We start from the raw sequence: 121896 nt of genomic DNA, 5'->3' as shown, positions 1-121896 counted from the left end.
GTAATTTGCTACAGAGCAGACTCGAACCCGGGACTACCGTGTCAAAATCGGTCGATGACATTTAATGCGCCAAAACCTTATCTTTATTTAACAATTATTTTTAACAATATTCAAACAATTTTATCTTGTATATTCTCTATAACAATGTCATAATAAAACCAGGTTAAAATCCACTTAAAAAGCTAACAAAATTCATAATTACGAGTTTGAAAGTAAAAAGATAGAAGGTACACTGCTGTCGATAAAATCTTTGCTTGGGATGTTTCCTTCACATCGGTCAAACTCATTATTTAAACTTAAAAGGACACATAAAAAATATCCGTCAATGACGAGAGAGATTGCATTTCCTTTTAACATTTCCGTATTGTCTACCAGGATATTTCAATCATACTAACTGTCCACTACCTTGCCTTTCCCTTACTCTACTGCACGCTTTAATGCCCTCTCTCATTCTGTATAATTGACTAGTCAAGCATTTAATTTTGCCAAGCACAAAATCCTGGTTATTTTTTTTTTTATATTTTCATATCATAATGATGCATTTAATGATTATTTACTATCAGTATAGATCAAGATAGAGCTTTATTTCCAGAATCGTTACGCATGGGTTACATAAAGACTTTAAACCTTACAAAATAATTGAAACATAATACTTCAAATAGGAAATAAATTTATTTTAAAAAATAGAAATATCATTTATGTTTTGCAAATAAATGTATAAACTCATTTTTTCTCTTAAGATCTAAAACCCCAAACCCAAACCCCCCATCTCACGAAAGGGCTGATCGCTCTACGTTTCTTTGCTTTCAAAAAGTTACGTACGTACATACAACTTGAATATCAACGTAACGTTTGCTGATAGTCGTATACGTGAGCCTCACACGCGTAAATATCTGTATATGTTCTTTTCGAAACCTTTTCATCGATTGCAAAATGGTTTTGCAATGCAGTTTAGAGTTGAATTAGAGCTTATTTATCATCTGTATCACGAACGATGCATAAAATGGTTGTATGTTGAACTGTGTAACCGATATATGTTACTTAATACATACTATGACATGTTTTGATATGATACTTATGTTTGATGGTACTTTGAAATACATACTTTGATAACGGGTTGTGATATCATACTTCAAATTTGATCTTCGTTGTTATATTGTACACTTATGAGGAATCAATTTTCAGTCCAAACATAAGTATTCAATTACTTTTCATTTTACCATATTGATAACAGGGAAATATCTGCCCGATTCTGACCCCCTTCCCCTTTCGCCCTCGTTGTCATAGGGGGGAATAACAATATCTCAGATTGTTTCTCTTTAAACAGAACTTTGTCTGGGAGAATTTAAGACGGGGCGAAAGCATTTGCAAGTAAACAAGGGTAAAAAAGATAACCCTGTGCATACAGTATTTAGTAGTCAATCTGATTGCAGATGTCCACTTTGATATTCATATTTTTTTCAATACTTACTAAAACTACTGAGGAAAACCACAAAAAGAAAACAACAACAGATATGTTCGTTACCCCTGTATGAACTTGCAGCTTTGTTTGTTTTTCTGTAAGAATATTTGTGGCATATATAGGTTATTTAGAAAGCTGACAAATAGAAAATTTCTTAGAAAATTATTTCTATGAAAAGGCAGCGGTGGTTCATGAGAGTATAATGAAGGTTGAATGTCAAAAATACTCATTAAGATTCTGTTCAACTGGAAAACGACATGAGGCTGAAACCAGTAAAACTTTTAATTTGTGGTTAAATATATATCAATTATTAAACTGTAATGAAGACATGTGAACAGTTATACAATGTAGGTCTTTTAATCGTAAATTAACAAAAAACTAAAGAACAGACGCATTTGCAATGGAAATTTCTTTAGGAGCATATTGAAGTTATTTATAGATTTTTTAGAGAAAAATTCCAAGATTAATAGTTTGGTTGCTTCATTGCTTGACCTATTCATGAAATAAGTACTGCATACAGGGTTATTTTCGCCCCTGTAAGTTTCGCCCTTCTACACTTTCAAAAAGTTTCGCCCCGTCTTGAATTCGCCCACTTTTGTGTTTAATATGACGGTGATCTCTCTTCGTTTTTAATAATTAAATAATTTAGCCTCTATTATTTAATAATGAACATTTTCAGATCATTTCTTTTTTCAATTCTGTTACACTTATACACTTGCGACTTTAGAGAGAGAGAGAGAGAGAGAGAGAGAGAGAGAGAGAGAGAGAGAGAGAGAGAGAGAGAGAGAGAGAGAGAGAGAGAGAGAGAGAGAGATGTTTAAATATATTGTATAAGTTTGAAAGAAAACCTTAGATAAAGATAAGTAACCGCATATTATTATGCTTTTCTATGTACATATATATTTATACCATGTTTATTACAGCAAACAAAATAAATGAAACTTAATCCAGACTACCCGACAGACGTAACGGTATATTTCAAACACATGTATATATCACATCAGATATAGACCCTTAATGAACATCAGCACTTCTGGCGTTGGTCTACTCTACTAGCTAACAAAACATCGAGTTGATGCCGTGTTTATATTGTTGTGCGTTTAATTCGTTTACTTTGTAATTATGGGTAGATTATTCTGTAAATGGCGGTTTATTTGAGAATAAAGGCAGATAATGTTTCATAGTCTGTTATAATCATTATACAAGATATTACATTAGAAAAGGACGACTGTTTATGACCTAAGTACATTCATCGAGTCAGTTTGATAATCCTTGGGAATAAAGACTATACTCATACTAATACAGTGTATTTGCTTAATGGACTATAAGTAAATAAAGTAATAAGTACATAATGGAGTGTTTATTTTCCAATTGCAGACGTGAAAAAGAGAGAACGTATCAATAAACATCTGTTTACATGGCGTTTGATTAATCTCTCTCCAGTCAAACAATTGTTCGTTCTATAGGGCTGTATCGCTCTCAAAATGGATCATTTGTCCTCAAGATACATGTTATTAATTATGATGTGTGAATTTTCAGGGCTATCCGTAACACACTACAAGTCGGTGTTCTACAAATACGTGACAGATAACATTATTCCAAACCGCCCTTACCGTGCCCCGCGGACAAACATGAATATTCATGAGCACTAATTTCCTGGGCTGGCGCGGTTTATGTAAATGATTTGTTGGGCGGGGCCTCCAAAACCACGAAAAGGGGCGTGTTTAGGAGGGAAAGTTGTATTGAATTCGGGTCTGCGGATAGGTCGATCGCTACATTTAATAACTTGGTATATATAGCATTTATTGCGAGTTGGCACTGTACGGCTTGAATAGGAAGCAGCCTTACCGCGTGTGTTAATCATGATAGCGGCCATTCTGTTAACGGTCATTGGTAAGTTTTCAAAATATATATTAATTACGTAATGAATTTTTTCAAATTAAAAATTTGATATTGTTGTTTAAAAAATCATATTTTTTCGATTTCTCTGAGCCACGTGTCAAACCACGCATGTTCTCTAATAAAAAATTTTAAAAATCAATTCATTTTGAAAATAGAAGTTTTACTTCAGGTTTTTTTCTTTGTATTCAAATTTTCATAATTTAAGCAATAAGATTATTACACTTCTAAAGAATAATGATACAAACATTGATATTCAGTCCGTATGAACTGATCAGAGGGGTTGTAATATTCATACAGATATTCATTTTTCATCTGCAATGACATCTAGACATGTAAGGGTTTGACACTGTTGAGAATGCCTGCCATACTAATGAATGCCTGGCATTGCAATATAAATCAAAAATAAACAACAAAAACGGAGTCACTCTCTTTTACGTTTGTCCTAATTGTATTGAGACAATACACATTATATGATTTATAATCATATTTCAATAAATGTAAATTTAAAAGATTTTTTTTTTTTTTTGGTAATTAGTTTAATAATTCAATTTTTTGTTTCGATTTTTTTGTAGTCGGGGCTTTTGCTGGTAAGTATTCAACATAGCTTACGCACTTATTTTCATTATACATTTTTATGTTGACAGATATTAATTATCCCTTTTATTGCATTAATAGACTGACAATATTTTTAATTCTGTATTCTTATAACTTCATCATCTTCTTATAAGAATAAATTAAACGAGATCTGTTTTTCAATGCAAATGTTAATTTCCGGTGTAATTTGTCATCTTAAGGATTAATTTATCGCAAAGACAATTAGCTTAAACAATGATTAATCAGAATTCAGTTCTTACTTTTTTAACACACAGTGAAAAATTCATCCCTGCACAATGAACTTGTTAAGAGCGTCGATATAAATGAATTATGCTAATGTATTTAAGTAAAAGCAGTCGACCGTGAAATGATCAATTGATATCGCACTGGGTTTTTTTTATTACGCTGCAGTGTTTAATGATGTATGGGGCCCGGGGCATTGAAGCGCAACTGATGCATTGTAGTATGTCATGTCTCGGCGCACGTGATCATTTGTCCTCATGTCTGCAGCGATGTAAGCGGCCCAGAAATAAAAATAAAACTGTCATGTAAACTTTTTACTGAGTAGAAAATTATTATGTAATTGGCATCGGATTCTCATTAAAAAGAGAGCTTTAAAAATATTAACAACAGAATAATGATGCATTGTTATTAAGTCCTATTTATATCTAGTATGGACTGTAAGAACAATTTATTCCTGAATGTTCTGCGCACTTCATTTATTTTTATGAAAATGATTTTTTTTTTGGGGGGGGGGGTATTATCATCCAATGGGTATAATCTAAAATATATATTTAAACACATATTGAATTTCAGTAAAATATATTAAAGAACAATTAAAAAGAAAAATGCATTGAACTTTTTTAAAACTTATTTACTGACATTATCACACCGCCATCCCAAAAAAGTAAAAAAAAAATACATCAAATTGGCACGATTGGCAATTTGGTGTATTTACAGTTGTTCCATTTTTCTCCCCAAAAATCGATTACCACTCAAGTACGTTTGATCTTAAACACATATCAAAATATAAAACATGGGCAGTTTGTAAGTCTGCCGTACGCCAGGAAAGAATTCATTCCGTGAATACCAGACCGTTCTCTGTTCGTGATCATTCGCCGGATATAAACGAACCAGCACCGGCAATAATTGTGCCACTTGTCGTATTTTATTCACTGTGCTAGGGCAATGATTTTTTTGCCAACACTGACCCAATTTTGACCTATTATTTTATGAACGGCAAGGTGAAAATAGCGTTGGGGTCAAAATTGCTATTATGTGAAGGACGCGCTTATTACATCTCCTTTTATGTTCCAACATATAACATCTAACAGACTATCGTAAATCAGGCATATTACCTTGACCTATTTTTCTAGAGTAACGAATGTTATATCTGAGTTATAAATGTTACACAATATTGATACACTACAATTATTTGGGGTTTCTTTTCTTACATCATATTTATAAAGCATATTAAATCCATGATCTTTTTTTTATTAAACTTGTGTAATTCAATATATGATTTCCATTACTTTTTCAGAGCCATCCGTACATGTGGTCCGTAAGTATCTAAAATATAAACGAATTTTTAAAATTTCCTTTTCATTCAAATATCCCGCCGTTTGATCAACCAATGAAACATAATCTTTTTTTCATTTTTTAGCGCATGCCAAACAGGCTGTACATGAAGTAGCACATGACGTACACAGGGAAGGTAAGAGGCGGATCCAATATTTTAGCGTTATTTAACCCAACCAATTCACCAACACAGAGGCGGATCCAATATTTTAACGTCATTTAACCCAACCAATTCACCAATACAAACTTTTTATTTTATATAAAATAATAATTTTGCTTCGAATTTAAAAATACACACAGCCTAATTTAATATTTTGGTGGTCTTTTTCTGGGGGGGGGGGGGATATTGTAAGGTGACAAAAATATAATGTAATTGTTTGTTTTGTTGTAAAAATAACAAATGGAGGTTTTACAAGATATACTCGTTTTTTAACGAACCTTTTTTGGAAAATATAATATCTCAATTCTACGTGTGTTCATACATGCCTCTTATTTGTCAGATTATTCTATTTCATAGTCGGGCTTATTCATCAGGTCCCTGTCATTCAGAAAGAGGTCAAAATTATTAGACAAGAAGTTCCCAGACTTGTGCATAGTAAGTCTCTCTCTCTCTCTCTCTCTCTCTCTCTCTCTCTCTCTCTCTCTCTCTCTCTCTCTCTCTCTCTCTCTCTCATTGTAATTTTTATATAGCTCTTTTATAATGCAGATGAATTCTCAAACTGCTTTTACAATCTCTCTCTCTTTCTCTGTAAAACAATATTATACCTTTTTGAAAACTTGATAGAAATTAGTTTTTAACGGTTAAATCTTAATTTTCCATTTACCTAGGACCCAAAATTATCCGAAAAACAAGAGTACATGTACAGAAATGTAAGTAGCGTTTATACCGGCGGTATGTTAATGTTAATTACTTTAATTACTTTTACTTTTCAAAATGCAATGATTTTTTCGTTGTAAAACGATATTTTTTTTTTCTAATATCAACATAAAATTCGTTGTCAATTATTTTTCAGTGAGATAAATGAATATTTCAAATAGTGACAAGTTTCATATGGTTCTTTTTTTTTATTATTTAATTGTTTGACGATGTTGTTTCAATTTTGTAGACATCTATGACAAGCCGTACATTAGGAAACACACAAGTAAGTTTGGTTCTATTATTATCTCCACATTTTAAATCATTGTTTTTATATACATCGCCCTTTTAATGACATCTCTCTCTCTCTCTCTCTCTCTCTCTCTCTCTCTCTCTCTCTCTCTCTCTCTCTCTCTCTCTCTTAACTTTGATTTATTCAATAAATAATGCGATGTTATGTTCGTTTTTCTCAGTAACTCATTCGATGGTTTTATTAGTCTTGTTCAGTAGATCGTACAATGTTTTATTCGTTTTCTTCAGTTATCAAGCCTGTCGAGGTCGTGAAGAAGTTTGACGTTCACAAGACAGGTAATGTCATGGCAAGCTTTGTATAATTAGTTTTTATAATTAGATTTCCTTGATTAGGTTTCCATAATTAGCGTCAACTCAAAGTCTTAACTGACAGCTTATCATCTTCAGTGTTTATTGCAGAAGCCAATTTTATTAACTATGTTGACAGACAGTTCATTATGTTATGATTACTGAAAGATGACAACACTAATGAAACCTGTAAATTACTTTTTTTACTAGCGTGATAAAGTTTTGATTGAACCCATCTGATTTAATTTATTTTATTTCAAACATATTTTATTGATAATTCTAAAGGATTAGGCAACAGACAATGTTTATGTAAATCCTCCTAAAAATTCAAAGTAAAGCAATGGTTAGAATAAATATTCTATGAAATAAAGTATTACAAGGAATAATTGAATTTAAATATTGATCTTGATTTTTTCCATACCTAAATTGTGAGAAAAATTGTGAGTAAACATATATGCTTCAAACATTCACATTGATGGGTAAAAGGAATGAAATAGAATACACTATCCATGATAAACATGTATGATAATATGTGTTCTTAAAATATTACATGTTTATTCATTTTGTTTTCATTTATACAGTCGACGTCCCGCAGCCCATACACAAGGTCAAAACAGGTGAGAATGTTTTGGGGTTTAACATTTTTCACTTACATGTAAGTTAAATCTGTCATTACTTGACAATATTCCGAATTGTCAGTAAACAAACTGCTTACTCGTATTCTTCTTACCACTAGGCATTACTTTAACAGACAGATGTCATTCATTTAACGTGAGAAGGCAAAATCTCTACACAATCAAGTTTAAATTTCTCTTATATTAGGCGTCGTGTCATTTTCTTCTTGAATATTTCTCAGAAACAATTCTTAATTTTTTGTGTTTCAGTCTTGAAACTTATATGAACGAGAGTACTGCATACAGGGTTGTTTTCGTCCCGTGTTTTTGCAAACGGTTTCGCCTTGTCTTTAATTCGCACTGACATAGTTGCATTAAGGAGAGATAAATTGAAAAATTTGAGTTCGCTCAGTTTTAAATTCGCCCGCTGACAACGAGAGCGAAAAGGGCGAAAATAAAATGGGGGCAAATGTTACATTAAAGTTTTGAAATTCAGAGAATTTAAAACTATCTATAACAGTCTAGACCGTTATAGATAGTTTTGATTTCTCTGAATTTGAAAACTTTAATGTAACACTGGACTGTTATAGATAGTTTTAAATTCTCTGAATTTTAAAACTTTAATGTAACACAAATATGTCCCTATATACAGATTGTCTTAAATTCACTTTCCATTCAGTACTTTTCAGATTTTTCTCTTTTTTTCAGTGGTCAGACCAGTTCATGTAGACCGACCCTACCCACAAGTCATTGTAAAGAAGAAGACTCAATATAAAGAAAACAGAAGTAGGTCTCAACACGTACAATAACCAAACTCAAAATGCACAGAAACGGTACCAAGTATTCCTTTAAAGGAATGATCGGCATGAAATATCATTGGTCAGCTCTGTTTACATAATATACGCAACATGCAGTGAACTATATATAACACCGTTTTAATGATTTTCGAAATGGCAAGGCATGAATGAACTTTACTTTTAGTAGGCAAATTATACCTCCGACTAAAATCCCTACGCATATGTGGAAAAAAACCCGTGATTTGAATGATTGTGTATGTAAATGTTTTATTTTCAGGGTTAACGGATTAGATTACCGTTTTAGTAATCTACGTCTAATTAAAGATTTAAATAAGGTTGTCATTGCATAGTAAATAAAATAGGGCAAGGCGCAATGCGTGCGCAAATAGTTAAATTTGCTGGATGCCTCATATGGACACAACTGTGATCGGCCGAAGCCGATCACAAAAATTAATGCCTCGGTATAAAAAATTAGATGTAGATTCAACATTTACAATAATCAAAAGCCAAAGTGCACAGAAATGATACAAATAACTCAAATGAATATGAATGTTTTTTCATAGGAGCATCTTTGATATATATATAAAATAATTTCGAATAACGTGACTTGTTTTCTGTTCCAACTGAGCGAAATAATTCAAGAATATTGGCGCTGTAGTAGTGGTAGGGTTTTTTGTGCCTAAAAATATTTTTTGATAAGCGGCCCAAAAAATGGGTGCGTGAAAGAAACCTTTATGATTTAATTTAGCCTTTTTTATCATGCTTTAATCATGTTTGACGTATCTTTTATTTCCAGTCTTCAGACCCAAACCTGTGTTTGAGGAGAGAGTACATATTAGTGAGTACTAGAATCTCGTATCGTTACTTTGTAAATCTTCATTTGCACTTCTATTATTAAACTGCCTCGCTTAAAAATAGTTTCCTTTTGCTTAAAAAATAAGTTTCCACACGAGACCTGTTTGCAAAAGTTATTTCCTAAGTAAAGAAGCATACATACAGTTTCAGTTTAAAATGTTTCATTCATTTTCTTTTTATCAAAATATTTGTTTAATGCTCATTTTTATAGATTTCCATAATTCTTTTTTTTTTCCAGAGAAACAACACGTACCTGTTCCAATCACCGAGCACGGTCAGTTTTTACTTTTCTTCTTTTTTTCTTTTTTTTTTAGGGGGGGGGGGGTGTCAATTTGACAAAGAACGATAACTAGGCTCTGCTATCGTTTGAATCATCCAACTTTTTTTATAAAATACAGAGAAAAAAATCAACTTATATATTTTTTTAAATATTTAAAATCATAAGTTTTTCCTTTTCTTCTTTTTTTCTTTTTTTTTTTAGGGGGGGGGGTGTCAATTTGACAAAGAACGATAACTAGGCTCCGCTATCGTTTGAATCATCCAACTTTTTTTTATAAAATACAGAGAAAAAATCAACTTATATATTTTTTTAAATATTTAAAATCATTATTTACATTAAATGCATTACAATCCGAAATAACCTAATTCTATTTTGACTTTTATAGTTTTCCTTTTATTGTAATAATGTAGATGGAATAATCTAATACTTCTTCAACTTTTATAGTTTTCAAGAACATCCCACAACCTCGTCTGGTCGTCAGGAAATACCCCGTCGATGTTACCAAGCACGTACATAGCGTGAGGAAAGGTAAGGCTAAATACTGCTTTTTTAATTTCGGCAAAATTTGTACAAAATAGGCTTCTGATATAAATATTTCAAAATACTAAAAGAGCAAAGAAGCCTAAGAAGTACGTTTTTCCATAGAAAGGAAAATCATATACAATTTTTTCTTCTATAACTTTGTAAATACCTACTTATATCTAAATATTTCGTTAATGTCTTTTTTTTCCTTTTTTACAGAGCCTGTTGCAGGTAAAAATCAAATAACAAAGACTGAATCTATCTCAGAGGATTTGTATATTATTTACAAAAAATATAAGTTTTTGTTTATTGATCCAACAATGGATGATCAATTGTAAATATCTTCAATATTGGAAAAGATAAACGCTTCTTTACTTTAAGTTAAAGATCTTTTAAGTATATATTGTATAACGAATCGGATGGGAAAAAAATTAAAAAAAACAAATAAAAACAGGAACAGACATAGAAAACTATGTAATCAACAAAAATATACGTAAAATTTGTTATAATTGTATAAACAACAAGTTGGCTCGAATTAAGAAAGTAGATATTGAAGTGAAAAGAATGAATAGAAAATATCCAAGTGCATGTAATAATAAGACTTTTCAGCGATGTACAAGACTTGTCAGCAACGTATAAACTGGTTGGCATTTTTTAACGAATTGATCCTTTGCTTGTAGTTGCTCGAGTTAAGGAGGTGGGCTTCCAAGTACCAGTGATTGACAGGAAGAAGATCCATGTCCCAGTGGCCAAAGCTCATGGCGGTTACGGTACGTCAATACATCGGATCAACTAAATAAATCAGCTTGTAAATGGCACAATCTAAAAAGATGTATTTGTACCCAGAAGTTGTTCATAAGAAGCTCATAAGGACGTAAGGACTGTACATGATTCGTTACAATTAAATTGTTTAGGTGGTCGATACTCTTCTTTACTACTAGTTTCGCAAATCTAAGACCCCTACCTGTGTACATATGTTTCATGATTTTTGGCACTACCCTTTAGAATCCAAAGGTAAAGGAGGAGGGAGATTCATTGGGGGCGGGGCCAATTCATTAGGAGGTGGTCCTGGAATCGCCTTAGGCGGCGGTCCTGGAATCGCTTTAGGCGGTGGTCCTGGAATCGCCTTAGGCGGTGGTCCAGGAATAGCCGTAGGCGGTGGTCCAGGAATCGCCTTAGGCGGTGGTCCAGGATTTGGTATGGGCGGCGGCTTAATAGGAGGTGGTCCTGCTCTTCCGGTAGGCATGGCCGGAGGACCAGGATCATTGGCAGGTTTTGGAGGCGGTGCTGGTTTTCAAGCGGGACCAATAGGTGGATTCGGAAGCCCCGCCCTAATGGCAGGCCCCGCCCCTTTCCAAGGTGCAGCTTTCATGGGAGGATCAGGATATGCTAATAAGCATTAGGTTTAAAACGAGAAGTTATCGGTGAGAAACGTAGAAAAAATAATAATAGCAAATCTAAGTAGGAAATAGAAAACTCTCCGGGAATTCCAAAGTTCCAAATAATATAGAAAATATTTGCACTGATTTTCAAAGCATTAGGCTCCTTCAATCGTTTCTCTTCTTTAGATATAGACATATAACCTATAAAAATTCAGTAGATCCTCAACTATTGGTTGTCTAGCAACAATTTTTTTCCTTATTAATCCATAACATTCTGTCTTTCTTTATATATTTAGCATGCACATCTATATCATTTCCTTACTCCAAATTATGTAACAAAAAATAGAAATTATATCAAAGCATCTGAATTTACCACATCCAAATAGAACATTTTTAAGACAAACGTTGGTTTTTAATTCTTAAGTCTTTAACTTAATGCTCATTATTTGCCATAACAAACTATACATCCTATTGTTTTGTGTGTCAACATGCAATCTTTAAGAACGACAATACGCGAAAAAGCAATTGATATGATAAAATTCAGCAATAATTATACTTTACAGAGGAAAATATCTGCCCCAATTTCTTTTTTCCTTCGTTGACAACGTGCAAATTCAAGACGGTGTGAATTGTATCGAAGCAGAGTAGTTCTTCAGTGGCTGTTTATGACCTCAATTTAAATATCTGTTTTCATAATTACAACAGGTCAAGACTAATTGGTCTTGGTAAGCGTATGTGTATTTATGAGCAGTAATTTATATATTTTGCTTTAAAGACGTCCAAAATAAAGCACTTACACGTACAATGCACAATGCTGCCATATTTCACCATTTTACTATATTTGCACTACACCCTTTTTCACTGTTACATATCTTCCTTAAATAAAAGTGTTTTTGTAATTGTGACTATTTAATTTGTGTTAATTATTACCATATTGTCTGTGTGATGGTGATGGAAAAAAATCTTTACTTAAGACGTTTGCATATCAATCTTACGTTAATCCTTCCAGTATTATGATTACTTCATTATTTGTTATTATTTCTGATACATATATATTATATATTATGTAGATCTAAATCAATACCTAATAATCATAGTAATGAAGACAATCATTAAAATTCAAATATTTCAAATTATTTCACTGTCAATAATCTAATTGATACAGGTGTTTTTTTAATCTTATTTTAAAAATAAGACATGTCCAGCACTTTTAATTTTCACTTTCAGTTTGATTTCTTTTTTTACATTTAATCATGCTTTTGTTATTTTCACTTTACCAGGTGGCTACCAATAAACCACTCAAATGAGCTCAGGTAATAACTTTTACATTTTTACTTAATTACATAAATTATTCAATCATAATATTTGTAAACTTGGACTTTGAACTCTCGATAATTTGATATTTTAATTTTGTTTTACAGACACGGTCCGATGCGACCCTGAAAATGGATTGGATTTCATTTGCCATGGTATCTCTGTATTTGTACATACATTAAACATCGGTGCTCATGTAATGTATCTTCATCTCCCGGGCGTCTGTATAAATAGATCTATATTTTTAACCCGAATTTTCTTGTTTTTGTGTACGGTTTTGAGTTAAAAAAAACATTCTAAACACCTCCATCTATGTTGTGTTTTTTCCAAACAGAAGGCCTGCATTAACATTACAAAACTGAGGCAAGATTACCTCTGTCACAAATTATAGTTTTAAACTGTAGCATTAGCCGATATATCGTCCAACACGACTAACACTGAAATATAAGCAAATCTTAATTGCGTTTATTTGAAGCAGATAACTATGTCATTTGATACTTTTTAGCTGGGATTCAGCAAAATATTACGGGGTAAAAGAAAGACTGAAAACAGTTTATTTTTCATAGAATTAAAATTTGTCTGATTTTAACAAGATAAACAGATTGCTGATGCATAAGGTAAAAATACTTTTTCATTAAAATTAAATACTTTTATTTCTTTTCAGAATTATCAATAAAAATGAACACTTTACGCGCTACAGTGAATACTGTTGTTCATTGAAAAAGATTCTAATAAGATAACACTAGTTGATTAAATCTGATTATTTAATTTCAATTCAAGCAAATTTTTACAGGACTAGTCACTACAATGTAGTGCTGAATCGTCAACAAATATCCTAATGATTTCATCTTTCTACATACTAAGGAATATTACCTTAGGATATATGTATCCTCGATGTACCGTCAACCGTCGTTTTTCCTCGGACTAAAATGTCACATTTCAATTGGTTTAGACATTACTCGTGACTATATCTCTGTGTCCTTCTGGTGGGGATTAATATTCGGCAATATGGCAGACGCTTCGCCTACTCATCTCAACATTTCATAATATTTTAATACAAAAAACGTTTTTTTAAGTTTTTGAAATATTTGAGTAGTTTCCCTTTGAAACTAATTTTAAGTTAGAGTAGTTGCCCTTTAAATTAACGTCACATTGTTGTGTCTGGAGCAAATTGAAAATGACTGCGACTGAAAGTGAGAAAAAGTTTAAAATTTTAAAGAATGAGAGAGGTAATTTTCACATTGTGTAAAATTGGACGAGATTAAAGGCACTTTTATATGGATTTGCGTTGATCATCGCTTTTGTTGAAAATAATGTCTTACTTGATAATCCTCGAGAAAACAAAACATTAGCATTGTTACTGGTCGTCTACAAAAATATATCGGGTTAATCAATCTCATAGATTGATAGAACCTAACAAGTTATGATATACTTGTAATGGTCGATGCATCGTATATGATCATCTACAGTTACTGTTGCAGATCACTGATCTGTCACCTATCGACTTTATGTAACTTCTTGTTGTAAGTAGCGCATTGTTTAACTATAAATATCGATCAACCATTTATGCAATGATCAGTTACAAATGGTTTAACCAATTCTGGCTCCACCGTCACCAAAATTTTCGAATCCCTCAACTCATCCCTCAACTCAAATCCTTTAAAAAAAAGTGCATTAATTTGAGGTCAAACCCAAGATTTTAAGCTGAGTTTTTGACTTGAGGAAAGTTGGTGACGGCGGGGCCTGATCAATGTACATTTACTGTCATATTTTGGGGTACATGTACGATTGCATATCAGTAAGCCATCACATTGAGACACGCAGTAAAATATCATGTTCAGTTGAACCGCCATCATAACATACGTATATCTGTACCTTCTTAAAACCGCACCTACATGTATTATTGTACCGCCATATTTTGACATACAATAAAATAAACTGTTGTAAATTGTTAAAACGTCACCTACAAATGCTCTGTATTTTCTCATGTACAGTTCACTTAATCATCGTCAGCCAATGTATTGCCATTTTTTTGCGAACAGTTTCATATCGGTTAACTGCCACCCTTCAGTGCACCGTAAATGTTGACTTACAGTTACGTATCGTTAAACAGTCACCTGGCAATGTTTCGTATCCTCTTAGGAATAGATTCATATCGTTTAAAGTAAACTGTTGATTTACCATATCTTTTTAGTTAACGATTACATATCGCTTCACACTTTAATGTACACCTCAATCATGACGTTCAATTGCATAACGTTTACCAGTCTTCATTGATGTAACATAATTTGTTATGTACGGCAATAACATATCGATGAATCGTCACCAATCGAGGAACTGTTGTATATTTTGACTAACAGTTACATGTTGCTGAAGAAACACCATTATATTGTTTCATAAATGAAACAGCTAGTGCAAGTTCTTGCAGTTATGCAGTTTCTATTGATTAATTTACGCAAAGTCAACATCAAAAGTACAAAGAAAAAAAAAACGTCAATGAACGTAGGTAATTGGTCTAAAAATGATATCTGGTCAGCGTACAATCTATTTCACACCACCTATGTTATGCAATATCACAAGAGAAAACGTGTTTATTTTGAGCGTTTTACTGTTGTGGCTATCAAAAAACGTTTAAGTTAACCCCACCCCATACAAAAATAAGCGGTTTTTGGGAAATAGAGCATCGATCTCATCACTCCAACAGTAATTAAAATTTAAAGTAATTTCCATATTTCTCCAGTACGCTATTTACACATACCATTTGCATTTCCAAAACAGTATTATGCTTTAGTTTCTCGAAAAATTGTTCAATAAAAAGTGATATAAAAATACTTATGTGATTTTATCGTAATATAATTGCATAGAATCATTTTATACAAAACGTACTACTAACTTATTGACTTGTTGTTTAAAACAGGACTTGGTTATAAAAAAAAAATCATGTGACAACACTTAAACAATAATTAGTTTTGAATATGTTTAAAAAATGCTAGTCAACGTACAAAAATATGTGTCACCAGTAATATTATTGCTTTTTTGCAATATTGGATGAACAAATTGTGTTACTCAAGTAAAATTGTATTTAAAATACTGTCCAAACTTTTTCTATTCTATAAATTATACAGATCTGAAAATCTTATTGAAAAATAATTTCAATTTCAAAACATGTTTTTTCTGACGACCAAACGTAGATGTGAATATAAGTGAATCAATAACATTATCTTTAATTAGTATAAAGTAGAGTCTATCTTATATATGATTATGTCAGGTTGCATTGCGTCGGGAATCTATAATCTTTGCTTATAAAGAAAAAACCGTTTAAACAATAAAAAGATATATACAACGCGATATATGTTTATGGAATGTGTTTTTATTAACCATTTTTTTAGCCATTTAATCTGTAAAAGAGTTATTCCTCTTTGATTAAAACAATCAGCTGAAGAAATGATATATTTTGTTTCCTTATTTCAAAATACATACTTTTTAAAGTCTGATGTTTGAAAAGCATGAATATTGATTTACTCCAAAATGAATAGAATGCTTTGATACGGTGTTTATAACATCGGTATAATAAACATACAGGTAACATATGCAAATACACAGGTATCATAAAAATATTTTATTAGACATTCAATCAAAAATCAATTAATGCATGTATTTTTCTAAAAAAAAAAAAAAGATTGGCAACTTTGATAGATCTTAATATAACATTTATTAATATTTATGCAATCGGTAATATGTGTCTAGAAATACAGATAGCTAGTTCAGAATCTGATGTATCCTACGGAAATATGATTCGATTAGGAGATAGCAATGCACAAATTTTATTTATTTAAATCAGATACGAATGTTACAGCTACATCATATTTTATGCTTTACTAAGCATAAAGGAGATTTTGAAATATACTATTAAAAAACTTTAAGCTTTTCAATTTTAAAAAAATTAATATTTTTTTAATGATTATTCTATAATAATGTTTATGTTTTTATTTTATTTTTTTAAATGTAATGTAATCATTAAAACATATGTATCGTTATCACTTTGTTTATTCTTTATTTTTTTTTAAATAGACCATGTTTCTTGGTCATATAAAACAGCCATGGACTTTGCATGACATTTTGAGATTGAAAATCAAATTAATCATAAACACAAGCAAATAATTCCAAACGTATAATTATAAATAATTTTAGCATCTGGTTTTTTTTCACCATCATTATTATTTTAAGGTGGTATGGGACATCTCTCGATATTAATGTGCATTAACATACATTATAATTGAAATACTTTCACCTGCTGAAAGTTTTTTTTAAACTTTACAATATTCAACTTAAAAAATACAATATTTAACCCAAAAACAGCTTTTTAGAATATTTGTAGAAGTAAAAATTGTAAAACTCTCAGCGGGATTCGAACTCAGGACATACGGATTTGTAATAAACTCTCTAACCCGTTGCACTGCGCTGTTAGGTGGTCAGACTGGAAAAGAAACTTCTAACATAAATACACTTTATTTTACTGTTTATTTCGATACAAAATACACAAAGACGTGTTACATTCCATCTTAATATATTTTTTTTTCATTTCGGGACAAAAACATCACTATATAAATCGAAACTTTTTTGACAACTATAAAAGTGTTACCTCGCTTTAATAATACATAAGTTCTTATAACATTGTTAAATATTTGACTAATTTAAAGCATCTGTGAACACTAACAATGATTTAGTATAGTTTTTTGTTATCTTTTAAAGGATGTAGCCGTTTATGCATTTTACAATTTAAGTATAGGATCTATTTTTTTGCGACATGCCCTTTTAATTTGAATTCGTTAGATTCTCTTGTTGATATTTCCCACTGAGCTAAACAAGATTAAAAGTAACTATGTTTTAAGCTTGAAAGTATTAAATTCTCCCCATTTTTGTGCGTTAATGCAAAGTGTGTTAATATAGACGATATTAATTCTCTTTGACTTGTATTTTGCGTTGATTTGACCAACAATAACGCCATTTCTTAAATAAAAGTGTGTATTTTTTCAAAGTTGTTTCAATGCCATATATATACTTTTTAGCACGCAAAATTATCCCAGCTCAGTATATATCCTATACGATATGTTCGTTAACTTTTGTTACATTACAATTTGACGAGTAAAAAAAATAAAGTTGAAACAGTTTAAAACATTTGCTTGTACATGGTGTCACTATATCTGACACAGAGAACTTTTTTATCAATATATCTGTATTATTTTCATAAATAAACTTTTGTTCCTTTATTACAAAGTTAAAAAATAAATAAGACCAGCTTACATTAATTAGATGTTTTTATGGAAATTTTAAATAAAAAATTCACAAATGGGTAAATATCAAATTAGGTTTTGAAATAAAATTCATTTTGAAAACAGTGGATACCTGATTCTTCTTTTTTTCTATAAGGGCTGTTTGATTTGAGAAAGAGCAGGAAACTGGGTATGCAAGATAAAATCCGAAAAAAAATTTAGTCTTTAGGAACTAAATATGTATACGGGTAAGACATTTAATGTGTTTTAGTCCTTACTTCGACATTGTATGTGACTCACATTTATTAATGATGCTCTTTGATACCCGTTTAGTGCAGGTTATGTTTTTGAAAAAATTCTTTATGTAACGTCATGTACTTCAGAAAAAGATTGCATAAAGTCACAAATGGTATTGTCTATGCTGTTCATTGTTCATGCTGTTACGCTGTTCATTAGGCACGAATTGAACTTTCGTTGTATTGTGTAATAATTCAATCCGGGCAGTAACGCGCTTTCTGGCTGGCTAAAAATTATTTTATATCGTATAAAGAATGTTGCCTACGTCAAAAACGTATCAATACGTCTGATGATACGTTTGAATTTTGTACAGATTTTGTACAATTTTACACCATTTTAAAGGTCAACTGACCGTTTTTATCTACAACGAAGAGTAAAAAATAGTAAATTATAAGCAATGAACTGAATATTTATTTGTTTTATACGATATCTAATGCTTCGCGGTTTATAAAGCGTAATCTGCTCCAAACCATTTTATATCGTATAAAACAAATAAATATTGAATTCATTCCATAAAAAATAATAGGACACGGATTAGAAAAAAAAATTGTCAGAAAATAACAAAAACATTGAATAAATATTGAGGCTGGTTGGTTAACAAATTAACTGACTTTAACTTTTAAATATTTCTGTTATTTCGTACAGAAAAATAGAAATATTCTGGTTTCAAAATTTTGACTTGTTAATAGGTTTTAACAAAGACAGAACACTTCGTCTCGAAAAGGTCAATAAAGCATAAAACTCCCACAGCTATTAAACTTGCTTGATTAATTGTAGAAATTTTGGGATGTTCAGTTGTTTAACAATATTTCTCCTATACTGATGTTGCATAATTCATGTTTAATTTCAAACACTTCATCCAGCCAACAATGAATATGAATTCCTACTACTAGTATATCAATAGAACTACCCACGGTATGGCAGAAATCGGATACTTCACAAGTCAGTGTATAAAACATCTGATTTGATTGGATGATTCATAAGTCTGTGTATAAAACATCTGATTAGATTTGATTATTTACAAGTCAGAGTATAAAACATCTGATTTCTCCAATTACACGCATTTTTTATGACTTGAATGAAGTTGTCTTATTTTGTTACTTTGTTCTTCTCTTTCTGCTTTAAAACGTAAAATAACAAATGATCCTAAAACGTTAAGATTTATTCTTCACAAAACATTCACATACGTAAAATAAATTAAAAGACACGAACGAGCACATTTCAAATCAACAAACAATGATTATCTTTTAAAAAAAAAAAATTTTGTTTCATAGAACAGAAGGAAAAATACATTTTGAAATAGCTTTATCTATGTTGTTGAGTATATTTTTTATTTTAAAAAGTTGGTCATCAAACTGAAGTGTTCTCAGATATGATTTACCATTGATTAAAAGGGTCTTGTAGCTCTTAAGAGTAATGATTACTATCAAAATACATTTTTTTATTGTATCAAAATAAAGGCAAGACATTTTTAATTGAAAAATTGTAGTATAATTCCCTCATGTTAGTATTAAAAAAGGTAAATGGTTGTACGACTTCAGTCCAGCTGAGTGAATTATGGGTAAAATTTCCAAAAGGTTTGTAGTTTGTTTCATTCCAGTGATTTCTAAAATGTAAAATAAATCAATAGATAGTAGTTAAATGAAATGAAAATATTTATTTTAAGGTAATTGATTGTAACTCAAATAGTAAAGCATACGCATACATACCATATTCATACTTTTTCAAGCAAACACGTCTGAAAAAAAGAATTGTCTTTTGTTCAATACATGACTCTGGTAAGGTAAATTCAGAGCAGTTCATAGAAGTTCTTAATTAACTGAGGTGCATATTTAAAATCCCTTTAATTTTCTTTGATTCATTTTTTTTTCTACAAAGCAGGTCACATACTAGTATTGTTTCTATGCCCTTTACAACAAATGTTAAATCTACACATTTTTAGGAAACTGAGTAATTCATTGTGTTGCATAAATCCTTATGAAAAGGTATTAATTGTAACAAATCATAAGATAAAAAAAAATTGGAAACATTAATCTGTTTTCATCTTTCGTGCTATCGCATGCTATATCGGACGGTATAAATCCCTTGTGTCGTATGTATGAATTCAGTCTAATTGGGTCAACAAGAATTTTGTTCTTAGGCGAGGACCTGTGTTACTAACCGCCGATTTCCCGTAATGCATTTCCACAGATGTAATAAATGGTAGATTTATGACCGGTTCGTGACACATTCCCCTATATCTTATTAATATTGATACACTCGATATTTATCAGTGTTGGAGATAAACAGGTTAATAAAAGAAAAAGAATGAACGCAATTTGGTCGAAGAAAATTGCTTTTATACTCAGGTATTCTAAATCGGGCACATTGATACTTTTTATTACCCCACAAATTTCACACTAAAACTGATCAGAATACTAATCGAACACAAATATATATAAAGAGTAGATCTAATGGCATTCTACTATGAGGTTTACCATGTGCAGTAACAAACTTCGATTTCGACACAGAGGTTAATACAAACACGTATGGAAATAAAAGAACCAGTTGGTTTTTTTTTTTCAAAATTATTTAGAAGATTTTTACTTACATGTGTTATCGGGGTCTGTAATAAAATGAAAACAAAATGATAAGAAATGTGTTAATCTAAATGTATTTCGATTGGTAATGCATACTTTTTTGGCTAATTCACACTAAAATGGTTTAAGGTGCAATACTGTGGTTTCATCAATATTCGTTGAATACCAATTTTCGTGGATTTCGTTGTTGAGTTGATCCATGAAATTAAATGTTCATTGAAATGCAATTTCTTTTAACATTTTGTATTGAAAGGGTCAATGGCCACGAATTTACGTATCCTTGAAACTGTGATTTTCACTTTATCCACGAAAATTGATACCCTTGAATATTAATGAAACCACAGTAGTTGTGATAAGAATTATGTGCGGATTAGTTGCCTTTACACACGCTAACAAAATCAAGGAGTTAAAAACAAGAACTTACCAAACATATGCATCGGGTAGCCTCCTAAACCTGACCCCCGCGAGCCGAAGCTTGACCCTCCAATCATGGGGTCTGTAATTCATAATGAATATCAAATTAACAAATATCATAAGTTTATTCAAATTAAAGTAATCAATTATGTTAGCTGCAAAAGACATAATATCTCATACTATAGAAATATGACATGGCTGCGACGGCGACATACCGAAATCGTTATGTCGCCCGATACTAAAGGCAGAGGGAAACATAACTTTTCGATGGTTGTCTGTTAACGAAGGACATGTATTTTGGTATTGTTACCGTAGAAAACATGTCATTTACGTTTTATAACTTTCTTTATAAAATGGTTTAAAAACGTATTTATTTTAAACACGAGTGGAATTTTTTGTTTATTTGCAGAATACAAATCAGTGCTTATCATTTTCAATAATAATGTTCATACACATAAACGTAAACGCTGTTGCTATTCATTATTTTGGCTGGCTGAAATTTCTTTACCAAGGTAAAAATTGTATTTTGTTTATTTTTGGGGATTTTGGGGAGTTTTATATTTTTATTTATTTTTTATTATTTATTTTTTTTTGGGGGGGGGGTATCACGTAATGGCGCTTTTGTTGATTAGAAACATTGTTTTAATCGATTTTTCTCATCAGTATATAAGTAAATAATGAAAAGTAATTGAACGAATTGTGGATATTGTTTTTGCATTTTCATTATCGCTAAACTGCTCATGTTTGTATAGTTGCTGGCTATTTTCCATAATCAAATGATTTTCATAATTATTATTCGCAAAGGTGAATAACAGTGTATTGTTGGCAATATATATATATATATGTTTCCGGTATATTATAATTGTTTCCAGAAAGGCAATTTAACTGTTTCTGGTAAAATATATCACTTTCCGGGAAGGCAATACAACTGTTTCTGGTATAAAATGTTTCTTTCCGAGAAGATAACAGAACTGTTTTTGGTGTCTTGCAGAAGTTTTCAAAGTATATGGATAGTTTCTTTTCTTTTATTTGATATATAACAAGAACATGTATTCAAAAATGTTACATATGTTGCACCACGTCATTTATTTAGGTCAGATACATGCAAAATATAGTAAAATTGATTTTCCTTTTTTGTATTTATTCACTTGTTTGATTGACATCTTTACGGTAGCTACGGTAGCTGTGGTACTGCAGAGCAATTTCAGATAGATTAATGACGTAGCGTTATCAATTAGCGTTACGTCATATCACATCAAACTATGCCAATTTGCTCTGAAAATTAAAGTACTGCGGCTACCGTAAAGAAGCGAATTGCATTAATCCATTATATTGTGTTCATCGTCAATTTTATTAATTTGTTAATATAATAAAATATAAACTTTTATATATAAACTACAAATATTAAATTTATCTTAAAGAAAAGGATACTTACATATATCTGGGGCGTCCCCTACAAAATGTAAAATATGTATTTCTTTAATCCTGTGCATATGTTATCAATGCAAAAAAGATTATTGTCTCTATAATAAAAAGGTTCAAAAAGGGAAGATTTAATTTTAAACGTACCTAAATCAAATGGATTGTCTACAATAAAAAAATGCATTTAGAATCATGTTATTTCAGTTTACATCGAAAAAAATATGATTTTATTTAAACGCGCGTACAGATAAAAGTCTAATTAAAACTCAATTAAACCTTACATGTGTCTGGACTGTCACCACCTATAATGAGCAAAACATTATAAAATGAGAAAAGGTTTATCATCACTTTTCAGACTATTGATATTATTTTTAAAGAAATTATTGCAAAAATCATTGCATGAAAATTAATAGAAAAGGATAAATATTGACTTTAGACTCTGTATTCTATTGACATGCAGGAAAATGTTTATAAATATAAAATGTATAGAAGAACATGTACATACCAAGCATTATGTAGCCACTTCCTCCGGAGGCTGTAAAACAAATAGAATAACATCTAAACTAAATGGTTTTTAAATAGTCTTGCGTAAAACATAATTTAAAATCATTGGTAAAAAAATGTCATTAAAAATTTGCAAAGTACTCACATCCCATACTGTTTCGGAGTCCAAAAGATGATCCACCAAAGTTGACTGTGTCTGCATCATATACTATATTTAGAAACGAGGACGAACAGGACAATGTTTAGTAAGTGACGTCACAGAGGCTGTTATTGCAAAGCGTGCGTTTGTTTTAAAGCAAGCCTTGGTGCATGACAACACAGAAAAAATTGTGCAGGTTAGTTTTTGATTAGTATGTAATGAGGTTATCAAAATATCTATAAAAAAAGATTTAAAGAATTATAATCTTTTTTTTCTTTTTTTTTTAAGCACCGTTTTCTAATTACTGTGTATTTGGTTATCTTGACGAGGAAATCTCAGAAGACTGAATTTGTTTTAACTTCTTTTCTTGCGATTCCTTTTGTTTGCCAAAGCAATATAGCATTCATAAAACCTTATGTCAAACTGGAAATATCTAGATTAGACTTAACTTTAAACTTAAAGAAAAAATTGGAAGAAAAAAAATTCATTGTCCAAGGTTAATCAATGTCACTGCTTTAGGATAAGCAATATCACAACTATTAACAGAAGTAGTTTGTTCAAAGGAGCTTACTTGATGACAAAGATCCAAAGCTGAACTGGGGACGTGTCCTCTGGGAGTAAATACGCCTTGCTAGAAGAAAAACATTGTTTGAATTAATATGAGGCTATATTCAAGAATTCAAATTAAGTCAGAAAGAAAAGTTTCCAAACTGTGTTTCAATAAGCTATTGATCAAATGCTTTTCCATAATAGCTCCTAATTGTTAAATATTTTCCATGAAAAATGCGATAAAATTATTAAACTTTCATGTTGAATACCGAAATCTGATTGGTTACGACGCAGTTTATTATCCGTTCTATTAACCTCAGCATTAGCAACACACTTAGCAATAGGTAACACAAATAACTGTTACATGCGCGTAAATTATGCGCGTACGATTCGCCATAGAATTGGAGTCTATTTCCTTCAATTAACAAAAATTATAATAAAAGCAGTTACGTTCTTTTTAAAAATTAAGACATTTAGTATAATTAAATGAATAGTGCCTGTTTGGGAGGGTAACGGTTGAAATTGACACCTTTCGAAAACCATTGTCAATGGTTTTCTCGGGTGTGTCTTTTTACCTGTTGACCTGCCAAACAGGCACTATTGATATAATGTTCTATATCTCTTGAGTTAAAATATACATACACTGGGATCTTGGCATCACCCGTAAAACTGCAACAGAAACAAAATATATCATATAAATAAAACATCGTCATCGTATTTTTATTGCGGCCTTTTTTGCGAAGTTATATCTAAAATTAGTTTTTAAACATGTTAACATTATTTTGTGCTAAATTTTTCTTTAAAAAACATTCACAGATAACGCTAAAAATGAAGTAAAACATATTTCTGATTGATATCGATAAAGGGGTGTTCCCTCTGTAAATCAATCATTGGTTATTCACACGTTGCGTAAAACGTGAATATGTCGATAGAATGTCAGATCTACATTTTCTGCAATAACCATGCCTCTTTCCCATGTACGAAGTTAAAGAGAACAATAATAGTCACTAACCAACTAGTTTATAGCAGTCAAAGGCGAGGGAACGGTGGACATAGATAAAATACAAACAGACATCCATAGCTCATTTCAGTACATTTTACGCTTTAAAAAAAGAGACAGTGCATTATGAAGACAGGCCTGAGAACGTTTTATGACTCCTTTTATTTACAAAAATGTTCTATTTTCATAAGTGGATACTTTGTTTTGTCTTTGATGACTCGAACCCGCGTCAACGTTTATGTCCAGGGAGAATACGTCACACAAAAAAATATCGATAAAAATGTATTTTTTTTCTTTCGTGGGTTATGTATTTTCTTCTTCAATGATCGCTACCTTCATAACCTGCATGGATCATCAAAAAATCATTTCATTACTTATTTTACACCTTTCTTTCAAAAATTTAATAAACTAATTATAAAAAGTAAGTAAAATAAATTCAGCCAAATCGTCTCTTAGTATGACATAATCATGCAGTCCGTGATCTTTCTTAGGTCGCTGTAAACGGGCGTGTAGATATCAGTCTGGCTGTTTCAATAGAGCTAGGAATTAACTATGAGTACCCGTAAGAATTAAAGGGAGCCATACTAGATAGATGTAGGTACAATGAAATGAAACAAAACATACAAGTACCAAATAAAATCAAGTGATACATTCATAAAAAGATATGTATCACACGGAAAATGAAAATATTTTTAAGTAATGATGAGAAAAAGACAAGCAAAAAATACATAATGTGGGTGTTCTATTTTTTAACTGCAATGGCGCCATCTTCAGGTTCCGCATGAATCAGTGAAGAAAGCATTTTATTGTTTTATTATTACCATCATCACATGTAAAAACATATATCATGATGTCAAAGGAAAAATATACCGAATAATTAATAAATGACATATATACTTCGCATACGTTCCTAGATCATGGTTTTGCTTTTCTCTAACGTCGCTTATGTTCTCGGATAACTGGAATCCACGTCATTCTTTTTTTTATTGTTACGTCCCCTGTTTCTTTATAATTCTTATATCACATATAGCAGGAAGCAAAAAAAAAAGATGGCCCCTGGCGGTGGTCAGTGTTTTTTGTGTGTTTATCTTCAAATACGTGTCATTTATGCCCCGTTCCCTTGTTTACAGTTATGTCTAACAGGAAACAGTTGTACGCATAATAATTACCCAGATGATATTACAAGTAGTTTATCATCAAGTTCCCATACGCTTGTTCATATACCGTATAATTTTAAGTATGTTTTATGATCTTGTTCCTCTTGTATTTTGAAAACAAAATATGTTTATATAAAAAATAACAATATTGAGATAACCACGAATTAACTAACTGGGAATTGTCTTACATTGGCGTTATATAATTTTTCCTATGAACAATAGTTTTGAAATAATAATTCTAACGGATTTGGGTTTTTTTATTTGGGTTTTCTTTTATAGTCGATGTGTTTAATACGAAGATTATAGTAATGTTCTACCATTTAGTTTTCTACGGGGACAATAAATATAGAATGCAAAAGATATACAATTGGTATAATGTTGGATTTTTAATGCCGATTTAGTCATTTTGCAGAATTAAATACGAAGACTTAGGAAATATCCTAACTTTTTTGACAACACAATGTTTTTGGCAAATGTTTATCAATCAAGCGATATTCCGTGGCATTCCGATAAAATATTTAATTTTTGAAGGTTTCCCTTTTGAAACCTTTTGAATGGAACAATTCTACTGAGATATGTTTATTCCTCTAATAGGTTTATACTATATTACACATACCAACTCATGAATTTGTCAAGGATTGGGGCACCTCTTTTGTGTATGTTCTACAGATGTCCTTAACTGCTACAATTAACATATGCACACCATGAAATAAGATGGTTTCGGAAAATGCTCATTTCTTACCTATAGAAGATGCCATTGCTGAAAAAAGATTTATAAAATATAAGTTATTAAAAGTTTTTGAATTAAAACAGACAGTAAATGAAAATATAAATTTGGAATACTACTGACAGTACAAATCTACTGATTTACGCATAAAGATTTAAAAAATGAAAGGGAATTATGTAGTTAAGATAATCTCCAAATCAGGTTTGTTGAAATAATTTGTATGAAGTATTTCTACAGGTTAATTGATAAAAAAAAAACCAGAAAAATACGTGATAACTTTATAACTCCTATTAATTCCGTCTTGCAAAAAAGGTAGAATGCATAAAAATGACATAAAAACTAACGAAAAGATGTCATATATGAATTTTATCAAAATGACGCGTTTGATAAAATTCTTAATGTAAAAATATATTTTTTGAAATCAATAAGGGTTTTGAATAAATAAGCTCAAATGTTTTAACTTACATACAACTTTAAAACAAAATTTATTTTTTTAATATTCATTTTTCATTTATTGAAATAAGTTGTCATAAAACTAATTTTATTAAAAGAGTTTATTTTTTTTAATATTCATTTTTTATTTATTAAAATAAGTTGTCATAAAACAAATTCTAATAGAGTTTATTTTTTTATATTCATTTTTCATTTATTAAAATAAGTTGTCATAAAAATTATTTTAAAAGAGTTCATTTTTTTAATATTCATTTTTCATTTATTGACATAAGTTATTAGAGTTAATTACCTGCAACTGTGCTCAGGATAAGTAGACGTACTAAGACCCCCATTCTGTCCGTAGATATGCTCCAGAAAGATGGAAAGAAAGACAAACAAACGACTCACACTTACTGCGGGGACTGGCTCACTTAGACACTTGCTTATTTATATGTGCCTTGAATAGGACCAATAACAGTTGCAGAAAATGCGCGCGCAATATTTATTCCTAATTCGCTGCCATTACCTACTAACATGGAGTTTTATAGATATGTTGATGGTTATTCTGCTTGTGAGATGTCAGATAATGGCTTCTAGACGCGTTGCGTAAAACTATGATAGTTGTTTTCAATAAAAGTAAACATCTACCAAATAAAGGTAGTTTTTAGCTTTAACTGTAGGTTCAATTCATATGACGTAAAATCCGTAAAATCGACGATATAGATCCAACAAGAGTTGATAAAGATACTTTATATTTATGTTATACATTTAATACTCATAATATATGTACGATGATCACTGTCCCTAAAATTCTTAAAAACTAAAAAAAGGTACTTAAGCAACCTCAAGAGAATAATTATTTGATAAAGTCTTTGATAGAATAACGCAATATTAGCATTGAAATATAAACAATTTACTTAATTTTGCTCAAAATACATCCAACCTCCTTTTTCTCCTCTAAACCCTGATAACTAAATCTTAATTCTACATTTTAACCTTTAAAGATCAAATACTCAATCTGTTCATAAAAGAAAATAAGATTAAATTAACTCAGGCAAGTGCTTAAAATGGCCTCCAAATATGAACTGCAACTGTACTGTACTAATCTAATAGGTTTACTTTCATATTGAATATTTAAATGCGTACAAAATTTTGGAAGATACAAATACACAAAGATATAGTTCATCTGTAAAGAAGATTCACTTAATTTTAAAATGTTTTTTTTGTCGCTATTTGGATGGGCTTAATTATCATTTGTTGTTGTATAAATAGGATATAGCATGTTCAACTATGTAAATCATCTTAATTATTTGAGATCCAGCTTACATCTCTTGTAGACTGCAGTGCTCAAGAGGAACAAAGCCAAATTTGTAAAGATAGGATACAGCATGTGGGGCCATGTAAATCATCTTGATGATTTGAGATCCAGCTTACATCTCTTGTAAACCGAAATGCTCAAGAGAAACGAAGCCCAATGGGCGTCACGTTGTCTACCCTTCCCTCGGTTGCAGCACGGTGACGCTAGGTTAGCGGTTTGCACTGCTCGTGTCTATATAAAACATTATATAAAACAACGTGCAGAGTATCTTTGCATGTCAAATCATGTCTCGTTGTCTAAGTCAATATGTCAAAAGGTTAGGCTAGTTTGGGCCAATATACAGAGTGACCGCGGAACTGCACTAAACAGTAGTTCAAACGCACCTGTTTTACCATGACTGCTTAGTTATAGTAATTACGTATGGCAATGAACATTGTCAGATGTTTTATTATTAAAATATGATAAGTATAGTTGTCCCATGAATAGAAATGTAAAATAGATTTAAAGATCAAATGTTTTCTTTCCGTAAAATTTAAAACCAAGCAGGGGTGAGAGTAGCGTAGGGTTTTACTCTGCGAATAAAATTTTCTAAATGAACAGATGTTTTGATTGCATTTTTATGATAATGTTTTTTTAAGCATGGTATGATGATTGAGTATAATTTTGTTTATCTCTACACTCAATACACATTTTCTCCTCGAAATTCAGTGTATTAATCAAGTATGTCTGTAAAAAAAAGAATAAGACACAATTTTTGCTTTACAAAAACAAATATATAGAGAATATGTCAATCGTCATTCTGCACAGTGTTGTTCCGACAAAGTCTATTTTTATATTCTTTTTATACAATCGGTCATATGCTGTATTGTATAGACCAATAAAACCACATGTGTACTGTCAAATATTTGTAGATGGTATACGTTGTTTATAGTGACCTGTCTAAGATAAACAGACGATAATATACTTTAAGGAGGCATAGAACTCCTTTAAATAATGACGTACTCCTTTTCAAAAAATAAAACCTTAACTCATTCTTAATGTCTTTATGCCTCCTTTGACCTTCCTTATTGAAAGCGTCGTTTAATGATTTGGGTTGTTGCACAACTGAACGAGTTGGGAATTCCCGTATTAGTCACATGGTGTAATTACTTTTAAAAATCTTAAGATTTTACAACTTTTTTTGGAATAAGGTGTATATGAATAATATAAAAGAAATTTTACTGGATAAGCATGTATCATTTTTGATTTTTCAGGTTTTCTGGCAGCATCCACGTATTCAAGCAATGATGCAGGTCTATGGAAACATTTTCCTCAATTCCTAAAATATCTAGCATAACAGAATACATCTCTGTATGCCTTTAGTAGCCTTGGAAGCAAGGCTCTTCCTTGCACAGACAGTAGCAGTTTCCTGAGCATAAATATCTTCCCTTTGGTCTCTACATCGCCGTGTTCGCGGTACTAGTAGAGGTCTCCCCCATAGTGTGTTAAACAGATATAAACTGCCAAATAAACTGTCCATAAATATGTTCATTCTGGAACATTTGTGTGAAGTTGCCGATAAAAAACCCACCTCCGCAATCTTTGCGTAAAATCAGCCACTGGATGGGGGGTGTTAAATACTGAATCTGTACTGTTATTGTCGTTATTGCTTTTTTGCTGTTGTTGTGTTGTAAAACTAACCACTGGATGGGAGGTGTTAAATAGTGGAACTGTACTGCTGTTGTCGTTGTTGTTGTTTTTGCTATTGTGTTGTAAAACTAGCCACTGGATAGGAGGTGTTAAATAGTCGAACTATACTGTTGTTGTTATCGTTGTTTTTGTTTTTGTCGTTGTTTTGTTGTTGTTGTAAAACTAGCCATTGGATGGGAGGTGTTAAGCAGTGGTACTGTAATGTTATTGCAGTTATTGCTGTTGTTGTTGTTTTTGTATAATTTCTCTTTCTGACATCATGTCATTAAAATGAGGTAATATTGTGTTTTGTGTTTAAGAACATGTTCCTTATCCTTTTATTATGATCATCTAACGTTAAGTTATGTCTAAACTATCAAAACAAATATCTCTAATGAAGATGGCTTAAATTTTATTTAGACGTATCGAAATCATTGCGTATTTTTCGAAAGATGTTCAGTTTTTCCACGTTTATTATGCTAAACGATGAGTTTTGCCATGTGATTTTATACTAAAATCTTATGTCATTCCTTGTATTTATCGTCATCATGCAACTGTTTTTGGAGTCTAGTATGAACTTTGAGTAAATGACGTTTAGAAAAAATACAACTTCCTTGATGCCGATTCTAACATATATTTTTACATTGTTGAGAAAATTTTCTCCAAAATATGACAAACATCTTGTTTAACTACACTAAAGACTAACGAAAGTATATCCTTAACAAAACTACACTAAAATACTGACAAAGGTACAACCTATAGTAAATCACATTAATAGCTATCATCAACCTAAACCTGAAATTTTGACATTGTAGTTATCTCGAAATTGCCTACAGTACTGATATGCTATGCCTTGGCAGCGTTTGTATGAGTAACACAATACGGTCAGTCTTTCTGTAATAATTCCTTTACAGTCTACTTCATGGCCAAATAAATCGCCCAAAATAGGGAAACATAATGTTGTAAAATCCATCGTCCTCTGTTCTACTCTTCCATATATTCTCTACATCCAAAGGTATACGAATGAATCATTTCATTGACTAATTAGTAATTGTTAATGATGACTGGGTCTAGGAGGATATGACTTGTCACCTGCAAGGCGTGATTGCGATAAAGGGATCTGTGTCAAATGAGGAATAATCTTGGTTGATATACTTAAGTAATTGATTGTATCGATATATTATTGTCACTTTGTCACGCCTAAAAAGCTCATTCTGTTTTGGGTTTTTTTTTATATTTCTGATTGTAATTACAACATCTACGCATACTTATCTGCAGAATTTAACTCCGTTTTAATAACCATATTAATACTGTTTTCCACTATGTACATTTCTTTGCGTTTCAAAAATATTATTTCTGGGGTTTTTTAAAAATATATTAACTTAAATTATGTAATGTTAGAAGTACTAAAATGATAAATGGCCGGAAATCATTATTCCGTGTTATTTATTTGATGTATGTGTTGGTATAACCAATAATACTTCATTTTACATTTATTTGTTTTATTATACCGACGTGAAGGAATGTGTATAATGGTGGAGCAACAAGCTACATAACTGAAACTTGAAATGAAGATACATAATATTTTATGGTCTACTAGATAAAAACGAAGACAAGCTACGGTTAACCACTTGTGTTGTTGCTATTGACTTCCGATCATTACATGATCGACACTTACTCTTCTATACCAGATAGCACATTGTGAATCATACGTTAAGAGTAAGATTTTATTCACCACATATTGACATGAATGCATTAATCTCTGCATCTGCTTTCTCATTTGATGTTTTTTCATTAGCATTACTATTTTCTGCATATAAAATTCTTGAGTGTCCAAAACAGACGGATTGTTTTTGAAATATAAGAAACATAAAATGAATTCCGGCCAGTTTTGGAAAAATAAATTTTTCTGGGTAAAAGAAACATTAAACCCTTTTTGGTTACTGTCGATATTAATAAATATTTCTGTTAACGATATGGTGGCTTTATTGTTCCGGGTATTGATTATTTATTGTTGTTGCTTACGATACTTAAGCAGCCTTTGTTAATATGCACATATAGAGATTAAGAACATTTGCTGCATATTCCTTTAACAGAATCTAAAAATCAGAGCGCTACATGATATAGATAAACAAGAAGGCGAGACATTTTTTGAATACTTGCAGATAACATTAAAGAGGCACACGGACGACTATTGCATTAGAAGCACACATACCGGTTGGGAAATGATTTGATTTATCTTATTGCCTATCAATATCAGTCATATCGTACATCACTCCCAAGCAGTGTGTCGTGCAATTTGCATCCCACATTTCGAACCTCCGTGCATCGACCGTGTGACCTTGGCTATGAATAGTAACAAGTCTCGTGTATGATGACTTAGCAACAAAACCATAGCGAGAGAAATCTACATGATTCTGTTATATGCGGTTTACTAACCGGTTTATGCCGGTATTTAATAAAAAATAAAAAAGAGAGAAAAACTGTCATTTTGATTTTACTCGCGTGCGTTTATTCCTAATGCTGTTTTTAACTCAGTTTTAACTTCAGTTGTAGCTTAAGATATTTTAATAGAAAACATAATAAAATTGCAAAATGCTATGGTGGTATTGAACATTTTAAAGTACAATTTACGCACGTATGGTAAACATTTAGACTTTCAAGACTATTTGAACGTAAATTTAGTATTAAAAAATGAATGGTCAAAAAATATTTGGGGTTCGCAATTTACATAGTTTGTTGCTAACCGCATAAAAGATTGGAATGGAAATAAAGAAATAATGAGTGAAATTGAAGTTACAGATATACTACAACAGCCCAACCCCCCTCCCCACGGATTAAGTTTTTGAAGATTTTGAAAAGTTGGCTTTTTTTTTGCTTGTCAAGATTTTTTGGATAAGTCTGCCCCCCCCCCCCCCTACACTTTCATAAACGATGCTACGTGCCTGATAAAAAAAAATAAGTTTGCATGCATTTTTCCTAATAAGTTTTGTTGAGTTCCTTTTTAATATATGAAGATTTTTCCAGGAGAACCCTAAATTGAAATGAAGAGGATAAACTCAGTAGGAAACAAAGAAATGCAATAGATAGTTTATTTTAAAATTAATGACGATATTTCCTAGAAAAAAATCTTTATAAAACACAAATAAAAGCAGAAAAAGAACATTTATATTTAACTGAGGTATTTTACATATACATGAGTATTACATACGTTTCCTAAAAGCATCCATTACAGCAATATCGCATATAGTCCAGTAGCTTTGTGATATCATATAGTGCATTAAAAGTCTAATAATTTATATATGCTTATACGTAATGAATACATCTTTATGATTTGCAAATGAGCATCCATGTTCAACTCAACAATAAAATTGTCATTCGGTTTTCTCATCGATACATTTCTAAAATCCATCTCATCTAAATATATTATAACAAACTGTTGCTATATTTAGCATTGCTATCTGTGTTTGATGGATAAACGTGGGAATTTATTTGATATTTTGTAGTTGTTTTATTGGACAAATAACATAGTACTTTACATATATTTGCCTAGACTAATTTAAATAAACTCTTTTGCCTTAAACGCTATTGATTTTATCTTTCTCGCTTCATAGAATGAAATTACGACGTTGATGACTGTATAAATTTCGTATATGTGTATGTCATTTTGGAGGTTTTTATAACCTTTTTTCATTATTTTGTTGTATCATATATGTTGCATGCAAAATATCATATTTTGTTGGAAAAGAAAACATTAATATTGAACTGCATAACGCATTGCGGTAGCTGATTGTATTTAAACAAAAAGAAACATAACAATAGCTGGATAGTGCAACGTGTTTTCACGAGTTGTCTTTCCCAATGTCGAACCAAAATAACAGTCATACCGAGCATAACGTGTTGCAAATGTTTTCTGTTCATTCTATTTATTTAAAAGGATTAACGATAATGATCAGGACTGCATGTTCTAAGACTGAATGGGTTTATATTTATGTGTATGTTTCCTTTTCTCGTATATATCATTTATTTTCATCTATTGTAAAAACAATTTTAAATTTTGTTGTAACAGTTGTTAGTTTTGTTTAATTTTTCTATTTAATGGCAAAGACCTAGTAAACTGTCAGAACTTGTGTCCTAATATATATATATATATATATATATATATATATATATATATATATATATATATATATATATATATATATATATATATCTGCATGTGTGCGTGTGTGTGTGTGCGTGTTCATCTAAATGACTTTTTGAATCTTTATTTAAATGTGTAATATTTACTTAATCCCGATCCTACTGTGTAGAATTCATTGTGTTAAATAATTTAATTTCTTGAAACTTTATCTCTTTTTTTATATCACTTATAACCTTATTTTGAATGACAGTAATAAAAGACTATGTGGTTTTTGGTTAATTATTTAGTATCATGAGATTAAGTGCCGTGTGAAGCAACGTACCTAATCAAATAACGGGGCTTAAGTTCAACAGCATACATAGTACGTATTTCACAGAAAAAAAAACTACGGTTCTTGTAATTGTGTCTGTATTTCAATATTAATATTTGTTAGTAATCATTAGATCAATAGTATCTTATTTTATTGACAAGAATGACATCATTTTTCACGGCTTGTTTTCGAAAATAGCGATTACAAAAGTAATCCCCCTGGCAAATCTATAGTCCGATACTATTGGCTGAGTTAAGTAGTGTTCAAATCCTAAGTTGAATACTTTCAGAAAATTTAAACAGTTTTATGTTGTCATTTCTTTGAGGGCAGAATAATGGAATGAACAAGGTTTTACATTTTATAATTATAATTATCTCATAAAAAACATTTCAGATCTGTTTTTATAGATCTCCATTGTACATGATCATACACATTTGTTTTCAGTGAAGAAGATATTAAGACAGGAATGATTTCCTAATGAACTGGAAGCAATATCATTCTGTAAAGTATATGTGTAATAAGCTAAAAATTGTCGTTCTTTGGAGCGGTTTCTGTGTTATATTTTGTTATAAGGTCGGTTATAGATTACCAAAATTATATTAACACCAAAATGTATCACATTTCTTATAAATAATTCTAATTTTATTTTAAAACATTATAATTTCCATGGTTGCATATATCTATTTGAGTACAGAAGATTAAATTAACGTACTTTTATTTCTTCAAATACGCATCAACTTAAAAAAAGAAAGATTCTGCAATGATTGGTCAATAATCATTTGATGATAACCAAAATACTTATGGTTACAACAGCTTGGCTACGGGGCCGTGTAACTGGGATTTGGTGTCTACCAAGTCATTTGGTATCAGTAATAATCCATTTTTCGAGGTGTAAAATTTGTACTGAGATAGTTTTGAATCGAACGTCCGAGGTTTCTGACAGCTGAGTTTATAATAGAAAAGTAATAATACTTTGGGGTTTGACAGACGGAGGAAAATCGTCAATGGACGTCAAAATCGTATGCATTTATTTTGACGGTTCTATGGAGAGTATAGGGGATTTTAGTTAAAATGCCTGTGGGTTTTATTTCATTTAAAAGTACATAAAATCATGAATAGGAAATTAAAAGGATAAGCAAATTATGTTTAAAATGTTGATAATATATGAATTATTAGCATGAAGCATATACTGAAATAATCACAACCATAGTCATTTACAGACGATTAAAATAAACTTATGCATATAAAAATTTTGAAGTATAATGTCACTCTTTCCATTCAAATTTATTTATCGGTAAGGAAAAAATTTGATAGTTAATTTCACAATCCTTAAAAAAGATCTGTGTTTAAATAGATTACAATCAATCAAGAAACAGGTGACATAATAACAAAGTTTTAATGAAACGATTGAGCACAACTTTGTTTGTTACTTATTAGAAGTATATATAATGTTGTGTCCTTGTACATGAGAAATTAAGATGAAGACAGTTCAATGCAAAGCACTTTAGTGCTTTTACGCAAGTCGTCGTTTTCTTGCGTAAAGATATCTTCACATGATTTAGGTCATAATTTCGTTAACCAATCAGAGTTCACTTTATAGATTAAAACTACATGTATACAATTTATCTGAAGGATAGGAAATTTAAAGGATAATAGTATGCTTAGCTTCTCAAAATAAAAAAGGGTATGGTATGTGTGTGTGTGATACAAAATAGGATAAACCAAGGATGAATCATGCTACTGGTTTTTAAAATCATAAAATGTGGTTACATATGAATAATTGTCTTGAAAATACATTTTGAAATTTATGACATTTACTTTTTTCAAAAAACAACCTTATGATAAATTGATAATCACATTGTTTGGTTTTTTTTTTAATTTTCGTTTGTAGAACATATTCATTCAGTTATTTGTTTCACAGAAATTCTTAAATTAAAGCGACATACATTTACATTTTAACGTCTCGAGAATAACTATTAAGCATTACTTCAGCATAACTTGGCCTATATGACATATGACATAGCAACAATATTCCTTCAAAATACAATATTAAATAACTGTGAAATGACTGATTAAATGGGTTTAACTGTTTCTTAAGAATATATACATATTTTATTTTCTGTCATGAACAAGAAAAGGGATTGGATTGGTTTTATTTCTGAATGACATCTAATCAATGAATATGTTTTTGTTCTTTTATTTATTTAAGTGAAAATATTTATTTAGTCGTAAAATGTCAAGAATGCCTTCTAAGTGTTTTTATTGGTTGATATAAAGATTTTAAACAAACTTTAATTACAATTTAGAACTTTTTGGATTGAGATTTCAAATGACCTATTTTGGAAAAAAAAAAGGCACGCCAGTTGGTAAAGAAATATGTGTTGGCGTATTCTGCTGTGCTGGACTGGGCTGCGTTTTACAATAGAACTTACGACAAAGTCATAAATATTTTCAGTCTTATGGGATGATATATGAAAAACAAAACTTAGACAGAACTTTATTTATACAACTGATATCCATAATAATATTATACAGCCATGAGAATAAAACATTGATTATTTTGTGATTAATTAGCATTAATAAATTTGGTCTTACATCGTAGGTTCTTCTGTAAAACTCAGCCCTGGACTGTATAGAATTCTGACACTCTTCGCTAAGATCAAGCTAGTAGCGTCCACCTATAAAGCTACTCTGGTGGTCACTCCTTACGACTGTATATACAAATTTAGAGAATTAATGTATTTATTATTACAATCAATTAACATTGACCATAATGCATGCCATAAAATACTCATACAAACACGAATGACATCTATTTTTATCAGAGTAAATGTCATAGACAATTTGTGCCAGCCAAAATCGAATGTATTATGCAATGATGCACATAAATATTATGCATTACTTATACATAATGTACGTCAAAGTTTCAAAAAAGATCGTCAGTGGTGTGTTAAATTTATTTCCCATGTAATAAGTTAAAATGATATATTTTGACTAATCGAAGAGTTTTTAAAAATTTATATTGATACATACATCAATATTGGACTGAACAACCACATAAAGTGTATTTCTAATGCTGTTTGTTTTTGTTTGTATACATTTGAATTATTCAAATTAAAGCTTTCACTAAAAATTTCATATTTTAACGTCATTAAGATCGATGAGGGCAATTTTCGTGAATTGTTAAAGTTGACGCAATCTTGGGGAATATTTTGTAAATTTAAACAAAGGAAAAATAAATTCAGCCTTTGTTTTGTTAACTGTTGTTTTTTAAGTGAAGAAATCCATTAAGATATACCCGCCACAAATTTTAATGCTCCCTTAGGCACCAATGTAAAAAATGGTTTTTAATGCCAATTAAAACAACATGGTTAGTTAAATAATTTATCTAATATATGGTTATTATTTCCCGTACTTAAAAAAAATCAATTTCAAAGGAATTTTAAAAACTTAAATAAAACTTATTGGAATGAAAATTTGCTCAATTTTTAACAGATTTTAACATTTTAACTCCTTTCAAATGGCACACACAATGAATCCACATCAGAATGTCTTATTCTACATGATTTTACTTAGTAAAGCATAGGACTTTATAGAATTAAAATATAGTATTTTTAATATATTCTTTCTTTGCGATCTATATCAGTTATCAGATTTATCAGAATAAATGTGCAAACACAGATGTTAAAGTTTCTAAAACTTCTGACCAAAATTACAAATCAAAACTAACACGAAATTCTAATGTTATAATCAATAAAAGAAACGTATGCATTAATACAGTTTTCGCAGATATACGTGGTTTTTTTTTTTTTTTTTGGAAATCTTAATAATAAGTCTAGCAATTTGTTAAACACATTAACATTTGTTTTATTTTTATTTATTATACTTTCATGTTAAATACTGAAATCTGAATTGGTTTAGACGGAGTTGATAATCCGTTCTATTACCCTCAGCGTTAGCAACACACTTAGCAACGGGTAACACAACGAATTGTTACATGCGCGTAAATTATGCGCGTACGGTTTGCCGTGTTATTCACTTAATTTCTATATAAAAGCAGCTCAAAAATCTCTAATCTTAAGACATTCAGTATAATGAAACAAATAGTGCCTGTTTGGAAGGGTAACTGTTGAAATTGACACCCCTCGAAAACCATTGTCAACCTCCGCTTCGCGTCGGTTGACAATGGTTTCCTCGGGGTGTCAATTTCAGCTGTTACCCTCCCAAAGAGGCACTATTTATATAATATTACCTGTATTTAAAGGGTTTACGACTTACCTAATCATTTTTTGGCTGTTTGTATCAAAAGATTTATCTCCCATTTAATGTCGAGCACAGTAATACATGATTTGTGTGAATCGCATTAATCACGATTATAATGTAACTCACATTTAGCATTTAGATAGAGAGGACCATAAAGGTATTGCATAAAAATGATGTTAAGCATTTAAACTGATAATCAGTATATTAGCTTTTTCTAAATATAGAGTCGTCACCGTGATCGGGCATTAATTAAGTTTCTCGGTCAAATCCTTTAAAACGTCGATCAAAAAAATACTTTAACTTTATATATTAATTCATTGCCTTGGTTTATTTAAAGAATACAGTTGTCCTTATGCAAACACAGATGTCCTAAGGCTAATTTGGAACAAGGAAAAATGTTTGATAGGTGTTAAACAAACGTTGCACAAGTGATACATTTATTGAACAATTTCATGTGATATTTTTTAGCTTGCAATGTATCTACACTAAGAATGTTTTGTAATATAAATATAAGTTTAACATTTTAAGATATCCATGTTTGATAGAGAAATTATTTAAAAGACCGATAAAATTGAGGTTACTATCTTATTTGTTTTGTTTTGTTGGGTTTTTTTTTTTTGGCAGGAGGGGGGGGGGTGTTTTCTTTTAAAAATGCATTAGGTTAATCGTATTTGTTTTAAAACTTGTTTAATACACTTGAAGATACAGTAAAAAGGTAATATCTTAAGTAAATTATTAAATCTAGTTGCAGTGAAAGTTTGTTTGCATATATTATTCAAAATATGCCTTAGTTAGTATTAGGGTATTATCAACATGAGTCTCGCCTAAGTATATGCATTGTGGTGTTCTACGCTGAGTTTTAAAATTTTATTAATCTGTAATTGGGAGTCAATATCTATTGCAAAATATGATCATGTACTTCCTTAAGTTATTTTTAGATAAAACAATGACGAAACGATATGGCATTGAATATATCTGGCATCGGTCCGAAGTCGTGTGCGATTGTGACGTCAGAAAAACATATGAGGAAAAGTAGATATATATACACAACTTGTCTTTCCCATATAAACATTCCACGCACGATAATAAATCTAATTCTGTGACGTCACAAGGGCATCATAATAATTCATGTGTGAATTAATGTAGCAATCGTTTAAAAACACCTTAAGAGCCCTTGAATTGTTTTAGTTAGAGATACGTTCACGAGCTAAAATATTATTCATGATTTCATAATTGTGTTTGAAAGACTGTGAAATACTTCCAGTGATATTTTTTCTTTATTTGTTTTTATTCCTCCACAATGGATGTAAGGAAAGGACTGCAGTTTGTTACTGCGTTAACTATTGTCTTCCTTTGTGTTTTTACAGGTAAGTTTAAGGTGTGTAATGTGTGTATGTTCGGCTCTCGCCTGCAGTGACATTCATGTAGATCATAATTTGTTTTCTGTATATTTACACGTTTAATGCATGTATGTCCCACAGTAATAAGAAAGTTTTTCTTAATGACCATGCTTTGTAGCTAAAATAGAGTTTATATATACACGTCACTATTCCTGCTACATGGGTGTAAATTACGTGATTGACTTAGAAGAATTAAGAGTTTTCGTTAACATTTTTGTAAGGTAAAGTCTAATAAAATTGTACATGTAGATAAAATCTAAAACAAGTGTAGGTTGTCAATAATAAATTCTACTTCAGCGTGCATAACACCATTATTTATTTAGTATTATGAAATAAATTAGCTTAGATATGTTTATTGATTAAAGGGTTATTGATTGATTTGTCACAAGACATAAACCCAAGGTTAAAAGGTATTACCTTTTATTTTATATATATTATCAGGCAAAATTGAGAGGAACAATTTTGATGATTTTGTGTTGTCTGTGTATAACTTCGTATGTACACCGATAAATTCAACTAATCACGGCACCAAGTTGTGGTTATACCGATTATAACGTGTCGTAAGCCTTGGGGTAAAAGATATGTCTCTTTATTCTTATTCATTGGGAATAATTTGTAAAAGACTTCATACGATCATACCTTAAGATTACGATATAATCCAATAATGTATTTATACATGTAATCATAATGGTGTTTCGTTATCTTTTACATTTTGTGACTAATAAATAATAAACTAACATTTTCAGCCATTTATGCACAACGTTTTGAGAAATGCTAATTTTCTATAGCTGCATTTCACGATGAACATAACTCTTAGATATGACATCTATTCCTAATTGAATAATCATCTCAGCTATACATCCTGTTCTGTGGTTAAAACGTCAATGCATTTCGTCAATTCGTCCGACCCCATGTTGGATTGGCTAAGAACGAACCTAGTTGTTTAGTGTACAGGCAATGCATTGCAGATAAATCCTGAGGTTAAAAAACACGACCTGGAAAGAAATGATAGATGTGTGCTTTCATAAAGAACAGTCTGTCTATATCAGGGATGGTCTACAAAAACTCATTTATGACAGACGATGATATGAAAGTTATTGTCAATAACAAGAGGCCTTGTTGTAACTTGCAATAGTGCTCTTTAGTATATTACACAAAATCTGAATACTTTGCAGACTATTGAATTAGAATATGAATACTTTACAGAAGATTAGATTTTTGTTTTCTAGATATATATTACAAGTCTTGCTTTCCCTGATTGTATCAAAGTTTCCTTCAATAACTTGTGTTATCACAAAAATCAGATTTTTTTTTATTAAAATGTGCTGATATATAACAAGTGTGCATATATGATCATCATGTTGTTCATGTCATCTCTCATTTTTATCTGTCCAACATTTATGGATAAGCAGTATCCACCAGGCAAACGATCAGCACCAACAAAAGTTTTACAGTTGATAGGAGAACCAAATCCAAAATTCATATCAAGGAAAAAACTTGGATATATCTTTTCTAGTTGTAATATATTTACATCAATGTTATTGTTGTTAATATGACTCATAGTTAAAATACAGCGTTTCTTTTAAATTTTATATTACATTTAGGTGTAAACCGTTTTGACTTTTTGATAATTCTAGCTTTGCCTTTTGTCACCGGAGTGTACTGCTATATGTAAAAATTTCATTTATAAATAATTTAAATCACAACTTAACTAAAAAGAATACCAAATATATTTTAAACCAAAACTCTTGTCATGGCAATTTCATAAAATAGTGTAGAGGAACAACTGAATAATACATGGAGTAGTACTACAACGCATGATAAAGGTTTACTGTTATTTTTTGGTTTCGGTTTGTTTTTATTGATTAGTTCTTTTGGAATATATGAAAACAGATAGCCATTATCAAATCTTCAGGTTATCCCATTTGAAAAGTCGAATAGAGAAATGTGGGTTTTTATAATTCAGGGATTTCATGTTGGAAAATTTTTCATTAAACCAACTTTTGTCACAATGTTTCCAGAAGACATTTAATTAATTTGTCGTTTCTAAATATAGTTGTATAGATCTCTGCTAATGTTTTATTCATTTATAGCCTGCTGTCTCGCTCGGAACGGAATTTATTACAATATATTAATCAACGCTTTTTCCAAAAAACATAATTCACAAGTGTTTAACTCAACTAGTAATATACTTTTTTTATAAATTTACTTTTTAAAAATTTGTTCTTGTTGATTTTTATATTATGAACATAAGCAAGGTACTGACTTGTACTGTTTGCAATTATACAATGGTCTTCGGTACCGGGTTTTTTTTAAATATTGAGATATATTTAGTCGTTGAAGACATGGTTAATAAATGGTATCGCTTCAATTTCAGAACACGGATCGAGCCAACAGACAAGTACAGGTAAGGATCATCCAATGAAATAATGTATACAGGGAAATGTTCGCCAACGTTTTATTTTCGACCCTTTTGCCCTCGTTGTCAGCGGGGGAATTTAGGACTGGGCGAATTACAATGCTCCAAGTTATTTCTTTAGTACAAAAGCGAGTCTGGACGAATTCAAGACGGGGCGATACCGCTAGCAAGTGTAGAAGGGCGCAAATAACCCTGTATACAGTATATTTTTGATAGAAAAATGAATTTCATATTCAATCAGAAAGATCAATGTCTTGTATTGAAATTCAAAGCAAATAGTTCTGAAACAAGATGTAGAAACAAAAAATATTAAATGAGATTTTCCTTTAACCATTCTAATACATCAAGTAATGCTCACCAGTTTGTGACGTCATCTACAAGATGTAGAAACGAAGAATATTAAATGAGAGTTTTGGTTAAATATTCTATTACGTGAGGTAATGCTCACCTTTTTGTGACGCCATTTACAGGATGTCAGGGGTCAGGAGGAGCATACGCCTGGTTAAGTTGTCTCATTGCCAGCGCCAACAAGGACAGATGTAACCCGTCAGGGTGCGCAAGGTATGCCGGGACGGAGTACGAAAAGGACCTAACATGCTCGTAAGTATACCACTGGTTATAAAGATGAAAGGGTATTTCTGCTTTGAAAAATAACATTTAAGAAGGGTGTACTCTTGAAACATAGTCAAGTTTCTTAGAAACGCATTAAGAAATTAAACTGATTTTGTTAACATGAAACGACACCAAATGCATTTAAACATAAATGATCAAGAAAATGATGCTGATTAAAACAATGTTCATACAATATTGAAGGCAAAAATGGTAATTATACAATGGTAATCGCTGAGGAACTATCCATTTTCAGGCTAAAAAACCGTTGTAATAATGTTTTGTAAAAACAAAATATGTTTAATTAACGTCATTTAAATGTCCATCAACTTTAGCAACGCCAAAATACATATTTGCTAAAAAGAAGTCCCCAACATAGCCTTTAAGTGTTAATTCTTTAAAATACCGTTGTAATTTTTTTTACCAATCAAGGAATATAGCATACAAAATACAATGTTACAAACCTGATCTATCAGATCCATTATTATATCAAAACTTCTTTTTACAGATTTCAAAAGCAGACGTGTGGCGGTTGTGTACCACAATACAAACTCAACGGAACAGAGGTCAGCTGTAAAGCTTTAGAGCAAACAGGCTATGGTAGGTCTTGACTCTTCAAATTACTCGTGAGCTTTAGCAGCTAAACACCTAAAATGGGTCATTGGATATCCTCTTTTCAGTCGAGTTACATTTTTGCCGATGAGTAAAAGATTTATATATTTCATGTTTTTGCCCATTACGTACAATTTCTTTTTTTTTTTTAATTCTAGAATGTCCACCAGGTGTTAGGATGGAGGTGTGTAACCTAGACGCATGCGTTGCGACCGTATGTCGACCATACCTAACTGCCCCTTGCAGGTAGCTAGATTTTCCTTTATACGGTCATTAGAACTATTACTAATATTACAGTGTATATATAACTTAGTTTAATGTTTTTAGATAATTAAGTTTATAACCTCAATATAAACTACTTGCTAATAACTAAGTGTGAAATATATATTTATCGTTTTCTTTAAGGAATAATTTTTGTGGAGGATGTTTTGCCGAGTACGACGTTGATGGTCAATGGCGCAGATGCCCCATAGAAGGTAGTGTTTTTTTATTTTTTTATTTTTATTTTAACACAAATTTACATCGCAATGAGTTACATATACAAGTAAAGAACCTTCCATATAAATATGACCACCTAGGCTACTTTATCAGTGTTGTAGCAATTACGTGATTTTTGAGAACTTTTTAATTCCAGTGTCTGCTATTCAGCCTGACAGTCCAGTGATTCTTGGCCAAACACTGGAGGGATTTGCTGAGCCTATTGCAGCGTCCTCATTTGCTGATTCTCCCTCTGCGGCCCGAGAGACAATCAGAACTAGCGTCAAACAGTCCAAACCAATCTTACCGAGCACCTGTCCCAATGGCGAGCTGCCGTGGGACTGTCCAGCCGATGTCTGTACCAATGCATATTGTTCTGCCTATCCCCAGGCCAAGTGCAGGTGCGTGTAGCCTGGTTGAAGTCTTTTTGGTTACTGTGGTTTCAATGATATTCAAAGGTTTCAATTTTCGTGGATTCAATAAAAATATTAGTTTCAAGGATACATAAATTCGGGGCCAATGACCATATCAATATAAAATATTAGCATTAGAAATTGCATTTCAATGAACATTTTATTGAGTGGATCAACTTAACAACGAAATCCACGAACATTGGTAATCAACGAATATTGGAGAAACCACAGTATTATTCCTTTTGAAGTTAAATTAGAAGAAATAGTTACCACGTTTTAACATATGTTCCCAGAATCCCCTTTAATAGATAAACATATTATGTAATAATTGTACTTACACAAACGAAATTCTCGACAACCAATTGAAACGCCTGTCGTAGTGAATAGTGCTGGTTTCGTCTTGTAGAATCAATAATTGTGGAGGATGTCAGCCAGAATTCACAACCGGGATCTACGTCATACAAGACTGCAACTCAAGAGGTAACCAAATTAATTACTTATTTCTATTTTTAAAATATACTGTGGAATCATTAAACTTCGTGGGGGGGGGGGGGGAATTTTCGTGGATTGCTTAAATTTTACAGGTTCGAGGGGACGTAATTTCGTGTATTTTCGTAATCATACAAAAGGATTATGACTTTATAGCCTTAATTTATTAGTTCATAGGGGTTTATATTCGTGGATGAGAGGTAGCCACGAATTCCACGAAAATTGAGCCACCACGAAATCTAATAATTCTACATTAAACCTCATTTAAAATAATTTTTTAGACATAATGATTTCGTTTAGATTTCGTTTAGAAATAAAATCCATTTGAAAAAAAAATATTAAGTCTTCTCAATTGCTCATTGACTGAAAATTGTTTTTAAAAAAATAGAATGCCCAAAGAATACCCTGGAAATGGTTTGCAAAGATGACCCGTGTAAATACTCAACCTGTAAGAAGTACGAAGACAAAAACCCGGTCTGTAGGTAAGTGACAAATCTGCAGTACAGACGGAAACTGTTGAGTTCCCATTATAAATCTCATTATAAGAACAAACTTGGCAACAACAAAAACTCACTACTTTGGCAGATGACTGTATACTTTTTTATGTTATCGGATAGCGTCTGTGATGCTATTAAAACCTTCCTTTTTTCATCAACTAAGTACTAGTATAGGTTTATTTAAAACCAAATCATTCGTAGAGTGAAACTATAATTGTACTTATTTCTATAAACCTTTCAGTTGATTGAAATACGTACTGTTCAACACTCTTGAACAATATCAAAGTCACCATGAACATACCATTTTGAATCGTAAAGAAAGTTCATCTATCAATCTTGTAACGTAAAAACCTATTTGATTTAAAATTGGGTCTAGAAATGAATAAGATAAATCAAATCAATAGATAAATTAGTACTGTACTGTGCCTAATCAACGGTAGCCCTTGGAATATTTCGTACCTTATTAAACGTAAAGAATGTACTGGTTTCAGACCCAGCCGCTGTGGAGGTTGCCGGGCCATGTGGTATGTCAACGGTCAGGAAGTGAACTGCTATGAACAATATGGAGTTGATGTGCGTAAGTAGCACAATGCATTTTTATAAAAGGACTACTAGAAAATATCCTAGGTAGTTTTTCGGTCATTACTTAAGAACACTGAGGTTGCAAATACTACATCATGATCAGTGTTCAGAAAGAGACGCCGTTGAACAAACAACAATAGATTTTACAAAAATTGCCAAACAATACTGGTGTTGACTTATTTTAATTTTTTTTTTTTGTTTTATTAAATTTTAGCTTGTCCTAATGGAGAATCAAGACAAAAATGTCCAAAAACAACATGCAGATTTAAATATTGCCCAGTTGACAGAAGTATCACTTGTGTGTAAGTAATGGAATTCACAGTTCTATGCCTCTAGTCTTATACGTTGCAGCGTAGCAAATATGTATTTTACACATTTTGTTATAATATAATGTTTTAACTTATCATTCTACCTTTCAGTATCAGCGTAGCATATAATATACACATTTTGATATTATATAATGTTTTAAACAAATGATCCTGCTTTCCAGTATCAACAATTGCGGTGGATGTCATAGAGAATATCACAAACGCCTGGACTCCGGTAGAACGATTGTAGTGGACGAGTCGAGGTGTCAGGGATGGTGGAACATCCTAACAAACAGAAAGAAGAAGCCTTTCTCCAAGAAGACACCTTTGCCAAGACCTGTGAGTGAGCTTTCTCCCAATGAACTGGATCCCATGGCAAGACGGAATAAACAGAGAACAGTAAATGCCATTGAAAAGTTTGAAACTGGACCGAAGGATAATGTGCAGTTGGACAACCAGGCAAAGGCTTTTGTGGAAGATACCAATGCGCCAATGAATATAATGGAGCCTAAGGTGGTACCTCAAGTCCAACCTCCGCAAATACCACAGGGTTTGCTGGAGGATCAGAGGCCAGGAATTCAACAGTTTATGCCAAAATCAAACTTCCCTGAAGTTCCAGTTGATCCGTCAGACACGCACGTACTGGAGAATCCACTTATTAATCCACCAGACACATTTGTGGAGTATCCACAGTACATTGATGCTACGCCAAGGAGCACACTATTTGAAAACCCGCAAAACCATGGAGTAATGGAAAAAGCAAATAAAGCAACTTCATTTCCAGGTAAGGTAGAGATAATAGACAATCCTTTGATCATTGATCAAAATCCAACAAACCCGTCGCTGATCGTGGATTATCCACAGGACTATCCAGGAATACAACAGCCAGTTGAGGTGATAAATAACCCACTCATTGATAACATGCAGCCCCCCTCGAAAATAAACGCAGTGCCATTTGAACAGATTGCTTCTTCGGTCCATACAAGTCCGTCGGGGACAGTTAAAGATGCCAAAATTCATCCCAATAAGGAAGGTGCTCTTGGCTTCAAGGTAATAGAAAACCCCTTATTGACAAATCCTATGGAACCAAATATTGCAGTAAAAGAGTTTGCCCCTTCAGTTCCTGCTAATGCCATAAATGTCCAAATTCTTGATGCCTCTCATAAAAGAAAAATTGGATCAGCTAAAACAGTCTCTATACCAAATAGGAATAAAGACTTTCAACCAGTTGTTCTTGACCGAGTCAATGTTGAATCCATTGATCCCACGGCACCAGCTCCATTTATAAACAATAATGGAAATGCAAATGTGAAATCATTAAAGAAACAAGCAAAAGCATCAAACATGAATTTCTGGAGAACCGATATGCGGCTGCCAGCTGATTTCTTCAAATTCATGCTTCAAGGAATTGGGTTTCATGGAATTCCACTAGAGGGGATTCAGGTGAGATATTTTCAGATAATTACTTAATTGAAAGTGGTCTTTAAACACAACAGCATGATATATTCCCGAACTGAAATTTTATTTACGACTCAGGTAGATTCACACACCAATATACACTTTTTTCAAAGAGATTTTACACATTAAAGATTTATACTAGCTTTATTTCAATAAATGAAATCTTTAAAAAAAAATCAAAAAACCAATAATATTATAAGTGTTTATATCTGTCGTTTATTTCTAAAATCATATTCTCAAAAAGTTCTCTTTTTTATCCTTCACATAGTACATTGACGTCTCCAGCGACCATAGATAAATGACGTCTTTTTTCAATTAAAATCTTAGAATTAGATTAACAATATAAAGAAAGAATAGTCATTTAGTGTATCAAATATGTCAAATATGATTTTCAAATATTTCTTCTTTATTTTTCAGAAGTAATGCCGCAACATTAAGGATAACGAATCCAGATTGAAATCCATCAAGTCTTGAGACATTTTTTTTAATCTACAATTAAGTGCCAATACATTTTCTAGATTATAATCAAAAAGATTTGTTCGGCATATTGGCTACTTTACCTTCAAGGTTGTTCTAAAATGCTGGGGGTTTTTTTTGGTTTTGTTTTTGGGGTTGTTTTTTTTGTCTTTTGTCTTTTGTCTTTGGTTTTTTGTTTTTTTTTTTTTTGGTTAAATTCTTTTTTATTATTATTTTATTCTCACTGAAGAGATTAAATGCGAAATTGTCAAACAAGAGTCGATATGTGAAATGAATGGTAAATAAGATCTACAACGGTCTTAATATGCAGTCAATTCCACTTAGAATGCCATAACAGAAAACTAAATCATAGTGGCGTTTAATTATTTGAGAATTCACTTGTTCTTATGATTGATGATAGATGACTATTGTATAAATCAGAAAATATGATGTTTATAAACAACTTATAAAAATTCAAATTAAAGTTATCAATTTTTTTGGTAAAGATAGTGGGTGCTTTTCCCGTTAATCATTTTATCTCTCAAGTGCCAAATATTTTGTTTTTGTCTTTGTGCCAAATGTTTTTAAAAAAGAAAAAAAAACATAGATGTATAAGGTTTATGAAAATGATACCTTTACTATTATATTTCTAAAAAGAGAAAAAGACTGATGCACTTACTGTTAGTTTTGCACTTTATAGTAAAATAATGCACATAAATTAGATCCCATAACGAATGTTTCCTGTTTTCCTTGTCTGTTGACGTACGTTATTAATTATATGATTTTCATTAAGAATTATAATTAATGCTATTTATTTATTACTGCACCTACTGGTCAAAATATAATGTTGTGACGTACACATGTGTGATATTTGTAGTTCTAGCGTTAATAAATTAAAATATTTATAGTTTCGGCTTGCATTTTTTATGATCAGTTCTTCAATTGCTAATGGGTTGATTAACACCTGAAGAAGCATTAGTATTCAATATGACACAGCTCTAAAATCAGAAACGAACCACTCCTATGTTTGATGTAATATTTTGCATACGGTTTCCATATAAATGGTGTGTCAAAAAATTCATTTCATTAATTATGTGATATTAATGAGGATAAAAGTACATTAAAATCGATATAAAAATTTCATATTGTTTATTAATCATAAAAAATACGTTTAAAATTTTTGGGAAAGGTAAAAAACTTAAAATCCTCAGTGGGATTCAAACTAATGACTTACATATTCATCTTGAGCGCTCTAAATGTTTGCACTACGCTGTTACATGACAATTTTGAGAAGGAAAATATAAATTTTATTGTGTATCTCGATAAATAGCACGTCACGTTATGGAGATGTCTCACATCAACTTTAGTAAAACTGTAAAGTATATTAGAACTCGACCTTATCCTTAGAAGAATAAAATTATAACTTTGTCGAGTAAAAATATTACCCAGAGGGAACACATTTCAAAGACAAAAACGTAAATTGATAACATTTGCCAATATGTATTTAAATTTTTGAAAACAACTAATACACAGATTCATACAAGAAATAAAATTGATTATGCTACAAATATATTCCTCTAAATCACATAATTATAGGCCTTACATAACTTGTCAATGTTTATCATGGACTACTGGCTCAATCTTTCTTATGAAAGCAACAAAAAACAAGACACTGTGTACATTAAGGTACATGACAGTAAAATTTCTCTTGAAAAGGAAGACAAATCTCAATGGATGACAGTTTATCTTTTAAAAACAAGTAAATTGATTATATGTGATTTCCGTCATATTTTTTTTTCAAATATGATATGCTAAAAATATGTAATCTTAGCTTTAATTCAAAATACCGAATTCCTATGCAGATATCACATTCTCATAAAGGTATTAGTTTCATGCGCGTCCATAGAGTAAATTGACCGAAAATAGGCCTCAAACACAATAATTTCTCGGATCCCCTGGACAGATACTGTTAATCCGCGCATGGGTTTAGAGGAGTTGAACCTTAACATTTATCTAGATATAACATTTGTGTAGAAAAAGTTTAGAATGCTGTATAATATAAATCATCCACTGAAAAACTCAAAATCAACTCTCAAAGCGATTTTCGTGAAAAAAAAACAAGCAATTCTTCATTTGTTCAAAGAGTTTATAACCGACAAATATAAAGAAGTAAATTGTAATGTTAGCAAACCATATATAATGCACTTCATTCACACAGAACTTTTAAAATGAAACAAAGTCAATAGCAACCATTCATACTTTTAACATTATTGAGTAATTACAATTTGTAACAGGTTACACGTCATTCAATAAAACAAGACCGTACATGAACTAAGAATTACTGTATTTTGGGTTTATTCGCCCCGTGTTATTTTCGCCCCTCTACTTTTGAAAACGATTTCGCTCTGTCTTTAATTCGTCAAGACACCGTTATGTTTAAAGAGAGATAAATTTAAAACATTGGAATTGGCTTGGCGTGAATAAAACAAGGCAAATATTTCCCGGTATACATTATATGAAAATAAAGAATAGAATATGTCATTACATTATAAATTACAGATTAGACGAACAGTTGTGTGGTATCACATATGACCAAATAGAACTAGACATATTTGTTAAAATATTTTTCTCTGTACAATAATATAGAGACTATTTAAATAAATAAATAAATAACTAGTATCTCTATGAAAAAATTATTAAAAATGGATAGTGGAAAACTAAATAAAAATATTGTTTATACTAAACTTTTATCATTATGTTTACTGCCTTTGGTCAGAAGTTCTTCTGTGACTTCTAGAATGATATTTCAAAGGAGCATTAGTCGTTATACTTACTGACGAAACATCAAAATTGTACACACTGTTTGTGTGTGTGTTTCGAATATTTGCTTAACAGATACATGTGCAATTACTCGTGTCAGCTCATTGTTTGACAGATACATATACAACTATTCGTGTGAAATAATTGCTTAACCGTAAGATACATATACAACTATTCGTGTGAAATAATTGCTTAACCGTAAGATACATATACAACTATTCGTGTGAAATCATTGCTTAACTGATACATGTACAATTGATTGTGTGAAGACTTATGCAAGACTACTATAGACAATTTAAGAGGGTTCGATGGTCGTGGCCAATATTAGACTATTTATATCTCCTTAAAAGAAGAGCTCTGTTTAAAGATATAGGATGCTAAAAATTTTAAAGCTAACATTTTGGATTGTTTTTCTTTACATAACATTAACATATCTTATAACCAATATTAGTGCATGGGCAAAAATATCTTATGTTAAAGTTTATATGGCAGATATTTTGGTCAATTTGCTTCCGACGCCATTGCTATGAGAAATATATAAGCGAAAGTTAGGCTGTATTCATCAATTTTTATTGTTACTTGTATGAACAAGATTTCCATGACTTTGTGCTACATCATGATATTTTCTATAGCTATTGTTTTAGTGCTGAATTATCTCCCTTGACAGTATTTATTTTTTTAATCTTTGGAATCTATTTTTTTTCATAATGTTATGAATGCCTATCATAATATCCATTCAAAACTGTTCAGAAATGTTCTCTGGAGTTATGTCTTTATAGTTAAGGTGGAATAACACACCTGGAAAAAGTCACTCAAATTAACAGGACATTATTTGATAATGAAAAATATATAATGATAAATAAAATAACTGAACATGTCAAATAAGTGAAATATTTGCAGTTTGGGGATAAAATATGAATATCTAAAATATTTATTTCAGTAAGTAACAACAAAACCCCCCCTGATGCTACGTGCCTGAACCCACTGCGCTACACTGCTAGGTGTCAATTTTGGGAAAGAAACTATGTATCAATATATATATATATATATTTTGGTTTATTTCGATAAATAGTACGTCACAATATGGAGGTGTCCCATACCACTTTAAATCATATTGTTTCACAACCATAATTAACTGCCCTGTACAAGTATGATCAATCTAACACAAAATATATTCAACAGCAAAATATGGCATTTAATTGGAGACTTTTACAAAAATAATTTCAAATTTGCTGCATTACCTCTCACATGCAATGTCAAACAATTGTATTTAGGTACCTCTACACATATAGATCAGAAAAAAAAGATACTGTATATTTTCTGCATGTCTCCCTAAGCTTTATTCCACATTTAAAGTATTGAGAAAAAAAAATCACATTTCGAGCATTCGGCTTTGGTGTTAAATAAATATAAAGTAAGATAATACAAAATTAGGCAATGTTATATTGTGCAGCATTAGGTCTACATGAATGTAAAAATATCACACTCTATTTTACATTAACAGCTTCATTGACACGACATTTTCAAGATAACATTAAATGTAAAATAAAATACATGTACTAGTAATTGGAATGCAATTGTAAACAGTATTGAGAAATTTTTTAGTCAAATTTTCATGGAATTTCTCAGTGTGGTTTTTTTTTCACTCAAATCTTGATTTAACAAGAAAAAAAAGGAAGAAGTGCTTCCCAGGTTTATATATTATAGAGCTGTTGGTCCCTCTATTGTTGTATAAAAAAGGGCTTCAAATTGTATCTACAGTAAAAACATGGAATGTAAAGTTACAAAATAATTCATAACGAGAGTATTCTTCCCTTCAAGATCAAGTATATAAGCCATTATAATCAGTTGTTAACAAAGCACATGATATGCAAAGGGAAATAAAGACTAATAAAAATCACATCACATGATCGAAAAAAAAATGTGGTCTACTTTTCCATGAATAAGTTGTTCACAACCCAGTTTGATCACATAATATAAACATGATATAATTATATACATAAACCAAACACAACACGATTTGTAAACGTTAAATGTATAACCAAAATCTAATCACAATTTAACTTGAAAAATGCTGAAAATTTACTGGAAATCAACTGTTATTGCTAGCAAGAAATTTTTGCGTGGTTCGGGAGAGCCTAGTTGTTGGGAATATTTCTTGCCGTGAAACAGCCATCATTGTATTATGGTTGTTAAAACAAAATAGATATTGATAGGGCTTTGTCACAAAAACAAGTTGTCGCTCAACAGTTTTGCCACAGTTCATCTCTATTTAACAAAATTTAATTTGTTTAATGTAAAGCTGTAACAGTTTCTGTGGATGAATTTATATGAACTTTAGAATTTCCATCATGTTCTACAATAAAAAATACTTCTTAACAAAGTCAGACCAACAAATTTGAAAAAATAAGCATTTTCAATATTAGGCTCAAGAAAAACAGACAATAGGGAAAACCACAATATAAAGGGCTAAAAAATCACAACAACAAATGTCTACATATAAACTATCATTGAAAAAAAATACATATAAATCACTTCTAATCTATAATTCTTTGTAAAACACAAACTGAAAAACTTCTTAAATAATGACCCCATTCTCTAAACGACCAATCAAATCAAAGATTAAAAGAGTTCTTGGTATTGTTCTAGGTTAGGGAATATAGTTCGAACAACTACCATATAAATATGTGCTTTGGTTACAAATCTCTTCCAAAGTATCTAATCATTAATGTAAAACTGTACGACTGAACATCTAATAACACAGGTCAGTGATCAACATATTGATTATATCTGTTTCTCTTTAATCCTTTTTAACCTAAATGTCTAGTTATTTCATTTTCAAATTATTATTTTTTATGATAACAAACATACAAAACATGTATAAATCTATTATTTCTGCCAAATCAATTTTTTACCCCTAACATAATTGATAAAATCAAATTTCTAAATCCATTCTAACCTAAATTTCTGTACAGTAATTTCAATTACAATTTTCTAAATGATAACCAAACCAACACAAATTTCTAAAATGAATCATTTCTGTCAATTAATTTAAACTGGTAATTTTTCTCTCATGGCTACTTTTCTTAGAATTGATCATTTTGGAGAATACTACCTGAAGTATAAACTTCATTACATAAACACTGCATTGGCAAGTCATATCAAATTGCACATTTCAAAAAAAAAAAATCATGTTATTTTTGTAGCAATAAAAAGTTCTCTTAAAAACATTTGCATTTCTGTCAAAAAATTTTTTTTATTTCCTACTGTCTTCAGCAAAAAGAAAATATTTGAAATTATGATTCACAAATTTCATAATCGAGTATTGAGAAGAAGTAGCCATGTTAATTTATCTTGTATTCAAATATAAATGAATTCCTAAATATTATAGGGCAATAATTAGAGAAATTATTAAAAGGTTTTTTTCAAATTAATATGTAAAATATAGGGAAGCTCGTTAAGGAAAAACACTCAGAATATTGACATACTATTATGCATATATGCATGTATTTAGAAGCATGTACACTAAAATATACAATCTCTCTCTCTCTCTCTCTCTCTCTCTCTCTCTCTCTCTCTCTCTCTCTCTCTCTCAGACATATCTTATATTTCTCTAGATTTTGCTCACTGAACTGTTAAGATGACAGACTAGGCAGATCTTTTAGTTCCCAATGCCTTCCTTCCATACTATTCTTGCCTGTAGTTGAACTCAATGTTAGCACCACAGGATTTGAACTCAATGTATCTTTCTTTCTAACAGACACACCGATTGGATAATTGTCTCTCTAAAAACCATTATGATTGGTTAGATGATTTGTATCAACCAGAGTGATTGGTTGAATCAAAAGTCTTTTTTAACAGCTACACTGGCTGGCTTGATTTTGCTGTCCTTTGTTTTCTTGTGGTACGATTCTAGAGGTTGAATCTGATTTCTCTGCTTCAGTCTGGATATTAAAAATGTCTACAAAAAAATCATAAAGGAAAAACTGTTTTAACGTAAAGGTTATTTGTAATTATAAGGAAACAAATATTATGTTCAAAAACTACTAAACTTCCCTTTCAAAAAAAAAAATTCAACTGCAAAAAATACATTCATTTGGTTAAACTCTAGTCTGTGATGGAAAATGTGGCTAACTCTGAATGAGACAAAATCAAAATTTACATCACTTTTGTTAGCATCAGAATAATAATATTTTTGATTATTCATCATTATCGTGAAATTCAATAAATTTTAAGTATTATTTTTTTATTTTATGTCTTCTACGTAACCACCTGTTACCATCCCCAGTACTTTACCACTAGTAACAATTTTGTACTAATTTTGTTCTTACCGACTAATAAATTGTTGAAAGCCTCGCCTACATTAGATGCATCTAAAGCAGAGGTCTCAATGAAAGAGTAGCGGTACTTCTCTACAAGAAAATCAAACATGACAATTTAATTACACAGTCTAAATCATCAAAAGACATACATATGTTGCATAAAAAAATGAGAATATTGATAAAAATTCATACAATTTTTACACAGAAATTCAAGCTGTATTATAGTAAACTCTCATGATTTTATTAGAGGTTTGCATTAATTTTTGCAAAATTTCATATAAAAAAAAATGGAATAGGTCGAAGCGATAAATAGGGCGAGGTCCATATGCCAAGAAAAAAGTATCGACCTAATTTCGGAAAAATACACAACACAATAGGTCCAAGTCATCAAAAGGTATAACAAAAATGCAGATCACAACAAAAGGCCCAGAGACCACAAGTCTCACCACAACAGCAGTTCAAAAGTAAGTTTTAATGTCATTCAGTCATTGATTTAAAAAATCAAAGATAGGGGAAAAGGGTTGGAATGGGGGAAAAGGGTTTGAATTGGGGAGGAGAGTGCAAAGAATTGGTATGATTTGACACAGTGGAGAGAGTGAGTAATTATGGAGATAGTGGATACAAGGGCTGGAGATGAGATGTCGGGAGGGATCTGTACCTGCTAGGAGCCTCCCATCCTCTGTGGAGACGACCCGCTGTGACCGTAGGTCTGTCTTGTTGCCCACGATCATGATACACACACACGGGTCAGCATGTTCCTTCAGCTCGCTGATCCACTTGTCTAGGTTCTCAAACGTTGCCGGCTTTGTGATGTCATAGAGAACAAGTGCCCCCACTGCTCCTCTATAGTACCTGTGGGAGTTCAAAAGGTCAACAGTTTGGTAAAATCAGATTCATACATTTGGGAGTTCAAAGGTCGGTGATATAAAATTACAAATTGGTTTACAAATTATCCTGCACTTCCACACTAGTAATTGCACTAGACTCAACACATAAACACTAGTTATTTACACTAAATCCTTCACTTGCACAATGGTTATTGCACTAGACCCTGTAGTTACACACTAGTATTTGCACTAGACCCTGTACTTCCACACTAGTCTTGCACAAGACCCTGCACTTACACACTAGTTATTGCTCGGTATCTCTCCTGCCCAGCTGTGTCCCAGATCTGGGCTCTCACCGTCTTCCCTCGGATCTGGACATTTCTACAAAGACACAGTTTTTGATACTGAGAAGCGCTCATAGTCTCAATCAGAACAAAATTTCCCGCTTAAAAAGGTTATGTTTTTCTCTGAGCTGTCGCTACCTTCATATACCTACTACACGAATCACCAAAGAAAGCATTTTATAAAAAAAACATGAGGAATTAATATCCACTTAAAATCAGAACCACCTCTCATTGATTTCACTTGAATTATTTCTCTGTGTGAAAGTCAAAACTATACAACATTTTAATCACAGTTCCCAATTAAATGTTCTAACATATTTGCTAAAAGTTGAATTGGTGAGTTATATAATCATTTAGTAAAAGGACTCTATAGGGAATTCATACCTTGTAGCAAATTCCACTCCTATTGTAGTCTTACTCTCGGCATTGAATTCGTTCCTGGTGAAGCGAGACAGGAGATTCGTCTTTCCGACTCCTGAGTCCCCCACCAGTACCACTGTGTTAAAGCAAAGGACTTACAGCTTAATACATATTATATAATGTATATAATACAATACTACTTCTATTACAACTCCACAGACCATGTGACAGAGAATGGTGAGTTATAATTAAGTACTGTATATCCCGTTTTTTTTCCCCATGTCACAAAATTTGCGAAAATGGGGAAAATCTTTAACATTTTTAATTTGCATCAGTCATTTTTTTCGCGATTTAAAAACATAGGTAATCATAGATTACTAAGCTCACCGAGACGGAGCATCACCCTTATGAGACATCACCTTCATAAGACCACCTTTATCATTTTATATGAAAATCATACTTTATGATCTTGGATATTCATGGATTCTGTTTTGACAAAATATCGTATATCATCTGATAAATTTTTTTATGATAATCATATGTTCATATGTTAATCAATACAATGATATAAAATTAAATATTGCATCATGTCATATTTCTAATATAATATATATCATATAATAAATAAAATACCGTTATAAACAATAATGAGATTTGATATTGTAACGTATGATATGACATTGTATTGTGTTATACCTTATTGTATTTGATCACATAATACAATATCATAAAATAAAATACAATATAGTATCATATTACAATACCATATTACATAATACATCATAACACTGAAACATGATATTATATTGTATAATATAGAATGATATTGTATTGAATGACACTGAAACATATTTGATACATTATATGATATTATATCATATAATACAATATAATTTGATTCCAACATTGTATCTTATCAAATGATACAATATTTATTTATGTGATATGGTAAAATATTATAAAATACATTATTATATTATACATATTGCATCATATGACACAATAAAAGATATTACAATATCATATCATACAATTTCATGTGATATGATAATATATCATATAAACCAATATCATATCATACAATATCGTATGATACAATATTATTTAATATTACAATATCATATAATACAATTTCATGTGATATAATTCTATATTACTGAAACCAATATCATATTATACAATATTGTATGATACAATATTATAGAATATACAATATTGTATCATAGGATACAATATAATATTTTGCAATATCTTATGTAATTGTATCATGTGATAAAATAATAAATTAAAAATACAATATAATATTATACAATATTATATCATATTATACAATACTATACATAACAATATCATGATACATAATCATATCATAAAATATCAAAAAAACTGATACAATATCATATCGTATCATATAACTTTTTATAATATAACATATGATGTCATATTGTATCATATCAAACAATATTGTTTCATATCATACAATACTTTATCATAGGAATCATGTTATATCATTTATCAACAAACACATCTATCTATCGAGCAGGTTTGAGTGAGGTAGGAGATTTCTTTAGCATCCTTGATAATGGAGATCAGGCTCTGCTTCTGAAGCAACCTCTGCATTTAATTTATTATAAAGTTAAATCAACTATGCAAGCTATCATCTATAAAACATGTGACCTGTTCCAAAAAACAAAACCTCATCCAGCATCCGAAACCTATGGCTCAGATTCAGCATTCAAGCCCATCAGGTGCATTTGTATCATAAGACGCATCATCCATGCAATTTTGGTGAAGTTTGGACCAGTAATAACTAAGATATCATCATCAGAGGGCACTAGCAATTAAAACCTTAACTTCCTCCAGCATCCGCAACCTATGGCTCAGATTCAGCATCCATGCCTGTCAGGTGCATCTGTATCATAAGACACACCATCCATTCAAGTTTGGTGAAGTTAGGACCAGTAATAACTAAGATTTATTTTTTAGCATCCTTGATAATGGAGATCAAGCTCTGCATCTGAAGCTACCTCTGCGATTCATTCATATTACAGTTAAATCAACTATGCAAGTCTGAAATAGTACTATCATCTATTAAACATGTGACCTGTTCCTAAAAACTTAACTTTATCCAGCATCCGAAACCAGACTATGCATTCAAGCCTGTCAAGTGCATCAGTATCATAAGACACACCATCCATGGAAGTCTGGTGAAGTAAGGACAAGTAATAACTAAGTTATCATCATCAGAGGGCACCTGTTTCAAAAACTTTATCTAACCAGCTCTTAAAACCTTAACCTCCTCCAGCATCCGAAACCTATTGCTCAGATTCAGCATTCAAGCTTGTCAGGTGCATCAGTATCATAAGACGCACCATCCATACAAGTTTGGTGAAGTTAGGACCAGTAGTAACTAAGATATAATCATCAGAGGGCACCTGCAACAAAAACTTAACCAGCTCTAAAAACCTTAACCTCTTCCAGCATCCGAAACCTATTGCTCAGATTCAGCATTCAAGCTTGTCAGGTGCATCAGTATCATAAGACGCACCATCCATACAAGTTTGGTGAAGTTAGGACCAGTAGTAACTAAGATTAATCATCAGAGGGCACCTGCAACAAAAACTTTAACCAGCTCCAAAAACCTTAACCTCTTCCAGCATCCGAAACCTATTGCTCAGATTCAGCATTCAAGCTTGTCAGGTGCATCAGTATCATAAGACGCACCATCCATACAAGTTTGGTGAAGTTAGGACCAGTAGTAACTAAGATATAATCATCAGAGGGCACCTGCAACAAAAACTTAACCAGCTCTAAAAACCTTAACCTCTTCCAGCATCCGAAACCTATTGCTCAGATTCAGCATTCAAGCTTGTCAGGTGCATCAGTATCATAAGACGCACCATCCATACAAGTTTGGTGAAGTTAGGACCAGTAGTAACTAAGATTAATCATCAGAGGGCACCTGCAACAAAAACTTTAACCAGCTCCAAAAACCTTAACCTCTTCCAGCATCCGAAACCTATTGCTCAGATTCAGCATTCAAGCTTGTCAGGTGCATCAGTATCATAAGACGCATCATCCATACAAGTTTGGTGAAGTTAGGACCAGTAGTAACATAGATATTGCTATCAATGGGTACCCGCAACAAAAACTTTAACCTGCTCCAAAAACCTTAACCTCCTCCAGCATCCGAAACCTATAGCTCAGATTCAGCACTCAAGCCTGTCTGGTGCATCAGTATCATAAGGCACACCATCCTTGCAAGTTTGGTGAAGTACAGACCAGCAGTAACTAAGATACTGCTATCAAAGGGCACCTGCAACAAAAACTTTAACCTGGTCCAACAACCATAACCTCCTCCAGCATCTGAAATTTAGGACCCAGATTCAGCATCCAAGTCTTTCAAGTCCATAGGTAGGTCCAGATGCATCATCCATGCAAGTTTGGTGAAGATAGGACAAGTAATAGCTTAGATACAGGACCTGCAACAAAAACTTTAACCAGGTCCGGACGCCGACGCCGACGCCGACGCCACCGCCGACGCCGAGGGTATAGCATAAGCTCTCCTTGACTTCGTCTCGGTGAGCTAAAAATTCATATAGAAAATTTTACAGGATATAATTTCTGCGTATTCAATTATTTGCAATTTAAAGGAGGTCTAAAAAAAAGCAAAAATTATATCATCGCGAAAATTACCGGATATATGGTATATAAATACATAGACAGTGTGAAGTACACAGTCACATAGAAAGAGGCCTTTGATTTTTGATACAGCTAATTATTATGTGTGACATCACCTCTTACTAATTAAATTCTTTACACAACATAGTAAAAAGAATTATTTCTTAGCTACCAACTGACAAAAAGTTTGTACATTGAGATAAGAGAGAATTGCAAAGAAATGGCTTTTATCAAAAAGGCGCTGCAGCAGCCTGTAGGTATACCTTTCCATATAAAGTCATACTGGTCTTCAGCTCCCATGGTGATCACAATTCTTCAACAAAACTACAATTTGTCTGTCAGTGAAAAGGAATTTTTAAACCTGTAAATAAACAGTTTTACCTTTTACCCACATCGAAACAATAAAAACTACATTATGGGTTATTGCAATTTGTCTTCCATCGTACAACATTATGTGATGTGTCAAAGTATCAATGTGATTATGTATACATTAATAATGAATTCAAAATTCATTTCTTTAACTTTAGGAGCGTGCATGATCACTTGATCCAAAAACAATCACAACTTTGCTGATTTCTGCACCAGATAGGAAAAACACAACAAATGCTGAAATTGTGTTTACTTTCGGGATTTACTCTGGGTTTACAGTACTCCCAGTTTACTAGAGTGGACCCAGAGTTAACCCAAAGTAAGGCCAGAGTGGACACAGAGAGTAAACCCGATCAGACATATACCCCTGAAAACAGACGCTAACTGTGTATTCGGAATATACATGGGGCAGGAACTACAGGCAGTAAGATGGTAAGATAAAATGTGGGTCTGCTTAAGGTAGCTCGCGGGTTTACCTGCTTGTGAGAAAACCTACCTTGAAAATTTGTCCACGTGATCCATAGGTTTTATAGTTTTATTTCTAAAATTTATTTAAGATTCGTCTGCGCGGTAATAATGTTATCGTGTTTCAAATACAGTGTCATTAATAAAATCAAGCAACGCCATTTCAATGAAATATATAGTAAAATGCACATTTTAACCGAGAAACGCATTACAAAACTATGCTCTAAACTTTTAAACGATTCAGACGAAATTAATCATACTCAACACAAAAACAGAGGAGATAATTATGAATCAATTCATAAAAAAATATAAGTATGTGTTCTCGGCCAATTTTTGGCAAAAAAACTTTAAAGATTTAAAAGATTTCTCAAAACCTTATATTTTCATTACGACGTTAGCCTGACGTCATCATTTCCTTACTTCTTAGAACACTAAAATTGAAATGCATTTATTGACAAGACTAGCTGTTTAACACATTTTAGAACATGTTAATGCTTATTAGACAATCACATTATTGTGAATGTTATTAAATGCAATTAATGTAAGGCTGTAAAGATACAGAAAATTGCTATTTTTATTTTTTATGAAACTCTGAGTCAATCAATGCAAAAATAAAATGCCAGGCAACTACTGACATAATTAGTAAGTAATCGTATAAAACAGTTATCTCAAGGCAAAAGAAATTTTAGAATTTAATCGGTAGTACAGATTACGGAAGTTATATTTGTAAAAAAAAAAAGCGAAGTTAATGCATACATTCTATTTTAATACATGACTTTAAATGGAAGTGTTCTAACGCACACTCATTCTTTATCTTTATAGAACAAAATGTTACAATGTTTGTGACATCTTTAAATTTTCAGCACTTGATATTATAAATTTTTGTATAAACAGTCATAAACCGCATATTTATAGCTTTTTAAAATATTTTCTACTTCTAAACATCTCATTTGTCATTTTAAAATAAAATTAAGAGTTTACTATGACGGTCAACTCTTTACGTCGATTCCTATTGTGACGTCAGCAAACCCGCGAGCTACGTTAATTCACACTTAAGTGTGTAGATTTGACCCCAAAAGGAAATCCCAAGTAAACCCAAGTTGTGTTTGTCCTAAACAATTTTGTGTTCATTTGTTTCAATCCTTAATTAGATTCCAGGTAGCATATCCATGATGTTGTCAGATGTGTGGCATATAACATTACAGTACCAGTTCTCGCCAAGTACCATTTCTCTCCAGAACATTGTGACGTCATTTTTCGAATACAATTTTATGTGTTGATAAAATGACGTCACAATGTACTGGCGAGAAATGTTCCTCGGCGAGAACTGGTCTTCTTTTTTTTTTTTTTTTTTTTTTTTTTTTTTTTTTTTCTTCCAATATTTGTCCTGGTCGCACGCCAGTAGTCAGTACTTATGATACACAGTAAATGTTCATGACTGTTTATCAATCAACTTCCTTCAGGATTAATTTACACTAGTTTACCGCTGAAGCGAGAAGGAAGGTAATAGAATGAAGTTGTCATTAACCCATAAGCTACAATTCAGCTCTGGTCAAGAAATCTGGACTGAATAATTGAAAACAATTTGTCCTTTTGTAACCTATGCAAATCAGCTGATTTTTTCTGTTCTATAAAGAGAACGTGTTTTACCTTTTTATACAACGATGTCAGGGTTATCATATAACGGAAAATCAATAACGTTTGTCTGATCTTCTTTCATCAAGTTTACGTCATTATGTAAACATTTCCTATTTTGTTGTGTAGTCTATCAAAATCATAAACGCGTAAAACGCACCTGTCACTTGAATATAATCAGTTCATTTAAACGAGCGTTAGTTACGTATTGAAAACTGAATAAATAGCCTGTTATTCTTAATAGTTTTCAAAAGAAAATAATAAATAATATATTTTTCGCAATAAATTTGTCTTTTTAGAATATAAATTGTCACTTCAAATGTGTTTCGATTGTTGTATTTTCGTACTTTCCTCTCGGATTACTTCGGATAGATTAATGAGACGAGAAAAGTTTCGAACTTTGCAGCACTGTCTGCTCGTCCAGCGGTCTGCAAACTTGATCATCATTTGTGTGAAACCTTATTCACTTCTGAAGAATGCATTCATCATAAACCAAGAAATAATTGTATGGTTGAATAATTTTTAACTGACGAGTAACATTAATGTGTATTTACGCAGTGTCGGCATGAATGGCGACCTTAGCTAGAATTTCCTTCAGTCTTATTTCTTGATTATGAAACTATATCCGTAATTAAGTTAGACATACAAATTGCAACAACTTATGAATTACAGTAATTTATTTCAACAACTGTTGAAGCAGATTTCTTTTTCTAATTTGTTTCATATTTACTCAGTTACTGAATTACTTTTTCAGGGTTAAGTACTGACTTTAAAGTTCAATGCATCACATACAACTTCAGTGATGTAAACAACTGAGGTAGCGTCTAACTGGAATATCTCTGTAATCATAATGTTTGCACTTCCAAAGACTCGCCATGTTGCTCCACATGCGTTGCAGTGGACGTCAAAGCAACGAAACATTTGCTCATCAGCCAATTCGTATTGCATGCACCAAAAGATACAAGCAGTGAATACCTCATTCGTACCACAGAACTCATATTCGAAGAATGTTTTAATGTGGAGAAAAACAAGTAGAAATTGGCACTGGTTTTCAGTGAAATACTTTTCATCCTGTGGTAGTGATGGTAGTGGAAATAAACAGAACAGAAGGGGTAGATCTACGGTCTGTAGATTGTCCGTGTCTGACCACCTACCCCGACCACGTCCACCCTGGAGGGTCTTGTTCTTTGGCACAGACCATTTCTCCCTGAAAATGTTGAAGACGTTGAATGAAAATAGGTATGCTATCAATCCCCATATGTTCCCAGGCCAACTGCATCTACTTTTGCCTAAATTTCTTTAGGAAAAAACATGTTTTAGTTGATATCTTCTTGTGATCAAATTTTGTTTTCTAAAAAATGGAGTCAATTTCCTAGTTTGGTGTCCCCTATTGCATATATGCAATTGTATTTGCTAAGAAGTTCACACATTATTATTATTTTTCAATTTTTGCCAAGTACATATACTAAGTCTAGATAATAATTAATATTCCCAATGTCAACATGGTAAATGAGGAGTTGTTATTGCTATGACATTATTTGTGGGAAAAGAAAGTTTTTGCATCTTGTTTTGGGATTAAAAGAATTTCAAAAGAACATGGAACACAAAGATTTGGCTCTTGAATGTTTTTACTTACAAAAATTAAAATTTATAATCTCAGTGGTACAAATGAGACTGAGGCATATATATTGTCTGAGGTTGGTTCCTTTTTAGCAATATTTTTGTAAATATAATGCTATTTTCTTTGAATCATCATCATCGAAAACCCGCAGCCATTCTTGCACAGAGTAAGCGTTTGGGAGACTGGCCATGGTTTTCAAATGAAGTTGAATCAATAGTAAAAATGGTATGTTGTGAAATATACCAGTAAAAGCCCCAAAAGTTCATGTCTGAACAGGGTGGTCATACATTACAGGTTACAGAATGGCAGTGAGAGACTGGTCGACACTCTGGAGGTGGTAGCTACTAACAGAACGGACACAGTGGTGGGTATACATCAGACATCTAAATAAAGGGTCACGGTCAATGCTTTGTCATTATACAATGAACATAAAGAACACCTAGTTAAAGAGATAAATTAGAAAAAAACCTTATCTCCTAAGAATACTTGTTTTTTTAACTGATAAATACAGCTCTAGAAATCTTAAAAGAATTGCAACATGTTGCTAGCCTAATGTTATTAGTGTTACCTGGTATACCTTAGTTTATTATGAATACAAGGTACAACATAAATATGCAATGTCACAAGCAAGGATTCAGAAACAAGTAATCACGTAATATATTAATCCGTTTCCTTAGCTATAATTTACAAATTTTAAATCATTGATGTGCCCAGGATGAACTGTCTTTGAAAGCATGTTTATGAAAAATTATTGGCTAAACTAAAAGGTGCTAATGTTATTGAGGCATAGCCTTCTTGTGGGCTGATTTCTCCACCATTTCAAAATACCGTTACACTACAGTCTTTGTTTTAATCGGTCTAGGTCCCCGTGCGGCGGTACGCCCAGGAGCAGGGACTGAGGATCCTAGACTGGCAGCCCACCCTCAACCCCCTGGACTATGATGTGGGAGTGCTGGCCTCATTCGGCTTCCTCATCCCCTCCAAGGTCATTGACATGTTTCCTTAGTAAGTAAATTTTTTTCTACAAAGATTGCTATATATGTCTGTGTAGCTAGCTACTGTTAGTTAGTAGGTAGCTAGCTACAGTCCAGCTAAGTGTTGCAGGTAACTGCTGACTCGCCTCAAATAAAAGTTCATGTATCAGAGTGCATGTATATTGATATTTTTTACTAATTTAAAAGAATAAGGATACAACCTGTGAAACTGGCTTGTTTTATTGTTTTAGGTTGATTTAAGTAACTTTGTAGTAATTTATTTTAATTGGGTGTTGTACCTGTTGTTTCAGTGGTATATTGAATGTCCACCCGAGCCTGTTACCCCGATGGCGAGGTGCCTCACCGATAGAACACACAATCTTATATGGCGACACGGTGACGGGGATCTCAATAATGGAGATCAGACCAAAACAGTGAGTGTTAGAGTTTCTCAACCCCCACTCCACCCTTAAAAAATGACCTCTTGGTAGCTTTGAAAAAAACATTTCAATTATTTAGCCATTTCAGTTCCTGGCAATTATTGAAAGATTTATTGTAGGAAAGGAAAGGATAACTTATTATTATACATATTTAATGCAGGAATTCAGATACTCTTTTTTTGTGTGTCAGCAGGTTGATTTTGAAGTATCAAAGACTTTGATTGAGATTTTAAATTCAAGTTTTAGAAAGCAAGATTGAATTTTGCATTAGAAAGTTGATTCAAAAGCCTTGTATGAAAACAACATTTTATGTTTGCAATATCTGTAATTGAAAAGAAACATCTTGATTTATTGTATGTAGGTTTAAGAAAACAGGAAATGAAAAACATATACTGATTTTGGTAAAGTTAACACATTTTTAAACCTGCATAAATTTGAAGTTGTTTATTCGTCCCTTTTATTTACAGTTTTGACATAGGCCCCATCCTTCTTCAGAAACAATATCCTGTACCAGACAGGATTACTGCCTCTGATCTGAAGACCATGATGGCAGAGCGAGGATCTGAAGTGGTGAGTTAAATCAAAATTATGTTTTGTTTTAAAATATGCTATTAACTAGACCCATACAATTATGGATTTTTAGCTCTCGGAGCCATACTCCCGGCATCGGCGTCCAGACCTGGTTAAAGTTTTTGTTGCAGATCCTATATTTATGTTATTACTTGTCCTATACTCACCAAACTTGAATGGATGCATCTGGACCTACTTGTGGACTTTTTCATTTTTGTATCTTTATGATGGCTTTATTTTTGCATATTGCTTTGTTTTGCATAAGTCACATGTGTTGACATAGTAAATAAACGTGACATGTACATGTAGTTTTCTACAGTTAGTCAAATCGAGTGATACAATAAGATATGGAATTTTCTCTGTAGATGATGGAGGCTCTGTCCAACCTACCGGAACTCGAGCGACGTGTCATTGAACAGAGCGCTGTAGGGGTCACCTATGGTATGTGTGCATTCCTGTGTGTGTGTATGGGTGTGTGTGTATAGCCCTCAATTATCAAACAAACAGTCTCAACTCTCTGGAATGTTAACTTTGCAACTGTGCAATGGCTTATGTTGTGATCCCATTTAAAGGGAGTCCATGGCTCTCACCTGTTTAACACCACGAAAACTAAAATAATCACTGACAGATCCTATGTGCTTTGAGAAGGACTTAAAGGGACATGGTCACAATTTTAGTTAAATTTTATTTTTATTCTTTTATTATTTAAAATGCTTTAGAAATGCATTTCTAATGATCAACCAAAATTTGAGTATGAGTCGTAAAGTTATAAGCAAGATACAGGGCTCCTAATTCTTTGTCATGTAAACAAGGCTCGTGCCCTGTTTTTGTTTACAGTAGTGCAATAAACCAGTAAAAGTTCTTATTTAAGCTGATTTTTCTCTCTTCTAATTTGTTTTAAGTATATAAATAAATAATTTGTAGCGTTTATCATATTCAATTTAGGTCTAAACCTTAAAATTTTACTTCAGCCTTCAAAATGTAAACAAAAGCTTTGTTTAAATGAGAGAATTGTGAGCTTTGTATTTCGCTTTTAACACAGCAAATGACACTGAAATTTTGGTTTACAATTAAAAATGCCTTACTGGAGCCTTGTAAACATTAAAAATGAAAATATATTTTTTGACCAAAATCATGACCATACCCCTATCATTGAAAATTTGTTAAATCTCTTAGTATGTGCATAGTGATTGACTTCAATAACTTTTAACAAGTTGACTTAAGTATACATATATACAGTTTGAATAAAGTGAAATAGACTGAGAGAGAGAGAGAGAGAGAGAGAGAGAGAGAGAGAGAGAGAAGGAGGGATAGAGAGTCCTTATATTTTAACATACAATCTCATGGTATTTGCTCCACACAAACTGACTTCTGCACATGAAAGCCAATCAAGTTCTAAACATGGTATGCAGAAATTCCATGTTGCATGAAAAAAAATAGATAATTTTTAATTTCCTGCTTCCAGCCAAAATTTTAGCAACAGACCTTTATCCAAGATCTGAATATCTGACAGTTGCCTCCCATAGACTTATGATAGTTTGCTCTCTCTGTTGTTGTTTGTCCTCTGTCATATCTGAGAGTTGCCTTCCTTAGATTACTGTTGTTTGCTCTCCCTGTTTCAGCACACAAGCTGTCTCGCCGCGCCCTGTACGTGGACTGGGAGAACCAGAGCTACAGCAGCATCGACCGGCAACGCAGAGCTCTGCAAGAGATTGTGAGTAGATTTCATGGAACCAAGAAAACATAGGCCATATCGCTATTCCTTATTTCCTGTTTGATGTCCTTATAAATGTTGAAGAATTTTGATATAAGGTTGAACTGTGATATCTCAAGCACTGATATCTCAAACACTGATATCTCAAATACAATAGATATATGCTGAAGTGATTCATAAGTTCCAACCACTTAATTTTCGACTATTTTACCCAAGATATCTCAAATACTTGCATATCTTGAAGTTTTTAAATAAACCCATCTAGTTTGAGATAACAAAATTTGACTGTAGTTGTTAACCAAAGGCCATCTTATTATTAGGAGGGGCTGAGGACTGTATTCAACAACACCAAGATCAACCTGCTGGATCCGTGTGATTTCCATGCCCTCAACTCAGGTATATCTGTACATACACTCAAAACTACTGTACACTTCTGTGCTCCATTGCCAGTCTTTGAAATATTGTGAAATCATTAGAATTCATCATGGTGGTTCAATTTCTATTGATTTCATGGGTACCCAAGAACTATTAATTTACTGCCTCAATTTAACATGACACGCCATAATGATTCATAAATCATGCAAGTGTATATCTAAATATATTTAGGTCCTTATGAAGAACCTGTGAAAAACTGGCAAAATTAACCCCTACAAATTTTATTGATTCACTTACATGTACTGTTGTGTTTAAGTTGCTATTTCTTTATATGTGTGGAACTGTTTACATTTAGTGGTTTTACGAAATCCTTATCATATGTAAAGTAACAGCACCAATAATTTCCGTGAATCTTCAGTATCTATAGCTTACCTTGCCTCACAAATTCTTCAAACAGAAGTACAATGTTACTACAGTAAAACTCGTTTAGTGCGAACACGTATATAGCGAATTCTCGGATATAGCGATGTTTTTGAATTCCCAGTAAAATTCTTAACAAATATTAGCAAAATTTTATGGTTCTAACGAATTCAATTATAACGAATTTACGGATATAGCGAACTCATTTTGAGTACCATATAGGTGAATAATAAGGTTTAACACTTTTATAACGAATTTCTTTACAGTTAAAAAAGTTTGCACTACTTTTTAACATAATAGTTTGATTTAATTTATTTTCATAAATATTTTTCAATTCATAATCCGATTATCAAAGTTATCAAAGTAATGTATTTTTATTTTAAGCTTCAATTAACAAAATTGTAGTCTGGTGGAAGAAAACATGTATATATAGTGAATTCGCGTAGTTATTATAATGAATTTGTTATACGGATATAACAAATTACGTATATAACGATATAAATCCATTGGTTCCTAGGACTTCGCTTTGACCGAGTTTTACTGTAGAATGTCCATTCACTCAGGGTTATAAGGTAGTAAGATTATAAATCTTTATAGAGTATCTAGATTTCTTTGATATTCCCATCCCATCCTACTCAACTCATCCCACTTCACCCAAATCCCACAAAAGTTAATTGCTGTACAAGATGAGAAGCATGTCAGCTTATCTGATTATCTTTCTACAGTATATGTGATACATTTTTGGTTTTGTTTGACAGATCCCAATCTTGAGAAGTCGGTGCTTTGGAAATATGGCCGCCCCAGTGCAGAGGTGACCCCCGGATCCCTGTTCTACAGTAAACCTCTCAAACATCTGCTGGTCAAGTGTCAGGTGTGTGTCTCCTCTCTCTCTTTTCTCATTCTATGTCTCTCTCTGTATCTATCTGTCTATCTTTCTCTCTCTCTCTCATTATCTTACTACTGTGGAATCATTAAATTTCGTGGGGGCCAATTTTCGTGGATGGCTTAAATTTTACAGGTGCGTGGGGACGTAATTTCGTTTATTCTCATATATCTACAAAAGGAAATATGACTTTATTACCTTAATTAACAATTCGTGGAGGATGTTATTTCGTGGATGAGAGGTAACCACGAATTCCACGAAAATTGAGCCACCACGAAATCTAATGATTCCACAGTATACTAAATCTCCTTTCCCCCCCCCCCCCCCCCCCCCCCCCCCTCCCCTCCCCAGGTACAGTTGTCTTTCCCAAAACTTCATTGTTCATCATATCAGTTACACAATTGAAAATGTTGGAGTACATATACATGTACATACGATCTACCGGTATTAGGATACTGTATGTGATGGCACATATGACTTTTATTGGATGAGTTGTTTGTGTCTATTTCCAAGCCTTGGAGAGGGATAGAAAATCAAATGAAATTGCCAAAAAAATCATGTAGCTTCATAAATCGTGATTCTTTACATGTCACATGTTTTTACATGAAAATCCCTTACTATGCTTTATTCATCTTTTTATAGAGTCTGATACTGATGTATTTCAAACTAATTGTGATTTTGATTTTTCATACAATTTTGTCCTTCAATCCATAGGATGGATGGACAGGGTTTGGAACCATCAGAATAAAGAAGAAACTGAAGGCGGTGGATTTCCACTGCGGATATCTGCTGGAAAATCCAGATCCACGATTCAAGACGGTGGATAACGGAATCAAGTTTAACCTTGACCTTCTGTCCCCGCAACCTCTACATAGTGATACAATTCCAGTGGATGTCAGGGAAGGGTGGTTTACAGACTTAAAAGTGGGTCATGGTGGATAAACAGGGTGGGTAAATTAGATCAAGATGGATGAAATAGGTCATGATGAATTAAAAAGGTCATGGAGAAAATAGGTCATGATGGATGGATGAAATATGTCATGGTGGATGAAATAGGTCATGGTGGATGAAATAGGTCATGGTGGATAAAGTGTGTCACTGTAGAGAAGGTGGATAATGACATAAGATATTGATGTTAGTCCTTGATAACAAAAATACGTATATATATATAGGTACTTGTACCTGATGTTTAAAGATACATGTACTGACAGGATCCACTTGGACATCATTTAGTTTTTTACTCCACAATACACCCAGAGTGGTATTGATGATTTTTAAAGTTTGTTGATACTATTGTATTAATTTATTGATATTGTAACGAATGGATTCTATATTGTTTAAGACAGAGTACCATAACAACTGATTTCTGATTTGTTGTTTATGCGAGTTTATGCATTACATTAGGTCTCAAACAAAAATCTTTAATTTTTTCAGGTATTTTGGGAAGGGGGGTGTCGGATTTACTTGCAATAAACTGAACATATAATTTATGCTGATTGTGAGAGTGACTGTTAGAAATCAACTGATTTATAATGCATTATCCATTGTCAAACTGCATGTATATCTGTGATATAAAGAAGTGTAATAAATTGATGAAAAGATGTCACTTTGTTGTTGTGATATTATTAATACTGACAGTTTATCAGACTGGCGTGAGTTCTGAATAAGTCAATAAGTCAATTGTGCCTGGATTGTAATGAATCTGAATTTGGACAATTTGATGGAAGGAGAACGTACCAAGTGCAGCGGAACTTATGAGCTGATCCAGAAAAGTGGGTAGGGTAGAGAAACAATGTCTGCTGATGTTTGCCAGAGTGGACTGAGTATGTGGTTACGTTTGTTAGGGTAGAGGAGAGTGTCCAGTGACTGTTTTTTGGTAACTTTACTAACTGATTTAATATCGTATGTTTTAATTTTCTTGAAGTTCAAGACCCTCCTGACCCTTTCATTTTAAATCTATGCATTGGAAAAATACTGCAAAAGGATAGTTTCACTTTTAAATTTAATTAACTTATCTGACTTTGGATAGTTTGTACAATAAGTTAGCAATGCATATATATAAGTAATACTGTAGTGTGGTACGGGGGGGGGGGGGGGGGGGGGGGGGGGGCTATATGGACCATGGACATCGGCCTTGGTATATCAGTGGTAGGGCTGGTTCCTGACTAGAGTTTTGCAGGGTCCCAGGTTTGGTTCCCGGTCCATCCGTATATTTTCATTGTATTTATATGCTCATTCCTCCTTTCCTAATACAACACCCATAATAATTCATTTAACTCAGGCACCTACAGTACTGATCAGACCCAACCTAACACGTACGAGAGTATATCCCAACTAAACCCTGGGTTTACTTTTGGGGTTTACTCAAGGTCTACTCTTTGAATATTTGGGTCCATGCAGTTACCGGTAGTTGATTTGGGGTGTCATGTTTATGTGTAATAGGGTTTATAAATGACAAAAATTATTCATTATAATTTGTAACATCTGTACTATATTATTATTCTGGCTTTTCATTTTGGAAATTCTAAATTTGTAAATGGAAAATAATTAGTTTTCTCTGAACTACGGAAAGTTGCATTCACATATGTTAGTAATTTCATCTTGACATCTTCCTTCCCTGAATCTTGGTATCAATGTCATAATCCTTTATTATTGTCAAATTAATGGTCAGATCTGAGAAATAGTACGTTTCTTTGATTTATTCATGGTTAGAATTACGGTTTCCTGTCTTCAATATGTGAGCGTTGTAAAATTCTGCTTGCTGATGCAAATTTATTTGAAACTTTTTAATTAATTCTATTGGTCAGTTTAGGTGAAAGTAGGCGGAGTTGTCACAGATGAAAAGTGTGTGAGTGAAAATTGTGTGTTCTTCTATTTCCGACCTTTGTTAAATTGAGTTGTACTTTTATATGTAATTTTCTGACTTAATAAATTTTGGAAATTTTAAAAATGGTATTTATTATTCAACTCCATAGTGAATACGTTACATGGTGGAGAATCTAAATTAATTACAAAATTTTGTTTTGGACTTTAAAATGTCATCTGAAGACCATTACGCCTTTGGTTTTTCTAATTTCCTAGAAGAAACTTTTATTGAAATGCCGAAAGAAGAACCATCTAGGAACAATTCTTTTATATCAGCAAAATGTGATCCATTTTATGGCTATTCATCAGAGAACGCATCAAAATTCCTCTCCGAATTTCGTTCCTATTGTACGCTACAGAATCTTATCGCGCCCCCCCCCCCCCCCCCACACTTTTTTTTCGCAGGAAGTATAAATGTTCCTAAAGAACTATATATGATAAGAGTTAAATTTAGCCCCCATAATTCACCATTTTTTAAAGTGTTTCGGTTACAATAAAATGTTATGTTATAATTTAGAAGAGTTCATATAAAATATATTTTTCACATATTTGTTTGATTTATTTGCACTGACTTGCAGTATATGACGTCAGAAGTGACGCTATTTCAAAAATTCAATCAAAATCAGTCGAAATTGACATTTTTCTCATCTTTTTACGAATGGGAAATATAGAGCGCATGCTTGAACCAGGACAAATTTTTTGTCACTTATTAGTCTTGGCTAGATACATCTCTGATTAAAATATTTTGTTGGTTCAAGCATGCGCTCTATGTTTCCTGAAAGAAAATCTTCTTGAAAACAAGCTTTTTTTATGCTAAAATGCAAAAATGGCGGGAAAAGGCTGTCTTAACAATGCCGTATTTCTAAATTGTGGGCACTTGAATCAAAATGAACATTAAGTTAAAACATCACATATATATCTGTACAAAGAAAACAAAGAATTACAGTAAAATAATGATATTCCTTTTAGGGGGCCATTTTAGGCCAATACCATATATAGTCCTTTTACTTGTAAGAGTGAAATATGGAGAACTTGGAGTCATAGACCTATTACCCCCCCCCCCCCCGGATTAGAAATTCCATGATTTGAGAAAAAGTATTGGTAGGGAAGATTTTTTTCTTTCGAACTAAAGGTATAATTTCATGATTTTGGGAATTATGGTTTTTCAATAATTCTGAGGATTAGTCTAGCCCCCTCCCCCCCCCCCCCATTTTCAATTTGCTTCCGACGCCAGTGCAATCTACGTCCATTGCTCCGGTTTTTATTCCATCAACATCCATTGCTCCACGTGTCGGGAGTTAAAGATAGCTCCAACAGTCCCTCAATTGCGGCGTTTTCACATTCCTTGCGATGGGGTAATGTCATCTATTTCGTTGACCAGAAATTCGATCGTCAATCGGCGCCAGTTCGGCGAGCAAATCAAAATCAAACTTTAGATCAAACTCTCCGTCCATCCTCTTCAAAGTTTCGGCGCATTATGTCAAAATTAAAGTCTGATAGCATGATCAGCTAAATAAAACATATCTGATTGGTCATTTGATTGCGTGATCTGTGGAATGATAATTTATGATTGGTCATTTTATTAGGGAAAGTGTTATAACCTTTTTTCTTATATTTGGGGTCGAGTCACGTACAAGTCATTTAGAATACTCGTTTCCTATTTTATCTGAGATACAGGGCGGGCCCGGCTCGAGCTGTCGCTCTCGCCTTCAGCCACGTCCTGTATCTCTGATAAAATAGGAAACTCGTACTCTAGATATAACTTATGTTCAATTTTTAAGCACTCCTGTGGTTCAATTAAGCCCCACCTCACTTTTTAGAGACATGTAAAATTTATTGAAAACCTTCGTTTAATTGCCCTTATTCCATGGTTGTCTAGGAGAGGTTAGTTCGAAATATCTGACGTTTTCCTGCATGGCTTTTTAAATATTTTAAAACGTCAACGAGAGTGTAGCGAGTACACGTGCCCTTATTCATATGTATGTCATGTCTGTGACACCTCAAACCTGATACGCAAATCCCCTTGTGAAAGTGCATGTGGTTTTCTTTAATAAATGAAGATAGAAATATTGCATTTTTCAACAAATGCGCCATGTATATTTAGTTGTCTATCTGTAAACTTGCGTATTTAGTTTATGGAATTTACCGCTCACACAACCTGGAAATTTGTATACAAACGTGGCCCCGATATTGCATACCGTACACATATAACGCCACATGCTCAGACCATCGCTTCAGATTTGAAATATGATTATATATTGATGAGAAATCAAATAAACTGAAGATAAAATGTGGTATTTGGATCTGAAAGATCATATGTCGTTTTCATAGTCAGTTCGACATACGAAATCCCCCGTGAGAATTTTCTGGTAATCCTCCCATATTAGGAAAATTTTGACTTCCTAATATGGGTGACCTCCAAATATGGCGTTTCCATTCATTATATGCTGTACACCATATGCAAAGAAATCCACTTTAGAAATTTGATGTTCTCTTATACTTTGAAAGAAAAAAACACGTTGATTTTGATATTATTGTATGATAATAGGTATTATATGTTATTCACATCATGATTTTAATGGTTATATAGCGCCACGTCATCATTATATTTGTTTACACAATTGGGAGACCATTGGCCTGAATATTACGCAAACGCTTTCAAGGATTATGTCAAAGTGATGATGTATATATACGGTCTAATTATTTGGTGTTGTCATAAATTACATGTATTCTTGTAACAAAACGTTCCATCCCGTTGAGATTTCCTTTGTATGAAGTCCGGAGCGAACAAGATACGTCTGGTCAAAAGTGGATACATGTATTGAACAAGTCAGGCGATCGATGAGATAAAATATTCTTATAGGTCCTAAAACTATTTCTTATTACTATTGGATAACGTTCATATTTGCATATTGATCAAATGCTCGAAAAATTGAGCCTAGTGATGTGTATCTTCTACTTTTCATGTATATTTCGACATTTTATCCTACTTTGGTCACGTGTTCAAGATCACAACTTTGTCTCGTGACAAATTAAAATTCATAGTCATATTTATCTGAATGATTGATGAAGATTTTTTTTTAATGTTTTCTCTTAAGTAAAAATAAATCAGGAGCTAAAGGAAAAAAAGATTCATTGTATTGCGTGCAGAATGTGTTTGAGTTGGAGGAATTATGTCCTAAGAACGTGCCCACGTGGCTCTTGAACAAATTGCAATCGACATCTTGCGAAGAAAATGTACATGTATTTTGTGTGCTAAGTTATTCATATATGGTATAATACTACATTGAAAACGATAACGGGTTGTGCAGTATACTTATATATATATACAATCTCACACCACTCATTGATTGCATTGGTTCACACCATTGTCCCATATTAGGAAAATTCCTCCAAATATGGAAGCCATGTTTATTCCTAATATGGCACAGTGTTCACTCATACGTGTACTTGAATATGGTAATTTGTGGCAATTTTAACGAAGAAGCTGACATTTTAATGGGCAGATAGATTTTAAATATACTTGTAGCATGATCCTAGTGATTTATTTTTTGTCTGATGCACAAAGTTTATGCACTCGAGACGTTGCATCATCCACGCTGGCTTGTTTACAAAGTCCTAATATGGGACAGGCGACCTTCAGTTGACAGATTGCAGCAGGCGGAAATTCAGTTCAAAGTGAGGCCAAGGCAAGGCAAAGATTCGTTTACGGTGTTCAATATGGCCAGATGTTGAAAGAAATGTAAATTTGCATGGAAATGAGGCAAACAAAAAAGTGTTGTTTTTTTTTTGGGGGGGGGGGGGTGTTCATAAATTTATTAATGTTGAATGCACACACAAAAAATAATTCATCTAAATATCAAAAAGATATGTTTGAATTAAGTTTATCTTTAAATTTTCAAATTCATTTTTAAAATTTTTACCAAAATACACAAGTTCCATAACTTTAAACCGCCCTCTCCCAATACAAAGATATAATACAATATATGTGTACACAACATAAATAAAGGGTCAATGTTTAAAATGGCAGTTTACATAAGTGCAATTGACATGAATATAATCAACAGTGGTATACTCGTAGTTTTAAGATAAGTTAAATCTTTCAGTGTTTTTAATATAATCATGAACTTATGAACTTTATTATTAAAATTTGGATTGAAGAGAAGTCGCAAAATGCACACGATCTTTATCACATGACGCACTTGCGTACGGCATCTGGACTTGTATGTGTATACATACAATATTGATACATTTATTTTTCCGTTAAACAATATCCATTGTTATCATTTTAAGTAAATGCCGGATATATGGAAGGAAGGAAAATTAATATCATACACTTACTAGTATAAATTACTTTTGTATAGTAGGAGTATTATTGGTTAAAAAAAGAGGACCTTGTGCCTCTGCTGCAAACAACCCGTTATAATGTATTCGTGCAAAACGGAAACTTAAAATTAAATTTATTTTATAAGCATCCAAATGTTAGAACTATAAAAACAATATCATATAGGATAAACAAATGTACAAATGTGCTTCCACAACAGAGAGAGAGAGAGAGAGAGAGAGAGAGAGAGAGAGAGAGAGAGAGAGAGAGAGAGAGAGAGAGAGAGAGAGAGAGAGAGAGAGAGAGGAGGGAGAGAGAGAGGAGAGAGAGAGAGTAAAATGAGGGAAAAAGAGAGACTGATAATAAAAAATTGAGGTAAAGAGAGGGAGAGAATTGAATGGTTTTGAAGTTCCCAATATGATACTTAATTAAGTCCTTTACTAATTTAATTTCACTCTAAAGTTTAAGATTAATACAGGACCATGTTTTTATTTAAATTGAAAATTAGTAAAAACTTGTTTGATCAGTTGGACCGAAAAGAATCGCAGAATTTTTTCACCTGTCCTAGTTTACAAGCACGTGAAAGCTTCGTGAACATCAGCTCCAAATAAGGTCAATGGATGTACTCCAAATATGGCGTAGGCCCGGGGGCATGTGTCATTCATGACAACGACGGAGAGAAAAAAACCCGCGTTTATGACCATAATGATAATGTTCAGGTTTGGAATTTACATCCAACATTCCATTTTACTTTCTTAAATATACTGAGAGAGAGAGAGAGAGAGAGAGAATAATGGCTCACGTGTTAGTGTATTCCAAAGTTCATGCGTAAATCTGGAGCATATGTTTTTTATGCAGCCCAAAAGTCCAATTTTACCAGTACCGTGGGTAAACATCAATTTTCTATTCAGTTTGAGTTTGGACAAATTTTTTACCCACGATCGCTAAATTGACTACAAATATGATAAAACAATTGCAATATATACATTGAATAGCGCCTGCACAAGGGTTTGCGTTACATGTGTATAACATTTAATTATTTACACCCGGATGAAATATAAAATTTCATAACATAGATCGGCTAGATCTACGTAAGTTGTGAATGTTTGTATATCTGTGTTCATCAAGGATATATCAACATATATATACATATTTTTGCAAATTTGAATTTTCCCAAAAGGGAGGGGGGTGTCTAGATCCGCGCAAGCATAATATACAACTCGTTTAGGAATAATGCCTGCTGTTCAACCTTGTTCAATTTATTTACATATCGTTATTATGATACTTCTTATACCCCATTTATACGAAAAAAAAAGTTGCGTACGTGTGCAAATTTGCACATGAGTAAATTTATACACATAAGTATAAAAGTTAATTTGCTAACGTTTTGACGAGATTTATATACACCGTATTGTCATTTAAAATAAGGAGATGGACCACTTCAGACTCGTGAAGTTTCACAGAGAAAGGGTTTATATATTTCCTTACTTTATATTATATATAACGTTACATGTATTTGGGTATACCACTAGCACTCACATAAACTAAGTGACAACTCCAATCCATTACCGTATACAGGGAAATATTCGCCCCCGTTTTATTTTCGCCCCCTAATTCGCCCTCGTTGTCAGCGTGCGAATTCATGTCGCCGCGTCTTCCTATGAATGTCTTAAATCATGCAGCTCTCTTAAAGCAAACTGTCTGTGCGATCGAATTCAATTAGCTATAAGGGTGAAAATTACACAGGGCGAAAATAACCCTGTATACAGTAATTGATACGACAGGACCATACTTATATTAGAACCTTTGAGAGGGGGAATGGTTTGAATTTTTTTACTGAAGAAGGAACACTTCTTAAAATTATTGTGTAAAGACTGGGGACAATGCTTTGGTTCCAACACTAAAGACTGTGTAAGACTACCGTTGTACGTTTAATAGGAAAAAACTGGCTATTGCCATCTGTAGTGTATACTTAGCATCTTCAGCAGAATATTGGGCAATTGAAAGTAATTCTTTGGTGCATGATGCGAATACAAATATGCTCAAAAGTTAGCACCTAGTCCTGACCAAGCAAAGATTTATTCAAATGTGCATAATTTTCAGAGCAAATCATGCATATGCAGTTCGTATTGCAAAAATTGCATATATGCATGTAAGTAACGCAATATACAGAAGACTGAAATATAGGTGTATTAGTAGTAATGCAATTGCAATAATTTGTGTTTTAGATGGCACGTATACGTGTGTACATAATTATGCGATATTAATTATATAACCGGTATATATATACATGTATATGTACACCGCGGATTAACTCGATCATCGAAGCCATGGGTCTGCACCATTTATATCTAAAAAAGTTTCATAATCATATATACCTATAAAATAACAAAGTAAAATAATATAATAATATACATCAAAATTACAACAAGTATTTAATACATCGCTGATTTGAAGCAACGATTTCAAATTGCAAGTCATATATGTGGACGCCTGCAGCCCGTGCAGTGCCTTTCTTGGAAAAAAATAATCTTTAAAATCTTTATTCTAAAATGATTGTGTTTGCTGCAATATGATTACTTCAATATTAATTGATGTGATATAAATATGTTGCATGCTTATACATGTTATAACGATCACTTAACAGCTGCTTAAGATATCATCCTTCAACAGAGGGAATTTATTGCAATTTCATGTCTGCGAATGATCGATCGAAGGTCTTTAACGCATGTGCACAAAATATGCCGCCAATTATATCTCTCTACATGTAAAATTCCTTAATAAAATTCCTTGATTAAATATGTCTAATATTCATGAATTATAAAATTCCGTTACAAAGGATCGGTAGTTTTAAAAGAGTGGTGGTTGGGGTGGGGGGGTGGGGGGTGGTAGTCTGCTCGGATGTAAGCTTCGGCTGTAATGTTTCATTATATAACTTTAGATTGACACCGATTCAAATAATTCGTATTGCAGTTGCACACATGACATTTAACTATTTTCAGATGACCCACATTTTCAATGTAGCGTAAAAACAACAAAAACATCATCCTCTGGTAACGTGTAGCGAGAAATGACCCCGGTAAAATGTCGACTCTGATTGGATGACCTTTAGGCTGACCAATCAAGTTGCAGATACACTTTTGCAGATGATATAAAAGCTGTAAGCAACCTTCTCTCTGCCTCACTCGTTTGAAATCAATTTGCAGAGAGGAAATATTAGTGATCGGATAAATATAAACATGACAGACCGAGTCATCAATTTCTCCGCTGGACCTTCTAAACTTCCAAGGAAGGTAATATTTACTATTTTCTTGTATGCATGGTGAGGGGCCACAAAATGTGTAACGTTAGTAGATCACTATTTTTATTGTCACTTTGAGGGAATTTTCCCTACATGCAGAACACGTCTGATGCATTTTTTTTTAGAACTTCAGAAATCATGTTATTTCTTTTTAAAAGCAACAACGAATTATTAATCTGGATATAAAATTTATTTGGAAAAGTTTGTTTTAATTAAGTTGTTAGGTCACACATATCTTTTAAATAAAAAAGAGTATATTTATTAATATTTTAATTTAATTAAAAAAAAAACCAAACACACACAAAACAATACAAAAAATTACTGTAATTAAAACTTATTAAAGGTTTCTTCATGAACAGGTACATCATACACATATTTACATGCATATATTTATAAATACATTAAACTGTTGTCAAGTAGTTATAATTTTGATTATAAAAATATACAATAGTGATCTAATGTTACAGATGTATGTAAAAAACTTCATTTTTTTTTCAGGTCTTGCAAACGGCTCAGAAAGAAATGCTCAATTATAATAACACAGGGATTAGTGTCATGGGTGAGGAATGTTTTAAAGAGCAATTAACCATGCATGTATTTAATTAATTGAGTATCAACAATTATTATGTAAACATTGATTAAATAAAGCTGATGCATAGTATAATTAGTATTTTTATCATGTTTCTATACATGTACTTAACTACTTTTGAAAATTTTGAATTTTGAAAATTTGGGAAAGTGATTTTTATCTTTAATAAAATAAATTTTTTGATTAATAATATAATAATTTATTCTTATGCATGGGATCGATATTAAAAGTTTTTTTTTTAATTTGTTTTGTTTTATTTTCTTCAGAACTTAGCCACAGATCTGCAGATTTCACCAAAATTATAAACACAGCCGAGAGAAATGTGAGGGAGTTATTGTAAGTGTCAAATCTAAATACCCAGTCTCCCTTCATGCTCATTCGGTTCTGCCCCAATCTTGGAATACAATTTTGAAAAACCCAAATTTTGGAGTGAGCCTTAATTATTGAGTTTTTCTTTCTCGATATATATATTCTTGCTCTATTGGTAGGAAATATATTTGTCAATTTCAAAGTTTAAATAGCTAAGAAAAATGACTTACTTCCTTCTTGCGACTTAAAAAGGTACTTTGCAGATTTAAATAGAGACGGAGAAGGGTTTGAATTTCTTTTTTTTTTTCAACAGATAGGGATTTAAAAACCTTTACACTGATTAATACTAAACATAATTTGTTGTCCATTTTTTCCTGACTTAATGCTTTTTATAAGAAGAAAAAATTTGGAATGGCAGTTTAGGATTTATTTTTGAAATTGTGCATTGCATTTGTCTTGATACCATTATTCATTTGATTTAAAAAGGAAAATAGATTCTCAAAAAGCTGAATATAAAAACAGATATCTTGAGCTGGATAATTTTTTGTCAATTTGTCAAGAGAGTGGTACGTGTGGTTCAGTCAGATGGGGAAGCAGATCAGAGATCAAAAGCTGACAAAAACAAACTCCCCATAGTTTTCTGTATAATCCCAAGGACCCCTAAAAACATAATGTGATGAATGTATACAAGTCTAGCTATTCATCAAATATTCAGCTTTTGATCTTAATTAATTCTATTAATTTTAATAATTATATATTTTCAAGGCAGCTTGAATAAAATTTTGCACTTTTGGACATGTTGAATAAAAAAAAAAAGTTTAATTGTAGGAACATCCCTGGCAATTTCATGAAATTGTATATTTTTAATTTGATCCCGTCTAGTTGATTTTATTTTTTATAAAATTTGCGTAATTTTAGAAACATCCCTGATAACTACAAGGTGATCTTCAAACAAGGAGGAGGGACCGGTCAATTCTCAGCCGTCCCCCTCAATCTGATGAACCTCAGACCAGAATGCAAAGCAGATTACATCATCACAGGAAGCTGGTCAGCCAAGGCAGCCATTGAAGCTGAGAAATACGGGAAAGTGAACCGTGTCGTACCGAAACTGGAATCCTATTCAAGTAAGTGCTTGCCAGAGAAAAGGAAATCCCCTTCATGCGCGGATCCAGAAAAGTTTTCCAGGGGGGATCCAACTGTTATGCAATTTTCTGGGGGTGGGGAGGTGGGGGGTCTGAGGCATACTTTTTGACATAAATTTATAATATAATTAAAAGAAATTTGAATTTAGCAGGGGGGTCAGAATAATATTTCATGTTAAACTTAGGTATATTTCCCCCTCCCCTTCCCCCCCCCCCCCAAAAAAAAAAATTTAGAAAATGTTGGTAACTTGAGAATTTTCAATCATGGCAACTCCTTTCCCTTATAAACAAAGTTTGAGCAAGAGATCACAATCTGGCAAATGCAGAACTTTCATATTAAGATATTTTTGCATTACAGCAATCCCAGACTCGAGCCAGTGGACTCTAAGTCCGGACGCATCATACGTCTACTACTGCGCCAACGAGACCATCCACGGCGTCGAGTTCGAAAACATTCCGGACACGAACGGCATCCCATTAGTCTGCGACATGTCCTCCAATATCTTGTCACGATCAATTGATGTGTCTAAGGTGAGAGGTCAATGATTGGATTTGAGATATACACCATTACTGGGTAAAAATTTCTTTTGAATTAAATGGCAGGAGCTTCAATTTCTCTGCTATTTTATTCCAAGGTGTAAAGATCAGTGTTGTCTCTGAGACATGGGGGCAGGGAACTCCCATGTCTATAATGCATTACTTACTGTAAAGGTGGTTATATTGACGAGTTCAAAATTTGACGATTTTTGAGTAAGAGAAAATTGGCGAGTTTTAATTTTGACGAATTTTTGAATAAGAGTAAGAGTTATCTATCTTTGATTTCTTATAATGCCAGGGTTAGAGTTATCTTTCTTGCGAACTCTTTTACAAGCGTTGGTATTAATAAAATTTAACTTTGATTGAAAAAAAAGTCTGTACAGATTTGATGGAATAAAATTGTTCTTTGCATTTTGTTTTTATTCACTATACGATATTGCCTGAGGTAATAAATTAGGTCAAACACGGCATGATAATTATGCACACAAAGTTATTATAGAATGTTGTGACGATTGAGTGATAATTGCCATTAAAACATGCTTGTTTAGATTTTATGGGTTTTTTCAATGCTAATTACGTGTTTTTATAGCTATTTACATAAATGAATCATTAACTTTGATCTTGTCCTAACGGGATAATGCCAATAAAAAATTATGGTATTAATATATATGATGTGAAGTTTGGCGAGTGGAAATTTTGACGAGAAAATAAAAATCGCCAACATAGTCAAAATTAACACATCGTCAAAATTTCCACGTTTACAGTATGCGGCCATTATTGCATTTCAAACACAATCTAGCTATAAGCTAGACCCCCAGATTCCCCTTTTACTTGTTTATTTCTTCCTTCAATTTTTAGAGACAACCCTGAAAGATGCTCTTCTTGGGAAATATGCCAGTTATGCAGTTGAAATTTTTTTTTTTCATTATCGCTTAAAAATTGCCTGGTTTTTTTTTTCCTGAATGAATACTCTCTAATACTTGTGTATGTCACTTAAACATCCTCTATACGTGAGCCTGTTGAATAGACACACTTAAAACACGTTTGTTGATAATTCTCACACTGAAAGATGTCATCTGTTGTCCACAGTTTGGGGTGATCTTCGCGGGCGCCCAGAAGAACATGGGGTGTGCGGGGGTCACGCTGGTCATCATCCGAGAGGATCTCCTGGGCAAGGCCAAACCGGAGTGTCCGGTAACCATGGACTACAAGATCCAGGTCGGAAACAACTCCCTCTACAACACAGCCCCCACATACAAGTAAGTCACATATATACCGTATATATGTAACAGAAATAGATATGGACTCTGCTGGGGTTTGAACATGGGTCTTCAAGCTGATCAGCAGTCTGCAGATCAGTCTAAAAGGTTAACCCATTATAAAGTCAGAGCTAGTAGAAATGTCATACCTAACTCTACCACATATAGGTGTCTGCAGAAATCATTGTACAGTAGCTCCCTGGCAAGTTGTGTCATACCTTACTGACCCTGACGGAAATGTGGAACCATATTCATAATACTAGGGGTTCATTTTTAGTCTACCAATCTCGTTTTGGAGATACTATAAAAATATTAAGCAATCATATAGTTCCAATAATATTGGGGATGGGGTAAAGGATTCATAATTTTGGCGTCTGAATTTGAATTAAAGAATTTTTAAATAAAAAACTTTTAATTTGAGTATTCATTATGTTCACCTTTTCAAATTTTGCATTTAAGATTAAAAACATGCCTGTCGCATTCTACATGTTCTTGGAAATGTTTGGTCTTAATACTGAAAAACAAAACATTTTGATTATAACTTAAATTGGTCATAAAGTTCTATGCATATGGTGTTGACTTACTGGTCTTCCGTTGTTTTGACAGTATCTGCATCCTGTGACTATACTAGTTCAACAGTGGTTATAAAGTTTTTCGAGATGTTGAATAATTTGTCTTCTGTTGTTTTGACAGTATCTACATTCTGGGACTTGTTCTACAGTGGGTGAAGGATGAAGGTGGTGTGGAAAAAATGGAGGAGAACTCCAAACTCAAGTCCCAAGCTGTGTACGAGGCCATCCAGAAGTCCAACGGATTTTACCAGTATGTATATAATATTGTGACATGCACGCACAATCCACCAGTCCAGATGTATGTTTACTTTATGAATTCATTAGACTTACATGTGTGCACTATATTGTGAATTCTTTTCTATAAATAGAAATTCACTTGTTGCAATTAACTGCAGCAACACATAATTAAAGCTTAAATCTATTGATCCTTTTTTCGGAATCATAAAACTGGAAAAAGGAGTTAAGCCAAAATTGTCAAGTAGCTTGTTGCCCTACTACACCATATATAAAGGTTAAAGCCATCAATGTAATTTATGACATTCAGGTTAATGTGGTATTTTCTTGTATTCAGTGCTACCGTTGATCCACACTGTCGCAGTCGAATGAACGTCCCCTTCAGAATCGGGGGCCCAGATGGGGATGAGGCCCTAGAGAAGAAGTTTTTAGAGGAGGCCAGCAAAAGGGGAATGATTCAGCTGAAAGGACATAGGTGGGTCAGGGACCTTAGTTTTTCCATATTTGGAGTGTGCAAGAAATTTGAATGATTTCTTTTTAAGGCCGATTTACTATGAATAGTATTATTTCCTTCTAAATCCAAGGCCTTGGGCTTGATATTAAATTTTGAAACTTTAATACTGCTCATTGATTCAATATTTAATTATAGCATTTCACAAGAATTTTCAGATTGATTCATTATTGGTGTTTTGAATTGTATCCTCCCTCTCTCTCTCTCTCTCTCTCTCTGTCTCTCTCTCTCTGTCTCTCTCTGTCTCTCAATCTCCATCTCTGTCCATCTCTGTCCATCTCTCTCTCTCTCTCTCTCTCCATCTCTGTCCATCTCTCTCTCTCTCTCAGAATATTTTTGGTGTGAATCTTGATGTATATCCTGTGTTATACAGATCTGTCGGAGGAATTCGAGCTTCTCTATACAACGCGCTGTCTCTAGAAGAAGCCAACCTTCTAGTCTCCTTCATGCAAGAGTTCTACATTCAGCACAAGACTGTGACCTCATGTTAAGGTCAATGATACACCATAACCTCATCTGACCTTGAGATCAAAAGGTCAATAAACCAAACAAAGCAGCAGCATGTCATCCAGAAGATGGACCAGCCTTGACCTAGTAGTTAAACGGGGTCAAGGTCTTCATGGGATTTTTTTTTCATGGATGTCTAGATGTGAGGGGGTGTGTGACAGTAGAACATTGGAGCTTCATTTTGGGCTCTGAATTTGCATATACAATGTACATATCATATTTTTTTGCTATGCAAGCAACCAGCAGTGTTCCATGTATAAGACTATGTGAAAATCATGAAGTTTACGTCACTTTGTATTATCTCTAACCAAAGACAAACATCATTTATTTTTAGTTTATATTTTATTTTAAACATATTGGCATTTTAGCACTTCATAATCTTTAAGTGTTTTTATCAACTTCTGTCTTGTAACGTTGAAATACAATTTTAAACAAATGAATACATTTATCATGCTTATATTATGAGATAGGCTGAGAGTTTTAGTCATTTATGGATAATACTGAAAGTGGTTTTATTCTTACAAATTGTATGTATGTGTTTGTGTGTGTTAAAAGTGATGTGAGATTGAATTACATGTGTGTACTTGTGTAAATCTGTGAAATTGTAATAAATGAGACTTTTTGAATGAAAAATGACATATGTGTAAGAATGGATACAAATGTTCATCTTTGTGTTTGTTATTCATTGATTCTTGATCTTGTCTTATGGTATTGCAAAATAATTGTATACTTGACAGTTGTCAAGAGACAATGAATTGTGTGTGCATACATTTTATGAATTTCAGTGGCTCAGTGCTAAAGATTAGATTAGTCAATTTAACATAATGTTGTTATCATAGACCAATATAATATATTTTTTATACAACGAACAAATATGAATTTTTGTGCACTGATGCATTATACACTAGGTTGTCTTATCAGTTGGGTTTCTATGGCAACTGTTTGAAATGCATATAAATGTACCTGAAATGTTCAGGACCAACAGCAATAAAATTTAGTTCAAAACACCATGAATTTTAACTTTTTTATCTACAGCTTGTATTCATTATATTTCATATACAGTTAAACAAGGTTATAGCGAACACGTTTATAATGAATCGATGCTTAAAACGAAGTAATTTCATTCCTCGTGACTATTATATGTTGTGAACTTGATGGATATAATAAATTACGCTGATAACGAAGCAAAATTGCCTGTCCATGGCACTTCGTTATAACTGTGTTTTACTGTACTGCGACTTTATAACGGGTGTATTTCTGGGCATCAATTTTTGCAGATGGAATAAAATGACACTTTAAAGCATAAATGTTGATGCTGGTCTTGTCCACAGCATATGTTGTCAGACATCTTGTTTCAGTCAACATTTGAATTCTTTATTTAAAGACTAAAGTCCACAAAATATTTGTGTTAATCAAATGATAATAAAACCATAGCAATGGAAGGGTTCTGCACAGTAAATTTAAGGTGGTATGGGACACCTGTCAATATAAATGTGGTTTAAAGTATTCATTTTTAAATCAAAATACTTTCACCCATTTAGAATTTCAGCTTTAAAAATATTTGACCAAAAAATAATGGTTCAAAAATTTTGGAAACTAAGGTAATATTTTAAGAGTCCGAGCAGGATCCGAACTCATGACTTCGAGATCTACCCTCTGCCCTATTGCACTATGCTGTTTGAGGTAACAATTTTGAAGAAGAAAAATTTATGAAATTTAGTCTTAAAGGGACTTGGACACGATTTGACTAAAAATTTTCAAATTTTATTTTTCCATTTTCAATGTTTATACTGATAAATATAGAAGTTTTTGCTGATATGTCAAAATTTGAAAGTCAAATATCATGTTATAAGCAAGATACAGAGTTCATAATTCTTTATTTTGTAAACAAAGCTCGATCGATCGAATATTATCTTTTTTTACATACAAAGTTGTATTGGTGTAAGTTTCAATCAAATGTATCTTTCTTTTGTATGAAGATAAATTGTTTTTTAACAATTCATTTTGTTTACGAAATGGTAATTCTCTTAGTACATTACATTTTTGTAAACAACTATAAGACTCGAGCTTTGTTTACATAACAACCAATTCTTACCTCTGTATCTCGCTTGTAACTTGACTTTAACATTCCATATTTTGGTCAATCATTTCAAATGCACCAGTTAACCATTTTATACATAAAGAATAAAAATAAAATTTTTGATCTCAAATCGTGTCTAAGTCCCTTTAATTTTATTGTTTATTTCGATAGCATAACCTTAGTACCCAGTTTCAACTGAGTGGACTGAGACGATGTATATTTCATACAATGCCTTGTCTATATAAGTGCACAATACAGAACATCAAATGACCACAGCAGGGTTTGAACCAGCGATCTTTGAGTTACTGGCCCAGTGTGTATGACCACTTATTAATGCCCATGAGTTCTCCACCTCCCAACAGATGTATCTGCTGTCTAGTATTCACAGTACTCCAAAGAATAAAGCAACACTCTCTCTGTAGCAAAAGATTTCCATAATTTAATTTCATATTAATAATATATAATAGTAAGCTGTAACAAGTTACGGATACAACAACACAGAATTTTAATCACAACCATACACATTATTTTTGATAAGTGATATACAAAACTATAATTGCATAACTGTCAATGATATGTATATTTGGAATACTTACGTAATTTTCATGTCTTAAATCACAACCCTGTTAATTCAATACACATATAATCTATAGTCTAAAATTATTCAAGGTAAAATTTGTATCAAAATATCAGATATATATGTAAGCATCTTTTGAAAATCAGATGGGCAACATAAATTATGATGTATATCAATATACTATATCTCAGCTATAGTAGTTACAATTTGCTCTGCACTATTCTTATCCTCTTCTCAATATGGTGAGAGGAGTTGTCCCTCTTGATCACAGTGAAATGAATGATATTTTCATTTATTCTACTTAATTTGAATAAGCCTGCATTATATATGATGAAAAACATGTTCTTTATTTTGGACATTAATTGGCTGTTTCATATTGTTTATGGATGAAGAGGTTAAATGCCTACTAACTCCTATGTATGAATCAGATTAGATTTTTTGGATTGTTATTCAAGTCACTGAAATTCACTTTTTAATACTAAGTCTCTATCATGACCCACTCCTCTAAAGTTATCATTATAAACATGACAGTGTTGTAAAATATGATTGTTTCCTTCTTAATATACTCAACATCATTATATCAGTGTATGAGAAACTTTAAAGATCGAGTTGAAGTTGATTTCCTTGGAGACAGTTCAAACATGGAATAAAACTACGACATGGTGATGTGGTAGGACAGATAACTCTGGGGCTGACCTGTAGATGGAGCTAGTAGTCGGGGACGGGAGTCAGCAAGGATTTCACAAAGTCATTGTAGCGTATCTGTCCTCCTTGTTGAACGCCCATCTCTCGGAATATAGCGTCAACTAAAATAATAATGCCAATGTTCAAAGTTTATCATACATGTACATGACAAAAGTCAAGGCACATTTTTCATCATATTTTCAGTAAGTGACTAGGATAATGACATCAAAATATTACAGTCATAAAGAGGAGAATATTTACTGAGTAACTTTGATAGAGATGTTCAATGTTTACAGTGTTTTAGATAAAGATAACAATATTTACAGTCACATAAAGATGTTTAATAAAGTCAGTGATTAAGATAAAATGTCCAGATTTACAGTAAGTGATTCAGATTAATCTGTTTACAGTCAGTGCTTTATATAAAATGTCCATGTATACAGTTAATGATTTAGATAAAGATGGCCAAGTTAACAGTGGGCTAGGTTTACAATCAGAAGTCTAGGTTTACAGTCAGTGATTTAGATAAAGATGCTTAGGTTTACAGTCGGTGATTTACATAAAGATGTTCAGGTTTACAATAAAATGCCCAGGTTTTTACAGTCGGTGATTTACGTCAAGATACTCAAGTTTACAGTCAGAAGTCTAGATTTACAGTCAGTAATTTACATAAAGATGCACAGGTTTACAGTCAGTGATTTAAAGCTGACATGAATTCATAAATATGCATTATTTCCCTTTTTATCTCCGACTACCGCCATATTAGTTGTCGATTTCTATTGTTCTGCTCATCGCTACACACCCCCTATATAAGCCCGAGAGCACTATTCATGCTTCACCGCATTCAGGTATTTCACTTTACCTTGGACGAAAAGATGTGTAGAAACGCGTTTTGAACAAAAATAATATAACCACTGCACTGACAAGGAATATATCCAATGAACGTTGAAACAAGACAGACTGAAATCCAGGCACATAAACTTCAAAAATCCTCGATCACTGTAGACCATTTTCCTGTGTATGTTATGATGATAACATTGCACATGCGCAACCACACACTGTGGCAGATCGAGCAATATCAATGATCACATGAAAACGGAGCATGTTTATAAAACCGATGGAAAAGAGACGGTTACGTTGTTACTTTCTTGGATTTACTATCATTTAGCTACTGAGTTGGATATAGTGCCGCCGGGGTTTTCAAAAAGATGCAGACGTTGTGCACTCTGTATCAACGACACACGTGTTCGATGTGCATGTGAAGTAAGGCAGCACTATATGTGCAAAATAATACGGATACGAGTACCTTGAAAATTCTTTCAAAGAATAAATATATTTTGTATTTTATTGATTGTTGTTTCTTTTATTCTTTATTACAAACATTTTAGTGCAATGTGTAGTTTATGCATTTAGAAGTTTGTGAAACCTGAATGCCTCAGTCGGAAAGCAACCGACCGTAACTTTCTCGACCGGTATATATACCCCAGTGGCAGTAGAGGAGCGATCGAAACTAATATGGCGACCAAATGCTTTTATGAATTCATGTCAGCTTTAAATAAAGATGTTTAGGTTTACAGTCAGTGAATTACATAAAGATGTTCAGGTTATTAAACAGTAAAATGCCCAGGATTTACAGGCAGTAATTTACACAAAGATGCCTAGGTTTACAGTCAGAAGTATAGCTTTACAGTCAGTTAACAGTCAGTGATTTAAAACAAATCAGTTTACAGTCAGTGGTTAAGGCAAATCAGTTTACAGACAGCAGTGGTCTAAGCTCTACCTTCCTGGCGGCTCAGTCTCTCTCCCATACTCATCATGATGTGCTGGATTTCGGACGCGTTGACGTAGCCCCGCCTCTCCTTGTCATGTGCCTTGAAGGCGTTCATCAATTCTTTCTCCGGATTCTCCACGCTGGACTGGTCATGCATGGCCTCCAAGAACGATGCAAATTCTATCTTGTTGTCTGAAACGAATCAAGAAATACACATATTAGATAGTATTAGACTAGTAAAACATGATTTTCTGGCCAAAGCAGTCTTGGACTTAATTCAAGATTAATACAGATTTTTATTGTCCTGTAATTGAAAACATTGAAATGCTGTTAAAATGTGTCTCTATATTACGTTGATAATTACAACTATAAAAAAATTTAAGCATAGTTTAAGGATGCATTATAACTTTATCAATGATTGAAATTTAGACTTAAAGTCTAAAAAGGCTTAATTACGCTTATAACAAAACAAAGTAGTCCTTGCCTGGCACTTCGTTATTATAACTGTGTGTTACGGTAGAACCTTTGGTGACTTATTGTAATACTTGGTGGGGAGAGGGTGGAAGGGGGTTGCACTTTATCATTACTATTACAGGGTACTTTTAGTACCTTAGGTGTACTAATTGTACTACTTGGGGGGAGGGGTGGGGGGTTGTGCTGTATATATCATAACCAATACAATTAGTACCTTTGGCATACTTATTGTAGAGTAATACTTTAAGGGGAGATCATCACTATTGCTGACAGTACCTATGGTGTACTTATTATAGAGCTTGGGGGAGGGGTAGGGGGTTGCACTGAATGTATCATCACCAATACAATTATTACCTTTGGCATACTTATTGAAGTACTTGTTGACCTCCTTTGTGGTCGGGCTGTAGCCCAGTGACCTCATTATGAGGGACAGCTCCTGTTCGTTAGAGATGTGGCCTCGTCTGGCATGGAAGAAGAAGCACTCCCGGAACTCTGATGTAAAGATACAATTATATTATACTGTAAACCAACTTTAGTCACATGCGAGAATTATTGCAAGAGCCTCGTCATCTCTATAACCAGCCATTTAGGCACAAAAGTTATAACAACACAGATTTGATCACAAAAAATAGTCACCGCAACCCAGTTTATCTCTGGTAAATCGTGAATTATTTAAAGTCTTTGCAAATGAAAGTTTGTTTATAGTATACTGTGGTTTCATTAATATTCGTTGAATACCAATTTTCGTGGATTTCGTTGTTAAGTTGATCCACGAAATTCAATGTTCATTGAAGTGCAATTTCTATTAACATTTTGTATTGATAGGGTCATTGGCCACACATTTACGTATCCTTGAAACTGTGATTTTTACTTTATCCACAAAAATTGATACCCTTGAATAATAATGAAACCACAGTATTGATTATATAGATGAATTCAGTAAAGAGAACAATATTAACATGACTTTACATTACAGATAAATATGATCAATATTACAGGGATTTTGAGGTCCCTCCAATCGACCATGCCATGTACTGTGCCTTTATTAATAAATCAGATCCAATACAATCACTAAATTTAGCTACGTACATGTAGCTTGATTTACCTACATAGCTTTATTTAACTACCTGAGATATATACCTGAGGTTTATTTAGCTACCTTTATGAAATTTTGCTTTTAGTGTAAAATAGACAAAAAGTCGCAAGGAACTGTAAACCTATGTTTGTACTGTGTAGTTTTAAAACAGCAACCAAGAGCAAAAACAGTTAAAACATCAGTGCTTTTGAGCCATTTTAAGCAAACATGCATAATTTCTCTTGTTTGAGAAGGGACACCTTGTGTGCGATGAGGCATGGATAAGTGTGATAACTTCACATTGTGCAGAATTATTACCACTCAATTATCATGTTATCCAGAACTGTTCTTCTTTGTTATTCCATTTAAGAAGTAGCTGTTTGGTAACACATAAACATAGCCTTAAAACTTTTAGAACTTTGACTGCAATTGTGCTGAAAGAGCATTATTTATTTTCAAGAGTTTATTATGAATTGTTTTCAGATCAGTTCAAAGTTGACAATTACTGCTGCATCTAAGTGGGACTTTTTTAACAAATGCCCATTTAAGAGAAAAGTATGATTTGGTAGCTAAATAAACATACGTTTGGTTGGTAAATAAAGCTATGTAGGTAATTCAAGCTACGTAGCTAAATCCAGTGATTGTACTGGACCTGTTAATAGCTGGTATGTGCATTGAAAGGTTTGAGATTATTTTGATCATGAACTAAGGTGTATTAATTTTTGAAGATTTTATTTTAGCAAGGTAACGTTACATTAATTGATACATTTGTGACTACTAGAAAAAAAAAATCAATTTTTTACTTTGATTTTATTTTTTTCCCCTTTATGGGCATGAATTTGAACTCGAGATTTTATTCATTTTAAAAAGTGGGTATTTAATTTTGCGAACATATTATACATATTATAAATTTGTTATTAAAACGTGGGCGTGGTCACTTGTTCAACAGGTGAGATATTTACCAGGTGAGACATAATCAATTCCTTTACTTACTATCTATATCTGTCTGACTGAAGAACTTTGCCTGAAAAATACAAATATGGAGTCATATTCTCCCAAAGAATGAGTTTTATAATGAACTTTATTATTTTATCAAAGAGTGCACACTCACCATGATGTATCGGTATGAATTACTTCCCTTTGTAAACAATTTTGTGCGATACTACTGTATACCTAAATGAAAAAAAATACAAATGTTAGCGCAAAAATACATGATTTAGAAAAGATTGATTTCTTGTTGAGCTTCACATTATTTGAGATTTTGTTTTTATTTATTTTTGCATGATTGTTTGTTTGGCGATATTCACCGCGTTCCTGTAATTTTTACGGGAAACAACTCTGAAAACAACCTGCCAAGTCAAGCTCGTGAGGACGAGTCCCTGCGTTTCAAAGTTTAGTTGAATGTAAACAATATCTATCTAGCGATTTTTGAATCAACAAAATCTCACAACAGAGGCAGTCAATGATAAAGTAAGTTTTAAAAGATCCAGCACATTGCTTTTGTAATTTTTTGCAAGAAAGTTGTCGTCTGCGCTGCGATTTTTTAAGTGAAATATATTACGTACGTCACAAATCTACAGAATTTGGGGAGGTTAAAAAATCGGTCGCAACCGGGGACTATCATTGATTGCAGCTAAGTGAAGACAGGCATGCAGAGAGATGATTTTATTCAATATAGCAGAAAGCAGTTAATGTCACCGAGTGGTAAACAACTCAAGGATCTGATACAGTACAATTTAGAGGACATTGCATAAGCAAATGAGCTGCTTACTTAATATCAATAATGTGTGGTGTGACTTGTGTCACATTTTGCAAGTTTCTGGTTCAACCTTCAATGCATCTTTTAGGGATGATTTTATAGGGTTTTTTTTTCAAGTCCCAGTTGCTTGAATTTGTAAGTATTTAAATTTTAAATTTATAATATTTGTTATTTTATGCAAAATTAGCTGCTCGCAGTCTGAAAAAAAATTGGATAGATGACCTGGGAGCTACAGTGCCTCCTGTAGTTAAAAAACTGCAATTTATGGCACAGAATTGAAAAACTAGCGCTAGTTTTGGACTGTATAACATTATTAACACACAAATCCTCGGGGGAAAAATACCATTAAATTCTTCAGGCAATTTACTACTGTCATACTGATAACATTTCTTTACTTGCCTCAGACTTTATTCCAAACATGCCAACCAACCTTGGAAAATGAAGAATATTAAATTCACAATGAGATGAAGAGTCACCATTTTAACATGTAAACAAACTGCACCAAATCAATTTACTGTGTTTGTGATAGAATTTAAAAGATAATTAGAGACAAGCTTCATGATGATATTTGTAGTAAAAAGTCCAAAGATTTTTTTTGGAATCAAGTATCAGTATAGAATTTGTTCGGAAATAAAATTAATCAGTCCAATACTAGCAGAATGTTTTGTAGTCAATGACTATCTACTGTATTTTCCTTAATAGATATTGACCTTCAAGACACATATTTCAATTAAATGTTTCTGATAAATTTTCATTATTTAGTTGCATGAGCAATACTGTATACAGTGAAGGTTATTTTTGCCCAATGTTATTATTTTGCCGGGGGGGGGGGGGGGGGGGGGCAAAATTTGAATGTATATCAGAGAATCGCGAGAAGCATATCTGACCAATTTTAAAATATCTTTTTTTGTTGCGTACAGATGTAAACTTTTTAGAATTATGCAAAAAATTGGCATTTTGCGATTTTATATTTTCACGATTTGATGCAAAATCGTTAAATAGCACAATTAAGTAATCACACGAATTAAGGAATCTAAAGTATCTGAAATGACTTGCCAATTTCACAACTCAGTGAATGATCGGTACATGTTTTTAAATTGTGAATGTGTGCACAATTAGTATTGAAGAAAATAACGAATTAAATCAATTCACGAATAGGTTTATTCATGACAAATTCACCTCATGCTCTCACGCATGCACATATCATCAGCATGGCTATTTCCCGTGCTCAATCCCGGGATGATACTCTCAAAACCCTACACACAAAGAACCATAACTCTTACTCACATCATACTCATACATTCATACACAAACAGTTACTTCCCTTAGGTCATATAAATATACTATAAGTATTGTGGTTAATTATGAATTTTTTTTTTTCATTGCAGGTAAAATAATGTGAAGAAAACAAATCCAGAACTTTTTTAGCAGAAATTGACCATATTAATTTGGCAAAAAGAGTCTTCTGCGGGTCATTGCGTTGTACATAGACAATGAGACAATGAAAGCAGAAAAAGCTGACCAAATTATTCCAGAAATTGCAATGCGAGGGGCGTCTATGGCAGACATCAAAGCAACAATGGCAGAACATACGAGCAATGAAGATGAGATAACTCACCAAGAACATCAAATCAATTTAAAAGTGAGTATTGCATTTCAGTTTGCATATAACAAATTCTTATAGATAACAAAACATTTGTTGCTTGATTTGGAGGAGTAGGAAATGAATTCATTTGCCTGAGAGACTTGACATTTTATTTACCTTGTCATGTAACCCCTTATATACATTGGAATCAGTGTTTGAAATAACTGTCCGCCTGACCACCAGAGAAGCATAACTTTTGGTACGGGCGAACAAATTTGTTTGTACGAGCGCCCGACTGGACGTGGATATTTTTTGAGCCAAGTGTATATAATATCTGAGTTTTGAGAATTTTTAACTGATTCTTGTAGCACTACCTTGTATGGTCATTGAAAAAGTCAAAACAAGCGTTTAATTCATGTAGACTGTAGACAATGCTTGACATGTGAGCATGGTGATGTAGAGTCCCTAGTCAGCTACGGAATAATGTAGGGTAATCTCAGCGAGATTCTTTTAGACTGAAAATTTTTTGACGTACGCCTCTTCTTTATCTTAGACCAGTGCGATACCTAGTGATTCAGTAAAATTTGCCCATACTTCAGCCGGTTGTTACGATAGAAGTACGCTGAATTAAATGAACTTTTTACTTTGAACATCGTTTTAATTCCCTATCAACATAAAATGTTAGTTTCCTACCGTTAAATGGTGAACTTAATTGTTTATATGTAATTCATTTCAACAATCAGAGATTCGGAAGAGACGTTAGTCAAAATTTTTCAGTCCTGACGAATTCCGCTGAGATTAGTGGACGATAACTTTACAACTAAAACAACTTTATGACGAAACAAAATCGAAAAACAGATTTTTGAATGTTTTACATGCAAAATAGAAGAAATAAACAAATGTCAACTATTTTCTCCGGACTGGTTGTATTTTTACAGGGCTGTCAAATTATACTACCGGTATCTGTCAGCCCTGAGTGCCTAGCTAGTTTTTTAACGAGTTTAAAACACTGATTGGAATTATTAAATTGAAGTATAATGAAATTGCTCATCCCTGGTCCTTTGCTTTATTAACCATACTGTATTCATTGCTATGTATTCCAGGTGCCTAACCACAACAAAATCATCACCTCACTGCTGGCTGGGGCCATGGCTGGGGCTGTGGCAAAGACTGTGATAGCACCACTAGATAGAACAAAAATCAACTTCCAGAGTAAGTCAGTGATAGTGCCGCTAGATATATAGAACAAAAATCAACTTTCAGAGTAAGTCATTGAATAGGTATAGACTGTGATAGTGCTGCCATATAGAACAAATATAAATTTTTAGGGTAAGTTATTGAGTATGTGATGGCACCATTAGATAGAACAAAAATCAACTTACAGAATAAGTCATTTAATATATATATATTATTACATACTTAGTAATAAATACGGTATTTTGCATATTTGATAAAGATGACATCCCAAAACTCATATCGGCCTCTGGGGCTGATACAGGTTATCAGCCCTAGGGCTAATACGGATCCGTATCACACCTCTTGCGGAACTCCTCTGCCTTTTTTCCGTTTCGGCATTTGTGCCTGTTTACGGAAGGAATCTAAAACATTTCTTACGTCGACATTTTTGGAGCAGTTAATTTTAAAACACTAGGAAATTCCGGTTCTGTAGCTACATGTTTGGTAAAACAACGAGATCTCATATTTTATTTAATAAGTGTACAGACTACTTTCAAATAATATTTAAAATCAATTTGTTCAAGTTTATGCCTTTTTTAATTTTTAATTACTAAGTATATAATAAATATAATAATAAATATCCTTTTCAATAACACAGCCTGTATTAGCCCTCGACCAATATCATCCCTCGGGTTGATATTGGAGTCTCGGGCTGATACAAGCTGTGATATGGAAAAGGGTATGTATTATTCTCTATATATATTGTCTATTTATCATGATATACTGTCTATGATTTCAGTTTCCAACAAGCAGTTTTCGGCGCGGGGGGCGTTACTGTTCCTGAGGGACACAGTGCGGAGTGAGGGTGTCACCAAACTGTGGCGGGGGAACTCGGCGACCATGGTCCGTATTATACCGTACGCCTCCATACAATATGCTGCCCACGAACAGTATAAACGACTGCTTAGTACTGACAAACGCAAACAGTAAGGATTTCTGTTTATAAGATGTGCTCAAGATTCACCATGAGTTATTTCACTTAATTAAATAAATAGCAATCTGTAATAGTTCACCAGGATATGAACTTTTAATTTCTATTATCATTTTAGCAATGTTATTTTTGTCGCTAATAAATTTTGTGCTCATTGTAATATATAGATGTATGTATTTTTAGAATAAGTGTATGTTTTCTGTAACTGATTCCATGTTTTGTATTTTTAGACATCTGCCTCCACACCTGCGGTTCCTGGCCGGGTCACTAGCGGGGGTCACCTCATCCTCCCTCACATATCCCCTGGACTTGATGCGAGCCAGAATGGCCGTCACCCTGAAAGCTCAGTAAGAGAGAGAGAGAGACAGAGAGACAGAGAGAGAGACAGAGAGAGAGAGAAAGAGAGAGAAAGAGAGAGAGAGACAGAGAGAGAGACAGAGAGAGAGAAAGAGAGAGAGAGAGAGAGAGAGAGAGAGAGAACAAACAAAACAGAACAGAGAGAAAAAAAAAAATTGGTTCATTTTTGCACAGACTAAAATCTTTTTCAGAATCACCATTCTTGATCATGACTTAATTGGTATCATTAAGTGTACCTGTATTTTTACCTGTAGATATAGCAATCTATGGTCAGTGTTCCTACACATCGTGCGGGCTGAGGGCCCTGCCACCCTCTATAAAGGATTCACCCCCACTGTGCTGGGATCCATACCGTACTCGGGTGCCAGCTTCTTCACCTACGAAACTCTCAAGAAGTGGCATGCAGGTAGCTTCAGTTTTCTGTTGACTTTTTATTGAGGATCACACAATTTTTTGTTGTTGTAAATATCAAGAAAATATATGTAGCATAAGATATGTCCAGTTTTTAGTTTTACAGTCTGTAAAGAAATGTGTGGCCATTAGCCGGAAGTTTGATTTTAATTATTAATACTTCCCCTGAATTAAGCTAATTTCTTAAAGGAAATTGCATTTGTTAAGTTATATAACATCCCACTGCAGTTCTATTTACAAATTCAGAAAGAGAAATTAAAAACACAGCTGATAGATTTGGTAAGTGCTAAGTATATATCTCCATGCCATTGATTATTTCATAAAAATCAAATGGATGGAAAACTTGTTTTATAACTCTACAAAAACATCAAAAGTATGCCTTTACTCTGTATAGTAAGAGTTATTTTCCAGTACCCATTTCTTTGTATATTTTAAATTGAATGACATTTAATACACAGTACATAACGTATGCATGTACACATTCCCACATTTATCAAATTTCTGTAGAACTGAAAAACTAAAAAGCACACAATTCTTACTGTAAAAATCTTCATTTTCAGAAATTTGTTATTCTTTCATCACACAAAGAAGTTCATTTATATATTTTCTTCTATGATAAGGGAAAAGAACTTGAATGAGAATTTTTAAAAGAATGTATTGAAAATTTTGATTAATTTGAAAAAATAAAATCATCTTTTCAGTGATGATAAAATACTTTAAGAAAAATGTTTCAGATTTTCAATAAATCAATATAGAAATATGTTTCTTTTTATAAGAATTACATTGAACTTATTGCTAGTACAAGTAAATGTTAAATTCTTTGAACATAACCTTAAGGTAATAATAAATAGAGTAGACCTGTTAAGATTTGATTAAGTAGATTTACCTGAAAAGAGTTCTTGAAGTAGATCTTTTTGTTAAGATTGACCTTTTACGATTATATCTACCTGTAAAGATTATATCTACCTGTAAAGATTATATCTACCTGTATAGATTATATCTACCTGTAAAGATTATATCTACCTGTAAAGATTATATTCACCTGTAAAGATTATATCTACCTGTAAAGATTATATCTACCTGTAAAGATTATATCTACCTGTAAAGATTATATATACCTGTAAAGATTATATCTACCTGTAAAGATTCCATCTACCTGTTAACAAAACCATTTTATCTATGGTAAGACTACCGGTACCTGTTAAGATTAACATTGTATCTACTGGGTACCTGTTTACCTGTTACAGGTTATTGTGATGATAGAAATCCCACCTCCATAAAGTATATAAAGTAGATCTACCTGTTAAATTACATGTTAACATTTTATCTACCTGTTAACATTATATCTACCTGTTAACATTATATTTACCTGAGTGTTAACATTATATTTACCTGTTAACAAATATTTACCTGTTAACAATATATCTACCTGTTAACAAATATTTACCTGTTAACATTATATGTTAACATTTTATCTACCTGTTAACAATATATCTACCTGTTAACAAAATATCCACCTGTTAACAGATATTTACCTGTTAACATTATATTTACCTGTTAACATTATATTTACCTGTTACAGGTTACTGTGATGGTAGAGACCCCGCCCCCATAGAGAGGATGGCGTTTGGGGCGGTGGCCGGTCTACTGGGACAATCAGCCTCCTACCCCCTGGACATCGTACGGCGCAGAATGCAGACCGCAGGTCAGGAGTCACAAAGCTTTCCTTTCAATAGTGCAGGCATTTTTAATTAGTCTTATTAATTATTATTAATAAGAAAATTAGAATTCCCCATTATACAGAGTTGTCTACTTACAAAATTGTTAATGAACAGTGTAGATACAAGGTGATCTACTTATTAATGCAGTTGTTTAAAGTCTGATATCTCCATATGAAGTTGTATACTTATTAATTACGTCTTATTAAGTTAGTCTACTTATTAGTGCAGTTGTTTTAAATCTGATGTCCCCATACAAAGTTGACAAGTCAGTTGTGCAGTAGTTTAGTAATGTTGTAATGATAGTCCCCCATACAAACCTGTCAAGTAAGTATTTCTGTTCCCTTTTTTTCTCAAATTCTACTTGAGGTAATGAAGTGTTTCTTGTTTATCTATGTTTAGGTGTGACAGGCCAAGGCAGCATGTACACTTCCATCTCCCAGACGGTCAAGGTCGTTTGGAGGTCAGAGGGTTGGAGGGGCCTCTACAAGGGGCTGAGCATGAACTGGATCAAGGGCCCCATCGCCGTGGGAACTAGCTTCACGGTTTACGACACCTCGCTCCACTGGCTACGGAGCTTCACCTACTTCCACATTGACGAGGACGATGGGACATAATGTGAAACTGTTGGTTATAGACACTTGTAGAAATTATTTATAGTTGTTTAGAAATATCCCCCTTAATGATAAAGAATTCCCCTCCCCCCACAGTATCAAACACACACACACACTTGCACATTCAATTTGTTTCGTTATATGGGATTTTTTGAAATTCATATGATTGCTAAGGTCACTGATATGTTGTTTTTTTTGGTCCTGTCCATTTGTTCATATTTCTTCCTGTTTTCATTGAAACAATATTTTCACAGTTTTTATTTACAGTTGTTTTGTCTTGTTCAGTAAATTTGTTTTTATCTACATATATTAATTTTCCACCTTTATAAAAGTCAAATATGCATACTTGATGATGTTACTGATATGTCATCTTTTTGCTTTGGACAAGGGGAATGCCCTGTCAATGACTAAAATAGGTCGAAACTTCTTTGGGTCCTTAACATAGTAAAACATGGACTTGTTACTGATTCTTAGGAAATTTGTTGCGTTGTTAGAGTTTATACAAGGCTTGTCTTTATGAAGGTTTTATTAGTATTTAAACACCCAACACATTTTCCTAGACATTAATGGTGACAACAAGGTCATTTACTAAGTTCAAGGTCAATTTCATCGGTTAGATTACACCTGTGTTACTGAGGAAACTGAAAGTGATGTGTGTTAGGGATGATAGCCAAATGTATAAACTGTCCATGTACAAGTTTGTTTGAAGTAGTCAACACGTGTGATTTTAATTTCTTTACTCCTGTCTTTACTTTATAACCATTTGATTGTTTGTGATCAACATATATTATTTTTCAAAACATGTTTAGTACAAGGTTTTGTTGGAGTCATTACATTAATATTTTGAAAATGTGATTCTTTCATGCTTGGACATAGTCACATGGTCAGATTTGACCAGTAAGGTGGTATAGGACACCTGTCATTAATAATAAAGATACTCTCACCAGGTTTTTTTTTTAGAAATTTCAAATTTTACAATTATATTTGACCAAAAGATATTTTTAAAAACTTTTTGGAAGCTCATAAAGGCCCTTGCAGGATTTGAACGTGTGACTAACAGTAGTGAACGCTCTAACCCATTGCATTTAAGGTAACAATGTTGGGAAAGAAAAAGTTTATAAAATTATGCTTGAATTCATTGTTTATTTTGATGGTACCGGTAAGTTCATCCCAACATAGAGGTGTCTTATACCACCTTAAGCAATTTTGTTTCACTAAATTATAGCATCATTTAAGCTATGCACAAAGGATTAAAATACATATTAATACACAAAAATTTCATATCTATATGAACATTTACATACATGATACTTTTATATTTAGGTTTCTATAATTTATTAAGTGATTTTTAAGTTAACACAATTTTTTATTGTTTCCATCTATGATACTTAAGAAGTTTGATAGGTTTTCATAATTAATTTATGAAGTGATTAGAATAATTTTTCTTGAAAACAATTAAAAAGTCCTGAATGTTAAAAGCATTACATAAAATTGTGATAATTTTGGAGAAAATGTTCAAAAGATTGTTACATTACAACAAACAGTCTTGAGAGAAGAGCTATTACATGTTACATTGACTGTAAATATATAATTATGACTATGGAAACAATGCAAAAATTGGGCATTTTATTAAAGTACAGTATGGTGATTAGGACAAAATGTATAATTATTTGTTTGTTTGTTAAACACTTTGCAACATGCATTTGAGTGAATGTCATATTATAAAATGTGAATTATTTCCCTTATGATAGCCTTTTTCATGAAACCTCTGTTAAAAGCTGATCAGATTTTCACCATCAGGCTGAGTGCGGAATGTTAAATCATGTTTATGTTTGATAACTGAACACAATGATAGTTTTTAGGTGCTTGTTTCAGATCAGCCAAAATTTTTTTTATTAGATTTCAGATTTTAAAAAGTTATTTAGCTATATTTTTTCTGTTTTTTAAAGATAAACTATTTTTTTTAATTTAGTATTTTTTTTTTCGCTGGGAAGGAGATTGGATGCTTAGATTATAGATAAAACTATTTCACTACTCATTTCAAGCTTGTGTCACTGGCAATAAATACACAAGCACTCTTTTTTAATAAAAACAATAAATATCTCAGTCATTTTTTACATACTAGTAACTTTAGTGCTTGGAAATTAATAAAAAGGTACTTTAGGTATTGTTTGATTGTAAATGATAATGTGTGCTGGTAAAAATTGCTGTTTGATAGTTTTGACTTTTGAAATTTACATGTTTTGATAAAGTGCATGCTATATTAGCATTATAAAGTGAGTGTTATTCAGATAGTGCATAATTTGTCTGTTGAATTCATTGAATTTGTAATGTATACATGTTCCTTGGTATATAAAACAATATAAAATGATGAAACTAGAGAAAGTTTTCAAAGTCTATTTGATGAGAGATGATCCTGTTACTGTATTTGTACCAGTTTTTTTGAAATGTGCAAATGAGGCATGAGTTTTAAAGTTTTTGTTAAATGCTAAGTTGATTCTAAAAGTTAATTCTACACACGGAGTTTAATTTTAAATTAGTCTTTCACGTGTCTTGCAAAATTCAGACTTATTAGTTCACAATAAAGTTGCTTAACTGCTAAACTGTCACAGACGGTGATGAAGTAGGCAAGCTCCAACTTGTATACATCTCGACAAATATTTTGCACATCTCTCCCTCTCTTTTCTCTTGCTTTTAATAAAGTGTGTCTTCTGAAAGTGTTAACCGTAGCTTCAACTTTCTAGATTGTTTAAAATAATTCTAGTAATTGATTACCGAATAGCTTCTGTATGTAATAGTTCCTCAAGGCCAGACGACACATTCCTCAATTTAATATAACATTTTCCAGGAATTTATTATTGATTTACCACTATCTTGCAAAAAAAAATTAGGGTACCTTACAAGGCATTTGTGCAAGGTACTAGAGTATGCAATTTCCTATTTAATCCTATTGGAAATACACTTCAATTGCTGATAAAGAAAATTTAAGATTTGAAAAATAATCATTTTTTGCGGAACGTGTCGTCTGAACTCACACAAATGCTAATCTGCTTAAAACGACATCACATAACAATGCCCACGCGTCACAATTATGTACTTTATTTACTCAGGGTAGTAGAGAGTGAAAGTAACTTATAGATGTGTTCTTGACTATTTGTGATCCTTCCATTATTAAATCAGTGAAAATGTTGTGTACTTTTCATTCCTTTCATTCTAGGTATACTGACCTCTCGAAATGGTTCTTTTTTCAGACATGTCTTTTTATTTCAGTAATAAAATTTTTTGGCTTGGTATGCCTATTGGAATTAAATATTTGGAAATGTATTTTAAAATAATGATGAACAAACTCCACAAAGGGCTCCAATTTTTCAATCAACACAAAATGTTTCATGATTTGAAAAAGTTGTATTGTTTATTGGTCAATACCTGTACAGCTTGAAGACATATACAAGACAATTAATACACACATATAATGATTAACATACATATGAATGTATTACTTGAAAAATCGCATGTTTATACATGGAATTTTCTGATAACAAAATCATTCTTAATATATTTACCTTAATTGCACAACTTAATTAAGTTAACGTCAGGTTTGGTACTCTGGTTTCATTTTGTAATTTTTTTTTTATAGATTTTAAAAAATTAGTTGGATGATATGATATACGCCGTTAAGTGGACAATATGTATGGTATTATAATCTTTCTTCGATGGACATTCGGAGTGAGAAAAAAAATGCACAAAGTGGAAAAAATATCATTTTTTTCTGTACAAAAATATAGTTCAATCGGCTCAAAAATGAATAAACAGAAAAATACAACTCCAAATATTTTGCTATGTATCAATGACATGTCAGTATTTTCAGAAAATCGTTTTGTGGTGTTTTCGTAGGTTTATATATATATTTCATATACATGTATGACCAAGCCTTTTGTTTTCAATATTTAAATTAAAAATTTTCCCACTCCTTTTATTGCCGGCTAATTCCATTTAGTTACGGAGATCATACATCAATAATATACGTAGCGAGGACGATTTGGCTTTTTCTTTTATTTAACGTACTGATGTACATTAACAATGTTTTAGTTAATTAAACTAATTTTTTTTTTACGACAGATTCATTAATTGGTTAAAAGAAAGATGAAAATTTAAACAATAAAATGCTTTCTTGGATGATTCATGCGGGTTATGAAGGCATAGCAATCATTGCAGAAAAAATACACAACCCGCTAAGCGTATTACATCGTATGTATTTTAGCATCTTTTCATTTTATTGTTTAATTATCTCTTGAAGAGCAAATTTTACAGACCTTTTATTATTGCCATTATACATGTTTTCCATCGAGTGACAAAGATCTCTTGTTGAAAACAGACAACAACGGATCTCCTATTAAAACAAATGTAACCTCATGTCGATATTGTGCATCATTTTAAGATTTAAATTCGGTTTTTGATCTTTCAAGATAAAGATTAATGTTATCATCTGGGAAGCAAACTTTGCATTCAAGTACAAAAAAATAACCACGATAATACTTAACAAGAAATGATAGTCTATTGCTCGATCGAGAAAAGTAGGATTCTTTATTCAAATTTTATATGAATTCCTTGGTTTAAAGTAAAATATTAAAGCTATTTTATCTTAAGCATTGGGCAATGTAAACGTAAACCAAATGTGCAAGTTTTCGAAAAACTGAATAATAAAACAAATTATTTATAATACCTGGCTATTATGAGAAAAAATAAGCTTTGTTGAGACAGTAAATAAATATGAATAATAAAAAATAATGAACTTATGATATTATTGAACATTGAAGACCTTACATTTGAAAAAAATAATGTACGATACACATGTAATATAAAAATTTTTAATCATCATGCATAAATTATTTTTGTTTAAACCCTGATAAAATGTTTTAATATTGAAGAAATAACACGGTGATAGTAAAAACAAACAAACTAACACACATAAACAAAAATTATAGAAACACTCCTTCATATTTTCCAAAAGCTAAATTTGAAATGAAGAAATAATCAAATTAATTATTTTGTGAGAAGAAAGGGAAAAAAATAAAATTAAAAATCAATACAACAATTTACATTAATTAATCAATTAATTTTGTTTGCATATTCTTTTGAAAAGAAAACTTATAGTTGAAATCAATGTTGTTAATCCTGATTTCAAGAGCAATTTACTAATAATTTAAACATAGTTTATTGATAATTCATTAATGTAGGATTGGGCAGCAACAGGCCATGTAAACATTCTCCAAAACTTTGAAAAAGTAATTATAAATTTTATACAAATATAATAAGTTCTTTAAAAACAAGGTTAAAAGAGTACTAAATGACAACTGTGTCGTTCAGTTTATTGGTTTTTCCCCCACTGACATCTTTATTTTTGTTATACATGTTCATTCATGTGGTAAAGTTACACCTTTTGTGGTTTGCCCTTTTTATTTTTCATACGTCATCAAATCTTGTATCTTATTTATAAATATGCCTGTTTGGGGAACCCCCCGATTTTAAATTTACGTCAAGGTTGGAATGTATATAAACAATGGCTTAAGTTACATTTCACAGTGTAAAACAAACTTTGTTATAATACTAACATTAACACAGCCAGTGCAGAGAAATGCAGGTAAGATTATATACCAAACTACCTATTTTTTTTTAATTAATCATCTTTTATTGGAAAGGAAAGGGGATAATTTATAAATGCAAAAGCATTGGTTAGCATCGGGGAACAATTTTTCCCCTGTTACTGTGGAATCATTAGATTTCGTGGCTCAATTTTCGTGGAATTCGTGGGTACCTCTCAACCACGAAATAACATCCTCAACAAATTGATATATTAGGGTAGTAAAGTCATATTTCCTTTTGTAGATGTATAAGAATACACGAAATTACGTCCCCTCGAACCTGTAAAATTTAAGTTCATTTTTGTAAAAACCATTTTTAATTACCGGTATGTGACCTGATCTGCTAGGTCGACACTTATATTGAAAACAATCAAAATCGATGTTGATCTTGCATATCATACGTGATTAAACACAAGGAAAAATGTTTTTCAGTCTAAAATTTTCACCCCATTCGCACCTTCATTGATGATCAGATTTAGATATGCTCCTAAGACCACAGTTTCATTAATTGATTGTTTTGAAGAATAAGTATGAATCAATATGACAATTTGGCGGTTTGATACAAATATATCAATCTATTTAACAACATATAACATTAACATTAAAAAAATTGGCAAAACACTAAACAGACCCCAATGAGATGAATTCAAATAAAATTTTGATTTAAATATAATTTTTGAACTTTTAGCCTTCTCTCCTACCGGTTTTTTTCTTGCTCGCTCTTCTGGTTGTTGCGCATGCGCAGTGGAAAGGGGCAGCGGACTTTAAAATCGGAAATAAAGGACCCAATTTAAAGCTATCGCTTGCACGAGATGTTGGTAGATGGAATTTCAAAGGATTTGGTGCCACTGACTTTAGAGGTGGTTGGTCCGCTGGAATTGGAGTAGCATTCAAGTTCAAAAGGTCAACTGGCGAGGTAGGTCTTCTAATATTTTGACTTGTAAAGCAATTGTAATACAATTATAATTCAAATTGGCATATCTTTAATACTTTTTTCTGACGGAAACTTTCAAACCGATGTTATGTTTTTTGGCCAATACTGATAATGATATGCTAAGCCTACTTAAGTTAATATTCTTTTAAACATAATTCAGCATTTATTATAAGTTCATAGTTATGGACATATTTTCTGCAGTATACTAAACATCGGGACAACACTTACTTCTTTATTTATTTATATCCACAGAACTCTAGAAAACACGTTATGTGTCATTTCTTCGTTTATGACGAGAACAATGATGGTGTCATCACAAAGGAAGAGATGATCGGCCTGTTTGACGACAAGACACGCGGCAGTAATCTATACGATGATTTCAATACAACCAAAGGTAACTAGACCAATGCACAATAAACAGGCCCCAATACCATGAACTGACAAGAAATCCAAGTCTTTTTCTCAGTTTTTGGTCTTTTGATTTATAAAATAAAAGTAATGAGGATAAAATATGACGAATTTATGCTTTAAAAACAAGACCAAAATAAATCATTTTATTATTGAACAAAAATATATATGTGGAAAAAGAAACATTTTTTTTGTTTTAAAACACAGATTGAAATCTTTTTATATTTTTTTTCAGAAAATCTTGGAATCACAAAGTCAGATTTCTACAAAAGAGTGGCATCCGTTATCAAAGGCTGCGATAATGATATACAAAAGTAAAATTATTGGATTCCTGAGTGGATTTGAAAGCGGTGACGTCATAAGAAGGCGTAACATTTTTAAAATTGTCAGTTAGTCCCACATTTTTTGTTCATTTATTTTGAATTTAAGTTCCATGTTGTTTTTATATATGTATGAGCAGTTTATTAAAATTTTTAAGATATAATAATTTTTTATTGTCTTACACATGCCACATACATATATTGTTTGTATACAGGTATTGATTTACATAATTAATACAGCTATGAAATAATATAATGGCATAACAGAAAAGGTCACATTTAGAATTGCCTTTCCGAAAAAGAAAAAAAAATGTTGACAAATCCAATAGCTGCCAAACTAACATGTTCTATTAACATAAGTAATACAAAAACATGCAGAATAAGAGCAGAAGTGAAAGCTATTCCCGAATATTTGCGTCGATGTGTCGTAGAGCTACAGTTAAAACCATGAGTAAAAACCTTTCATTAAGACTTAAAAAATTTCCGCTAGTTTAGACATTTAAACCTTACACACCTTTTTTTAAATACTGAATATCATTGGACATTTTTCTACTGATGTCATGTCGTCACTTGCCGTATACATTTTAGCTTACATGAGTTGAAAACTCAAGTGAGCTATATGATCACATTTCGTCTGTTGTCTGTGTGTTCATCTGTCTATCCGTCTGTCCGTCGATTTTTTACTTTTTCGACATCTTCTCCAGAACCACTGAGCCGATTTCAACCAAACTTGACACAAAGCGTTCTTAGACATAGGGAATTCAAAGTTCAAAATTAAGGACTACGCCCTTTTCATGGGGAGGTAATTGGGAATTTTTGAAATTTTTTGAGAAATTCCAATTCCACAAAGGGAAACATTTAAGTTATACACAAAAAGTCAAATGTTAATATATACGGTTTTACTTATATGCAAGCAAGTTGACAGACCTTGGCCCCTAGACAATTCTGTTGCCTCATATGCTTAGGTGAGCGATGTGGCCCATTGTTTAGTTTGTCAGTCTTTTACCTATTTTGGAAAATGAAATGCATTATATTGACGATTGCGAGTCGCCACAAACATTATTAATTTTCTTTATGAAACGGTAAGAGTGTTTGAAAGTTTTAAAGGAGAAAAATGCAATCAGATTTTAATCGATACATTTTAGATGAAATATTCTTCAGATTTTTTATCGTGTAGGATACTAATCATTCAGGGATGGAGCGATTGAAAAAGTAGTTTTGATTGAGCATAACTAATTACATTTCACAAAGTAATTTGAGGTAAGTAACTGAGTCTGCTTTCAGTTATTAAATGCATTTAAATACAATAATTATTTCAAAATGTCATGTGTTTTCAATTACTTTTCTATTACATATCAATTACCTTGTCTCCCGAGCTTAAAATTTACAAACAGGTTTTTTGTAATGATGTATAGTTTGTATACCTGCTTGTGTTTATATACAATGATAAAATGACTCATAATGTTTAATATGTTTATACAGCACGTCACAGTACCCAGGGTAATAGGTAAAGGTTCATTTTGTTTAAGAAGTGAACCCTCTCATACAGAAAAAAATTGAAAAAAATATCAGATTGGGAAAATCTTGTTTAGAACTAAACAGGAACTAAATTATTCTGGACGAATTTAATGAATGAAATTTTTTTCAGAAATTTTGAATTAAAGTATATAAAATAATGCTGTTTAAATAAAATCGAACCTTTTAAAACATTTCTGCATATGTAAAGATTTGTGTATCTCAATGCTTTTTATACATGTATTTGTTCTAAATGTTTTTGAAACTAAAACTTATTGATACATAAACAATGTCTTTGATAGCATTTAATTACATTTCAAAGTAAATTACCCCAACTCTGAACTCTGCCTCATCATACCGATGATTTTTTATCTGTGTGAACGTATGGCATTTTAATATGCGAAATATATATGCCGACCCTTACAATATGTAATATGAAGCTATATAGCAAGGATTATGTAAATATACATGGACTTATGACTTGTTTAGATTGTAAAATGAATACTTCTGAGAATGCTTTAATTTCATTATGTATGATTATATCTGGTGTTGTTCTTGCTTTATTTATAACGCAATAATTTTATGCGGCAAAACCATTTTGAAAATCGATTAAGAATATCGTTTACAATTTTCCCCCCAAATATACGTTCACAACAGGACTTACAGTAGTTTGAAAATATAGCTATAGGTAATCATTTGGCTTACGTTTAAGCTTGCAAAACTTTACCAGAGGTTGTGACATTTATTAAAACTTTCTGTCCTACTTCAATACAATATCCACGAAAGGTTTAGCCACCTCGTAATTTCATGTAAAAAGCATTTTTTATTTTTTTCTTTACAGAGTCATATATAAACTTATACTACTTAATATATTACTTAGTCTTTCAGACAGCTTTCAGCTAAATACCATTTGACGCAACTAATCGTTTATTAGTTTGAACTATTGTCTGTTGGTTTTAAAACTATTTTATAATTGAACATTTCTAATTTTACATCGTTCTTATTGCCATACACTTATTGAATTTCAAGATTCTCTCAATAACATTGACATTTCAGAGAAATTTCGGAGAAATTTCTTTTTATATATCATCTTTCATTGGGTTAACATTGAAAAAGCGATCTAATCAAAATCAGCTTCCAAAATACTTGACTCGAAAGCACTATCATTAATACGGAAGAGATATATCAATATATAATTATATCAATTATTATTATCATAGCAATTATCCTGGTTGCTAGCTTTTCTAGTCGTTGCTCATGCGCTAATGGAAAGAAGAAACCGAATTGGATCTTAAAGTAAAGGATCAAATGTTATTTAAGCTCTCGATTGGACGATATGTCGATAAATGGAATTTCGGAGGTTCCACTGACTTTGGGGGAGGGTGAACGGCTCGCGTCATGTTCAGAAGGTCAGTTGGTGAGGTAATTATAGGCACTAGTGACCACAAAAACACAAAAAGGATCGGTGATGTGGGAGAAGGGATGCATTTGTGTCAATGTGAGAATAAGAACGTTTCATTTTACATATAGTCGGTTGGCTATAAATTAACAAAAAGTAAGTGAATTTTGATATTTCTATCTACTTTATTATGTATTAATGTAAAAAGATCTTTAGACGCTAAAATGTTGTAATAAAGGCAACCAGTGTCATCATAACAAAAGAAGAAATGATCAGTCTTTTTTACGGTGAGGCACTCGACATGAACACTAACAGCGATCCACATATAAATTTAAAGGAAGAAACATAGAAACGGAAATAGAATAAAACTTCAATGATCACAGACCAAACTATATAAAATTTACAAATAATATATTATGAAAGAAAACACTATTTATGGCTTAATTGTGTTATTGAATAATGTTCAATATCAACATCTGATTCTCGGGAATTCAAACTAAATGATACATCTGCAAAATATAATCTGATATGAAATAAATCGATTCGAAAAATATATCCCCAAACTGTCGACAAACATTTTCTGTTTTGATATAAGACACCAATGTGTGTTGATCGGCAAGTAACAGATTTTTAAAGTCAAAGTAGATCAATACATATATGCGAGGTTGTATATAGTTAGCTAAACATGAACTAATGATTCTCAAAACTATACTGTATCATATCTGCAAATGTCAAGATTGATATAAATGGGTGGATCAAATATAGCTTTTTTGTATACTATTTTTTTTTAGTTTACCCCTTAAAATCAGTAAAAATGTTTTTTGCCTTTTACAGGAGTACACGTTTTTCTTATTTTATTTTAAAAGAAAATATATTTCATTTTTATAAAGATTCATTTAATCACATTTATATGAAAAATTTCACACTTTTTTTTATCCCTCGAGCTTTTCTTCTGTAAAATGATATGCTGTACAACATTTGTCCATGCTTATCAAAATAATCTCTACGATATTACTTTTATATTTTAAACAAATATGTATATTGATGAAATAAACTTTGTACTTTTTAGGCCCACCTTTGGTATTTTATAATTTTTAAAAGTCTATAAAGTTTACTTAGATTTGACAGATTCAACGCAAGGATATCTATAGCAACCAATTTATAGGACATAGCCACTTTCTATATTTATTTATATCAATTATTGTAATGTTAATAGATTCGGATTCCTTTCAAAAGAGCTGGATTGTACCAACTAAGAAGACTGAGAGCGCTGTAACATACTCATCGGAACTGCCTTAAACATAAAAATTATATTTCAACCAAGAAACTGTCATTAAACAGAAAAAAGTCTAAAAAGATTCTATCTTATGTTTAACATTTACCAGAAATTTATACAGAGCTCTTCGTCCAAAAGGAGGTAAATATAGCCTTACAATGTTTACGACCATCCATTTCTCTTAAGGGTTAATTAAATAACTATACCACACACAATGTCACATGGCATTTAAGTTAATAACTTGATCAGACAGACCTGCATATTTACAATCGTAAGGGAAAGGTCTTTGTTCGAATGTGTTGTTTCATAAAAAAAGATTATTAAACGGCTAACATTTCTTCAACGTTTCTTTTTTTTCCTTGACAAATTTAAATTTAATATAAGTGTACGATCGTAACTTGAAACAGAAATTTGTATGATGGTATTCTGTTTCGAATTTGATACCAGGCTGTCGCACAAAGCATGAAACATGTTTTAATAGCAATACAAACCAGTCACGAAAAGCATGTTACATTATATAGTCTGGACATATATAAGTCACTTCGTAATATGAAGTAACTTAGAACATTTAAAGAACTTAAAAAGTATTTTCTGTATAGTTTTATATCTGAACGGGTCGTAAATATTTAGAATGGGAAATCTTGTTCGTTTAATGGTGGCCGGAATTATATCTGTTTTCTTGCAATACGCAGCAGGTTCTATAATTTGAGATCTATAATATTAATAATTTTTAAAGTTATATTAAGATTTTAATCATTCTGAACATTATCAAAAGAATACCAGATCTAGATTTTTTTTACAATGTAAATCGCTTGATGTTCTGCAGCAAATATTTTTACATAGTTACCCTACAAGAATATAATAAAAATTATAATTTTGATGACTTATAACTAAAAAAAATTGCCGCGAATAACACTTCTTTATATTTCAATGAGCTGATAACAACAACGTTGGTTCGTATTGCCATATCTTACTTGTTAAATTAAAGATAACAGAAAATAAAAGGTACAAGTTTAATTTTCTTATTCATTTTTCAGGAATACGTTGTCAACATCCGTGGGTGTCTTTTGGAAGGAACTGTTATTATTTTTCATCGAAGAAAGAAGTTAATTTCTATGTTGCAATGGTAAGGTGTTTGTATTTTGATTTGTATTTTGATAGACTTTTTCTAGTTTTATTATTTATTTTTGATAAACAATTCTTGTTATAGTTGACAATAATAAATTGTGCTTAAAGTTTACAAAGCAGAATTTTAAGTATAAACCCCCGTCATTTTTTCTAAACATTGCAAAATAAAAGTTATAAATAGATGAAACAGCTTTTACCGGCATTGCTTTACTAACGTGTTTGACATATGGGTATTCTTTCTCAATGTAAAAGTAACAATACCTACGCAATTTTAAAAAAATGATATCTCGCCATTTATACACTAACGTTTCTATGAAGAATGCTTGCAACTCGATGGGAGGTCATCTTCTTGAAATACAAAATGCACGTGAAGACAATTGGATAGCTTTACAAACAAACAAACGAGGTAGGATTACGAACTACATGATTGCTTTCAAATTAAACGTTGGCATGAGAAATCTAAATTATTTGAAAAATCAAAATTAAGAATTAAAACATTTTTGTTCATGTTAAAGTCTGAAATTTGTCTATAGTTTTTATTATGGTCACGATTGTGATCAAATTTAATATTTCTGTTTTATTGTTTACAATAATATTTTTGCTTTTGTCTTTTAGAACTTATGATAGGTTCACATTAAGGGATATAAGAGCATATTAGAATTGTTAATTGTTTGCTTTATAAAATAAATCCTAAATATTTTATTTAAAATGATTTAAAAAAAAAGATTTCCATTGGTTAGATTTGTAAACCAATGCTTAAATCTTACGTGAAATCAGTCCCAATTAAATGTGAGCTAAACAACCTTTCGATAATTATTTTATAAAGATAATCATGCACAGATATTCCAACACTAATAAACAAACTAACAATTTCTTCCACTTTATAGCTTAATTTTCAGTATTATGCTATATATTTTACATTCATGTATAAGAAAAGGAAAATTCCAATGTTAAAAATAATATGATAGAATATCTGTTTGTACTAAAACTATCTTAAGTTTAAAGAAATTTTAATTATTACATATGGCTAATTTCATTGTTTTTTCTGTTATTTGTTTAATGTGTTTAGTTTTGTTAATTTCTTTGGAAGTATAATAATTACACAGTAACAAAAAATTCATGTAATAAAACATTATCAAAAAAATCAATGTCTTGTATTGATAATGAGATAATTTCAGTAATCTATCGAATAACAAAAAAAATAACAAGTTCTATACAATAGTATAGACATTCTAACGCGAGTTTTGGCTACATGTGTATATATACTGTTTTCAGGCTATAGATATGGGGTGTGGTTAGGGTTTCATGACATGCACCAAGAGGGAAATTATGTGACCTTGTCCTCTGGCGGTGGAAAGATTTGCTACAGCAACTGGCATAGAGGGGAACCAAACAATTATGGAAAAAGTGAGCATTGTGCAACGTTTAGAAGTACGACAAGAACTTGGAATGATGCTCATTGTAAAGAAATAATGAATTATGTTTGCAAAAAATAAATTTTTTACAGAAAACTAAAGATGTTCAAAAAAGATTCGATATATATTTTTTAAACACCAAAGTTATTAATCAGTAATGTTAAAAAGGTTGTTTCTCATTAGCATGGTTTTATTAGAATGACAATTGAATTTGGGTTGCATCAATGAAAAACGTACTAGATTTCATTGACGTTAAGTGTAAATGTATAGTACATCCTTAAAACTGATGCATGCAGGTATTTGCGGTAAGCACTGATTAAAAGGTTCGTTAATGAAAGTTCCCAAAATTTTTATAAACCAGAAAAATAAAATCGAAAAATAAAACAGCCTAAATGAAATGTTTACTCAGCATCGGTGTTTGAAGGTATTGGTACAACATTCTGTATGCGACATGCTTTCCATACAATGCACAGAAAACAACAACGATTTGTAATATATAACTTATACATTTTGTTGGAAAAACTAGATGAATGGGACACCATACCTAACACAATGTTGACAAGATTAATTTCAGACGATTGTTTCCCTTTCCTTATTTGATCAGTGTTGATATACATATAATAGGAAAGAAAAAAAATAGGTTAAGTTTTATTATGTTTTTAATTCCATACTTTCTCGCCAGTATCGCCTGAAGACTAAATTGAAATTTAATAAAAATATAATATCTGAAAGGAAATATTGAGAATAGGTGTTAAGAATAAGTGACACATATTTATGCATTATTTCGAATCATATGGAAAGAAAACCGGATGAAGAGATATTGTATGATTGTAAAAATTGTATGAAACAGACTTTCTGTATTACTTGTTGAATGAAATGGGGGAATCGAATACAAGGAAACCTAAAGACCTCGCATGATTGTTTGACGATTCAGTAATTCTCTTAGAAAACTTAAGAAAGAAAATGAAGCATCCAATATTTCTATTCAAAACGTTTAACAACCGGTGTTGGTGTGTAAATAAACTTGTCCATCATCCTGGTTTCCATCCACAGTATATATCACTTCATTTGTCCGCCGTGATTAACAGACACTTGCCAAGGCAGTAAAAGATGCTATCACTTACCATCAACTATACGCTGTGTAAGGAATCAAATTATCTACGAGAAAGTCGCTCTACTTGATGTAAAAATTGAGAGTTATACCTGTGTCACAACCATTGTCCTTGTGTCTTGTATTTTTACTTTTGTTTTCCTGTGTTGATCTCAATACACCGAAAGGTCACAACACAAAAGACCAATAAACAGGCCACAAGGCCATAGACTGACAACAAATCCAGACTGTTCTTTGTTTATGGTTTTTGGGGTATACAATAATACTAACGAGGAGACAATATGCCAAATAAATGCATTAAAAATAAGACGAAGATCTGAACCATATTAATAATATAGATAAATATGTGCAAAAAGAGAGTTCCTTTTTTAAAACACACATTGAAGTCTTTAAATAATATTTTTAAGAAATATATCTTGGTATCACAAAGTCAGAATGAAAGAGTGGCATTCGTTATCAATTGCTGCAATTATAGAAAACAAAAGTAGACTTGAATTATGCGATGACGTCATGAGATGGCGCGATTTTTAAAATTTTCTGTTTAGTTCCAGATTCATTGTTCATTTATTTGCATTCAAATTTCATGTTTTCATATCTATTCAAATTTGAAATATGATAACTTTGCATGTTTTACATATGCCATATGCATACATGTATATTGTTTGTACACATGAGTTGATTTTCATTAACCTTCAAGTCTTTGAAATGATATAACGGCATAATAGAAAAGGTCACATTAGAAATTACTTTCTATAAAAAAAATCACCGTTGACAAATACAAGGTCTTCAAAACTAACATCTTTTATTTAGATAAGTAAAATAAAAGCGTGCAGAATAGCAGCAGAAATTTAGCACGTTGTAATCGATGTTGTGCCGTATAGTTACAGTTCATTTCAAGAGAAAAAAAACCCATTTTATATATGGCATCCAAAACATACACTATTCAGTGTAGTAAAAAGATTAAAAAGATCCACTTGTGAAATAAATGGGTCTACTAGAGACCCCTTCCCCCTCAACAACGCTAGAGTTGACCTGTGGTTGGAACTCAATTGTATTTCTTTTATGTAAAGTACTGGTGTACATTTACAATTATTTAGTTAATTTTACTTACCTTTTACGATCAATTCATTAACTTGTTAACAGAAAGATGTAAATATAAAGAGTAACATGCTTTCCTTGATGCATCCTGTGGCATATGAAGGTAGTGATCATTGTAAAAAAAATACATAACCCGCGTTAAAAAAATATACATAAACCGCTAAGGTGGATTATGTATTTTTTCTGCAGTGTTGCCACTTTCAATAAAACCCACATGAATGACCAAATATTTTTTTTTTATTGTTTAATCCTCTTAACTTCTAAAGAACATGCTAGCAAGAGTGACGGTTGTCACAACTTTATTAAAAAAGTTAAATTATTATATATATTATATCTTAAACTTTCAATTTTCAGCTACATGTAATATACCTCTTCACTCTGGAAGGAATTCATCATACAGTTTATATTGCTGTTTACTTATGTACGATTTTCTAGATAATTCTGACAGACAATCTGTTTGTATTGTCGAGAGAGGTCATTAAAATTCACAACAAAACCTCAACACTCAATGCCGAATAATTAATGAGATATGTGAATTTTATATTTCCATACGGTTTTCAGAAAACGATTTTAATATAAACAAATATCAAAATATTAATACTTAATGTTAATTCTTTATTAAACACGACAGCATGGTGAGTAAAACTTATAATGTTATTAAATTTGACTTTTAAAATTGTACTTCTGCAATATGTCATTTAATAATAAATTTTGATATAAACTGTTTTAAAGGGTTTTTTTTTTATTTATAAAAAAAAAACAAAAAAAATTCGGCGGTACAAATTTCAGATAATGCGACTTAAATGGTTCTAAAGTATATGGATATATAAGGAATGTTTTAATTGTATTGCTAAATAATAAATTGTTTTTATTTTCATTTTAGTAAAATTTTATTTATCGCATTCTGGGTAATGTAACATTGGGATAAGTTGTTATTTCTTTAATGATAATACAGAAATAAAAAAAAAATATTTTCAAATAGATCAATCTTAAACAAATGATATCAAAAAAATAACAAAGGTCTTGAAAAGAGAGAGAGAGAGAGAGAGAGAGAGAGAGAGAGAGAGAGAGAGAGAGAGAATTGCTTTAAAGCTTTAAGATATCTAACCCATTTATTTTTCTTATTCCTTTTTTAGGTAAATAAATCTTGTTTTCTCTGTTGGCTTAATTTGCATAGAGATTATTAATCTTTGCAAATCTATAAATCCTCTTGATGATAATATCTTCTTGATGATTTCAATGTCTGAAAATCATAATAAAATTGGCATTTTTTCGATTTTCCATTAGAAAATCACGTTTTTCCTTCCTTATGTTGGCGGTATGTTCCACTCAGAAACAGTTTTTCGAATTTGAGGACGAAACGGGAACTAGAAGTGGAGGAGGGAGTTTCCCACGATCTAAAAATAGACAATCGGTGTAGCATTCTCAACTAAAATTACTTAAACCGGCATAGAACCAAACGTAAAGTTCGACTTCATGTATAAACGAACTGATATCAGTGACAACAGATGATCGTCGGACTTGGAAAGAACAGCTGGAATATAAGCGACCGAGAGCAGAAATAACTCTGAGTGGAATAAGGGATCCTAATGGAAATTCCCAAGCCAGTATTACAGTGTAGTTTAATCTTGGTGAAGGGAATCTATTTAAAAAAGTGGTTAAAACTATCAACCAAGAAAATAAAACAGAAAGTAACTTTGTTATATAGAATGCTTATATGGTTAACATATATAAAATAAAACCTTTGCTAAACCTCGTCCCGCAGTCTGCCACTACGGATAGTTAATAATGCTGTTTTGAGTATTAACATTTACCATGTTTACGAAGGCTAGTTGTTCATAATATAATCATATGATCTACCTCAAAAGTTTAGATAAATAATTCTTTAAGTCATTGACTTCTCTCAGATGAAAAAAGATCTCTTTTTCATTTTAAACTATGCGCTCCTTACAAAGAAAACCAATTTTTGAAACGGCATCCACCAATTAGCCTTTTAAAATATTGATTTAGTTATATGCATGTATTTAATTTGAATTGTATTTCTGATTATAGAATATAGTGTTTGTTCCTTCACTGTTTTATAACTAAACACTTGGAAGTTACCCTCCCCCCCCACTTTTTTGCAAAGTTAGACCTAACCATTTGGAACATAGCATCAAGGAGGATTCAGCCCCCCCCCCCCCCCCCGCCCACTTTTACTCGCAGCAAACAGAATTGTTTCTAAATATACCTGAAAAAGATTGAAATATTAAAAGCGATATTGAAAATTGGAGTAATAGTAGGTATACTATCCCCCGGAATAGGAATTTCATGATTTAAAAAAAATACACCCCCTCCACCACCACAGATTAGGATTTTCATGATTTTTGGAATTCTTGTCAAGATTTTTGGAATTCTTGTCAAGATTTTTGATGATTAGTCTAGCCCTCCCCCTTAACTTTCAATTTGCTTCCGATGCCACTGCTATTACAGATACCTTATTTTAAAAGTGAGTTTCTCTATTGCTATAAATAGCTTTCACATATCTTCTTTCAAATTATTTTGGATTTTTTTCTTTTTAACTTAAACCGTTTTTCGTCAATTGTTTCCTCATCTAAATATATATTTTAATGCTACATCACATTATTTATAAAGAGTGTACTATTTTACTTGTCATATTTAGCACTTTATATGCATTACCTTGTACCTTATGGAAAAATCTTACATAGGTATTGCCTGCTGCCTTGTCCATTAATATAAATATGTATTTGCATAATATTTGCATTATAAAATATGTTTAAATCTAATTTTTCGTTATTGAACCTTGGCAAAAACCTTTGACATTCCTACCACCGCCTCTGTAAAAGAATGGTAGCAGAGTTTTTCATTTACAATTTTTGAAGCACAAATTATATCTATATCAAACGGAACTTTCCATGCAATAAAGATGTGGTAGGACTGATTTGCAAAGAAACCTTTTGCATGTATTACTAATTTAAAACAATATCAATATTCAGGCAAGTTCATGATCAAATATCGTTTTTACGCATGCAAACATTTGACTTCTGATATTTTGCAAAGAACATATTTAAATCAAGAACAAACGTATGACATCTTGTCGACTTTCAAAAGTCGGGAAAAGCAAAATAATAAACATAATATTTATGTTTTTAAAAAGAGCAAAGGTGGTAATCGTAAAGTTTATGTCCATCCAGCATATTTTTGTGATTTTGTGTTTATTTCCTTCCTATGAACATCAAGGTTATTTTGTATGAAAAAACACAGCTTTTTAACATTTTAGACAGAACTTTCTAACCAGATCTTAAAACAAATAACTGCTAAAAGAAAAGATTTGTGGTGAATTTTGCATTTTTACTTTAAATGGTTCATAAAAGTTTCACAAGATGCATAAAGGTTATATTTCAAACGATTTTAGCATTCTTAATAAAATAACATTCATGGCATGCAGTCAGTAAATATAGAAGTATCTCAGTTAAAATTGGCTTAAGTAGAAAAATATTTGTAAACAACAGGTACTAGTATTTTTTAGCCATTTTTTCAAGTTATTTTAAATGTTAAATAAATCTTAAAATATGAATGTATTGATAATACAATTAATATTCTCTGTTAAACAAGTACATTTTCTCCGGAAAACTTATGCTAATAACGTAGAAATATTAAAAATAAAATCCTATGGAATGTGTTAATTTCGCTCGCAGTGTCACATTTATTGCGCTTAAAAACAATAATTTGTGAA

General features: G+C 32.1%; 9 protein-coding genes and 1 non-coding gene across 16 annotated transcripts; 7 read left to right on the top strand and 3 right to left on the bottom strand.

Annotated features, from left to right (window-relative positions):
* Positions 1-3223: 3223 nt before the first annotated feature.
* On the top strand, positions 3224-13065 carry LOC105326721 (mantle protein). Of its 3 annotated transcripts, none has more exons than XM_011426894.4 (18): positions 3224-3355; positions 3937-3951; positions 5499-5519; positions 5622-5672; positions 6054-6131; positions 6365-6406; positions 6643-6678; positions 6933-6980; positions 7574-7609; positions 8315-8392; positions 9200-9241; positions 9497-9532; positions 9983-10066; positions 10280-10291; positions 10741-10830; positions 12148-12167; positions 12723-12755; positions 12864-13065. In XM_011426894.4, the coding sequence occupies exons 1-16, from the start codon at positions 3325-3327 to the stop codon at positions 12156-12158; spliced, it is 711 nt and encodes a 236-aa protein (XP_011425196.2). In that variant the 5' UTR covers positions 3224-3324; the 3' UTR covers positions 12159-12167; positions 12723-12755; positions 12864-13065. The 3 variants fall into 3 exon arrangements, with proteins under 3 accessions (XP_011425196.2, XP_011425194.3, XP_011425195.2); XM_011426892.4 differs by lacking the exon at positions 12148-12167 and adding an exon at positions 11066-11484; XM_011426893.4 differs by lacking the exon at positions 12148-12167.
* A 6405-nt stretch (positions 13066-19470) lies between these two features.
* Positions 19471-27703, bottom strand: LOC105326720 (uncharacterized). Of its 2 annotated transcripts, none has more exons than XM_034462944.2 (13): positions 27560-27703; positions 26833-26850; positions 24576-24602; positions 23956-24015; positions 23391-23441; positions 23247-23276; positions 23023-23043; positions 22889-22906; positions 22755-22772; positions 21330-21401; positions 20917-20931; positions 20036-20064; positions 19471-19932 (listed from the first exon to the last, which is right to left on the bottom strand). In XM_034462944.2, the coding sequence occupies exons 1-12, from the start codon at positions 27600-27602 to the stop codon at positions 20051-20053; spliced, it is 387 nt and encodes a 128-aa protein (XP_034318835.1). In that variant the 5' UTR covers positions 27603-27703; the 3' UTR covers positions 19471-19932; positions 20036-20050. The 2 variants fall into 2 exon arrangements, with proteins under 2 accessions (XP_034318835.1, XP_034318833.1); XM_034462942.2 differs by having other exon boundaries at positions 23391-23453; positions 27560-27699.
* A 12325-nt stretch (positions 27704-40028) lies between these two features.
* LOC105326719 (uncharacterized) lies at positions 40029-48675 on the top strand. Its single transcript, XM_034462945.2, has 13 exons — positions 40029-40319; positions 42730-42759; positions 43242-43371; positions 43889-43980; positions 44151-44238; positions 44398-44468; positions 44627-44870; positions 45289-45362; positions 45760-45853; positions 46360-46445; positions 46665-46752; positions 46941-48201; positions 48634-48675. The coding sequence occupies exons 1-13, from the start codon at positions 40253-40255 to the stop codon at positions 48637-48639; spliced, it is 2331 nt and encodes a 776-aa protein (XP_034318836.2). The 5' UTR covers positions 40029-40252; the 3' UTR covers positions 48640-48675.
* A 3854-nt stretch (positions 48676-52529) lies between these two features.
* On the bottom strand, positions 52530-63681 carry LOC105326718 (ras-related protein Rab-11B). Of its 2 annotated transcripts, XM_011426889.4 has the most exons (7): positions 63511-63681; positions 61290-61387; positions 57370-57481; positions 56939-57022; positions 56473-56666; positions 55824-55904; positions 52663-55453 (listed from the first exon to the last, which is right to left on the bottom strand). In XM_011426889.4, exons 2-7 carry the CDS (start codon positions 61324-61326, stop codon positions 55347-55349), a joined length of 615 nt encoding a protein of 204 aa, XP_011425191.3. In that variant the 5' UTR covers positions 61327-61387; positions 63511-63681; the 3' UTR covers positions 52663-55346. The 2 variants fall into 2 exon arrangements, with proteins under 2 accessions (XP_065944266.1, XP_011425191.3); XM_066088194.1 differs by lacking the exon at positions 63511-63681 and having other exon boundaries at positions 52530-55453; positions 61290-61329.
* Positions 63346-72094, top strand: LOC105326716 (methionyl-tRNA formyltransferase, mitochondrial). 2 transcript variants are annotated; one of them, XM_066088129.1, is made up of 11 exons: positions 63346-63363; positions 64250-64734; positions 65411-65480; positions 65979-66121; positions 66402-66524; positions 66998-67100; positions 67466-67541; positions 68723-68814; positions 69135-69210; positions 70368-70480; positions 71207-72094. In XM_066088129.1, exons 2-11 carry the CDS (start codon positions 64346-64348, stop codon positions 71432-71434), a joined length of 1413 nt encoding a protein of 470 aa, XP_065944201.1. In that variant the 5' UTR covers positions 63346-63363; positions 64250-64345; the 3' UTR covers positions 71435-72094. The 2 variants fall into 2 exon arrangements, with proteins under 2 accessions (XP_065944201.1, XP_065944165.1); XM_066088093.1 differs by lacking the exon at positions 63346-63363 and adding an exon at positions 63862-64000.
* Positions 72095-80816: 8722 nt separating this feature from the next.
* LOC105325247 (phosphoserine aminotransferase) lies at positions 80817-86783 on the top strand. The gene is made up of 9 exons (XM_011424717.4): positions 80817-80974; positions 81481-81541; positions 81838-81907; positions 82799-83004; positions 83381-83553; positions 84649-84818; positions 85512-85640; positions 85962-86099; positions 86509-86783. The coding sequence occupies exons 1-9, from the start codon at positions 80921-80923 to the stop codon at positions 86624-86626; spliced, it is 1119 nt and encodes a 372-aa protein (XP_011423019.3). The 5' UTR covers positions 80817-80920; the 3' UTR covers positions 86627-86783.
* A 2356-nt stretch (positions 86784-89139) lies between these two features.
* Positions 89140-94541, bottom strand: LOC105325248 (calmodulin-like protein 4). Its single transcript, XM_011424718.4, has 5 exons — positions 94415-94541; positions 94297-94327; positions 92583-92720; positions 91764-91946; positions 89140-90105 (listed from the first exon to the last, which is right to left on the bottom strand). Exons 1-5 carry the CDS (start codon positions 94415-94417, stop codon positions 90008-90010), a joined length of 453 nt encoding a protein of 150 aa, XP_011423020.3. The 5' UTR covers positions 94418-94541; the 3' UTR covers positions 89140-90007.
* An 87-nt stretch (positions 94542-94628) lies between these two features.
* Positions 94629-105104, top strand: LOC105325249 (mitochondrial coenzyme A transporter SLC25A42). Of its 2 annotated transcripts, none has more exons than XM_034462948.2 (8): positions 94629-94773; positions 96451-96704; positions 97751-97859; positions 98623-98809; positions 99045-99161; positions 99426-99577; positions 101165-101287; positions 101703-105104. In XM_034462948.2, the coding sequence occupies exons 2-8, from the start codon at positions 96564-96566 to the stop codon at positions 101915-101917; spliced, it is 1044 nt and encodes a 347-aa protein (XP_034318839.1). In that variant the 5' UTR covers positions 94629-94773; positions 96451-96563; the 3' UTR covers positions 101918-105104. The 2 variants fall into 2 exon arrangements, with proteins under 2 accessions (XP_034318839.1, XP_034318840.1); XM_034462949.2 differs by lacking the exon at positions 94629-94773 and adding an exon at positions 94868-95007.
* A 2339-nt stretch (positions 105105-107443) lies between these two features.
* Positions 107444-109385, top strand: LOC105325250 (uncharacterized). The gene is made up of 4 exons (XM_011424721.4): positions 107444-107555; positions 108245-108472; positions 108743-108884; positions 109134-109385. Exons 1-4 carry the CDS (start codon positions 107550-107552, stop codon positions 109214-109216), a joined length of 459 nt encoding a protein of 152 aa, XP_011423023.3. The 5' UTR covers positions 107444-107549; the 3' UTR covers positions 109217-109385.
* Positions 109386-113946: 4561 nt separating this feature from the next.
* On the top strand, positions 113947-116052 carry LOC109618371 (uncharacterized). The gene is made up of 4 exons (XR_010714722.1): positions 113947-114103; positions 114446-114534; positions 114855-114942; positions 115812-116052. It is a non-coding gene; the product is annotated as an uncharacterized protein (transcript).
* The last annotated feature ends 5844 nt before the right edge of the window (positions 116053-121896 follow it).

The sequence above is a fragment of the Magallana gigas genome, chromosome 1, assembly GCF_963853765.1.
Source record: "Magallana gigas chromosome 1, xbMagGiga1.1, whole genome shotgun sequence".
In the NCBI taxonomy this organism is placed as follows: Eukaryota; Metazoa; Mollusca; class Bivalvia; order Ostreida; family Ostreidae; genus Magallana; species Magallana gigas.
Note: the sequence above shows the minus strand (reverse complement) of the source record. Positions and strands in the feature narration are given on the sequence as shown.

Coding starts and splice junctions, on each gene's coding strand:
- LOC105326721 (XM_011426892.4), top strand. CDS start 3,325: ATGATAGCGGCCATTCTGTTAACGGTCATTG. Junction 6,407..6,642: donor AAGAGTACATGTACAGAAAT/GTAAGTAGCGTT, acceptor TCAATTTTGTAG/ACATCTATGACAAGCCGTAC. Junction 7,610..8,314: donor CATACACAAGGTCAAAACAG/GTGAGAATGTTT, acceptor TCTTTTTTTCAG/TGGTCAGACCAGTTCATGTA.
- LOC105326720 (XM_034462942.2), bottom strand. CDS start 27,602: ATGGGGGTCTTAGTACGTCTACTTATCCTGAGCACAGTTGCAG. Junction 24,016..24,575: donor GGTGATGCCAAGATCCCAGT/GTATGTATATTT, acceptor TTTTTCTTCTAG/CAAGGCGTATTTACTCCCAG. Junction 23,454..23,955: donor CTTTGGATCTTTGTCATCAA/GTAAGCTCCTTT, acceptor TTCTAAATATAG/TATATGATGCAGACACAGTC.
- LOC105326719 (XM_034462945.2), top strand. CDS start 40,253: ATGGATGTAAGGAAAGGACTGCAGTTTGTTACTGCGTTAACTATTGTC. Junction 43,372..43,888: donor GAAAAGGACCTAACATGCTC/GTAAGTATACCA, acceptor TTCTTTTTACAG/ATTTCAAAAGCAGACGTGTG. Junction 44,469..44,626: donor GCGCAGATGCCCCATAGAAG/GTAGTGTTTTTT, acceptor TTTTAATTCCAG/TGTCTGCTATTCAGCCTGAC.
- LOC105326718 (XM_011426889.4), bottom strand. CDS start 61,326: ATGGGAGCTGAAGACCAGTATGACTTTATATGGAAAG. Junction 56,667..56,938: donor TACCGAGCAATAACTAGTGT/GTAAGTGCAGGG, acceptor GAACTCCCACAG/GTACTATAGAGGAGCAGTGG. Junction 55,454..55,823: donor TTTCAACAATTTATTAGTCG/GTAAGAACAAAA, acceptor ATTTTTTTGTAG/ACATTTTTAATATCCAGACT.
- LOC105326716 (XM_066088129.1), top strand. CDS start 64,346: ATGTTTGCACTTCCAAAGACTCGCCATGTTGCTCCACATGCGTTGCAG. Junction 66,525..66,997: donor ATGGAGATCAGACCAAAACA/GTGAGTGTTAGA, acceptor TTTTATTTACAG/TTTTGACATAGGCCCCATCC. Junction 70,481..71,206: donor ATCTGCTGGTCAAGTGTCAG/GTGTGTGTCTCC, acceptor TTCAATCCATAG/GATGGATGGACAGGGTTTGG.
- LOC105325247 (XM_011424717.4), top strand. CDS start 80,921: ATGACAGACCGAGTCATCAATTTCTCCGCTGGACCTTCTAAACTTCCA. Junction 80,975..81,480: donor CTTCTAAACTTCCAAGGAAG/GTAATATTTACT, acceptor TTTTTTTTTCAG/GTCTTGCAAACGGCTCAGAA. Junction 81,542..81,837: donor CACAGGGATTAGTGTCATGG/GTGAGGAATGTT, acceptor TATTTTCTTCAG/AACTTAGCCACAGATCTGCA.
- LOC105325248 (XM_011424718.4), bottom strand. Junction 92,721..94,296: donor CAGTCAGACAGATATAGATA/GTAAGTAAAGGA, acceptor TCTTTACATCAG/AGTTCCGGGAGTGCTTCTTC. Junction 91,947..92,582: donor CTTCAATAAGTATGCCAAAG/GTAATAATTGTA, acceptor GATTCGTTTCAG/ACAACAAGATAGAATTTGCA.
- LOC105325249 (XM_034462948.2), top strand. CDS start 96,564: ATGAAAGCAGAAAAAGCTGACCAAATTATTCCAGAAATTGCAATGCGA. Junction 98,810..99,044: donor AGTACTGACAAACGCAAACA/GTAAGGATTTCT, acceptor TTGTATTTTTAG/ACATCTGCCTCCACACCTGC. Junction 99,578..101,164: donor TCTCAAGAAGTGGCATGCAG/GTAGCTTCAGTT, acceptor TACCTGTTACAG/GTTACTGTGATGGTAGAGAC.
- LOC105325250 (XM_011424721.4), top strand. Junction 108,473..108,742: donor TCAAAAGGTCAACTGGCGAG/GTAGGTCTTCTA, acceptor TTATATCCACAG/AACTCTAGAAAACACGTTAT. Junction 108,885..109,133: donor TGATTTCAATACAACCAAAG/GTAACTAGACCA, acceptor ATTTTTTTTCAG/AAAATCTTGGAATCACAAAG.